Here is a 139246-nt window from a genome sequence, read left to right on the forward strand (position 1 = left end):
GTGACTCTCTGCTCACCTCCCTCACTCTGGCCTTTTAGGGGGTCCCTAGGTTTCTCTCTCCCCCTTCGTACTCCAGCTTCCTCCCAGGTAGGGAGGAACCACACCCATCCAACCTTCTCTCTCTCCAAGTCACCCCTCTTCTCTTCTTTTGGTTCACACCTCTCTGAACCACACCTGTGGCTGCCCTGCCCTTTGTCTCTTTTGTGGAGTTGCTGGAGTCAGAGCTACGTGGATCTAAGTCCCAGTTCCCTGCTGACTGGCTGTGTGACCTTGGGCAAGTCCCTAGACTTCTCTATGTGGGCTTCCCCAATGGTTAATGGGAATAATGGGACATCCCAGACTCTTTAAGTAAAATGACACTTGTAAAAATGCTCGGCATCCAGGGCCTTGACAAATGCTGTTGGAATCTGGAATTTAATTTTCTCTATCTTCTCATTCCTTTTCTCCCCATCAGGCCACCTTTCTCCTCCATTACTCTTCCTTTTCATGTGATTTCTCTTCTTCCTCTCCACGTTCCCCTTCAGTCTTTCCCTGTCTCTTCCTAAACTATGGTCCTTCTCTGCTCCTCTCTCAGGCTTCTCCCTCAGGCTTCTCCCCACCTCTTTCCCTTCCTCCCTCCCCAAAATAAAATCAATGCAATATTCAGGAGGGTTGTTGGATATAAATAATTACGACTCAGAGTTTAACGAGATGCAAATTCCCCTCCCTGGCGTGGGGTATAAATTGCTCTCTGACAGCCCGTTACAAGGGTAATCATTTCAGAAAGGCAATTTTATGCAAATGAGGCTGCCTGCCTCCTGGTGGCTCCCCCAGCCCTGGATGAGGAGGAGGGTGGAACTGAGGGGTGAAGAGAACCCAGGTATCGGGCGCAGGTCTCAGGCTGAAGACTGGGAGCTGGAGGTTGAGGGTGACAGACATTTAGGTTCAGGAACGACCTGGGCTGGTGAGCAGGGGGTTGGGGCCCAGGAAGGGGTGAGTGTGGTTTTGGGGCAAGTGGAGACACGGAATCAGATGCCTGTCTCTTTGCATGGATGGAGAGGGCTTGGGGTCTGGATGCCTGGGTCCTGGCTGGTTTCTCTCCCTTGCCCCCTTCCAGACAGGTTACCCAGTGATACCATTGACAAATTGGCATTTAATTAATCCTAATGAATTATTTAGCAACTTCATTATCCAGCATCAGGAACTGATGAGAGAGCCGTGGCTGGTGGTGGGAGCCACGCACAGGGGTTGGGTGTCTCAAAGAGGAAGGGGCTGTGGTCACCAGCTGAAGGAGTCTTTAGGCCTCATCCACAGGAGCTGGCCCTGGTCCTGATGGGAGGCGGGGGTGAGGGCATCTGGGTTGGGCTCCTACTGGACTCCAAGGTGTTACCTCCCTACCTGTCTACATCTTAAACCAATAATGCCCCAGGCGAGTGTCATCTCCCACCCCTAGGGTTGAGCCCCCAGTACTCCCATCATGGTGGTGTCTCTTGTTTTGAGACCCTCTCCAGGTCAGGTGGCTCCTCCAGTCCTAAAGGGAAACAGTTGAGCTCTTGCTGGTGTGAGGGGGGAGCCAGACACCAACACCTCCCCTCCTCCGAGCCCCTCATTAACCCTTTCCTCTCCATTTCCCCGCAGGCATCCCTCCCCCATCTTCCGTCGGAGCCCGCAGCGGGGGAGGGGCGCCTCCGCCTCAGTCCGTGGAAGCCGGCACCTGGGCCTCTGCTCGCCTCGCCCTGCGGCCGGGCCCATGGCACTGTGAGCCGGCGAGGGAGCCCCGCTCGGCGCGGGGGGCGCCCGGCCCCCTCCCTGCCCCATGCACCCGCGGCTCTGAAGCCTGAGCGGGGCCGGGGGCCGGGCGGGGCCGGGGCCGCCGGAGGCATGGCGCCCGGGAACCCGTGGCGGCCGCCGTCGCTGCCGCTGCTGCTGCTGCTGACGCTGGCGGCGGGTGCGGGCGGCCTGGAGTTCGGCGGCGGCCCGGGGCAGTGGGCGCGCTACGCGCGCTGGGCCGGAGCGGCGAGCAGCGGCGAGCTCAGCTTCAGCCTGCGCACCAACGCTACTCGCGCGCTGCTGCTCTACCTGGACGACGGCGGCGACTGCGACTTCCTGGAGCTGCTGCTGGTGGAAGGGCGCCTGCGGCTGCGCTTCACGCTCTCGTGCGCCGAGCCCGCCACGCTGCAGCTGGACACGCTGGTGGCCGACGACCGCTGGCACATGGTGCTGCTGACCCGCGACGCGCGCCGCACGGCCCTGGCGGTGGACGGCGAGGCCCGCGCCGCCGAGGTGCGCTCGAAGCGGCGCGAGATGCAGGTGGCCAGCGACCTGTTCGTGGGAGGCATCCCACCCGACGTGCGACTCTCGGCGCTCACGCTCAGCACCGTCAAGTACGAGCCGCCCTTCAGCGGCCTCCTGGCCAACCTGAAGCTGGGCGAGCGGCCCCCCGCGCTGCTGGGCAGCCAGGGCCTGCGCGGCGCCGCAGCCGACCCGCTGTGCGCGCCAGCGCGCAACCCCTGTGCCAACGGCGGCCTCTGCACCGTGCTGGCTCCCGGCGAGGTGGGCTGCGACTGCAGCCACACGGGCTTCGGCGGCAAGTTCTGCAGCGAAGGTGAGCCTGGGGGGAGCCGCCGCTGGGTGCCTGGGCGCGGAGTGAGGGGCGGGAGAGTTGTCTGGGCCTGTAGGGGCGCCTGCGGCCCGCGGGCTCAGGCAAGGGGGCGAGTGAGTGTGTACCAGCACGCGAGTTGGGAGGGGCGTGTGAGGACGCCTGTCCCGAAGAGAGGGCGCGCGCGGTCAGCCAGTGAGCTGCAGGAGCTGAGGGGTGCTGAGGTTTGGCGTGGGCGTGGCCGGCCTGCGGGTCCCTTGTGGGCGCGGCCAGTGTGGGCGCGGCCTCGTGAGCCCATCCAGTGCCCCTCTCCCTGTCCCCTAGTGAAGGTCCTGTGGCGACCTGTGGGTACGGCTGTGTAGTCAGGTCCAACTAGCGAGAGGGTGAGGGCCGGCCCTTGAGGGCGTGTGGATCGGGTGGGTGACTGACTGTGAGGCGCCCGTGAGGGCTGGTGGATGTGATCTGTGTGGGCGGGGCCTATGTGATGCAGTGGGTGGGGCCTTGTGGGCGGGGACGGTGGGAGTCCTGTGAAGGAGTCCTGAAGACGGTGTGTGGGGCTTGTACCGCTGGGAGCTGTGTAGGGCTGTGAAGGAGAGGGGCAGCACGGGGTGGGCGGGGCCTGCGTGGGCCGTGGGTGGGGTCGGTGTGGGTGGGGTCGGTGTGGGCGGGGCCTAGGAAGCGGGCGCGTGGTCGGCCCAGGAGGGCGGGGCCGCGGTCTGAGGGTCAGCGCGTGGGTGGGAAGTACTGTCTGAGAGGCCGGCACTGGACCAGAGGATGAGGGCCCCGGACGGAGGGCGGTGGGCGCGGCGAGAAGGGCAGGGCGGCGCGTGCGAGGGCGGATGAGGGCGAGTGGGGTTCGCCAGGGTGACCGCACGCGCCAGGAGGGCGGGAACCGAGTGTTTTGAGAGTGAAGGAAGCCCGAGGGACAGGGTGGCTGAGGCCTCTCAGGCTCGTGACTAGAGTTGCTGGTTTTGTTGACGGGCAAAAAAAAATGGCTGGTCGTCTCTCCCGGGTGAGAAACTGGAAGTGGAGGCCTCTGTTTAAAACACTGGAGCCCTTGCGAACGTGGGGTGTGGAAGGGTGACTGGAGGGCTGGAGAGGGGTGGTGAGGACTCTGGAATATGGAATTGGATGTGGAATTGGGACTTGAAAAGGAGGTTAAGGGAGGGAGAGGTTCCGCAGGCTCCCGGGCTGCAAGAGGCTGCAGTGGGCGAAGTGAGGGGACAAGGTCGAGGGTGGCGCCAGGCCTGGGGTGGGCTGTGATTTTAGAGGGGGTGTGGGAAGGAGGGGTTTCGAGGCCCCTGTTGTACTTTGGTCTGGCTGGGGAGTCTGGGAGAGGTTCCCCATCAGTTTGGGGACGGGGCACGTGCATCTCCTGGTCTGTGGCAGCCGTTTTCTAGCAGATGTGTGCAGACAGATGAGCGTTCCGCTCCCCCGGCACCTCTAGAAGCTGGAGTACTTAGCAGTTGCGTGTGTGTCTGCCCTCAAGAGGTAGGGTCTTTGAGGAGTGTGTGTGCCCACAGACCAGCACGGCCCTTGGACTGCTTTGGGGATGGTGTCCTACTGGCTGGGACCTGCCTACAGCCATGGGAGGGGCCACATCTGCAGGTGTGGCTCTGGGCTTGGGAAGTCTGTGTTTTGATTATGTATCTGCAGTTGTGGTAGAGAAATATATAATGAAGGTTTTGGATGGCTCTTGGGAGTTGTTTGTACAGGGTTCGGTGATGTATCTTCAGGAACTATGTGTATTAAGTTAATCTGACACCTTCTCACCTTTTCTCCAAGGAGTGCAGGTGCTCCCTAAACTGTGAAATTGTGTGTCTGTGCGTGTTTGCTTGCACACAGTGGTGCGTGAGTCTGGCAGTGTGTATGTTACGTGTGAATGGTCTGTTTGAAAAGTAGTGTTTGCAAATAGAAGTCCTGTGCCTAGTAGAGTGAGTAGTACACAAGTGTAAGGGTGCGGGTGCTTGTGTAGGTATCCACGTGCGTGCGTTTTCATGTGAGACCTCAGTAAGACACCTGGACTTTATGAGGAATCTTTCATGACCTTTAACTTGATTCTCTGGTCCCTATGACCCCTCCCCTCCAAGCCTTCCTAAGAAAACAGGATGAACCACCCTTCTAACTTGATGGAAGGGAAATTTGAGCTACAGAGAGGCTACCGGTCCATGGTCTCACTGTGGCAGAATTGGCCTGGGTGTATGAAAAATGCAGCCAGAGGCCCCCGGGTCAACCAGAGCCCCCCTGGTCTACCAGAGCCTTTGTATTAATTCCCTGAAAGGATTCATTGGCCAGAGGCTCCCAGTAAGCCATACAAGATGTGTGCTTCTGGAAGCACATTGTGTGGTTTTGTGTCTGAGATGTGTTTGGGTCCCTGTGCGTGACAGGGATGGTTGTATCATGTGTATATGTGCTTGATGTGTATCAGTTGAATGTTTGTGGCAGCTGTGTTGGAGCTGTGAGAGGCAGTTGCGTATCTGACCCACTGTGTGTGTGTGTGTGTGTGTGTGTGTGTGTGTGTGTGTGACATCTGTGGAAGGAGTTGTGCTTTGTCTATGATAAAAAGGGAGGGATATTCATCTCTGAGTTCCCTGCACCTAATGTAGTACCTGGCACTTTGTGGGTGTTTGATAAAGATCTGTGGAATGACTGAAGAGATATTAACAAGTATTTGATAGAATAAAGGCTTGGGGTAAGGCTGTATGTGTATAGGAAACGATGTACGTGTGTATTTTCAGATATATGTTGTAGGTGGCCATGGTGGTTATAAACACTGATAAACACTGATTACATCTGGCGATGACAGGCACAGTGTGACAACTCTACTGATTCTCCTCCCCACCCATGACCTCATTCCCTCCCCTTATATTTGCTCCTTATTTCCTGGGCAGCTTTTGTAATATCCTGTGCTCATTACACTTCGTCTAGTACATTCCCATCCAGCCAGGGAGGACAGGAATGAGCTTCCACCCTTGGGTGTTGGGGTTAGGGTTGGAAGAATTTTTTTTTTTTGCGGTACGTGGGCCTCTCACTGTTGTGGCCTCTCCCGTTGCGGAGCACAGGCTCTGGACGCGCAGGCTCAGCGGCCATGGCTCACGGGCCCAGCCGCTCCGCGGCATGTGGGATCTTCCCGGACCAGGGCACGAACCCGTGTCCCCTGCATCGGCAGGCGGACTCTCAACCACTGCGCCACCAGGGAAGCCCTGAGATTGGGGACATTTTTGAAAGTCAGTAATTCACAGTACCCCTTCCAAATAGTAGTTATTTTTATATCTGTTTATTGTGAAAACATGACTCAAGGCTACTATGAATTCAGGAAAGCTTTTAGATGGCTTTGATGTTATATTTGCCATTGTGGTTAATCAAATATACATTAGGAAAAATAGTTTTAGCTTTATATGCAAGACATGCCAATCTGCCTTCAGATATTTGGTGTGCATATGGATTTGTGGATCCTTTGGACCACGCCCCCCGACCCCCGACCCTGCCCTGCCAATGCCTTCCTGGGTCTGGGCCTACCCGCTGACTGAGAACCTCCATGCTAGGAAATCTGTTTCTTTTCTCTGGGGCTCTGGCCACAGGTGATTGAAGACAGAGCTAAGTATGAGTCACTGAGTGTGTGTACTGCTGCTGATTGTCTGCCAAAGTGGGGATCAAATAGACTGGGATTTTGCATTGGTTTACATGTGAACTCCGCCTCGTGTCACTCATGTGTGGGGAGAAAGGGCTGAAAAGTGATCAAGGAAGAAGAGTGTACAGGTGTGTGTGGAATACCTCGAGTGGAGTGGGGATGTAGATGTATACGATGGAATGTCAGGTGCGTACCTCGCTTGGGGGAGAAATGAAATCAGTGGTAATGCGTGTGTTGGCAGGGAGATAGACGCATGGGTCTCGTATTTTGTAGGTTTGTTGGCAATTTAATTCAACAGATTGTTGTCAAGTCTTCCTTGGTGATAAGCCTCGTGTTGGGGGCTGAAGGTGAGTCAGACATGAAGAAGACACTGCTCAGGGAGTTGCCTGATTAATTGGGGAAGCAGATAAAAAAGCAGTCCAGGGTGTGGTTAAGAGCACAGATGCTGTAGTCTGGCTGTCTGGGCAGCGACCTTGGACTTAAGCCCTCTCTGCCCTGGTTTCCTTATCTGTAAAATGGGGACAGTAATAGTACCTACGTTACAGAGTTGTTTTGGAAATTAAATTGGCTAATTCATATAAAGTGCTTAGAATAGTTCCCAGCACATAGAAAGTGCTCAATAAATAATAACAAAAGAACAGCATGGCATATGCAGTGAGATGCAAAGAGATGCAGTGAGGCAGTGTAGCTTAGTGATTAAAGCATAGTCTTCTGAGGCTCAGATCTGAGTTTAAATCTGATTTCTCTACTCACTCAGCCTGTGAGTCAGATGAGTACTAACCTTCAGACTAATTTTTCCTGACCTGTAAAATGGGGATAAGCATGCTTATCTCACAGGTTTGTTTTGGGAACGAAATGAGTGTCTGGTACATAATTAGTGGTGTAAATGGTAGTTGTCATTATAAGCAGAGCGCTCTTGGGGTTTTGAAGACGGGGTGAATTTACAAGTCGGGGGTTAATAACAAAAGGCATACTATTTAAGACTGGCCTTGAATGTTGATCAGTAAACTTGGTGTGGGGAGGTTACACTACGCAATGGAACTAGTGAGGACAAAGGCGTGGAAGGGGGAAATGTACATCATGTCCTTAGAGGGGCACCAAGGAGTACAGGGAAAACAGTGGAATCTATAGCAGGAGAAGCAGGATGAGGCCAGGTCTTGGAGTTTTTCTTTTTTGGGGGCGTGCCGTGAGGCTTGTGGGATCTTAGTTCCTCAACTGGGGATCGAACCTGGGCCCCTGGCAGTGAAAGCACTGAGTTATAACCAGTGGACCACCAGAGAATTCCTCAGGTCTTGGAATTTTGACTTAAATCATTCACCTAACATTTATTGGATGCTGTGTATAGAGTATTGGTAAATGGAGCCGCAAAAGAATTTTGAGCAGGCACGTGAGTAAGAAGAACTGTGTTTTGGAAGCTGGGAGTGAAGGGTAGAATGGAATATGGAGGGCAGAGTCATGCGGTGGAGGATCAGTGGGAGATGGTTCAGGAAAGGGATATTGGGGCCCTGACTCTCGGCTGTCTTGGGGACTGGCAAGGAATGGTGGTGGCAGCAGTGGTGGCAGTAGCAGCAACAGTGGCTGAGAGCTGTTGCTGAGACTGAAGCTGTAGGACTCTGCCTTTCGCACGTGGAGGGGCAGAGGTGATGAGGTTTCAGGTTTGCTTGCTCGGAAGGATGGCGGTGGGAGTTGCGGGGAGGGAGAAGTTGGGGGCGGGAGGTTTGAGCCACAGATCATGCACCTGTCTTGGTGTTCCTGGACAGAGGCATCCAGACAGTTGGAAGTGTGAGACCAGAGCTTTGAGTTGAAGATGGGGCTGCAGGTAGAGACCTGGGAGCCACGTGTGTGGAGAGAGAGTATTTGAAGCTTTGGGGTCAGATGAAGTGGCCAAGGAGAAGGTGAAGAGACTTCAGGGGGGCTCATTTGGGAGGAGGAGGGAGAGGAGTGGCTGCAGACTCAGGGAAGGAGCAGTTAGAACAAAAAGTAAATCGGATACACAGTCAAGGGAGGAGAGAGCGGGGCCTCACAGCTAGTGGGCATTTGCTGGGTGCCTTGAAGGCATGACCACCCCGTGAGATGTAAGAGCTGGGATCTGAACCGAGCTGACTCCGGGGCCCCCCACCTTCTCCATGCTGCCTCCGAAAAGGAGAGTCAGTCAGTCAGCTGTGTCCGTGGATGACCTGCATTTGGCTTACTGGAGGTGCCTAGGGACAGCGTTTCATTAGAAACCAGCAACCACCCCAGATTCCTTGGGCCACAGCTTCTCCTTTCAGCCACTGTGTGATGAGGGTGTTCCTGTATTTGTCGTCCCAGCAGTGAGAGAGGGCGGTGGAAATCGATCAGGAAACTCACAGGCTTCCGGAGCCCGCGGGGAGGAACTCACCCTGGAAAGTGGGGCATTATCCCATTAAAATACACAGCTCACTAGCATTTACAACATTTCAGATGGAAATCTTTTAAAACTATGTTGCACACCTCTCTGCCTCCCTAAGCATATTTGGAATGTGATTTAACCTTTTCTGGGTGACTCAGGATGTCGCTATTCCCCTCAGGTATTGCACCGGACTGTCACACAGTGGTTCCTTTGTTGAGGTTTGTCCCTGGCTGAAATGATGCCTGACTTTTGAGTTCTTATGTTAGCTTTTTCTAGTTTTTCCACCTCTGCCCTGAGGAGGAGTTGTCAGGTAACAATCCATATCCCTCTCTCTCTCTCCCTATTTGTGAACTTGGAAATCAGCATTCCCAGCATGTTAGAATTGTATGTTGCTAAGAGGGAGTGGATTCTGGATTGGGTCTGAGAGGCTCTCCTATGAGAAAATAACAGTTTCTTTTTGTTTGTTTGTTTGTTTTTGCAGTACGCGGGCCTCTCACTGTTGTGGCCTCTCCCGTTGCGGAGCACAGGCTCCGGACGCGCAGGCCCAGCAGCCATGGCTCACGGGCCCAGCCGCTCCGCGGCATGTGGGGTCTTCCCGGACCGGGCCACGAACCCGTGTCCCCTGCATCGGCAGGCGGACTCCCAACCACTGCGCCACCAGGGAAGCCCCCAAAATAACAGTTTTTTAATGCATAACTGTTATCATGTCAGTTTTGGCTGCTCAGAACTGTTTCTTTTCTTTGGTTCTGGTCTTCATCCCTGTCCTTGATAATGAATCTGCTGGAATCCCCAGTTCATGTTGGCCAAGACAATGCCATTTATGCCCTCGGGGGAGGCACTCAAGACCTGTGTGTATGAAAGTTGAGTAAATGAAGTCACATATGTGGACTCACTCTGTCAGCTCTAACATCTCATACCTGTGGTCCTGACAGTTTCTGCTGTTGGAAACGGCTCTAGGCAGAATGGGATGGACAGCTCGAGAGCTGTGCAGAGAGCGACTGCTGTAAGATCCCAGAGATGAGATAGATGCTCCCAAGGAAAGCCTCCTGTGGCAGAAGGGTTAAGAGCATGGGCTGACGGGTTTAATCCCGGCTTTGCTACTTGCTAGCTGTGTGAACTTGGACAGTTTGCTGAATTGCATTGTTCTTCAATGTCCTACTCTGTAAAATGGAGGTCATGTGTTGTTGTAGGACTAAATCAGTTAATACATGGAAATCCTTTACAATGTGCCAGGCACTATTCTAAGTGATCAATAAATGCTACTATTATTATTAACCCTCGTGGTCAGAGAAGGCTTCAAGGAGGAGGTGGGACTTGGCTATAGATCTTGAAGGATGACTGAGTGAGATTTGTGGAGGTAAAGGAAAGACCAGGGTTTCCCCGCCAGGAAAATGGTCTAAATGAGGAGTCCAGAGGGTGTGAGTCGAGTGTATCAGACCAAGGTGGTTGTGCTTTATGGGAAATAAAATCAGAACTGTAGATTAAAGCCAGCTTCTAGAAGTCCTGAACTTCAGGCCAAGAATGCAGCCCATCGAGGGCTTCCCTGGTGACGCAGTGGTTGAGAGTCCGCCTGCCGATGCAGGGGACATGGGTTCGTGCCCCGGTCCGGGAAGATCCCACATGCCGCGGAGCGGCTGGGCCCGTGAGCCTGCGTGTCCGGAGCCTGTGCTCTGCAATGGGAGAGGCCACAACAGTGAGAGGCCTGCGTACCGCAAAAAAAAAAAAAAAAAAAAAGAATGCAGCCCATCGAAACTTTTAAAGCCAGACAGATTTGGTTCAGATTTTGACTCTGTCCGTCACCACCAGTGTGACCTTGGGTAAGTTTCTTCCACTTTCTGAGCCTTGATTTCCCCGTCTTTACAAGGGAGTAATAGTAGTATCTGTTGATGGGGTAGCACGGAAACGAGGCACAGAAAGAGCCAGGCACATTTGAAGTGCTGGGTAAGTGAGAAGTGTTCACTTCTTATTTTTTATTCATTCAACAAACACAGGCATGCCTTTTTCTGAGCCAGGAACTGTGTAAGCAGCTGGATATAGAGAGATGAATGAGACGTTGTCCTTCCTCTTGGAGATCTCACAGTCCAGCCAGGAAGCAGACGTGGAAACACAATCGCAATAGAGATGCGATAAGTGAAATAACAACCCGAGCTACATATCGAGAACTGGCACAAAAGAAGGATGGCTAGGAGGTCAGTTCAGAACACAGACCAGTGTATACTGACTTGGTCTGAAAGCGGGAGTCGACTTTCTCAGGCAGCTGAGGGTGAGAGGAATGAGGATGGAGAAGGGTGTTTCAAGCCGAGGGAATAGTATGTGCAGAGACGCGGCGTATTAGGGAAAGGGGGAGAAACTGGGTGTGGCTGAAGCCCGGACTGTCGCAGGAAAGGAGGTTGGAGGGAGGCATGGTCAAACCCAGAGGGACTTTCCTGAGAAGATTGGACTTGATCCTGTAGGCCCTGGGAAGCCTTGAAGAGTTCTAAGCAGGGTTGTGACTCAGTTGGACCACTTTGGTGGTGCTTGGACTGTGACTTGCAGGATAAGAAGACTGGCTGTAGGGGGAGATCCTTTAAGAGGCTTATTAATGTTCCGAGGAGAGGACCTGATGAGGGTCTGGCCTGGGGGCTTTGCTGATGGTGATGGAGGGATGAAAAGTGTTTCTAGGAGTCGAGTCGAGCTTTTAGAGTTTTACAAGGTGGAACTGATAGGACCTGGTGATTGGTGTGAAAAAAAAAGAGCAAGGCTGATTTCTGGGTGTCTGACCTGATCCGGGAGTGCAGGCAGGAGGAACGGGCTTACGGGGGCGAGGGTTTTGAGGTCCATCTTGGACATGAGGACATTCAGCCCGTGAGACACTCAGGTCAAGCTTCTCTGAAGGCAGATCAGGAGCACAGAAGAGAGGTTTGTACCCAAGCTACTGAAAAGTTCTGACCGTGTGTGTGTGCATGTGCATGTGTGTTGATCATGGCAGTACTTGTCAGGTGTATCTGGTACATGTGCCCAAGTGCGAGGCTGGGCATGGGCCGGGGGACCAAACAGCAGGAGGCTAATGAAGGAAACCGGGGGTCAGGGGTGAGCATGGGGGCTCTGATGACCTAGGAGCACAGTGGACAAAGGCAGAGGTGATTTTGCGCTCCTGGGCAAGTGTCCTTTTCTTTGCAAAGGAGGTAGGTAACACACCAAGCTTGTGAGGGCTGCTGGGGAGCTGATGCGGACAACACACATCGAGGGTCTGTACGGTGTCTGGCAAGTGGCTAACTCTTGGCCTCTCTGGAGCCTGACAGAGTGTGGGGCACATGCTGGGTGTTCAAGAAGCGCTGGTTGAAAGCAGTGCCTTTGCTGAAGGCAGGGAAACGGGAGTTTCCTTGCAGCGGGTGGAGATGTCAAATGCGGCTTTAGTGGTGGGTTGGGTGTCAGGAGCTGAGTGATTGCAGAGCGCACGGCTGGGGGTGCAGGACTGGCCCCCAGGGAAGAGGCCAGGGATGAAAATACAGGTTTGGGGGTCCCTTAGCCACGAAAGTGCACTCTCATGGAGGAGTGCGGGAGAAGAGAGAGGAGTGTGGAGGGCCCGGGGCTGAGCCTGGAAGGGCCCGTGATGGCAGGTGAGGGGCACAGATGAATCAGCAGAAAGCGAAAGGCAGCCGAAAAAGAGAGGCCAGTGAGTCCCCAGGGCCCCCTCTGCGAAGCCAGGAGAGGGGAGACTCATGCAGGCAGCAGGCTGTACTTGGTCGTCTGACCTTCCTGAGCATAGCACGACCCACATTTGTGGCAGGTGGGAATAGGGTTTGAAATCCGCGCCATGTCGGGTGATGTGCCTCCTTGTCTGTGCAGGAGCTGGAGAGATGAGTGTGCTGACCGACCAGGGCCCCAGCACACTGCGACAAGGAGATCCGGACATAGGGCTGCTCTCGGGAGCCCAAGGGTTTTCCCGAGGGTCCCTTCCTAGCCAGCTCCCCTCCCCACCATAAATGTCACGTGATTCAGTTTATTTAAGGAAATCATTGTATACATGGCTTTTGGGGGATGCAGCTGTCAGGTAAAAGAAGCTCTGTGTTGTATAGAAGTGTGTTTGTAACACACGTGGATATGTAAAGGCTTGTGTGTGTAGGTTTAGAAAACAGGAGACCGATAGATGGATAGATAGCAAAAGGGGGCTGTGTTCCTCCTGGGGGCTGTGTCTCTAGCCCCTGGAGGGAGTGTGGGGTGGTGTGGTGTGTGCATCTCATATTATGTATTAGGTCACAGCGTGCGTATGGATTCTGCATTCAGCCTGTGTGTGTGTATTGTGGGCGTGCTATAAGGTGTGACAAATGACAGTGTGTGTTTCTGGAGTTTAGCTAACCCCCTAAGAGCGGATGAGAAGAGAACACAAAGTGAGGCTGGAGGTAGGAGATGGTGTGTGCACACGGGCATGAGTGTGTCCTGAGGAGCTGTTTGTGTGTACACGTGTGTATCCCGGGTCCACATACGTGTGCTTGCGTGCGTGTGTGTTTGCCCAATGGGTCTGTTTGTTTGTAGGTTGTGCTGTTCCTTTTCCCCCTGTTGCCTCCTCTAAAGGCTCCCCGTAGGTGGGCAGGTCAGAAATGTTTGCAGAGGGGCCTTCTTGGCCCTCTTATAGAGCAGGCCGGAGCCCAGCCTGCTTGAGCTTAGTTGAAGGAACCCTCTCTCCTACCTTCCTTCCTTCTTTCTTGATCTCTTTGGTGAGCCCCAGGGACAGGCCCAGGCAGGCCCCTGAGAGGTGAGGGCTGACTGCCCAAAGGCTGTGGCATGACAGAGGGATGGGCCCAGTCTGGCCGCCTGAAGTGGCCCATCTGGCCTGGGGACCCTTTGCCACACCCAGCTGTTGAGAAGGCATTTATCCCAGAATCACAGAACCGGAGCCAGAAGGGTCCTCAGAGGGGCTCTAGTCCACCCGTCTCATTTTTGCAGAGGAAGTAATAGGGGCTCAGAGAGACTGGGCGACTGGGATGGGAGTCACACGGCACTCTGAGGCAGAAGCTGTGTTTTCTGAGTACGCTGACTTTTCTCCCCCGACAGCGTGGCGGTGGGGAGTGCTTGGGCCCGAGTGTGCAAGGCTTCAGGTTTGAGTCGTGTGAGAGATTATGCATGTCTCTGCATCATTAAGTGCCTATGTGTGTCAGTGTGTCACTGAGGGTGAGCCCGGCGTGAGCGTGTCCCCATCTGTCTCTGAGACGCGATGGAGTGCGGGGGTGGGGGGAGCGTGCTGGGGGAGTCTGGGCGCCTGACTGCTGCTCCTGGCTCTGCCTCTGATTTCCCATGTGACCTTGAGCGGTTACCTCCCTGTCCTGGGCCTCAGTTTCCTGAAGTGTAACTCGAGGCTCATGTCCCCTTGGACTGTGTGACCCTGTGTGTGAGGCTCTGACTCAGGGAACAGCTTGGTCTCTGTCTCATCCCCGCAGGGCCTTCCTGTGGGTGACTTGGGTCCGGGCCTGGGGGTGCTAGGGGACCTTGGACCCACCTTCCATCACTCCCCCCGGAGCCCTGTCCTTGGTACCCTCGCTAACTGTCCTCCTTTGTTTCTCTCCTTCTGCATCCCTCTTCCTGAACCTCGCCGGCCTGTAGAGGAGCATCCCATGGAAGGTGAGTGGTACCTCTCGGTCGCTGGGGTGGCAGATCAATCGCCAGGGGGGCCTGGTGGTTCCCTCCCCCGCCCATGTGTGGGGCCCCCGGGGAAGGATGTCTGGATGTCCTCTTGGCTGCCTCGGCCCACCTCTCACCTGGTCCCTCTTTCTGGTTTGCTGGGGAGAACTGCCTGGTAGAGGCCATCCCTGCATTTGCCTGTCTTCAGCACATCTGCCCACCGGCCTTTCTTCTTTCCTGGGAGGAGACCAGACTGGGGGTGGAGCTGGAGGGATGGGGCTGGAGCCTTCAGAAGTGTCCAGAAATGATTGAGGAGATGTGTTTTTGCCCAGCCCAGCTGAGGAAGCTTAGAAAGGCCACGCTGCCAAGGGATGGGGTGTGGTCGGGGTTGGTGCTTGGGTGGAATCCGCTCCGAGGTCTGAAGAGTGCAGGCAGAGGCAGGGGGGTCGGGTCCCTGGGTCAGAGGATGTGGGCTGGGGGGCAGCTTCTCCTCTTTGACACACTTGTAGTCCCCTGTCCCCTGTCCCACGGGCTGGCCTAGGTAGGTAGGGGTGGTCTGCTTCTTCCTTCAGCCCAGGCCCGGGGAAGGGCGGGGAACGTGCCTCGCTTCGGGGTCTCTCTGTCCATTCTTTCCCTGTCTTGTGCTTCATTTGCCTTCTCTCTCTTTCTGGTTTTTGTCTTTGCCTCTCCTTTTCTCCAGGGTTCTGTCCCTGGACCTCTCTCTTTGTTTCCGTCCTTCCCCAGGCTCTCTCTGTGTTCCTGTCTGAACCTTCTCTCACCGTGCTTTTCCCTGTTTCTTTTCCTTCTTCGAGGTGGACCACGTCAGGGAGGGAAGACGGGGCTGAATGGTCCAGGCTTGACAGCTGGGCTGCAGGGGAGCTCATGTGGCCCGCACAGGGCGGGCACGCAGCGGGCTGGGAGGGAGATAGGACCCCAGTCACCAAACCTGCCCCACACTTTCTTCTTGGAGTAGCGGGTGTGGGAAGCATGTGCTCAGCCTCAGGCTGGGAGCTCCCCGGGCCTGGCCCTGCCCTGGATGCAGGAGTCCGGAGAAGGAAAGAAGGGGCTGGAATCCACTTTCCCTGGTGGTGTCCATGGTTTGGCTTGTCTCTCTCTCTAATGTCCCTTCTCCTTGGGTGCCCTCAGGTCTCCCGATCCCTCTGGGCAGGCACCCGTGTGTGTGCGTGTGTGTGTGAATCTGCATGCACACTGTTCACGCAGCTCTGCTGCTCTGTTGTGTCTGGGTGTCTTTGTGCACGTCTGTACACGTATGCCTGTGTACATGTGTCTGAGTGTGTGTGGAGGTGTGTGCCCCTCCAGCATCGTGTCTTCTGTGGCATGGCCCACATCTCCGTGTGCCTCTGTAGGAGCGTCTGCATCTGTGTCTGCATCTGTCCTGTCTGTGTCTGCCTCTCCGTGCGTCAGTGTTTACCTCTGTGCGTGTGTGAGAGAGAGTCTGCGTGTCTGTGTGGATGCAGCCTTCCGAGGGCTGGAGATAAGATTTAGTGCTGATGTGACTTTTACTTGCTCTTGATGTCATGTCTCCTCCGGAACAAAGGGAGAGATGGAGGAGAAAGAGAGGGGAAAAGGGTGGAGGAAAGGGGCTCGGGGGGAGGGAACAGGGGGCAGACAGACAAGAGGAAGGAGAGGGGGTAAGTAGAGGCTGGAAGAGGAAGGACACAGTGGAGGGCGGGGCAGAAAGGGGAGAAATGGGGAGGGGGAGAAGGCCAGCCCAGGAGAAGAAACCGGAGGGCTGCTGTGGGGAGGAACAGTGGCCTGGAGCTGAAGGGGAGGAAAAAGGAAACAGTTCTTCTCCAAACAAGTAGAATCGTAGAATAGAGGGACAAGACGGGAAGCTGGGCTTTGGGGACAAGTGGGGAATGAGACCACTTAGCCATCTCTTGGGGGCGCCATGGTGGCCTGCTGGTCTGGATGTGGCCCTTCATGTGCTTGCAGGTCAGTGGCTGTGCAGGGGTGTGTGTCTGAGGCTGTGTGTGTGTGTGTGTGTGTGTGTGTGTGTGTGTGTGTATACACCCAGGGATGTGATGCATCTGTGTGTCTCTGTGTCATGGCTGCTTGTGTGTCTCACAGTCTTGTCCCCTATAACCCTCTTCCTTCTTTCGACGTTGGTCCTCCCTGGGGTTTTGTCAGGAGGGTAAGCGGGCTGGCCTTTTCCCCTTCCCCATTTCTCCCCATTTCTCCTCTTTCTGCCCCTCCCTCCACTGTGTGAGACTGAGAGTGGGGAGGTGGGTCTGGTAGGTGGTGGCTTCACGGGGGGTGGGCTGGGGGACTCCTTGGTGGCATTACGCTCTGGACTCTGCAGGTCCCTCTTCAGGTCTCTGAGTCCTCCGTGCCTTCACCCTCTTGTCTGGTCCTTCGACGCTGTGCCTCAGGCCTAGCTTTCTCCCAGGGACCCAGCCATCCTGCTCCACAGGCCCCTGCCGAGCATCTCCTTTTGGGGATCCTGGTCGCCCCACCCCCTTCCCCCTAGCCTTTTGTAGCGGGGAGAGAAGACCCAGAAGCAGCCAGATAAAGTGCCCTAGGAGAGGACCCTTGGTAATGCCATCCATCACTACTAGCCTCTTCTCCAGTGGCTGGAGGAGGGACTGATGCCACAGGTAGAGGTGGGGAGGGGTGTAAGGAGGGGGGCCGGGGCATGGGGAGAGCAGAGATTTCAGGCCAGGGGCTGAGGCAGGCTTTAGGGAGAGCACCCCCGGGCCAGGCTGGGCTGAGCCTCAGGTAGACGGGGCAGGGAACCGGCCTCCCCTTCCCCAAGATGGCTGGTGCTGTCGCTCCTGAGGGAGCTGAGCAGCTGGTTGCCGTGGCGACAGAGGGAGAGTGCCGTATGCTAATGAGGCTGGCTGGGAGCTGGGCAGTGGAAGGGTCTGCGAGGCAGAGATGCCACTCCTCCACAACAGTGGTACAGGCGGAAGCCGGGACAGGAGGCAGGTTCACAGGTCCCTCGGCTCCTGGGCCTGGAAGAGTTGGATGAGGGGTTAGCGCTCTGAGTCTGGGTCCTGGATTTAGGGGGTTTGGTAGATGCTGGTAGTTTTGGGGGAGAGAGTTGGTGGGGGGCGTTCGGAGCAAGGAATAAGACTTGGTCCAAATGCTTGGGTCCCCTCGGGTTTTGTGGATAAAACCTGTGCCTTCCCAAGAGCTGTTTTGTCCTGAGGCAGCCCTTAGCTGTGGCCCCCTCCCCCGACTGGCCTCAGACCCAGCACTGGGGAGAAACCAGTGTTGCCCGAGACAAGAAGGGGGCAACATGAACCATCTACCCAAATCTTCCACAGGATCCAGGCCCCTGGCCCCTGGCCATGCCCTTCTGGCCTTTTTGCTGCTTTTCTTTCGGGAACCCAGGCATCCTGGCCCTCAGCCTTGCCCCAGAGACACCTGGAGCGCTTTTCCCTATCTTGCATCCTGGTCCCGGCTTTCTACCCCCAGGGCCCACCTCTCACGGCCTCAGCAGCGGGGATGGTTTCCAAGGGTGAGGTGGTGCTGCAGGGCTGTTCCTTCCCCATCCTCTTGGCCAGACACCACGGGTGCAGGGATGGGGGAGGGAGGGCTGAGGTTCGGTGGGGCTGGTCATCTCAGGGAGCCCTGGGGTCTCAGCTCAGCTGTGGGGCATGGTGCTGCCAGCCTCTCTGGGGGAGAGTGTTCCTTGGCTGATGCCTTCTGGGGACTGAGGTACTGGTCCAGTGGGCCAAAGTCTCTCCCCCTAAGGCTGAGGGGGGCCCCAAATCAGGGCTGACCAGGCTCTCTCAAGGGACCAAGGCACCCCTGAAAAAAAATCCCAGACAATCTTGCTCTCAGTCTTGGCTGTCGGGCTTCTGTTTTCCCTTTTCAAAATTCAGCTTTTGGGTCACCTCAGAGAGGGCCTGTCCAGAGAAAGGGGGTCCGTAGAATAGTTTCGAATGAGGTGTGTCGACCTCTCAGAGAGTTGGGGCTCCCGCCCATGGGTCTTGGCTGCCCTCTTTGGTCTTTGCTGTCCAAGAGTGCTGGCCTGGACTCCCAGTCCTCCCTATGGAAGGATCCAGGCCCCCATCCTTGCTCCAGTGTTTCCCTAGATTCTGTTTTCTCCAACCTGCTGTCTCTCTAACTTTGTCCTCCTGAATCCCAGTTTCCTCGTAGAATCCGGGTGGGCAGGGTGCCTGTTACCCATTCGGAGGCTGTTGGGAGGGGTGGACCTGGACAGATGCCTTTCCACAGCCCCCTTTGGTGGGAGATTCCCTCTAGGCCCAGGCTCTTCGTACCCCCGTCTCCCCGGTCTCTGCCAGGCTCGTGGGGTAACGGGATGGGGTGTGGGGGGGTTGGAAATCCCTCTTGTCTGCTCAATCCCGCGCTAACAGGACACTCTCTCTCTCTCCAGGTGGCTTTGATTTTTGTGTCGTGTTTTATTTTCTCCTCCATCTGAATCGTTTTTCTCGTTGACCGTTTTTTTTTCTCTCCGCCTCCCGGAAGAAAAAAAAAAAGAAAAAAAGAAAAAGGAAAAAGCAGCCCTCCCAGCCTCATGCTTCTCCTCCTTTTCCTTTTTTTTTTTCCGGCAAGAAGAAAAAAAAAGAAACCAAAATCTCCTCTCCCCCTGCAGTGCCTCCCTGCCCCAGTCCTTCCTCTGGCTCTGCCTGTACCCCCCTCACCGTCTCCGGCACCCCCCTTCTCTCTCTCTCTCTCTCTCTAGCCCTGCTTCTCGTGCCCTCCACCCTCTGTTTCGGCATCGGGCCCCTTTCCTCAGCTCTGGGCTGGGGGCTTTCCCCCGATGTCTGTCACAAGTTAAAAAGGGTTTTTAAATTGTGGCAGCAAAAGCTTTTTTCTCCCCTCTCTCTGGCTGATTTTGATGACTCGTGTTTTCTTTGTTTCTTTCCCCTTTTCTTTCTTTTTTCTTCTTTTATTGTCTCCTTTCTTTCTTTCTCTCCTTCCCTTTCCAAGGTCCGGCTCACCTGACGTTAAACAGCGAAGGTATGGTTTGAAGTTCTGGCTTGGTTTGGATTGGATTGGATGGCCCCCAACCTGCACCTGGATTTTCTGTCCACCCCCGCCTTGTCCCCCTTCCCCCTCCTCCACTTGTCCCGCCTCCTTCCTGCCTTCCTACCCCCTTCCTCTGCCTTGTCTTTATTTTATTTGGGCGCCGGGGTGGGTGGGGGCTGGTCCCCGTGTGTGCTCTCCCCCTCCCACCTCCCCCGACACACGCCATCCACCCTCATCCCACCTTGGTTTCTGACATCAAGAGATGTTTGAACTCCTGCCGTTGTCTCCAGTCACCTCTTTGCGTTTTCCTGATAGTGTATCTTGCTTTTTTTTTTCCTTTCTTTCTCATGGTGGTGTTTTATTTCCTTCTGCTCATTCTGCTCATTCTTTCTTTTCTGTGAACCCAAATAAAAAGAGAAAAGCATGGGCTGGAGGAAGTGGATTTTAGGGGCAGCCTCATTCCCCTCACCCTGCCGCTGTGGGATTCCCCCTTTCCACAGCTGTGCCCCCCACCCCCGTACACCCTCACCCTTGTGTCTTTTGGATGTCTCCTGACCCTATTTGACAGATGAGGACATTTAGGTCCAGAGAGATGAAGTGACTTGCTAGTGATTATGCAGCGTTTAATTGGTGGTTCCGTTGGGACTGCTCATCTATTTTTAGCCTCCCTTCCACCGAGTCTTTACCATCCTTAAAAGCCCTGGTGTTCGGCAAACCTGGAGACAGACCCCAGGAGTCCTGACTTGATCCCCCAGCTCTGACCTCCCTGTTGCTGACTCCCTCCCAGATCCTCAGGCACTGCTTCCCTGCCCCGGTGGTCCTCTGTTGGGGCTCATCTTCCATAGGGACAGGGTGGTGTCCTTAGCCTATAGGCAGGAGAAGCCTACAGGATGAAGGCTGGGCTGTGGGGAGAGACTCAGATCGGGAATTTGGGATGGATTTAGGTCTGGGGAGGTAGAGGCCTGGGATTCTTGCAGGGATGTGAAATTATGGTAAGAAATGTGGGGAAAGAGGAAGTCCCGAGTGGGGAGTCAGGGCCTGGTGGGTTTACTCACATCCTTCTTGCACCTCAGTGCCTGGTTCTGGGTTTCCTGACTGTGGCTCACCTTTGTCCTCGATGAAGCCCTGAAGGATCCCTAAAGCCACCCCTCCACCTCCCGAAAGGCCACAGCCCAGGTGTTATTCTAGCTTCAGTTCTGGGGATTGGGGTTGGAATAAGGGCCCAAACACGGACTTTTTTTTTTTTTTTTTTTTTTTTGCGGTACGCGGGCCTCTCACTGTTGTGGCCTCTCCCGTTGCGGAGCACAGGCTCCAGACGCGCAGGCCCAGCGGCCATGGCTCACGGGCCCAGCCGCTCCGCGGCATGTGGGATCCTCCCGGACCGGGGCATGAACCCGTGTCCCCTGCATCGGCAGGTGGACTCTAAACCACTGCACCACCAGGGAAGCCCCCAGGACTTTTTTTTTTTTTTTTTTTTTTTTTTTTTTTTTTTTGCGGTAGGCGGGCCTCTCACTGTTGTGGCCTCTCCCCTTGCGGAGCACAGGCTCCGGAGCACAGGCTCAGTGGCCATGGCTCACGGGCCTAGCCGCTCTGCGGCATGTGGGATCTTCCCAGACCGGGGCACGAACCCGTGTCCCCTGCATCGGCAGGCGGACTCTCAACCACTGCGCCACCAGGGAAGCCCGCCCCCAGGACTTTTAAACTCCATTCTTGGGTTCCCCTTAAGAACCAGCTCGTGGGATCTGGCAGTAGGTGTGGTGCCTGGGAGCCGCTGGTCAGGGCTGGGTGGAGAACTTAAGGCAGCCTGGAGGCCAGACGTGGTGACGCGTGCCTGCGGGACTCTGCAGGCCTGGGCTGGGGCCGCTGGGCGGTGGCGAGCGGGAAGTCCTCCCCGAGAAAGGCCTTCCCACATCCACTGTGAGCTCAGCCAGGCAGGACCTCCTGGTGTGCGCAGCCCTGCTGAGGGCACAGTGGAGGGACAAGGAGCAAACAGAGCGCGTGGCCCTGCCCCTGGGAAGCCCCGCGGCCTAACTGGCCAAGAAGTGGATGAAGGCAACGTTGAGAGCACTCACTGCAGTAAAGGAACAGGTGTAGAGGGAGAACCAGCTTGCCTCGAGGATGGGCAAACAGAAGAGGGCTTTGGTGCGGGAACGGGGCAGTTTTGGAAGAGGGGTGCTCTGTCAGGCTGTTGGACTAGTCGAAGAAGAGGAACCTGGCCCAGCAGAGCGCGGCCGAGAGTGGGGGAGAATCTGGCCTGGAGGTCAGGGCCCCCAGGGCCAGAGGTCTGGCCTGTTTGCACATTGTTGGGCAGAAGGGGCTCCTGCACCAGCAGCGAGGCCTCTGCTCCTCCGCTCACCCCCCGCCCCTGGGCAAGGAGGGGGAGGTCAGTGGTCGTGAGTCTGACGGGGTTTGTGGGGCTGATGGTTCCCGGTTTGTCAACTGGCTCCTACCCCAGAGGCCCTGAAGCGAGCGAGTTCCCAGAGCAGCACCCCACCCCGACCCTGTACCTCCAAGCCGGCCCTCTGCCCTGGACAGGGCCCTCCATCGCCTCAAGGCTGGGGTGGGACTGCCTGGGTAGCCCCCCTGTGCCTGACTCCCCAATTCTGCTTCTCCAGTAGGGTCCTTACTGTTCTCCGAGGGGGGGGCCGGGAGAGGAGGAGCCAGCGATGTGCACCAGCCGACAAAAGGTCAGTGGCCCCACGGTCCCCAGAGAGCACAGCCCTCACCCTCTGTAGGCCAACTTCACTTTCTGGAGGGCAGCTGAGTCAACAGAGGCATGTCCCCTTCAACCCCCTCTGAGGTCCACCCGCAGTACCTGCCTCGGTGTAAAGGGCCACAAACCCCCATTTCTTTCCCAAAGCCCAGTTGTCCTGATGACCTCTGTCTAGAACGTGGATGTCTTTTTTTTCTTGGCCGCGCTTATCTTAGTTCCCCGACCAGGGCTTGAACCCATGCCCCCTGTGGTGGAAGCGCTGAGTCTTAACCACTGGACCGCCAGCGAAGTCCCCACAGATGTCTTTTTGTGGCAGTTGTTCAGGCCAAAGAACAGGGATGACTAGAAAGTATCTGTTTCTCTGGGAGAGTGGCTAGGCAGCAGGGTCAGCCCCCCATGTAACCATCAAATTCTGCAAGCACGATAGGTGTCAGCCCAGGGAGATTCTGGTTGGGAGATGTGGCACTTATAATAAGTTACATATCACTTGCGTCACCTAAATGACCCTTCACAGCCCCCTGTGGAAGGGCTCATTGCCCTTGGTTTACAGATGAGGAAACTGACGCTTGCCAATGCCCCTGAGGCCAGCCCAGAGCCCTTTATCCTGTCTCAGGGCTGTAGGTTTCAAGCTCCTTTTTTTTTTTTTTCTACACTGAGGCTGCCTCTCTCTCTCTCTCTTTTTTTTTAAAATAAATTTATTTATTTTTGGCTGTGTTGGGTCTTCGTTGCTGTGCGTGGGCTTTCTCTAGTTGCGGCGAGAGGGGGCTATTCTTCGTTGTGGTGCGCGGGCTTTTCACTGCGGTGGCTTCTCTTGTTGCAGAGCACGGGCTCTAGGTGTGTGGGCTTCAATAGTTGTGGCACGCGGGCTCAGTAGTTGTGACTCGTGGGCTTAGTTGCTCCGCGGCATGCGGGATCTTCCCGGACCAGGGCTCGAACCTGTGTGAGGCTGCCTCTCTTAAGAGACTCTCTTCCCTAAGAAGTTTACACGGCAGTGTAGCAACCCCTCAAGGAGTTCCAGTGGGTGCCAAGCCCTGGGGCTATCAAGTCCCATCCTTTAGTACTCGCTGTTCTGTTGGCCTGTATTTCTTCCATCCCTGCCCTCTTCCCCAACCATTTGGTATCTCTTTCAGCTGACTCTCGAAAAAGCAGCCAGGCCACCACACTGGAAGTCTCCCCCAAACTCCCCAGGCAAACCCAGAAGCTGCTCGGCGTTCCCTTTGTCTACACATCCATTACATCACTCGCCACACGGCGAGTAACTGTCACTTTACCTGTTTGCCTCCCCAACTCGACCGAGCTCCCTGAGGACAGTGATTGGGTATTTTCGTTCGTATACCCCTGGTGCTTTCCACAGCTCCTGGCACATATGTAGGTGTGCGCTCAGCAGATTTATTTTAAATGGGTGAATGGGCTCTGTTCTCAAGGGGCTCACTGATGTTCTAACAAAGAACTACAATAAAGTGTGGTATGTGCAAAGTATAGGGACAGTGCAGACTTTGTGCAGAGGAGTTAATTTATTCATTGATCTAGAGAGAGAGGCAGCACATACACACAGAGAAAGTTACATCCCAGCGTGAGAGTCGTTTATTTGTGGAATGGTTTACAGTTTATGAAGCCTCACCTGGTCTGGTCTCTTTCTAGATGCCCACGGCGACCTGTGAGGTAGGCCGATGATGAGTTCCTTTGTCCTGAGGAGGAAGCTGGGGCTTAGAGATGTTGCCTGTTGGCCAAGGTCACAAAGCTGGTGCAAGAGCCAGCGTTAGTGCCCAGTTCTTCTTTCTCACATCACACTTCCTCTCAAGGGAGCAGTACAAGATGTTACTAGGCAGTAAATGCCGAACGAGCTGAACAGACAGCGCAGGGAGGGGCTACGGGGGCTGGAGACCTTCCCAGAGGAGGGCTTTGCGCTGGGCCTGGAAAGGAGGCAGCTGCTCTGCCCCCCCCCCCCATGGCCATTAGAGATCCAGGACCGCGGCAACTGGTCTCTAGCCACATTCAGCTTGACTGCGGACACTTGTGGGGCTCCACGTTCCCCGACCCTGGGAGATAAACAGGTATCAGCAATGACCCTCTTCCAGTGCCAGGGGCTATTGGGAGCGGGTAACTGTTCAAGTGCTGCTGGGAGTTGTAGTTCCGGGGTCGTCCGTGCGGTGAGGTGGGGGAGAGCGCCCCCTGCTGTTTTAGGTCTCGCTCCTCTAGATCTGGTTGGTGCTCTTCTGAGCGCGGTTGGCAGGGCAGCCCCCACGTGCTTACCTGACACACTAATCCCTAGAGGTCCTACCGCCTCCTCCCCACTCAGGGACTATCTCTGTCCTTCCCACCACCTTGGGTTTTCTTGTTCGCATTTGCTCATCTATTTTCTGTCGCTCTCCCCCAATTCTTTCAGGTTCCCTCTGGCTGCTCCAAGCCTCTTTCCATCCCTGGGCCTACCTGGGTCCGTGGCGGCGACGGGCGTTGGAGAACATGTAGACTCTGGCTCCAGAGTGGCTGGCTCTGCCTTCTCTCCTAGGAGACCAGAGCCAGAGCCCAGAGGAGTCGAGGAATGGCCTCATTTCTCCACTTTGCCTTGGCAGCCGTGGTCCAGCCTTAGACCCGCCTCTCTCCTTTTTACTGGCCTCTTTTGTTCTGTTCCAATCACTTTTTCACGTGGTTGCCTTATTCTTTCCTTTCTTTCTGTCTGACTCTCCCTTTAATATTTTCTTTGACTGCAGTGAAGGTGAGGGAGTGGGAGGGGAGGCCCGGCTTCAGGGAGGGAGTAGGATGCAGAGCAAACTCAAGGTCAAACACATTCCCTTTTCTGGTCCTTGAGCCCCCCCTGCTCTGCCAGTGCCTGGGCAGCAGGCCTGGTTGCTATGGAAACAGCAAGGCCCCGAGAAACCCTTGGCTTCCTTTCCTGGGAGGTCTCTGTCCCCTTTTCCTTGGGGGCCCTCTTCCCATCACCCTTCCCATCACCTGTCCCCTCCCAGCTTGCCCTCGTCTTTATCCAGATTGCTTCCCCGCATCACCTCTTGCTCCGTCACAGCTCTGCGCTGTCTCCATTTCCCTTCTGTCCCTCATGGTCCATCTTTCTCCTTCTCTACATGGCCTCCCTCCACATCGCCAGTCTTTCCCTTCTTGTTTCTCCTTGACTCCTCCTCTTTGTTTTCTGGCCCTTCCCGCTGGAGCCCCAAGGTAGGCAGAGTGGGGCTTGTGGCTGTCCCCATGTGGCCCATGCCCCACCAGCCTCGCTGCCCTGTGACCTCAGGAAACCGGGCCTGGCCAGCTGCAGCGAGTGCGGTGCCAGGCTCTGGGGCAGCAGCTGGTGCCTTGGCATCCGGAAGCAGTGAGGACTGAGTCTGTGGGCAGACTGCCCGGAGGGAGAGAGCGGGGCCGTTGTGCAGGGGAGAGGCATCTGCAGGAGATGCACCCGGAGAGCCACGGCTTCCACACGCAGCGCCTGCTGCTGGGGCCCGGCCCACAGGGGGGCAGGGGCCTCTGAAGGCCGCGTGTGCCCCCTGCACCGGCATCGTGCCCTGCTTCTTCCTGGGCCTGGGGGCCTGTGCTGAGAATCTCTGCACTCCATGAAGGCCCTTGGCCAGCGTCTTGTTCGCCCCCCATCCACCCTGCAAGGTGGGTGGGCCCAGCCGTTGTGCCACCGCCTGCTGGGAGGAGAAATGAGTCACTGTCAGAGTCCAGGTCCTCTGTGCTCCCTTGGCTCTACGGCCTGTTTTCTTCCCTCTGTGTGGGCTCCGGCCTGTGAAGGTGTGGGGCTGGGACCCACCTTCCTTCTGCGGAGCCATTGTCACCCACTTACAGAACACTAGAAGTCCCTAAGGCCCTCCCAGTTGTTTTCACTCCTGTTTAAAGCGTGCCAGTGGAAGGAGCCCCATGCAGGGCGCTTACTCGTGCACGCACACTCACGCACACACGCACGAGAGCCGGACCTGCCCGTGCACTTTTGCCCCCAGCCATCTCCTGGCACACAGGGTCCCACACCTGCCCTCTGGGGACCCTTGGAGGCTCTCTGCCTAGGACCTGTCTGTGCTGTCCTCTCAGGTTGGACTAGGAAGCTGGGGGGGCGGTGACAGCTGGCATGGTGGCCACCTGTGTCAGCCCTGCCCAGTGGCCCACTGCTCCCTGACGCACATCCCTGCCACCTGCATCGCCCCCCCATGTGTCTTCCCCCTGCCTCCTCCACCCCATTCTCCTCATCTGCTCACTGCTACGAAGTAGGCCTACTAGTCCCATCCCATGTGGTGAGGCCTCAGACTGTCCCCAGGCACGGAGAATGGCCATCACTGAAGAAGAGGCGGGAGGGGGAGGTGGGCTACACTCAGGAGACCCTTGGTGCCCCGCCATAGGGGGCACTCCGGGAAGATGTCCGGTGCAGTTTCCTGTTGCTCTACCACATCCTTTTGTTAAGGGGGTGGCCGATGGAGGGCCAGTGGGGGAGGAGACAGTGAGAACGTCTGCTTCGCTTGGCCGTGTGGCAGCTTAGTTGTCAGCTGTCAGTGTGAGAGCCACTTAGCAGCCTCCTGCTTTGGAGACAGACGTGGGGGAAGCTGACTTCTGACAGCAAAGACGGCAGGGTCCAGAGAGGAGGGTGGACAGCACGGGGAGGGGAGAGAGCCTAAAGCTTGCAGTTGGGATTGAGGGGCTCCCGGTGTCCAGGACCTGCGCCTGTGTGGCTGGAGGGGAAGAGGGAGGGTCTGGAGTGCCCTGCCCCACTCAGCCCTCTCCCGTTTCCCCACCGCGGCGTCCAGGCAAGGAGGAGTTTGTGGCGACCTTCAAAGGCAATGAGTTCTTCTGCTATGACCTGTCACACAACCCGATCCAGAGCAGCACGGACGAGATCACGCTGGCCTTCCGCACCCTGCAGCGCAACGGGCTGATGCTGCACACGGGCAAGTCGGCCGACTATGTCAACCTGTCCCTCAAATCTGGGGCCGTCTGGCTCGTCATCAACCTGGGCTCGGGAGCCTTTGAGGCCCTTGTGGAACCCGTCAACGGCAAGTTCAACGACAACGCCTGGCATGACGTCCGGGTCACTCGAAACCTGCGCCAGGTAGGGGGAGCAAGAAGAAGGCTAGGGGCCAGCTGTATCTGGGACAGAACGGGAGTGGGGAGAGCGGGCTGCCTGGGGTGCGGGGGCGAGGTGTCAGGGCCAGCAGCAAGGCGTGGTTCTGAAGAAGGTTTAGGCCGTGGGTGGGCTGGGAGGGTCCAGGAGCGCAGCTGCAGTGCGGCAGGCTTCAAGGACCAGGATGCTGCGCTAGGGAGGAGGCTGCCCCGGGGCTGGAGCCCGAGGGTAGAGGAAGGGCCAGGCTCCGATTGGTGCCAGGGGCTGGGTTCAAGGGTTGGGGCTGAGGAATCAGGTAATCTGGCAGGAGGGCGATTGGGGGGCTGGGAGGAATAAGATAGAACCTGAACTGGCGGGGCCCTGGGGGGCTAAGGGATGGGGAGACTCTGGCCAGACTCTGGTTGAGTCGGTGTCCCATTAGGGCAGGAAGACTGGGCCATGTGGGGTGGGGTGTGGCCTGCCCTTAGACGGGGCCTTTCTAGGGCAGAGGCAGGCCTGGGCTCAGAGCAAGGTCGGGGCAGCAGGCCTGAGAGGGGAACGGACTGGCGAGGTGCTTGGTCCTGCCTCTCGTCTGGGCAGTACCCTCTCTCTCCTGTCCCTTCCTGTCCCTCCGAAGGGGCGCAGGTTCTCCCACGGGTCGGTGGCTGTCTTTCCGTGGCTTCCAGGCCAGCCCATGCGGGAGCTCAGGAGACTCTTGGGGCAGCCCCTGCAGGCAGGACAGTGTCCTCAGCGTCCCCTCAGCTCCATCTCCCAGACTGTCCCCCACCCCGGGAGCTGATACTTGTGGGCATCGGCGCTGTTCTCTCAGTGCAGTGGCCTCTTTGCCTCTCACAAGGCACAGGGTGGCTATGGCAGGCGAAGCATTCCCTCTGGCCGGGCTTCTGCTTGACAGCAGCCTCCACAGCTTGTTTCCAGCCCTGAGAAGTTCCCGCCTCAAGCAGAGTCCAAGCCAGACCCTTCTTCCAAAGCAGGAGAAGCCGCTGTGCATCCTCAGTGGCTCCTGGCTCCACCTTCTGACTCCGTGCCCTGATCGCTTGGCACCTGAGGCCCAGGTGCCCAGACTCTTGCTGGTCCTTCTCTCTGGGTCCACCAGTTTCTGTAGCTGGTGGCAGGGACCCTTTTCCAGCTCCACCCCCAGCAAGCTCAGTGCAACCAGGAACACAGGGCCTCTATGCCCTGGGAGGTGCTGTCTTGGCTGGTTTGCAGCCCTTCTCTTACTAGGTATCTGCTCTGTATTTCCTGGTTCTAGCTGAGCTTCCTGGTGGCTGAACTTCCGATGTCTCTCCTCTTTGTCACCTGCCCTCTCCTCCTCCCCTTCGTCCCCCGAAAGGCTCGTGGTGGGCGGGGGCGGGATTCCGGCTGACCTCACACTGTTCTTACCTGCTCTTCTTCAACCCACTGAATGAGGATCTAACGGGGAGTCCCCCTCCTCTGGCGCCTTCTCCTTGCTGTAGGGACACTGTGACTAATCCGCCTGCTCTTCCGAGCCGCTGCTCCCTGCTGCAGTCGGGCTCCCACCCAGGCACCTGCTTTCAGTGCGCCCCGAGCTCTGAAGAGCGGCACTCCTCCGCAGGGTGGTGCCCCCTTCATGTCGCATCATCCCCTGACCCTGCAGGAAGGCTGTCTTGTGTTGTCACCACCGTCTGAGCAAACCTGAGTGTTTGCGCTGTTTGTCATACTTTTAGGTGCCACCCACATTTACTGCAGGGGTGGGCGGAGTTGGCTTCTTGCTGATGTTCCCTCCCCAGGACCAGCGCTGTCACCTGGTACCACCTTTGGCAACACACTGCAAGCCCAGAGTCCCTATCCACGTGTCCTTTGGCCAATATATTGTCCATCTATACTGGGTACTGAGGGAAAAAAAACATGGGCCCCGCCCTCCCAGCCCTTCGGCTCTTGAGGACACAGGATGAGTCTGTTAAAAGTGAACAGGGCAAAGCCACACAAGGGCCAACTGAGCGGCAGGAATCTCAAACGTTCTAGAAACTCGAGAGACCTAGAGAGGAGGGAGAGGTCTGTGACCAGGGAAGGCGGGAACGCCATACGGAGCGGGGGAGGCCTGCCCTCATCAGTACTGAGTGTGGACAGGGACCCATAGTAGCCTCTTCCCGGGGCTCACAGAGTCCTGGGTCTGAGCTGGTAACTGGTGACCACGTCCCCCTGGCCTGCTGTACCGGATGGGTCAGAGCAGAGTCAGGTCATGTTGACCTGAACATAAGCCTTCGGGGCCAAAGAGGGTGTCTGCTTTAAGACTTCGATTGAGAGGTCTCCTTAGAAAGGGTTTCTGGAGAGATTTATTTGACTCCAGTCCACATCTGTAAATATGAGCTGCAGCCCTTTTTTGGTCATTGTGACCATCAGGGGGATGGAAGGGCAGCCCTGAGGCTGTGCTCTGGCTTCATTGCCCTTGCTCAGGGCCTAGCCTGTGACCAAGTCCATCCTCACCAGGCCCTTTGAGTGCCTGCCTTTCAGGGCTTCTAATAATTTATCAGGTCCTGTTGTCCCTAGAGCAGTGGTTCTCAACCGAGGGTGGAGCGCCCCCCAGGAGACACTTGGCAATGTCTGGAAGCATTTTGGGTGCCACAACTCGGGGAGGGTGCTACTGGCATGTAGTGGGTAGAGGCCACGATGCTGCGAAACATCCCACAATGCACCGGGCAGCCCCACAGCAAAGAATTATCTGGCTCCAAATGTCAGTAGTGCGACGAAGGGGAGAAACCCTGTGCAGACACATTTATACAGGGGCCACGTGGTGTCCTGGGACTGGAAAGATCCTTTTATGATCTTAGGAGTGACGTTGGGTTGGGAGTGGCCAGGAGCAAAGATGGGGGTGGGGGGGTGAGGTAAGAAATGACATCTGCTTCTGCCTTTAGGGTAGATGGCTGGGATCTGAGGACACTGGGATCCACGTTGTTTTCCCCAAGTGATTAGAACAGCCGGGGAGACTGCCTCCTGGGGAGAGCCTGCCCCAGGACAAGCACTGAGGGGTCTCCCTTCCTCTTGGTCCTGCAGCTTTGGGAGACTGGAAGGAGGCAGAATTTCACCCCCTCCCCTGAACCAGATAGTGATCCCCGGAATCATCCAGAGACTCCTAGAACATTGCAGTCAGGACCAGAGGACACCTGACTGAGACCACGTCCCGCTCTCACCCTCCTCTCCCTCCGAGCCCAGCCTTGAGGACCCTGTGCCTGGTGGTGTCTGTTGGGGGATCTTTGCAGGAATAATTCCCTCTGAGGATTCCGTGAGGCCTTTTTTTTTTTTTTTTTTTTTTTTTTTTTTTTTTGCGGTACGCGGGCCTCTCCCGGTCGTGGCCTCTCCCGCTAAGGAGCACAGGCTCCGGACACGCAGGCTCAGTGGCCATGGCTCACGGGCCCAGCCGCTCTGTGGCATGTAGGATCTTCCCGGACCAGGGCACAAACCCGTGTCCCCTGCATTGGCAGGCGGACTCCCAACCACTGCGCCACCAGGGAAGCCCCCTGAGGCCTATTTTTGATCTTGGGCCCACCCTCCTCCCACACCCAGTATGCCTCCCCCCACCATGCAAGCCGAGTGCCAACCCATTTCACCACTAGCCAGCACGAACTCTGGAAGACAAGCTGGCTCCCAAAATATCATGTGGAGCTTCCACCCGCCCAGCTCCCATGAGGCCGTTCCTCAATGGGGAGATTTTCAGGAGCCCCCTGGGCCCCAAGGAGGGACATCCCCCAAGGCTGGGGCCTGGCAGGCACTTGGGACTCCCTCCCCTTCCGGCCCGGGCTGCCCTGTCTCTCCGGCCTGTCACATGCCCCATCTTAGGGCCTAACTGTGGTGCTGTACACAGCCTGTCTATACTGGCTTCCCGAGCTGCCCACCTCATTCCCACAGAGCCCCCGCCAACACCACCGTTCACCCTCCTTTCCACCGGGTGAAACCCTAGAGCTGGGGTTTGAGTCGGACAGACTGGGTTCAAATCCCAGCTCTGCCGCTAGTTGGAGTGACTTGAGGCAAGTCACGTAACCTCTCTGTGCAAAGTGAGAGGGGCCTTTGAGGACTAACTGAGGTGGTGGCCTGTGCCTGGCGCCGCGTGAGCAGCGGAGGCCTTGCTGCCATCCTTATTGTTAGTTGTGGGTTTTTTTTTTTCCAATCCTTCAGGCCCAGCTGAACTGCCACCTTTTCTGTAAGGCCTTCCTTGATCCTCCGGGTCCCCTGGTCAGTCTCCCTCTTTGCTGTGTTCTGGCCCTATCATCACACTCCATCTGCATGGTCAGTAATTTGTGTTCACCTCTTTTCTCTATTTCTACATGGTAAGCTCCTTGAGAGCTTAATACCAGCAGCTACGGAGTGTTTTTATTTGTTTTTCTAGTGGTTTTGCTGGTTCCTTTGGGCTCTTTCTTGAAGCCAGTTGGTGAGGTTTTGGACATGAGGATCCAGCAGATCTACTTCATACGAGCCCAGAAATATCTCTTGTCCTCTGGGAAAAGCTCCACCTCACTTTACTCTCCCACCCCCCCAGAGTCTCCTCAGGACCTGTCCCTTTCTTACAGCATTGTTCAGATTGCACCCTCACATCTCTCCTCCTCCGGAACCCCCAAGTTCAAGGGTCTCTTTTCTCTTTTGTATCTCACCTAACTTTTTGAACAATCCTGTGAAGTGGGAGATACTCCTATTTCACCAGCGAGGTTGAAGAGCTGGTCCAAGGCTGTCCCGCAGGAAGTGGGAGGACGGGAGTCTGACTCCATTTTTCTGCCTCCCTGGAGGGCCTGGCTGTCGGCCTGGGTGCGCACCGCTAAGGTGCCTGTCGTTCGTCTCGTGGTACCGCATTCTTGGGTGTTCCGAAATCTCGAAACATCTAAATGTTCTGCTTGTCTCTTGGAAAAATGGGCCCCTCTTATCTCTGAATCCTCTTTTCTTTGTCCTGAGCGTCTCTTGCTCAAGCTCCACAGAGATGCCTTCAATCAGACTTTTGTGATTTGTGCGTATGATCCCCTTCTTGGCTTTCTTGAAGGGCTGGAGCTATGCCGATAGATCAAGGTGAAGATGGGGTAAAGTTCTGTCAAAGGCCCTTGGCCATGGTAAGTTATACTTGCTACAATGACTGACTTCTTCCCTCTGTGACTTGATGCCCTCCTCCCTCATCATGGACTGTCTTCCTTGTGCTCCTGGGCTCCAGGAGCCCTCTAGCTGTTTCTGTGGGTGGGGCAAAGCTTTCCTTGCTCATTTGTTAGTCTGAAGCCTCGGCCCTCCCGATCCCGGCATTGGCATTCGGGAAGGCGTGGGCTGCTGCGTCACAGTGCCAGGATGGGTTCCAGTGGAGGCTCCACTCTAGTATTTGGCCACAATTGCCCCCTCGGGCATGATCACCATGGACCGGGTTCTGGATCTGCAACCTAGGTCTAGAGGGGCCCCGTCTCGCCCACCACAACCTCGCTGTTTATCAGAGGAAGCCCAGATCTCTTGACACATCAGTGGAAGGCCCTCTCAATCTTGTTTCTTTCTTTCTTATTTTTTAATTTGGCTGTGCTGCACGGCTTGCGGGATCTTAGTTCCCTGACCAGGGATTGAACCCGTGCCTTTGGCAGTGAAAGCGTGGAGTCCTAACCGCTGGACCACCAGGGAATTCCCTCAATCTTGTTTCTTAATTCACTCTTGTACTTGTTAAAAATTGAAGTTGTTGGGCTTCCCTGGTGGCGCAGTGGTTGAGAGTCCGCCTGCTGATGCAAGGGATGCGGGTTCGTGCCCCGGTCCGGGAAGATGCCACATGCCGCGGAGCAGCTGGGCCCGTGAGCCATGGCCGCTGAGCCTGCGCGTCCGGAGCCTGTGCTCCGCAACGGGAGAGGCCACAACAGTGAGAGGCCCACGTACCGCAAAAAAAAAATTGAAGTTGTCCATGAAAGTCGAAAACTACTTTTTCCTTGTTTTAGTCTCCACAACCAGTTCTAATTAAAAAAGAGTAGTAGCTGGATTTTTACCTCCCATGCCTTTTCCCCCCTATCTTGTTTGACTAGTGCAGTGATACCAGAGCACTTGTACCTTTTTTGGTGCCATGGGTTTAGCTGCCGTGAAGCTAATGGTTCCTTGTCCTGACTAGTTGGCCTCTTCATTTCCCAACGGTCCTACTGGCTGATAGGACCAATCCTGTACCACGTGTTATCCCCTGTTCCAGTCTCTGCATCTGCAGTTAGACTCTTGTCTTCCTGCTATGTAAACTGTTTCTGCATCACTAATAATTAATATTGGTTATTTAGCACTTCTTCTAGCTGCTTAATATTGAATTCTGTTATTTTTAATGATACAAGGCCCTTATTAATTGTCTTACTGAATTAGTCCTGTGCCCACTGGTTATAATAACTCTCTAACTAATGGCTCTGTCTCTAGAAGACCTCTCCTTCTCACAGTCACACTCTCGGGCGCACAGTTTAGTATTTGATGGACATCAAGCAGTAGTGTCCCGATATCTCTGATACACTAAGTGAAGCTGCCTCAGCCCCTTTGCCATCTCCTCCTCAAAGGGTAATTCTGAAGGTGGTTCTTTGACCATGAGGAGAGGAAATGAACATAAAGCCACATGGAGGCGGGGCCTCTAGAGTCTGGGGTAGAAGAAGCTGGCTTATAGTTTACAGAGGAGTAAGGGATTTTAGAGGGAGGTGGGCCTCTCTGTTCCTTTTTATGGTGTGGTATGTGGGGGGAGTGAATTTTTGCTGCTGGCTGTGGGGAGCGGAGGCGCGGGGGTCTGTGGGTGTGTGTGGAAGGAGGCTGGGCTGCTGGGAAAGCCTGACCAGTTCCAGGGACTTATAGGAGTGGTGGTGGTGAGGGGGTACTTCATTCTGGGGGGAACAGCTGCCCAGAGGAGCATAAGAGAATAGGGGGTGATTGAAGAACTGGGGGAAATTTGGGGGAAATATGGGCTCTGAAAGGTCAGTTTAGGCAGGAAGGAGGAGTCAGTTCTTGGTGGGAGGGGGGAGGGGAGGGAGGAGGTTTTGGGATGATTAGCTCTGATGTGAGAGTGAGCTTTCTGCCAGCCCATGGAGGGCAAGTTTCCTTTTCCCTGTTCTGGTGGTGACTTGCTCTCTCTTCCTTTCTCAAGGAACAGAAATGGGAAGAAAAAAACCCAACCCTTCCCCCCCACCCCCCACCCCCGCGAAAAACAGAGCTGCCCCTCCCCCCACCATGACTCCCTGGATCTATTTGCTATCCTCCATCCCCAGGAAAAGCAGACACCCATATCCCCTCCTATGCTCCCTGGGAACACCTTCTCCTTGCCTCCAAATGAAATTGCCTCTCGTTTGAGCCAGTCCTGGGATTCTCTGGGGGCCTTGGCCACTCTTCTCCCAGTCTGACAGCCAGCTGGCCCATCACCAACCAGTTAACCCATTAACTCGACATGGTCACTGGTCAGCCAGTTGGCCAGTATCAACTTGCTCTTTAGCCAGTTCTCTGGAAAGCCATCTGGTTGACCAGTTAGCCAACAAACCCATCCGTCCATTCCCTGAGTCAATAGCCCATCCCTTTCTCACACCCTTTTTCCCCTCCCTCCCTTCCCCTCAACTCCCTAACATTTCAGCCCATAGGACTTACTAATACTGCATAATTGGGTCTGCTTCTTAACCGCCTGCCTTCCCTCTCTCACCTTCTGTTGGAAAACCCCGTTGCCAACTCTGTGTGTGTGACTAACACGCTTATAACCTGGGGGACCAAGGGATGGGCAGGGACAGGTGGGGCAAGGTATGAGTGAAAAAACGAACTAACCTTTCTGTCTCATCTGCGGAATGTCGCCATCTTTAAGTCTTTGCTTTCCTGGTCCAGTTCTTTTGTTGTTTTCTTCTCTACTAACCAAGGTCTTTAACTGTTCCCCTTCTCTGCAGCCGGCTCTTCCCGGAGGGGATGGTGGCGGGGAGAGGAATCCAGAGGAGGGTTGCGGGGGGGGGGGGGGGGGGGCGGGGATTGGGAGAAGGGATTTAATTTTTGTGTGTGTTTTATTTCTCCCTCCCATTACAATTTAATTTTCTTTAAACAAAATACTTCAGCTGAGCTTAAGGTGGGAGGGTCTGAACAGACAACCAAACATATATGGATATATATTTTTCCTCCTTCCTTGAGTTTCACAGTTGGTCATTTTCTTTTTCTTTTCTTTTCGTTCTGTTCTTTTGTTGTTGTCTTTGTTGTTTTCTTTGACCCCACCCACCCCCTCCCCCATATCTCCGGTGAAGCACGCAGGCATTGGACACGCTATGGTAAACAAACTGCATTATCTGGTAGATATCACTCTAATTGTCTTACCGTTTGGTTTGCCGTGGGTTTTTTTAACTGTTCGATTCTGCCTCTTTCGTTTCCTTTCCCCGTTTGGTTTTGGTTGTTTTGCTCTTCCAATTGTTTTCTGCGTCCTGGACAATCTTTAGATTTTGCTGCTCTCTTTTAGTTTTCCTCTTTCCCTTTTCTTTCTTTCTTTTTTTTTTGGTTCAAACTCAAATCCAAAAGGCAAACGGAAATCGAGGAATTTGGTCTGTCCCCGCCTTAACCCCCCACTTCTGAATTCAGATTCCTGGCCAGAGAGACCTGGGGCAGGCCCCATGTTCATCGGCTCTGGTTAGACCAGCCCCGATGCCAGGCTGCTTATTTTATTGCTTTATTTTGTTCCTTTCCTCCCCTGCCCCGCCCCTTGTTTCTTTTCTTTGATTTAGTTTCTTTCTTGGTCTCCTGAAAATCCATGGAAAACACCATCCCATGACATGCTACGCTCTGCTGACTGTCAGCTCCCGGACAGGCCCCTTGAGTTGGGGGAGGGGGCTGGGGGTGAGGCCTCCAGTGGCAGCCAGCTCCACAGGCTGCAGCGAGGGAGGTGGCCTTGGGGGATGCAGAGCCGTCTGGGGCCGGTCCAGAGCTCCTTCAAATCACCATTCATACCAGTTTAGGAGCTGCCCCATGCTGGCTGCCAGGGAAGAAGCGGCATCCCCTCCCTCACTTCTCAGTCTTGAGGGGTCCTGGTTCCGTCTCCCCCGACATCTTGCATGGCATGAATGGTCTTTTCCCCCCACCAGGGACAGCGTCCAGTTCCCCCACCACTCTGCTGCTGTGACTAACACTGTGTCTCACACTGTCTTCCTTCCTTCCCTTCCATCTCCTGTCCCCTGTCTGCCCCCTGCCTGTCCCGCATGGCCTCTGACCGGGGTTGGTTCCCTTCCCTGTTGAGGGGGTGAGAGGAGGAGGCCCAGCTGGGGTGAAGTCGGGGGGGTACTTGTCGCCAAGCTCCTCTGTTTGGGTTGGGCTCTGTCCCGGTGAGTGTTGGTGTGGGTGTCTGTGTAGACGCAGCTGGTGTGTGTTGGTGTGTGGGTGCGACTGTGTGTAAATGTTGGTGTGACATTTAGGGGGTGTTAGTGGGAGACTGTACTGTGTATTTGTGATTCTCTGCTGGTGATTCTACAAGTGTAAACGCCGGTGTGAGCTGGGGGCTGCGTGACTGTGTGCTTCTGAGCTGGTGAGGCCTCTTAGGGGGTGGGCTGTGGGGACAGGGAGGGCAGGAGCAGGGGAGGAGCTGAGGCTGGCCCTTGGCTCCTCGACTCACCTTGGAGTGTACGCCTGCAGGCCCTGCTGTGCGCCATCCCCCGGGATTCCCTCCTGCCTGCCCTGTCCTGGCTCTGCAGCAGCAGGCGGTTAGTCATTGCCTATTAATAATGCAGAGTGACTGAGCACCAGGCTGGGGACCCTGCAGTTGGACGTGTCTGCTCCCACGGGGCCCACGCTGCTTGGGGCAGCTGCCTGGCCTTCCCAGCCTCCCAGGTCTGCGTAGCTGCCTGTCTGCAGAGGAGGGAAGCATGAGAGCTGAGGCTCCCTGTCTGAGTGGCTCCCCCACCTCCCCAGGAGGATGTACCTCTGAGGCCACATCTGGCCTGTCCTGATACTCTTGCAGGTCTGTGTTTCCCTGCACCCACAGACCTGTGGTGGTCCCGTCCTTTGCCCTGTCCTGAGCTAGTGCCCGTGGCCACGGCCAGCCTAGCCCTCCCCAGTCCAAGACCTCATTGGGCCACTCTGTCATCCCAGTGTTTAGGTGGAGCCATGTGGTGGTCCCAGCACGGCCCCTCCACGGGCCTTGTTCTCCAGCTGCTGCTGCTAGGAGTTCGCTGCTGCCCACACCTCAGGCCAGGCCACTGAGTACCTGTTAGGAGCTGGGCATTTAGAGCTCTTTCTTTACAGAGCTTCACTAGACAGCTGAACTGTGACTTTGGGGACAGAAGGGAGGCAAGGTAAAACCAGCCCCTGGGGATACCATCTGAGAATCAGGGCCCTACAGACCTCCCCTTCCTTCTAGTCTCAATTCAGTTAAAAACTGTGTGAACTGGGGCTAAAGCTGTTTCCTTAGCTACCAAACGAGCTGCTGATACACCTGCATTGCCTATGTCATGGGATCAGTGTGAAGATCAAGAAGGGGAATGGAAGTGAAAGCGTCTGTACTCTGTAAAGGGAATTATAATTTTATTAATAAGCTTTATGAGATGTTAACTGATTATCTCCGTGTTTCCAGGGCGGGGATATTTTGTAAAGAAGCGATTCCCTTCTCATAGCAAACCCTGGAGAATACAGCATATCTGGCCCCATTGGAGATCCTATTACCGTCCTTTCTTGGGAATCAGTCCCAAAATAACTACATGAAACCCCAGAATGCCCCAGGAATCGGGCCTGGGGAGGATGGGATGACTTGGTTAAGTTGGTCAAGAAGGAAACAAGCCTGTCTGGTTTCAGCCCTTGCCAGGAAAGTCCCTGTGAATTTCTGAGCCTCCAAAGTCCACGCTTTCTAGCGTGAGCACCACTGCTTGACAACCAGAGCTGGTGCCCGTGGGGGGCCTGAGTCGCCTCATAAACCCTCAGATACCTGTCCCAGGGATCGGCTCTTTCAGCCAAGAATGGAGTCAGACAACCGGGCACCCAAAGAGACAGGGCTCAACCTGCTCTGATTCCCGAGCATTCCTCAGCCGGGCTCTGGTTGGTTTTGTATTTATTTTTCCTAACTTCTTTATATGGACCTTTTTGTTATTTGAGTATTCCTCCTTGGGAGAGAAGGTGGATCCGGATCAAAAAGGCCAACCAGTGGAGATGTTTGGGTCAGGTGTGGTCAGGCTGAAAGAAGTGTTCTCTGCTCGTGACACTGGAGGCTTTGCTTCTTCTAAATAGCTCTCACCTTTTGAATATCATTTAAACTCGACGCATGCCTAGATGGCAGGCAGCAGGCAGAGATTATTCCCGGTTAACAGATGGGGAAACTGAGGCCCAAGAAGGCCTGGGGTCACGTAGCAAGTAGTGGAAGAGTTCAGTGCTTTCACTTTATGGATCCCATTTGATCCTCATAGTAAGCCTGGGAGAAGCAGGAGTGATGGAAGTTGTTAAACCCCTTTTACAGACGAGAGTCAGAGAGATTGTTCTGGAAGGTGGTGAAGGCCACAGGAGAACTCAGGATTTGTGCCCTGAAGTTTCTGTTCCCAAACTTTATTAAATCCAGTCGTCAGGATTCACCGTGGGGCTATCACTGCTGGTTAGGTCATCTTCCTGGTGTGTCTTTCCAACCTGTTTCTCTCTGCAGCTTCTCCCCACCCCAAGCAGATGGCTAAACTCAAATATGTAACAGGGCTGCACACGCTCCCTCGGCTGTCCTCCGTCCTCATGCCCTCATGCCCTCATGCTTCCACGTCCACAGTCCCAAGGGCAGGCCAGGACCTTCTTCCTAAACTGGTTGTCCTTACCCGTCTTTGGCTCAGGAGCATTTTGAGAATTTGGTGGCCGCAGTGGACTCTCACAGGAAAAAGAAGCCCATTGAAGCAGTTTGCATACAATGCCAAGGGGTGTCATGACTCCCCAAAGCCCATCTAGCCTACCTACAGGTTAAAAACAGTCTTATCCTCCCCCAAATAATGCCCCTCCCAGGAAGGCCAGCGACCCTGTGATCATAGCAGGGAGCTGGGAAAGGCTCTGGATGATGTCACAGGGGTATTTTCCTCTTCCCCAGCCTTTCCTCCGGGGGTGCGGTGGGCGTGGAATGCCCGAGTGGAGATACATGTGGCCAAGGCCTGGTTTCACATCCTAGCAGCCTGCCTAAGAGGGAGAGGAGCGGAGCAGAGCAGAGGAGAGGTGGGGCCAGTAGGGAGGGTTGAGAGCCCACCCAGGTCATAGGCTGCCCCCTGCAGCCACCTCCAGCCACCCCCCCCATCCCTGGGCAACAGCGGAGGTCGGGCCTTGGGCTCCTGAGTCTTCTGTGCTCCTTCCCCTCATCCCTGGCTGTGCGTGGCTCTTCCAGGGCAGAGCTATGGCTCATTCCTCTAGTCCTACTCGGCCCCACTCAGGGCCCAGTCTGTCTGTGTTGCGTGGATTGGTGTGGGTTGGGTGCAGAGTACCTGCTGTGTCTTGGGGTGCTAGCCGTGGTCCTGATGACAAAAAGGATTCTGCTTGGAAATGAGCCTCTCAAGACTCCCTCCCACTGCCTCCAGTAAGACGTGGTGTGTGAGCAGGCGTGTCTGGGGTCAGTGATCAGTGGTGAATGGGTGGTGGGAATGAGTGTCTGGGTCACCCTCTGGGGGGGAAGGTCTGAGTCTAATGTCCCATCCCTTTCTTTCTCAACCTGTACGTGTCTCTGTTCTAGTGGTGGCTCCTCTCCCTTCCTCCGTTGAAAGGAAGCTTCTCCTTCCTGCACCCCTACAGCTCTTTCGCCTCCATCTCGGCTCTTCCCAATGCCCCCCGGTCCCGCACGCCTTCCCACCTGTGGCTGCCTTTCTCTCGCCTGTCCTGCTGGGCCAGGCCCCCCACCCTGGCCCTCTAACCTGCACGCGTCCTAGCTGTGGTGGCTGTTCTGTGTCGCATGCCCCCGCTCTGCCCTCTTCCCCTGCCGGCCCCACCCCTTCCAGAAGCTGCGCGGGGGGGGATTGGGGGGCAGGGGCATCATGAACCCCTGGGGTGGAGGGGGACCGGGGGAATTATTCCCCTGTTTCCTGCTTTTACTAACGAACCTGCCATTTTTGTGTCTGGACTTTGATTTGTCTGAGGGAACAGTCGGGTTTTACTAATCTCAGTCATCTCCCTCCTTGCCTTCCCCAGAGACCTTCCTCCATTCCCCCGACCCTTGGCTTCCTTTCTACCCAGTGCCCGTCTCCCCCTTTCTCTCTCTTCTTACCCCACCCCCAGGCTGACCACCCCCCCTTCCTCTGTGCACCCTGTGTTACCCTGCCTCCTGCTACCCTCTCCCCACCCCCTGGGCCAGGGTGGCTCTAAAATAGGGACAGATACAAAAGGGATTAAGTCAGCCCTTTCCCAATAGGGGGCACCACGTGGTGGTGATTTGCGTAAAGCCATGGCGGGCAAGGTCAGATTTGTGCCCAGTCTGGAGGGGAGTTGAGGAGGGGCCCCCCCAAGTCAGGTCCTTCTAACTCTGAGGGCGAAGGCAGGTGAGCTGGCTGAACGGTCTGGCAGAAGAGGGCCCAGAGAGTGAGGAAGATGCCAGTAGCTGGTGCCCTGGCCTCTGGGGCTGGGGAGGGAAGACAGCTGAGTGGCTCAGGCTGCTGGTAGGCTGACGTATATATAGAGCGAGGGAGAGCCTCTTCCGGGGGAGCTTGGGGGCCGGGAGGGCCCTCCCCATGCACAGGAGCAGGGTCATCCCATCAGAGCTGTCTCGGAGGACTGAGATTCTGTCCACCAAAGGCCCCCGAGGCGCTGGGTTCACAGATGAGACACAGGCAAGTGAGAGCCAAGTGTGGCCCTGGGTCGCAAGGTGACTTGACATTCATTTTAACGATGGAGACGTGTCCCCTGGACTGTACTGGGATTAATAGGGTTACAGGGACACATCAGGCCAGGGGCCCGGCCTTCAGGAGCTGACTATCTAGTTGGGGTGACCAGACACAGGCTCAGGAACTAATAGTGGCCCAATTCCTGGTCTCTCAGAGCAGCCCCGGGAGTGGAGGTGGAGGGCAGGATGGAGGCCCCTTCCCCCTGCCTCCCTGTCTTACCCCCATCTCTGTGTCCCAGCCCCCTTCTGCCTGTTCTAATCTTGTCTGCATGTTTTTGTGACTAATACTTTGACCCTTCCCTTTTCCACCCAGATCTCCACTTCCTAGCCTCGGGTGGGGTGGAGGGAAGAAGAAATAAACAAGAATGACCAACCCTCCCCTCGAAACAAGACTCAAAAGCTTCAGAGTGCCCGCTTCCACAAAGACACCCCCTTACCTCTGTCCTTGACCCTAGTCCCCCCAGCACAAGATTTGATGGTTCCCAGGAGGGGGCCCCTTCGGCCCCTCCCCTCTCACTGGGAGGCTCCAGCCCAGCACGAGGGGGACTCGAGGGGCCTGTGAGGGACGTTCCCCTTGGCCCCGTTCGGCCCACGTCCCTTAGGTGTTCCTAGCACCCACTCTGCGGCCCTGCGACAGTGGAACCCTGGCGACCAGTCACTGGAAGATGGCTGGTGGCATGTGGGTATGGACTGATGTGGGGAGGACATCACGGGCTGTGATTGGATGGCCCCAATCTCCAGACTTCGCCCAAAAAGGGGGTGCTGAGGCATGTTTGGAGTGTGGGAATGGGGTTGAGCTGTGGCCTGCAGAAGCACAGCGTTAGGTTCGCCGCGAGCCAGCTTCCTGATCACCCCTGCAGGAGCCTGACCGTCCTAATCCACAGCCTTCAGAGAGTGGGGGCTTATGGTCCCCCGGCCTCGGCTCTTCCCCACAACCTGGCTGGGTGTGGGATGCTCCTACGGCTAGGCTTTTCAGGGGTTAGGTAGACATTTGCCTGGGGAGCAGGGAATCATGGAGTTCCCTGTACTTGTCACTGCCCCCCAAGGTCACTTCAGCCTTCTCCAGGCCACTACTGAGCCCCTTTCACCTCCTCAGAGCACCAGGCATGCCCCCATCCCCACCCATCTTGCTTTCTTACCTGACTTTTCAGCCCAGGGTCAAGGTAACATGAGGTTAGCCTGTCCCCCTCTGTTCCTTACTCTGGCCCCGATCATGGTGGTGGTGAATGAATCAGGCAGACTGATGAATAGGCCAATGGCTGCCCTCTCCTTGGGGGACAAGGGAGTGACTCGGAGAGTCACTGAGGAAGGGAGAGGAGTCTGAGACAGACTCAGCAAGGGGGCTAGGACCAGTTAGGGGGTGCTGGTGGGAATCAGCCCTCAAGGGTCCCCCAGGAAGTTCCAAGTCTCCCCAGGAGTATCTGGGTTCCTGTTCCTCAGGCCTTTGCTGTTGTCCACCTCCCTCCTGGCTAAGATTGAAAGGACTCCTCCACGCCCTGCAGGGAGAGCTGCAGGGGAGTCCAAGCCTCCAGAACCCCAGGAGAATGGGTGTTCTCTGCCTTGTTTATGAAAGATGCTCTGAAATCACATGGGGGTCCGGAGACCCCTTCAAGAGGAGAGAATCGAGGGCGCCATTTGCATCCTGCCCTGATGGGGCCCTTCCTGAAGCTCCCACCCCCATCCGGAGCCACTTCTTGGTGCTATTCACAGTGAGCCCTTCGAGTGCCCTTCAGGCCTCTGCCTGCCGAGCTGGGCCTTAGCCCACCCTGAAACCATCAAATCTTGTGCTGCCTCCTTCCCCCACTTCCCTCCCCCCGCCCCCACTGTTCCTCCTCTGAGACAAGCAGACATAAAAATGGGGGGGGTCCCCCTCCGCTGCTGCCCCCCGGCCCCTCCCTCGCCCAGCCCGAGGCTCTTCCCAGGGAGTTGATGCCGGTTGTCTCCTTGTCTCTCCCCCTCCCTCCCTGGGCTGGGCAGGTGACCATCTCGGTGGACGGGATCCTGACCACCACAGGCTACACGCAGGAGGATTACACCATGCTGGGCTCTGACGACTTCTTCTACATTGGCGGCAGCCCCAACACGGCGGACCTGCCGGGCTCGCCTGTCAGCAACAACTTCATGGGCTGCCTCAAGGATGTGAGTAGGGCCAGGAGGGGGCCGGGGGCATCCCGGGAACCCTGTCTGCCGTGTGATTCGGTCTGACCCGCCAGCTGCCTGGGGCCTCTGTTTCTTCAAGTCAGTGGTGGGAGATCTCCTCTCTTCAAAACCTAAGGCCCATTGACTCCGGCTTCTCCTCTCCTGGCTCCTTGAGCCCCAAAGGCCCCCATCCTCTCAGAGGACCCTCGAGGCAGCTGCGTACAGAGGCGAATGGTGGACGTGAACACTAAAGACCTGAGTTTAAGGCCCACTCACTAGCTCCATGACCTTGGCCTGGTCCCTTGACCTGTCTGACTCTTAGTTTCCTCGTCTGTAAAACGAGTGGTCAGTACCTACTTCTCAAGGCGGCTGTGAGGAGCAGATGAGAGCGTAAATGTCAACCAAACGTCAGTGGCGATTGTCCTGCGGTTATGATGAACTGCAATTCAGCAGCCCCGAGGGCCGCCGTGCTTGTGCTGGGCAGGGAGACAGGACAGAGAAATAAGTGGGGCAAGGGAGGTGCCGTTCACAGCCTCTGCTCGTGCAGTTCTAGACCAACGGTCTGGGGTGTGGAGTGGGGCCCCGGGGCTGGGTGGCAGGGGCCCATGCCGCCGGGCAGCAGTGGCCAGGCCCTAAACTGCTTCCTCTTCTTCATCCTGGACCGCCCACCCCCGCCCCTCCCTGCAGGTGGTCTATAAGAATAATGACTTCAAGCTGGAGCTCTCCCGCCTGGCAAAGGAAGGAGACCCCAAGATGAAGCTGCAGGGGGACCTGTCGTTCCGCTGTGAGGATGTGGCTGCCCTGGACCCCGTGACCTTCGAGAGCCCTGAGGCCTTTGTGGCGCTGCCCCGCTGGAGCGCCAAGCGCACCGGCTCCATCTCGCTAGACTTCCGCACCACCGAGCCCAACGGGCTGCTGCTCTTCAGCCAGGGCCGGCGGGCCGGGGCTGGGGCCGGCGGCCACAGCGCTGCCCAGCGGGCTGACTACTTTGCCATGGAGCTGTTGGACGGCTACCTCTACCTTCTGCTGGACATGGGGTCTGGGGGCATCAAGCTGCGGGCGTCCAGCCGCAAGGTCAACGACGGCGAGTGGTGCCATGTGGACTTCCAGAGGGACGGGCGCAAAGGTCAGAGGCCTCTGGACCTTCCCCTTTCCCCTGACCGCCCCCCTCCACCCACCCTGACGGCCTCTCTGGCTGTTCTCCTCCCGCCCTCCCCTGGCCCTCCCAGCCCCTCTGTTGTCCCTGTTGCGTGGTGCCTTGGTGGAAAGAATGGAGTCAGTCGGACGCGGGCACACACCTCACGCTCCCACTTCCTGCATGTGTGACTCTGGGCCGTCACTCAACCCCCTGCAGCCTCGGTTTCCTTCTTTATGAAAGGGTCATTAAACTGGGGTCCTCAGGAGGGAAAATCACGAGAACACCCGTAAAGCATTAGTGCAGTGCCTGACACAGTGCTTATCCCGTTCTCTCTCTCTTTTTAAAACATTTATTTATTTATTTATTTTTATTTATTTTTGGCCGCGTCGGGTCTTATTTGCTGTGTGCATGCTTCTCTCTAGTCGTGGCGTGTGGGCTCCAGGGTGCATGGGCTCTGTAGTTGTGGTGCACGGGCTTAGTTGCCCTGCGGCGTGTGGGATCTTAGTTCTCTGAGCGTGGATCGAACTCGCGTCCCCGGCCCTGGAAGGCAGATTCTTAACCACTGGACCACCAGGGAAGTCCCTATCTTGTTCTTTGAAAAAAACTTCCCAACTTTGCCTCCCTTCTATCTAGATTCATTCAACCTTCTTTATTAACTCACTCAAATATTTAGCAAGCGCCTACTGTGCGCCAGGCGCCGTCCAGGGTGCTGGATGGGGCAGTGGTGAGCTGGAGTCTCGGCTGTCCCGGAGCTCATGTTCCAGTGGGGAGACACAGACAGTAAACACCGCGCTCCGCGTGGTGAGGTTCTTGCACAATAAAGCAGCGGGGCGGAGGGCACTGGGGCTGGGCAGGTGCTGTTCTTGAATCTTCTGCTGCTTCTTGCCACCCCTCCCCCACTCCTCTTTTTCAGTCTTCCTTTCCCATCCTCTTCCTGTTTTCTGCCTGTTTCTCTTTACTCTTCTCCATCTTGTTGGACATAAGAGAAAGAATTGATATAAATGAGAACTGACACATTATCCAATTTAAGCTCTTATCAACGTCAGCTAAATTTTCATGCTCCCCCAGCTGCCGCCGCACGGGGCTTTCATGTCTGGGTGGAGTGAGCGTCCCCGCACACACAGGGAGGAAGGGGCTGCCATGGCTCCTGGAGGTGTTGGCCTCTCGTGGGCTTGCTTGTTTCTTCCTCTCCCTTCCTCAGGGAAATGTTGCCTTCCCCAGGCTTTGCGGTAAATGGCTTCGTCCCCTGGTTTTGTGTCATGATGGTACCAGGGAGTCTTCACAGAGCACTCGTTGCCTCCCAGGGTTTCCACACAGGGGATCTGTAACTCTCTAGGTTGGAAATCTGCTCAGGCCTTGCATAGAACCCCAGGGCCTTCCGCTCTTCTCTGTCTTCAGGAAGTGGTCTCCTTAGCCTCGCTCCATCTCCAGAGCCCACACACCAGCCCTGGCTAGTCCTTGGGTCACTTCGACCATTTCTGATGGCCCACATTTGTTCGTGTACACCAGCACGGACTTGGGACAGTCACTCCAACAAAGCTCTCTTTGACCTTCCCCATGTTTCTAAATTTGATTGTGGTAATTTATACATAACATAAAATTTACCATTTGAATCATGTTTAAGTGCACAGTTCAGTGGCATTAAGGGCATTCACCTTGTGTAACTATCCCCACCCTCCATCTCCAGAATGTTTTCATCTTCCCAGACTGAAATCCTGTCCACATAAATACTAACTCCCCGTCCCCCAGCCCGTTTACTACCATCCCACTTTCTGTCTATGAATTGCCTACTCTAGGGACCTCCTATACGTGGAATCACACAATATTTGTCCTTTTGTGTGTGGCTTATGTCACTTAGCATAACGTCCCCAGGGTTCATCCACGTTGTAGCATGTGATGGCATTTCCTTCCTTTTTCACAGCTGAATAACGTTCCATTGTATGGATAGACCACCTTTTGTTTATCCACCCATCTGTCGTGGGACACTTGGTTTGTTCCCTTTCCATGTTTTAGAGTGACCTTGAAACAAGACCTGTATTCACTTTAATTTCCTTTTGCTGAGTCTCCATTATACACCCTTTCCCCACCATAGCCTTCCTCCCCCTTCCTTCTTTCATATTCTGTTCGTCTGTGGAGAGTCCAGTTGGGTGGTGTCCGTGTCCAGGAGGCCCCACAGCGGGTGGGTGGAAGCACCTGGGGAACCTGCTACAAGTAGAAGTGTGGGTGATTGGGGGCCACATTTGGGGGGCCGGGAGGGGCAGTGGGGATCTGACACCTTGTCGGGGAGGACAAGCCAGGGACCATGGTGTTAAAATGGGGCACAGGGGAAGGGCCTCTCTGGCACAGGGAAGCGTTTGCACAGAGGAGCACGTGCTCCAGATGCGGAGCCAAGTGTGCAGAGGAGGCCCTGGTCCTGCTCCTGCAGTTCCACGCTTGGTGCCTGCACTCTGTCTCTTACCACTCCCCACCCCCGATCTCTGCCCGATCAGGCCTAGCGTGGATCAAACCATCCTTACCTCTCTTTATTAGCCCCTCTGAGATAGGCGGACTTTTTATTTTTATCTTTTAAAGAATTCTTCCAAACTTGAGAAAGGAGAGCGGAAGGAGAATGTATGGAATAAAAATTACAAACGGAATAAAGCTTCTAATGTATAGGTCTTGGTTTCTTGAGATCTCAGGAAAGGGTTTGAAGCTCGCACCTGATCCCAAATCTTTTTTCTGAGATAATCAGCCTCTCCATCCAAAGAACTCTTACAACTCAGAAGAGCCATGCTTGGTTTCCCTTTCCTGGCTGCCATCCTGTCTCACAGGCTCCAGGAGCTGATCGGCTTGACTATCTCTCCAGGTCCGGGGGTGGGAGATGTAGGTTCTGGGGTCCTGCCACCTGGGTGGTACTTTGGCTCTGGTCCTTACTCGCTGCGGCACTTTGGGCAGCTTCCCCAGTCTCTCTAAGCCTCATCTGCCATTTCAAAGTGGGATCGTAAAGGACCAATTTCATAGGGTTACCATGAGACTTAAGAGATATGATATACGTGAAGTGCTAAGTGCCTGGCATATAGTCATTAAAGCTCAATAAATGTTAGTGGGGGCAGCCCTTTGGATTCAAGCCTTTCAGCTTCCTTGGGGGTCTCTGCCTCTGACTCCTGGTCTAAGGGGCTGGCTGGGGGAAGGACATGTGAAGGATCCAGCCCTTTGGGGGTGTGTCCACCTCCTGTACATCCTCTGAGGACTTGCTCAGGTGGGAAGGAGGAGTCCGGACAGAGGCCCACTGCACACTGCAGCTGGGCTGGGGCGGGCTCACACTGGTTCCTGAACTTGGCACCTTTGTCAAGCAGTGTCTGCAGCCCAGGGCTGCCTGCGGTGTGAGGGCAGGACATCCTTTTCTGGCCTGTGGGGTCTCTCGGTCCTGCCTTCCTCACTGAAGCCCACTCTCTCTCCATCTTCAGGCTCCATCTCGGTGAATAGCCGCAGCACGCCATTCTTGGCCACCGGGGAGAGCGAGATTCTGGACCTGGAGAGCGAGCTGTACCTGGGCGGCCTACCTGAAGGCGGGCGGGTGGACCTGCCCCTGCCCCCGGAGGTGTGGACGGCGGCGCTCCGGGCTGGCTACGTGGGCTGCGTGCGGGACCTCTTCATAGATGGGCGTAGCCGAGACCTCCGGGGCCTGGCTGAGGCGCAGGCGGCTGTGGGCGTCGCCCCCTTCTGCTCCCGGGAGACGCTGAAGCAGTGTACCTCCGCTCCCTGCCGCAATGGTGGCGTCTGTCGAGAGGGCTGGAACCGCTTCGTCTGTGACTGCGTCGGGACCGGCTTTCTGGGGCGGGTCTGTGAGAGAGGTGAGGCTGGTTGTCATCCCGGGGCCCCCTGCCCATCCCTGTGTCCCTCGCAGACCAGCCCTGGGCCTGCCATCCCTGCACTGATTCTCTTGGTCTTCTCTCTCCCTCCACTGGCCTCTGCCTGTCCTCCCCCCACTTCTCCCTCCCCCCACTCCTGGGGCAGAGGCCACGGTCCTGAGCTACGATGGCTCCATGTACATGAAGATCATGCTGCCCAACGCCATGCACACGGAAGCGGAGGACGTGTCTTTGCGCTTCATGTCCCAGCGGGCCTACGGGCTCATGATGGCCACCACCTCCAGGGAGTCAGCTGACACCCTGCGCCTGGAGCTGGACGGGGGCCAGATGAAGCTCACCGTCAACCTCGGTAACCGCCCTGCCCGTGCCCCTGGCCCCTTCCCCGACCCTGCCTCTTAGCCACACCCCCTCTGTCTGGAGAAGTTGGTGGTGGTGCCAGTGAGAGATTGGTGGTGGGGAGGTGCCAGCCCTGGTCAGAGCCCCTGAGAACTTCGTCCCAGCGAGGAAGCACAGTGTAGGGCGATGCCTCGCGCTCGGCGGCACTGTGGGGAGGGGGACCCAGAATGTGTCTGGGGTGTGACAGCCACCCTCCCGGGGCGCTCCTGGGTCTCGGAGGCATCTGTTCCACGCACGCACATGTAAGGACATAGCTCATTCCTGGTTGTCGACTCATCCGCTTGCTCATACGTTGGTTCATTCATTCGTGAAGCACTTGCAGACGCCTACTGGTGCTCAGCCCAAGCTCAGTGCAGTGGCAGATCCGGAGACAGGAGGACCCAGCCCTCACACAGCCGCCCTCGTCTGCTCTGCGTTTAGAGAGCCGTGTGTGTGTGTGTGTGTGTGTGTGTGTGTGTGTGTGTGTGTGTGGTGCACAAGGGGACATGTCATCTTCCCCTTATCTGCTTTCACATGTGAGTCCCCATAGCTACCCCTGTTTTATAGGTTGTGAGATCCATCTACTGACCTGTCCAACATCAGAAAGCTATAGTGATGGTCGGGGAAGACCCCGGACTCAAACGCAGGCCATTTGCCCCGAGGTTCGGTGCTTTCCTCATTGCCTCTAACAGAGCTGGGGGGTGGAGGGGCATCAGGGGCCCTTGCCACCTGAAGGCTCGATGCCTCTGCCCCTGCCCAGAGGAGGCACGGCTCCACTTCACCTGGCAGTCCCTGGGGCATCCCTGTGGTGGGACCGTGAGACCTGTTGGACTCTCCGTGGGCTTCAGCTCTTGTGGGCAGGGTCAGAAGGAAAACTGCAGGGCTACTCACTCAGCAGATATTTATGGGACACCTTCTTAGTGCCCTTAGTATGTTCTGAACCTGGGGCTACAGTAGTGACGAAGGCGAGGTCCCACCATCATGGAGCTTTCAGTCAGGGGAACCCTGGAAGCTAGAGGGCCTAAGCTGCCCAGGCTGGGGTCACATCTGTCCCTTTCAGGCTAGCCTTTGAGCGTATAGAGGTGTAGCACCCAAGGGCCTGTCATGTGGGAAGTTCAGGCCCCTGGGGTTGCTTCTTGTGTCCTGGGCCTGGAGGAGAATTTGGGTTCTTCTGAGCAGGTTAGAATGCTCAACTGGAGAGAACACGGAGCTTTGAGCTTTAAATATTTATCTGGAGTCTATCTTAACATTGGTCTCCAGGGCATTTGGGGGACAGACTTTTGGGGACCCATTACCTCGCTAATAAATTTATACTGTGTCCTTTCCCCTTTTGGCCACCTGGCCTTTGTACTCCTAGGACAAAGATTTGCTGAGTGAGGCGGGGGTTGGAGGTGGGGAGGTGTGCAGGCGGCCAGGGCCCCGGAGGTGGGGAACTTTAGGGTTCCCTGAAGCTCAGCTTCTAACCGCAATCACAGCCTACAGAGTGGGTGGGGGGTGGGTGGTAGTGGGAAGCGGAATGGGAGACACCCTTTGGCTAGCACTCCACGGGTCTGTACAGTGGCCCCTGGCACCCCTGAAACGGTCACAGGAGGAAGGCTCCAGCCCAGGACCCCATGCATGGCCCTGCGGTTCTCAGACTGCCCAGGTTTGTGTACCCAGGGTGAGGTACCCCTTCACCCTGGCACGTGTGTGTTCTCGGTGTGGTAAGCACGTGGCTCTGTACTTGGTGGGGACACTGCAGGGGAAATCTGGGGCCTTCTATTTGCAGGGAAAGCAGATGCTTCTTCCTCATTTGGACTGTCTTAGTTTCCCTGTGAAGAAGCGTGGGTTCCTTCAGGTTCGACAGGAGGCAGCAGCCTTGGCCAGGACAGTGCCCTCTGGGGGGCCCTCGGGACCTTTCACCCTCAGGATCTACCCTCTCCTTCCCATGGATATGCTTTTCTGTCTGTGTCACATAAGTATTTAGAAGTTAAGGAACAAGGTGGCCAGCAGGACAGTCCTCCCACATCTCTCGCTGCCTGCTGTGCCCGCCTCCATCCACAGAGATGCCATCTCTAACAGCTCATGACAAGCCGTGACCAAATGCTTGTTGCAGACACATCTGTCCACAGACACCAAGTGATGTGTGTACAGGGAGGTGTGTGACCTCTCTGTGAACCACACAAACACACACACCCAGCCACCAGCCTCAGGCTATGATGGGAAGAGCACTGGGCCTGGGGCCAGAAGATCTGGGTTCTAGCCCTGGTCTCCTAGACTGCTGGGTAAGTCATTTCCCCTCTCTGAGCCTCTGTTTTTTTGTCTGTAAAGTGGGGACAAGGATCCTCACTCTGCTTCCTTTCTGTGGTGGTTTTGAGGCTCAAATGGAATAGTGGGAGTGAGGACGTCATATAGATGCAAGACACACACATAAAGACAGACCCAGCCGACTGCAAGGGAAATCGTACTGGGACAGGGACCTAAGCTTAGAGCCAGGCCTGGGATTTGCTTCCACATTGCATGACCCAAGCTGGCCCCACCTCAGGAGCCCCATTCTGATCCCCATCCTGCTTGCTACCCAGGGCCTGCTCCACTGAGGCCCTGGTCCTGGTCCGGACTTGCTGCTGGAGGATGGAGAGGAGCCCAGCGGGCTTGGTCTTTGGCCTCGTGGTCCCATCCTGTAGTGAGGGAAGCCAGGCTCCCACAGGCAGCTGCACAGCATGTCAGGGGCTCACTGGAATGACGCAGACTTGGTCCTGAAGAGAGTGGAGCTGCCCCTGGCCATGTGGCGGGAGGAGGCGCTCAGTGCCAGCCTCAGGCGCCTGGGTGTTTGCTGGGCTGGAGAGGGCCGAGAAGGCCTGAGGCTGCTGCCTCCATCCAGGCAGAGGTGCCAGAGAAGCCGGTTGTGCCTCCTGCCCCGGCCTCCACCACATCTGCCGACACTGAGCCAGTTCCAGGAGCTCTGTTATCTACAGGCCCTGAGCAGGGTGGTTGGTCTCTGTCCCTAGAGGACTGTAGGATCCCTGGGTTCTTCACCCTGTTCCAGTGTGACCTGGCTTCCTGGGTTCCTTCTACCTTGGGCGTGGCCTCTGGGGCCAGTGCCCAGCCTGGCCTGCCCCTCATCACCCCCCTGGAGTTGCCTTTCTCCAGGTGTGCCCGTCGGCAATCCCAGTTCCTAGTGAGGATGACATGAATGGCGCATTGTAACTGAAGAATCTCCAAGCTGGAGGGGCCCTCAGAAGGCACCTCCTTCAGCCCCGCCCCCGTGGGTGCATCCTCTGTGCCTGCCCCCACCAACGGGAGGCTCTCCACCTCTGTTCAGAGGCCTTCCGTGTCAGGAGCGTCCCATCTCTGAGATGGCCACCTCAGTGCTTCTCATCACTGGGTTCTTCCCTGGTGGCAGCTCCCCTTTCTGAAACTCCTACTTGTGGACCTAGTTCTGCCCTCTCAAGCTGTACGGAGCAAGCCTGACTCTCATTTGTGTTGTAAGCCAGGCTAAATGCACATTACATTCCAAAGCCCTTTAATCTCTGGGACCATGGGACGGTACCTTGTTCCCATGGGGGGCTGTTCAGTAGGTCTTGAGCTCCTTCTGAGGCTGGGCTGCTGGGGAGATGGCTGTGAAGGAGGGCTGCGCCGGAGTGCATGCTGCCACTGCGGTGTCACCTCCAAGACTCCAGCCAGCGGGCTCCTGAGGCTTCTTGCATTGGAGCCTTTGTTCTCTCTCCCCCACCTCCAGTCCTCGGGGCCTGGGTGGGGGCAGGTGGGTTGCAGAAAGAGAAGCCTGGCTTCTTTTCCTGAGCTCCTTTCCATGCAGATGACTTTTTCCCACCAGTCATATCACACATTCATACCATCACCCTGGTCTCCATGTCCTGCCAGGACCTTGGTGGGTCTCTGCAGACCAATCGCTTCTGTCCATTTGCTGAACTTGAGGCGTAGGTTACTAGTCAACAGGTTAGCAGTTAAAGCTCCCTGAGCTGCACTCTGGGTGGGTGTGGGCACCAGAGGGCAGTTTCTCCCACTTACTCGCAATTCCTGGCTTTCCCCTGGGATGGTGCTGGCTGCTTCCTGGGGGCCCATCTTCAAGGGGAGTTGGCTCCCCTCAAGCCCCACTGGAGTAGGGGCTCCTGTGGGTGGGGTCACTGCAAGGGGGTGGGCCTGGAGCTGACACCTCTTCTCTGGACAGATGGACCCCCCCCCTTCCTGGTGCTCCCCTGCTGGGGAGGGGAAGAACTGTGCTCATCTCTAGGTCTCTTCTCCAACAGGGGATCGGCCTGCCTTTCCAGCCCCCTTTTTTCTTTTTTGGACCCTTCATTGGTGAAGACTCTGCTGGCCCTGAGAGAGCCCCCGTGACCTGACTCCAGGCCTGGCACCCCTGCCCTCACCTCGACATCCTCCCCTTCCCCCTCTGTCCAGCTCCTCCCTCCCTCTGCTCGCCCTTTCTTCCTCTTTTCTCTCTGCATCCTCTCCACCTCCTTCCTCTCCCTATGACTTCTGACTTGCCCCTGTATCTGCCCCTTGACCTCCCTCTGCCTCTCCCTCGGTGCCAGGCTGTGGCTCAAGGTCCCGGCTGCTCCCCCCACTCTTCTGCTGCGGTTGACAACGCGTGTGGGGCTCAGCTGTACTGCCCGAGGGGCCCATGCCCCCAGAGCCACAGGGGAATCTTTCACCTCCGCTGCAGGAACCTTCAGGGCCCAGGGGATGCCAGGTGCCCCCACCCCTCTTTGTCTCCTGGGCCTTGTGGGCAGGGCCTGTTCCGGGAGGAGCCACAGGATGGCAGGATATTGCTGTTAAGAGAGGCCTGGAACTTGCCCCTGTCTGAGAGGCAAGGGCCAGCCCAGTGGACACCTTTTCTTTCTCCCAGCTTAGGATCCTCTTGTTCAAGCCCCTCAGCTCACAGGGAGGGGAGCTGAGGCTCGGAGAGAAGAGGTTTGCCCGCAGTCACATGATGAGATTAGGACCCAGCGTTTCTGCCTCTTCCTGCAGGACCTTCTGCAGCCCCAAGCTGTCTGGGTCTGATGGAACAGGACAGGCGTCCAAAGAGCCCTAAGCCCCAATTGCACAGGACTCTAGTGCTCTATTTCCTCGGCAAGGCTGGCTGACTCACATGGGGTGGGTAATGTATCCCACCAGGGGTGTGGCCAGAGGCGCCGGGGCTCTGTGTAGACAGTGTGCTTTCTGAGCACACGGGGCCCTCCCAGCCTGGAGTTGCAGGATAGAAATGCTGGGGCTGGGGAGGGGGCAGGAGACTTTGCTTATGGTAACTTCTTGTCCCTGACGTCCTCAGGAGTCATACAATGGGGGCCTCGGTGTCTTCACCTGTGAGCCCCTGGCCCTTCCCTAGGAAAATGGATTAATACTAGTTCCTGTTCAGGGTGAAGGACCATCCTGGTCCCCAAGGACAGCCTGGCATCCTCCACGTTAGGAAGGGTAGCAAGAAGGTTCCTGTAGGGGTGGTGCTAGCCCCCTGGGACTTTGGGAGGTGTGTGGCCACGGGAAGGGGGCCCTGGGGCAGACTCCTCCATTTAGCTCAGAGCCCAGAGGACACGGGGTGATGTGTCACAGCCTGGGCTCTGAGCAGGGAGTTGTCCCAGAGCAGGGGGTGCAGGGGCTCTGGCCCTCCCCACCCGTCTCCCTCTCAGAGATGGGGAGATGTCGGGTTGGTCAAGCCCTCAGCCCCCCTCACTGATCCCCTGTACGACTGGGATTCCCAAGGTGCCCATCTCCCTCAGACATGAGAGGCCTGGGCCCCTCTAAGAAGGGAGATGTAAACCTTCTTCCCGTCACCTGGCTGCCCCGCCTCCCAGCTCTGGAGAGGGTTGGAGCCCTCTTGGGGGAAGGAGGGAGAGGGGTCCAACTGAGGAGGGGGAGAAGGCACCTCAGCACGCGTGGTCCCCAGAAAGTGGCCCTGGGGGGAACCCCCGCCCGCAGACACCCCTCCCTGTGAAGGATGTAAAAAAAAAAAAAAAACAAACAAAAAAACTTGTTCTGCCTTTTTGTCTCCCCTCCCCCTCTGCCCGCCCCATGGCCCCCCCAGACTGCCTGCGCGTCGGCTGCGCACCCAGTAAGTGGCTTCCCTCTTCTTCTGCAGAGCCCCAAGGGGCCTGGGATTCTGGACTCTGGGATTTGGGGAGGGATGGTGGGGGGAGGAGAAGGCTTCATGGCTAGATTGTGTGGGGCTTGGGCAGTGGGTGTGGAGAGGGGAGCTGGAGTGGTGGGGGTGAGGGTGGTACGGCCGTGGAGGGCAGGATGAGCCCGAGGAAGCTGACCTAGGGGCAGCTGGTGGAGGGTCTGAGAAGATAGGCCCAGAAACCTCAAGTCACCTCACATCCTCTGGAGGGTGGGGCAAAGGCTCGGTGGCGCGCCTACCGCGGGATGGCCGGAGGGAGCCAGAGAGGGGCTGGGACATCCTGCTGCATCTCCAGAGGTGGCCACAAGGGGGAGGGCGGGGCACACAGGAAAGAAGATGAGGGCGGGAGGTGAGCAGGAGGTGAGCTTGGCCAGGGCTTCAAAGCTCAGCCTCCCACAGCCCCTGTTTGGGGTGGGGGGTGACATTCTGCCAAATGGGGGCTCTTTCAGAGGTGACAGCGAGGCTCGCAGCAGGGGTGAGATGGGGAGCGGGTGTGGACAATTCTGAGCATCCCAGTGTGCCTGGATTCCATGCTCTGTCTCTGAGAGTGTTTCTGCATGGTGTGCCCTGAGGTCACGTAAGAGAGCACAGGGACATGGCAGCCACAGGCAGAGTGGGTGTGTATGTACCGTGGCTCTGGTGTGTGTTTGGCACGTGTGTGCGCATGCGTGGTGAACCCTGTCCCTTCTGGCAGTAGCACTGGGAGGCCCAGGTGTAACCTGGGGGTGCTGCAAATGGACTGCATCACCATTCTAAAGCTGCATGTTTTTAGTCTTGGGAGTGGTTAATCCAGGTCCTGAATAGATGGCCCTAATTCCTAAGAAACATTCTGCTCTCCGGCCAGGCTGGATGTGCTGTGTATATGATTGCGTGTCTGGGTGTGTGGAATTAACCAGACATGTGCAGAAAGGTCACGTTGGAATCCTCTGGATGGGGGAGCTGTGTGTCTGTGTGTTTCCACTGCCAGCAGTGAGTCTGTGGGTGCACATTCACATTTGGGTGCGTGGTAAGGCTCAGTATTTTTGAAAGTTTTAGGCCTATGTATATATGCTGGGACTAGCTGCTGGCTACACACACTGACGACTGAAGGTCCTTAGGAGATGTGGGGAGGAGTATGTTGGTGCAGGTGTGAGTCTCTGCGTGCAGAGTCTTAGGGCATAGCTCCAGAGGCACCGCGCCATTCACACCGTATTCTTTTTGAACAGCACCCTTGGGAGTTGCGCGAAGTGTGGCAATACTGAGCATGTCTGTGTTTATGACTGGGTGTGTAAAAACTCTGTGTGTGTGGGTGTGTGTACCTGTGTGCATGAGTGTGTGCAGTGGTGAGGCTCTGTGTGCCCAGGGTGGTACATGAAGCCATATGCGAGCGGGTGGAGGTGCCATGCTCACTCCCCCCTTGGTGCCGCAGGTAAAGGCCCCGAGACGCTCTTTGCGGGGCACAAGCTCAATGACAATGAGTGGCACACGGTGCGGGTGGTGCGGCGTGGCAAGAGCCTGCAGCTGTCAGTGGACAACGTGACCGTGGAGGGTAGGTGGTCTGCGGCCCCATTCTTGGTGACCACTACCTGGGGCAGCATTCTGGCAAGCTGCCAGTGCCATTGATAGATCATGGGCTCCTGGACCCCAGGGACCATTTCAACTCCCCGCAGGCAGCTTTGCCCCCACAAGCCTGTCAGCCCTGGCCTAAAGAGTCCCACAACTCCCCCAGACCCAGGAGCTGTGCTTGCTGCCAGCACCTACCTGCGAGTGTTTGCCAATGTCTCTCCCATGTGGCCCTTGAGTGGAGGGGAGGCTCCTGGGGACCCAATGATCCTACGATCTGGGCTCCAAAGCCACGTCCCCATCTCTGTCTCCTGTCCCGAGCAGGACAGATGGCAGGAGCTCACACGCGGCTGGAGTTCCACAACATTGAGACGGGCATCATGACGGAGCGGCGTTTCATCTCTGTGGTGCCCTCCAACTTCATCGGGCACCTGAGCGGGCTGGTGTTCAATGGCCAGCCCTACATGGACCAGTGCAAGGACGGCGACATCACCTACTGCGAGCTCAATGCTCGCTTTGGCCTGCGTGCCATCGTGGCTGACCCTGTCACCTTCAAGAGTCGCAGCAGTTACCTGGCACTCGCCACGCTCCAAGCCTATGCCTCCATGCACCTCTTCTTCCAGTTCAAGACTACAGCCCCCGACGGGCTCCTCCTGTTCAACTCGGGCAACGGCAACGACTTCATTGTCATCGAGCTGGTCAAGGGGTGAGGTGCTGGGCACTACACCGCTGTCAAGGATGTGGTTCCCCCCTCCCCCGCCGCCGTGACCAAGATGCAGCTCCCCCAGCCACTGGCTGAGATGTCCAATCCCCCCAGAGCACAGGTCAAGGTTCAGGTCCGCCCTCCACCAGCCAAGATGGAGAAGCAGCACCCTGTCTTCCACCCTGGTGACCCCTCCCCATTACTTCCTTGCCAGGGATTTCCCAGTCACATCTGTCCTCCATTCGCTGTCCTGGCTCAGGCAGAAGACAGGGCTGTGTCCCTCTGGCCTCTCTTGCCTGAGAGGTCCCCGCCCTAGAGCAGCTCCGTCCCTGCCCCCAGAGGACCCTGCTGCCCTCACAGATCTCTCCCCCCACCAGCTTCTCTTCTGAGCCTGCCCCCGGAGCCAGGTCCTCTGTGGCCTTCCCTGCCCGCATCCGCCCATGATGGGACCTCACACCAGAGTCCTCGTGTCGTTGGCTTGGGTCCCTCCACTATGAGGTCTTCCTCTCCACCGCCTCTGCTTACAGCTCCCAGCCCCACCGCAGCCGTAGCTCCTCCTTTCCCCGCCTTCCCAGCGTCGGCCCCACCTTGACCCAGTGTCTCCTCCCTACTGTGGGGCAGGTACATCCACTACGTGTTTGACCTGGGGAATGGCCCGTCCTTGATGAAGGGGAACTCAGACAAACCAGTCAATGACAACCAGTGGCACGACGTGGTGGTGTCCAGGGACCCCGGCAATGTGCACACGCTCCAGGTTGACTCCCGCACCGTCACTCAGCACTCCAACGGTGCCCGAAACCTCGATCTCAAAGGTGGGGCCTGGGGCCTCTGCAGCCGGCCTGGCCCTACCCCAGATGCCCCCTCGGCCCCAGCAAGGTCACCCCTGACCTGGGATGCTCTTTCACGCGCGTGATTCTCCCCCGCCCCCACCCCCATGGTTTCCCTCGCTCTTTCCTGTTCTCCACTGTGTCCGGCCTGACACCTTCCCGTCAAAGTTCTGCTCGGCCCCCCTGCGAGGCTGCCCTCTCAACACTGAAAGCCTGGTTGCAGGTTGTGTCTGTCTCATGGGGAGCTTGGTGGCCTCATTCTGGAGCTAGGAGTAGGCAGCTGGGCCTTCTGAAGACCTCTTGGCCCTCCAGGGTTGAGAAGTCTGCCTTGGTTGGGGGCTGGAGAGAGAATAGTGTCCTGGCAGATGCCTCCCTGCTGGGGTAGGAGGGGGCAGTGGTGTGGGGAGGAAGGAGGGACAATCTCCGGGTCCCCACAGGCTGCCCTGGTCATAGCCCTTGGGCACTGGCTGGACTAGGTCTGGGAACTTGTTTGGACTCAGGGCCTCCCTGGTGGGCTCAGCGTCATACCAGGGACCTACATTCCCCAGGGTCTCTTCAGTAGCTAATGAAACAGTCATTGCCTGCCCCCAGAATGGGTGGGTGAGAGAGGAGGGAAGAGGAGGATGAGCTTAGAGACCGGGGTTTTGGAACAGGAGTGAGGACAAGGCCTGCGGCTTCTCCAGAGCCCACTGGGGTAATGTGAGCGACCCTCACACGCCCAAAGCAGCCCTCAGTCCCTTAGGGACCCCTGGTGTCAGTGAGACTCGGACTGTCCGAGCTGGGGGAGGGTCCTTAGAGACTATTCATCCCCCTCTTGGAGAGACAGAAATGGAAGCTTCAAGAAGCTACACGGTTTGCCCAAGGTCACAAAGTGAGCAGGCCGCAGAGTTGGAACCAGAAGCTTTGGTCAGATCCAGGGCCCGACGAATGGCACAGTGCTGTCAATTCTCCCTGATGCCAGAAGGGGGCGATGTGTCTTGGATAATCCTCAGTGGCAGCAAACCCAGGGTGGTCTGGGCTGGTCTTGCATTGCACTGAGTTCAGGGCAAGGGCAGCAGGGTTGACCCATGTCTTGTTGGAGCTCTGCTGTGGGCCAGCCATGATTTCCAGGGAGTTAGGGTCTTTGTGGCCAGGCAGTGATGTGTCCCCGAGGAGAACTTCCTGGTGTCACCCAGAGTCCCCAGGCCAAGCCCTAGTTGTTGTTGGAAGGTGCTGGGCTTAGAACCCCCAGGAGACAACTCAGAGTCGGGAGAGGCTGGCAGAGGCCTGAAGGAGTTCTGGGGATGGGAGACTTCGGAAGGGAAGGAGCGGGGGTGGAGGGGATCGGGCTGCACATCTATGAAAGGCCCTGATTACAGGCCGGAACTGGAATCAGATGTGTGGGGGAGAGCACGGAGCAGGTTCCTCCAGCTGCTCCCCCCTTCCCGGGCATCTGGGCTTCTCTGGGAGGGGAGCAGACAGATGGCAAAGTGGAGAAGGAAGAAAGAAGAGTGGGGGGGGGGCATCTGCGGGCTGCTGCATCTCTGAGAGGAAACTGGGAGTCCAGGATGGGACACTGTGGGGCTGCAGGACCTGACAGCTGGATGCCGATGTCCTGGGAGGGCAATGGGGACCTGGGGAGCGGGGTGCCGAGGTTTTGATCCCACTCCCTTTGCAGGGGAGTTGTACATTGGCGGTCTGAGCAAGAATATGTTCAACAACCTCCCCAAACTGGTGGCCTCCCGGGATGGCTTTCAGGGCTGCCTGGCCTCGGTGGACCTCAACGGGCGCCTCCCCGACCTCATCGCTGATGCCCTGCACCGCATCGGGCAGGTGGAGAGGGGCTGTGACGGTGAGTGTGGGGCACAGAAGTCAGGTGTGACTCTGCACGCTGCAGGGGGGCCAGCGGTAGAGGCAGACCAGGGCCGCTGAGTGGCCTTCCTCTCAGGCCTCGCAGGAGCTGCCACTCTGGGGCAGTGTATGGGGGAGTCAGGGGGGTCACCTGCCCTCCCTGTTGCCTCCCACCCTGGCTACTTATCACAGTTCCAGGCCAAGACTAGCAGTCCTTGAGCTCCTCTCCATCCCCCTCCCACCCCCATCAGTTCTTGGCCCTTTCTGCCCAGCAGAACGGAGAGCAAGACCTCTTGGCCTGGCCCCGAAGCTTCCATACCTCCTGAGGCTGGAGGGGGCTTGGCTGAGCAGGGGGTGTTCCTTCCTCCTGCCTCTTCCAGGCCCCAGCACCACCTGCACCGAAGAGTCTTGTGCCAACCAGGGCGTCTGCCTACAGCAGTGGGATGGCTTCACCTGCGACTGCACCATGACCTCCTACAGAGGCCCCGTCTGCAACGACCGTGAGTGCAGGACTGGGAGAGTTCGGGGTGCTGGGGGGAGATCCTGGCCCGTTCCCGGCCCCAGGGATGCTCCGGAGGAGGGAGGGTCTCTGAGAGCCGTGCTGCTTGCTTCCTTCTCATCCCTTCTCGTCACGAGAGACCCAGGGAGCTGCTGGCTGCTGTCCTCTCCCGGAGTCCCCTCTCGGGCCTGTGTAGGATGGCTGCTGCCTGCATGTCTGGGGCAAATCGTTGATAGACGGCCTCTCCTCTTCCTTCTGAGCTGGTGGGACACCGCTCCCTTCACCCCTCACCAAGGGCGTCAGCCTCTGTCGCTCTCCCCATGCGATTCTGGCGATGGTCTCACAGATCGTAGCTCACACATACACACTGTTGCACGGGGTGGGGGGGCGGGAATTGTCGACCTGCACCCCCTTTCCTCTGGTGCCCTCAGAAACGTGCAGTGGAAGCCTGGGATTTCCTGCCCAGAGTAGGCCCACGCCCCAGAGGACGGGCTCAGGAGGGCAGGCCTCTGGAGCTGGCTTCCCAGGAAGCCAGCTGTGGTACAGTTCCCTGGTTTTCCACCCAGCTGCAGGGTGTCCCTTGGAGCCACAAGAACACTCCCTAGTGTCCTCACCTGGTTCTTCTCCCTCCCTGGCTGGGTATCTGCTGCCAGCTCGCATATTGTTTGAGGCCCCTTCCCAGAGAGGGCAGCTTCAGCAGCAGTTTCCAGTCCCTAGTGGTTGGTGGCCAGCAGCTGGTTGAGCTTGGCAGACGGAGGGCAGTGGGGCAAGAGTGGGGGAGAGCCAACCTCGTGCTTGCGGGGGGCGGGCTGGGGAGCACCCAGCCTCTTCAGGTGTCATTTGAGTGGTCTTCCTTGGGGTAGCCCTGCTGAGACCAGGGACATGAAGAGTCAGCTGCCTGGGAAAAACACCCAGACACACACAGACATACAGACACACACACAAAGGAGGATAGGGCTTCTCCATTTTACAAACATGGACGCTGAGGCCTGGAGGGGTGGGTGGATTTCTGGAGGAGTGAACGGTAGATCTGGGCTGAGAATGGGGGTCAGGGCCTTTGCCTCTGTGCTACACTGCAGAGCCTTGGTCATCCGGGCAGAGTCCTGAGTTTCTCATGGGATAGATAACCTACTGGTTTCAGGGATTGGGCTCTTGCGTGGGTCTTGATTTTTTCTTCTACTTTGTAAGAATGCCCACCAATCTCCCTCAGCGCTTTCCTGGTGCTCTCAGGCAGGCCTGTCCTTCGGTACCTCCACATCCCCTCCTGTCCCCCAGGATTTTTCTTGTCCGACCTGCCACTCTCTGTACCTTCCAGCCCCCAGACAATGGCCAGCTCAGGGGCGCTCCAGTCCTGGCTGCCGGGGAATAAAGACGGGGCTGGGCCTCGTCCTCTCCAGCTCACTCAGCTTTGCACGGGTGATCTGGGGATGGTGGTAACTTTGCTGTTTAACAGTAACATTCCCCACTGATTGTTTCGTGTTTTGCAGCTTGCAAAGCCCTTTTAATTTGTCCTCAGAGAAGGCAGTAGGATGGAGACCAACCATCCGATTTAGGTGCTGAGGACGTTGAAGCCTCAGTAAGAGGCAGCTCCCTGCCCTAAATCACAGGGTGCTAGAACCTAGGCGTCCCTAAAGCTTGCTGCCCCTGCTGCTCATTTAGTCCCTGGGTGGGGGGGGGGGGGTGGCGGAGGTGGAGACGGTGCCGACGGTGGGCATGGCTGGCCCGGGCTGCAGGGCATCAGGACCGAGAAGAGCTGCTGCCCGTCATCACTATTACACTCCCACACGATGGAGCTTTCTGGAAGGGAGTGTAGAGAGGGATGGTGGTTTAGGGAGTCAATCCATCTTTCAGCAGGGGTGGGAAGGGAGCTTGGAGCAACTTCTCTGGGGGCAGGTGGGAGGCAGGGAGAGTTGGGGCTGGGCACGTCTTGGGAAGTGTCACTGTCCCCGATCACTGGTCTGTGTGTCTGGTGGCAGAGCCTGAGCAAAGCCATGGAGGTAAGGACAAGGTGGTTGCAATCTGGGAGCCTCCAAATCCTGGGCCTGGGTTACCTCTGAGATCTCTGGCCCCAAAGGTTGAGGCAGGAATCTTGGGTCAAGCCACAACCCCCTTTTCTCTTGAAGCTGTGCCTCCTCCCGCTTCTCCAGGCTTGGCTGTTTCATGTTCGTGCTGTCTCTCTGTGGCGGGTCTTGAGGATCCACTGATGCACAACTGTCAAGCAGGAACTTGGCCCAGAGGCCTGTTTGCTTCACCCCCAAGTGTGAAGGCCCTGGAGGCACCACTGGGCACTAAGGGCCCTTGTGCCTGAAGAGAGGGAGGCAGGTGGGAATGGCCCAGGTGTCCTTAGAAGGTTGGGCCTGGGGTATGGGGCTGTCTGGTGGTAAAGAGACTGGAATGAGGAGGAGTCCGACCTTCAGGACACCCTTTCCCCTTGTGTGGCCTCAGTTTCTCCATCTGGGATATGGGCATTACACCTGGGGCTGAAGGTACCTCTGTGAGGCTCAGGAGTCTGCCCTGGGAAGGCAGGAGAGAGATCAGAGGGAGAGAAGTCATCTCCAGGATGGGAGAGAGGAAAGCGGAGAGAGAATGAAAAAGAGAATATGAAATGAGAGAGGAAGGAAGCTGGAAGGAGGCATGCTTCCTGGCAGGGCCTGAGGTCAGGACAGCTCCCCTTGGCAGCTCAGTCTCCCAGAGCCTGTCTCTGGCTCGCCAGCGCAGTCACTTCTTCCCCATCTCTGCCCCTCTGTGTGCTTCTCATCTCTCCACTTGCTCCGTGGCCTCTATTGATCTCTTGCACATCTCTGTCTCTCCCTTCTTTTTTACCCTCTGTGTCTCCCCCTCGATCCCCAGCGTCACCCCCTCCAGCTCTCCACTTCCCACTCACTGGTATTGATTGGCCTCTAGGCGGTTTCCCTTCCTCTCCTCTTGCCACCGGCTCCTCCCTCCCTCCCTCCCTCCCTCCCTCCGGGACCATACATTTTCTGCCTGCTCAGAGCTATGTCAGTCTCTACCTCAGCGCCAGGGCCAAGAGCGTGCACGGGATGAGAAGGCAGGAGGACAAGGTTTTGGGGGCCCCAGCCCTGCTCCCCAGCCTGCAATCTCTCCTCCCTCATGGGGCCACGCACCACCTGGAAACTTCCTCCCGGGTGCCTCTGAGGACCCCTTTCTTCCCTTCTGAAGGGCTGGGGGCCAAATGGGGCCCTGGCATCTAGCAGGGCTGGGGAGGTGGCAGCTGCGGCAGAGGAGCTGTCCCAGGTTCTGACTGCACCCAGGACCTGGGTGCAGAACTTGTGGGGCTCCTGGTAGCAGTTTTTGCTCCAAAACGGAATTCAGAATCAATAAGCAGGAGCCAGCCCCTCCCTCCCCTTTCGCACCCCCTTCCTTTTGCCCTTTCTTCACCACCTCTCCTTCTCACTCTATGACACTCCTTCTTTGCCTCCCTCCAGGTCCCATCTCTACCTCCCTCCCTCTCTACCTTCAGCATCTCCCCCGCCCCGTCCCCCCGCCTCCCGGCCCCATGCAGAGGTGGCATCCAGATGAAGGGAAGAAAGCCTCCCTGCACTTACCTCTTGGCCTGTGACACGTGCTTCCCAGAGGTGTCCCAAAGTCTGGGAGGGGGCAGATCTCAGTGGAGGGGCCCCTAGAAGGAGGAGTGACTTCCTCAGCTGGACATAAGTGGCCCAGGAAGGGTTTTTGTCACAAGTGGGCCACTCAGTGGATAAGTATCCTGGAAACCCCCCTCCCCACAGGGAGAGGTTGAGGCAGCGGGAGGGGCAGGGGAAGTGCAGAGGAAGGATTGGAGGAGTCCAGGAGGGTGTGTGGGGGGGGAGGGGAGCACCCTTTTGGAGAGGTGGCGAGGGACTGTGTGTGTGTGTGACATGTCTTACTCTGGAGTACCTTTGAGCCTCTGGGTGCGTTGTCTGTATGCGTATGGGTGACCCTGTTTTTGGAGGGTGAGCTGGAGGGAGCTGTCTGTGTGTACGTTGGCTGTTAATTCATTACCTGTGACCAAACATGTATGTGTGTGTGCATGTATTGCCTCCGTGAGCATGTGTAGACGCTCGGCTGAGTGTGAGTTCGTGTGCCAGTGTCTATGAGCACATGTCTGCATGTATGTATCTGAGCCTATGTGTGCGTGCGCGCACACTGATGCCTGTATGGGCACGTGGGTGTCTCCATACCCGAGCCCATCCACATCCTAGCGCGCACGTGTGTTCCGAGGCGTGCGTGCAGAGGTGGCGGTGTCCACATCTCTGCGCATTGGACCAGCGAGCACTCCTGGGGTTCGTCCAGGTGTGGGGGGAGGGAGAGAGCGGCTTCTTCTGCTAGCCTCAGTCCTGTTCAATTATTCAGCAGGGCCCCTTCTCCGGAGGGGGCGGGAGGGGAGCGCGCGCCAGGGCGCGGGGGAGGGGCGGGGCTCGCGCAGAGGAGAGGCGAGCGCCGAGCGGGCTAGCCAGGAGCCGCGCGGCGGAGCTGCCCAGCGCCGCCCGCAGATCGGGAGCCGCCCGGGTCCCTCCGCCCTGCCCCCTTCTTCTCCCGCGCTCCCCCTCCCCTCGCCTCCCCTCTCCACTCCGCTCCTTTCCTCCCTCCTCTCTCCCTCCCTCTCCCTTCCAGCCCTCTCAGCCTCTGCAGCAACACTCCGCTGCCTCGATCTCTCCGCCGGAACCTAGCAGGCTCGCGCCTTTCCTCTGCTCAGCCCCGCTCCCCTCCTCTCCTCTCCCCCTCCTCTCCTCTCCCCCTCCCCTCCTCTCCTCTCCCCTCCTCTCCTCTCCCTTCATTCCCCCCTCACCCGGATTTGCTTCCCTTCCCTCTTCTCCCGCCCCCCCTCCCCCGGCCCCTCCCTCCCCTCCCCTGTCTCCGTCGGGCGGCAGCGGCAGCGGCCGTAGCCTCCGTCGGTCTCCCGCTTCTCTCCTCCAGTCCCCCTCCTCTCCGGCTCGGTTTTTCTGCAGGATTTCCCCCGCTCTCCCCTCCCTGCTTGGCCCCCGCGCCTCCCCTACCTCTCTACCCGGCACCATGCCCCCTCCCCCGGGCGCTCCCCCGGGTTTCTGACGGCCCTCTGCGCCTCTCCGACCCCGCCGGGATGCGGGGAGACCCTTAGCTCCTCGCGATGGACCCAGGCGTCCTGGACCTTGGCGTTGCCACTCCGCGGACCCCGGATTTCCCGGCGGGATCCAGTTGATTTCGTTGGCTCTGGGCCGAGGCTTGGGTTCTGGTTTTCCTTCTCTTCACCCCTACCCCCCTCCCGGGGCTCGGAGCCGGAGGGGGGCTTCGCGGGGCTACGCAACCCCGCGTCCCTGCCCCCGGCCATGGGACTGTGAGGCGGCCGCCCCCGGGCCGAAATGCCCCCCGGGGGGAGCGGGCCGGGGGGGTGCCCGCGCCGCCCCCCCGCCCTGGCCGGGCCCCTGCCGCCGCCGCCGTCACCTCTGCTGCCGCTACTGCTACTGCTGCTGCTGCTGCTGGGGGCGGCCGAGGGGGCCCGGGTCTCCTCCAGCCTCAGCACCACCCACCACGTCCACCACTTCCACAGCAAGCACGGCACCGTGCCCATCGCCATCAACCGCATGCCCTTCCTCACCCGCGGCGGGCACGGTAAGTGGCGCTGCTGATACCGGCCGGCCGGCCGGCTGGCCCCCGGGGCCTCCCGTGTGCGCGGCCCTGGCCCCCGCGGGCCGCACCCCAGCCCGTGAGCGCCGAGGCCCGGCCCTTCGGCTCTGCGGGCCCGCGCCCCCTCACCTACCATCTTCGGCTCCCAGCATCTCAGCCCCACCCTCGCCTCTCCATCACAGTCCCCCCACCCCGTCCCTTTATCACCTTCATCTCTGTCTTCATCACTTTCATTCCTCGCCTCACCTTTACCTCCGAATCCCTGTCTCTGGTTTGTTATCACCCTCCTGTTTAGGTCCCCTCACCACCTCCCCATCTGTCCTTTCATCCTCTCTGCCCAGCTCTCCCTTCCGTTTCTCTTGCTCTTCACCCCCTCCATCCCTGCCCCTTATCATTTCTCCATCTGGCTTACCTCCACCTCTGCCTCACCATCGCCTTCCCACTGCTGGTCCATCATCTCTGTACCCATTATTTCCTTATCTTTGTCCCCCACCAACCTCTCACCTCTGTCCCATCTATCACCTCTGGCTCAGACGTGTTCCGTCTCTGCCTCTTTCCCCTCTTCATATCTGTCTCTATTTTACTTCTGTTCCTCTAGCAACTGTCCTGTCTTTGTCCTGTCTTTCCCCTATTCCTGTCCTTCCACCACCTCCCAAGCAATCAACTCGCTCCACTGTCCCATTATTCTCCCAGCCTCATTCCCTGAACCTCTGGTTTCTCCTCTCCACACCTCTTCATTTCTGCCCTACCTCCACCTCTGATCCTCAGCATCTCCCACCTCCCACTGTTTGAATTTCTGTTCCCCTATCCCAGTCTCCCCATCACCTCCGGAGTCAGTCCTCTATCACTTTACACTGACTATCACCTCTTATCTCAGCGCCCCCTCCCATAACCTTCCATCTCAAAACCTACTTCCTCTTCCCTCTCAGACTCCATCACCTTCCATTTCTGACCTCTATCACTTCTGGTTTCTGCCCTTTGTGGGTTTGCTGGCCCTCCCAGCCCAGTCCCTTCATCACCTCATACCTTAGACCTCTAAGATTCTCTGGATGCCATCTCTTCCCATCTCTGTACCTGCCACCTTCCATCTCTGTCTTCCATATTGTGTGTACCTCCATCACTTCCCATTATTGCATCTCCATAACTTCCGATCTCTGCCCTCCCCACTACCTCCCGTGTCTGTCCCTCTTCACATTTTATTCCATGTCAGACTCCATCATTTCCCATCTCAGTCTCTCCTTCACATTTCATCTCAAAGCTCCTGTTACCTACCATCCCAGAGACCCCCATCACCTCCCATTTTAGTCCACTTCCCTTCTCTGTACTCCACATCACCTCCCATCTCTGTACCTTGCTGTCACTTTCCATAGGGCACCACCGTTTCTGTACCTCTCTCACCTCCCATATGGTGCAACTCATCACCTCCCATCTCTGTACCTCCATCACTTCCCATCCATGTACTTCATCACCTTTCATCTTCGGTCCCCATCTCATCCCTCCAACGCTCACCGTTTCTGTACGTCCATTACTTCCCATCCCTATATTCTCATCACCTCCTATACCTGTCCTCCCATCACTTCCCATCTCTGAACCCCTATCACCTCCCATCTTGGTACTCTGACATCTCCATGCTTCCATCACCTTTTATCTTGACTCCCATCACTGTGCCTTCACCAGTTCTCACTCTGTACCTTGTTGCCTCTAATTTCTGTATTCCCATCACTTCCATTTCTGTTCATCCATCCCCTCTCATTTTTTTTAACTCCATTTTTGTTCTGCCCTAATCTTTCATGCCTTTCATGATACATCTTTCATGTATCTTCACTTCCCATCTATGCCCTCATGGCCTCCTATTTCTGCACTCATCTCTGCCTCCCCATCATTGTTCTACATCTGTCCATCCTTGCTTCCCAATCTTTGTTCCCCTTTATCACTTTCAGTCCTTCCACACCTTTTCTACTCTCCTTCCCCCTTTTTTCCTAGTTCACCTTTCATGTCTCTACTTTCTCTTCATCCAGTTCCCAGGAGCGGCCTCTTCCAACACTCTTCTTCATTCCTTTCCTCTCCCTTGCCCAGCAGAGTGTCCCTGGCTAACCTCTGTCCCAGCTGGGGTCCTCTCTGTGCAATGCCCTCTAGGCTCTTCTCCTTGCTCCACTTCCCCCCACACACCTTGCACCTGATTTTAACTCCCCTTTTCTCCCCGAGAGCAATCTGGCCCTCTTTGCCTTTCACCGTCCTCTTCATCGTCCCTTCTGACTCCCTTGAGGCTCAGTCCCCGGAGACACCCAGATAGGACATGGTCTTTCTGGGCAATGAGGAGAGGTATGAAGGGACAAGAGAAGAAAGGCTATTGGGGGAAATCATGGTGGGGGGAAGAGGAGAGGAGGTGAAAGGGGAAAGGAAAGGAGAGAGGGGCTGGCCCAGGGGAGCTGAGCAGATTGGAAGGAGGGGCCTGGGAGCCAAAGTGCCAGAAGAAGGCTCAGTGAAGGAGTTGGACTCGGGATGCAAAGAGCTGGGGGAGAGGGAGAGAAAATGGAGGAAAGAGCTTGGGGGGGGGGTGTTGGGGGACGGAAACCTATGGAATGTTGGTGTTGGGATGGCCTCAGAGACTCCCTTGCTGTGCAGAGGAGAAAAACAGCCCCAAGAGGGCCAATGGCTGCCGAGGACCACATGGAAGTAGAGGAGGTGGAGGGCGCTGCAGGGCAGTGATGGAAGGTGGTGGGGAGATCGAGTGGAGGAGCCCAAGAACGGTCAGGCAGTTAAGAGGAAGGAAGAGGGTCAAAGGACAGATACAAGAGGAGGGAGGAGGCCAGCTGTCATGGCTGAACCCCACCTGGGCGCACCTCAGATGTGGGGGGAGGCGACAGGATGGGCTTCTGCTGGGACCCCATGCTTGGCTAGAGGAAGAGGCCAGCCTGGGAGACCTTTGTAGGCCAGGGGAGACCCTTCCCTTCTTTGCCAACATCTCCCTGGCTTCCCGCAGTGTGAGAAGCCTCTCTTTCTTGCACCTGCGTCTCCACTTCCCTCCTCTTCAGGTTCTTCCTGCCTTCCTTCCCTCCTCTCTTCGCTCTTTACTGCCTTTCCCTTTCCACCCTCAACCCCACCCGTTACATAATATCCCTACTGACCTGCCAGACACTCAGTGACACTCCTGCACCTGATGTCAGTCTGAGCTTGGGAGGACCAGTACACCTGGGTCCTAAAAATGGCCTGAGGGGGTGACACTGTCCTGATCCTTGACCCTGATTCTAGTTTCAGAGCCCTTTACGAGCCTTACAACCCCTGACCTTCATTTCTTGTACCCTCTGAGGCCAGGAATAGAGGGGTCAATCCCAGTTCGGTTCTGAGTCAGGAGCTTCCAGGGGTTCTGGATTCATCACTCCAGCTTGTAAAGGGGGCTGGCATTTAATTTGATTTTCTGGATATGGGTGTGTTCACTTGGATTTCTGACTGGATGTCTTATGGCCAAGAATAGGCTTAAGAATTGAGGGGATATTGTTCTGGGATCAAGAGAGACCTAAGCCCATGGCTCTGGATCTGGAGAGATAACCCCCTGGATTGTGCGGGTCTGTATACAAAGAGCTGGTATGGGCTGTGGGCACCCAGGACTGCGGCTTTTCTGGATTGTGCAGGACGTTTTATCCTCTCATGATTCTAGATCTACCAGAAGGTTTTTGTCATGGCTTCTGATGCGGCAGGGACAGGCAGACAGAGGGTCTGCACGTGTAGTTTTAACCACAGGGCAGCACTGCATGGGTGGTTTTTCACATGGGGTGATTATGCTGTTTGGGTCTGGGTAAGTTAACCATTATTAATGGTTGGTTGGGGTTTTTCTTTGTTTTCTAGAATGCAGGTGTGTGGGAATTGTACAGAAGATTCTTGATCATTTAGTGTTCTACTGGATCAGTGAATTTCTGGGTCCAGGAGGCATTGAGGGGACTATGTTGGGTGTGGGCAGAAGGTTCCAGGCCTGGGCCTTTGGGTGGTGGCCACTTGGGCCTGTGGCATTTTGTGTCTGCCCAGAGGCTGTCTTGCCTTGGGCTTCAGGGCTGCTCCCCACCCTTCCACCCTGCAATGTTGTATACTATGTAGCTCACTAGCGTTTTCCTGGGGAGGTCAAAAACAATGAGTCTGGACCACCCTAGGGCAACATAATGGGCCTTGGCTTTGGCCCCGTTCTTCTCTGGAGCCCTGTCCGGAACCTTTCAGAGGCTCTAGCTGTGGTTCGGTGTCCTGGGCTCCATGTGCCTTCGCCCCCCGACCCAGGGCTTCCGGTGGCCAGGACAGAGGACGGCTTGCGGAGTGAGAGGCGGGAGGCGCCTACGCAGCGCGGCGGGGAGGGACGGGGAGGGACCAGGCGGAATCCCGCCCCTCCGCCCGCGTTCTCCCCAGCCCGAGCCGTCTGCGCCCGAGGGCTGGAGCGGGGTGCTGGGGAGAGAAATATCTCCCCAGGGTAATTACTGCCGCCCCAGTCCGATAAACCATTCATCCTTCACCTCTTAGGCCCAACAAGTGTCTCTCCACCCGATCTCCCCACCGTGTAATAAACGCCCTTAGGCTTTAACAGGCCAGCCCCGCGTAAAAAGCTGGCGGCAGTGGGAGAGCAGCTGTGTAATAAATCCCGGGGGAGGCCCGGCCGAGCAGGGCCCTGGCTGGGGACTGGGGGATGCTGAGGTGGGGGTGTGCGGCCCGTGCGCCATGGGCCTCGGGGGCGGGGACCCGTGCGCCTGTCCCGTCCTGTGCGGTGCCAGCCGCTGCCCTCGCCGCCTGCCAGGGCCCGTCTTTGTGCGCTTACCGCCATGTTTCCCGGCTGTCTCCTGTCTGGGGTCTGCCTCTCCACACTGGTTCTTTGTGCGCAGCGGGCTGCGTCGTGGCCTGTGTGTGGGTGTGGGGTCTGCGGGCTTTGGAGCACCCGCCCCGCCTCTGATCCCTCCGGCCTCACTGCCCTATGGGGCATTGGGCGTGCTCGCTCCTCGCGCCCTCTCCGGGCTCAGCCTGATGTGCTGTCTGGGTTCCTGGGGTGGGAAAGTGAGGAGAAGGGGCCTCCTTTCCCCCTAGACCTGGGAGATTTGGGAGGCTCCAGGTAGATGGAGTTTCCTTTGCTGGTCTGAGGGATCAAGAAGCCCAGTAAGCCCCTCCTGCGCTGACTGGGAGGCCCTGGAGCCCAGGGGGTGAGAGGCAGCAGCCTCTGGTCTGGGAAGCAGGGAGGGGTGTATGTGGAGGAGGGTCAGCATCTTAGCTCCCCTGGCCCTCCTCACCCCCCAAATTCTGTACATGGAGCTTGTGAGTGAGTGGAGGGGGAAGGGAGGACCCTGGCTATTACGGTTACCATGGAAACAGCCGATTTTCCAGAGTGCTGCAGTGTTGGGAGTGGAGAGACCGTGGCTGACTGAGGCCTACCCTGCTCCTAGCCTTCGGGCCCAGCCCTGTCCAGGCAGTGACCTGCCGGAGGGGGGGGGGGTGTGACTCACTGCCCCAGTCCAGCTCTCCACCCTGATCCTGGGACCCCATCCTGAGAGTTCAGCTCTCACCACTGAGCCTCCGGGGCCCTCAGGTAGGAAGCATACCTCAGTTTGGAGGGGCAGAGCTGAGCTCCCTCTAGCTTCTGCGGGGGGTGGGGGGGGCTTTCCCTGCAATGTGCTGTGGCACGATGTCAGTTAATTGACATCAAGGTGGTTCTTTCCCACCTGCCTTGCCTCCCGGGAGTCATCTCTCCCCTCTGGCCTTGCCTGGGGAGACGGAGGGCACTGATGACAAGTGCTCTGGGTGACAGCTCCTGCCCCCCCCAGCCCCAACCCCCTGCTGGCCTCACTGCCTCTCTGGGACCCTGGCAACAGCCTTCCCTTCTCAGCTTCTCCTGGGCTGGCAGATGGTGCCTCCCTCCAAGGCACTCAGGAGTCCCCTGTCCTTTGGGGGCCTAGGAGCTTCCTGGGATAGAGACCCCTGATCCCCGATTGCCCAAACTACAGTGGGGTTCCCAGTCCCTGAGGTGAGAGACCCCAAGGTGCTTGAGAGGCCTGGCCTTAGTGTTACCAGCTTGGCTGCCATCTTGGCAGAGCAGTTTTGCTCCGGGGAAATACCCCAGGCCTTCCCTGACCAGGACTTCCCATCCCACCCAGAGCTCTCCCACCCCCAAGGCCATGCTTTTCTCCCAGCCTACTCCAGGCTTTTGCCCTCAGGCCCCATCTGCCTCTCTCTTTCTCTCTGGATAAGTCCTCCCCTGAACCCCTCTCCCTGCAAGAAGTGCTTTGAGAGGAGTTGTTAGTGGCTAATTATTTAATTAAGCATTTTATGAATCTCGTCTGCTCCATTTATGTTCTAAAGAATGCAAGATTGTTATCTTCCCTTCTCTGAAGGCCCCAGAGTACTAGTCCTCTAGGCCTCCCAGACAAAGCTCCCTTCCCGGAAACTGGGTGACCGGCCCTGGCCCCTGCCTCCACCCTGGCCATCGGTCTGCCCCCACCCCCAGGGAGCCCAGGCAGCCGCAGGAGGGAACAAGGCGACTAATAGGGTTTATTTTGGGGCTGAGATCGTTAGGGACCTCACACCCGCCCCGGCAGCAGCCGGATGGCAAAGAGGAGACAGAGGGGGAGAGAGGGTGGGATGGGAGAGGGAGGGATCCCTTCATCATCTCTGGCTCCCACTCTCCCGCCTTCTCTCACCTACACCCTTCTCTGTCCCTCTCTGTCCATCTGTCTCTCTGCCTCCTTCCTTCTCTGGCTGTCAATCTCTACCCCCCCCACCCCCTTGTCTGTCTCTTCTTTTCTGGGCAGGGCTCCAGGACCCCCCTCCCCCCCACCCCGTTTTGGCACCCAGGCAGGCCCCTAGCTGGGAGTAGAAGCAGGGAGTCTGGGCAAAGTGGGACCAGGATTTGCAGGGGCTTGGGAGGGGGTGGGGAGCAGGTGCTGGAGCGGGCCAGCCTGCAGGCTGTGAGTCACAGCAAACAGCCCCTGCTCTTCCGCCCGCCATCGCCTGGGGCTCCTTTTGCCTTGGTGCCTGCTCAGCTCAGGCCCCACAGAAGCACATACCTCGAACCTGTCACCTCTGCCAGCCCTGGGAGCAGCCGAGTGGGTCAGGCCTAGGCCCCTTGGGTCCTGCCTGTCCCTGGCGATCTTCTCTGTCCCCTTGCAGCCAGCCTCTCTCCGGGCTCTCTCTCTCTCTCTCTCTGTGTCACTCTCTCTATTACCTCTCTGTTTTGCTGTAATTAAAACTAGAATTCTTGATGAGGCAGCTACATCTGTCTGTGCGATTGCACGGGCTCCCACCCAGGCACCCGCCTGTCAACTGTTCCCTAGGAGGGCAGGGCCTGGTGGCCGCTGTGGGTATCACAGTTGAAGCCCCGTACCCTAAACCTGGTGTCCCAGTGCTCTGGTCACAGCCCCAAGGACCCGCTAATCTCGCCCTCCTGACCTCTTATCTCTCTCTCCCTTTCCTTCTCTCTGCAGCCGGGACCACATACATCTTTGGGAAGGGGGGAGCGCTCATCACCTACACATGGCCCCCCAATGACCGGCCGAGCACGAGGATGGACCGCCTGGCCGTGGGCTTCAGCACGCACCAGCGGAGCGCCGTGCTGGTGCGGGTGGACAGTGCCTCCGGCCTCGGGGACTACCTGCAGCTGCACATCGTAAGGACGCGGGGCCGGCGCCCCCGACCCCCCAGCTTTCTACCCCGAATCCACTCAGTCCTCTCTTGCCACGGGACCAGCACCTTGCATCTTTCCCTCCCGTGGAGCCCTCAGAACCTCTGTTCCCTGAGTGCTGGGGTTTCCTCTCTGTGGTTCCGCTCCTGAGACCCATTCTCCTCCCGGTTGTTCACTGAGGCCCCCAGAGCCACCTCCGCTGTCCTGAAGCTTTCCAGCTCCCCACCCTGAGACCATCGGTGTCTCCGACCTTCCAGAATGTCCTTCCCGGCCATTCTCCTGCAGCCTGTGGGAACATCCCCACCTTGTGACTGCCCTGGGCTGCTGCCTGCTCACTCCTACACCACCTATGCCTCCCACTGTGTCCTGCACCTTCTCCTGTCCCCTCCTTCGGGCCTCCCTGCCCTTGATTACTGTTGCCATGACCTTTGCCCTCCCAGCCGCCCCCTTCCCCGGCCTCCCTTACAGCCTTTCTGGCCATAGCCCTGCTCATTCCTCCCTGACCTCGGCCCTACCCCACATCTCTGCTCTGACCTCCGGTCCCGCTCAGCTCTGCTTTTCTCAGCCCAGCTCCCCTCCTCGCCCTCTGCTGCTTCCCACTGCCTCCTCGAGGCCTCCCGACATGCCTGTGGCTCCTCTTCTCACAGTTTCCATCCTAACTCTCGTCTTCGGGCGGCCCCTTTTCTTCCCCCTCTCTGCTCTGGCCCCACACACATCCCTGTGGCCTCAAGCCTTGCTCCATTTCATTTCTGCTCTTAGCCTCTCCCCTGCCCCCTGCCCACTGTCTTAACCCTTGGGCCTCTGACCTCAGTCTCCATTTTCCACCTGTGCAGCCCCTTACGGCCCCCTCCCTTCCCTGCCCGCATCCCACATGGTGACCCTGGCCAGGACCCCGAGCTGGGAGGGTCGAACAGGCTGGCCAGGCTCTGTGTGCTGGAAGGGTCTGAGTGGGGGGCCCTGAGCTTTCAGGGGAGCGAGGGAGCCAGGGGAGAAGGCTCGTTTGGGCTCTGGCCCTCCTTACACGACAGCTTTTCAGGGTCCCCAGCCTGCACACCCCTTCCCCGACATGAGGGAGGGGAGGAAGGAGGTCTGAGGAGAGATGGACCATGGGCAGAGCGGAGCTGGAGTAGAAGTGGCAGCTGAGGGACACCGGGCCTGGGAGGCCGGGCAGGGAAACGAGGGGGAAAGGAAAGCAGAGTAAGGAGTAGCCTGGGGAGAAGGCCTGGAAGTTCCGTGCGTATGAGCGTCTCCACCTGCGTGAGAGGCGGTGCGGATGGTGACTGTACGTGACAGTGTGGGCCCCGTGCATGTTGATCGTGTCAGGAGTGCTGGAGGGGGGGGCGCCGTGGGGGACAGTCTCGTGGCCTCTGATCGGGTGTGTCACTCTATATTTGTATTTCTTGGCAGCGTGGTGGTGGCTGCTGTTTCAGTCTCCTGACTCTGCGTGGCCGGTGTGAGTGTGTTTCCGGGTCCCTCTCCGTGAGTGAGGGCTGCTGCTTTCTCATCCCCTAGTCCTGAGAGGTGGTGTGTGGCTTTGGAGCAGATGCCTGGGTTTGAGTCCCAGCTCTGCCCCGTCCTTGCTCTGTCCTAGTGCAGTCACCTTGTCTCTCCGAGCCTCAGTGTCCTCATCTGTGTAATGGCATGATAAGAGGACAGAGATGCTCGCAGGTTTAATAAACGAGATCCTGTATATAAAGCACTGAGGACATTGCCCAGCCCGTAGGAAGCACTGTGTCCACTCATATCCTGAGCATCTGTGAGCATCCACCTGGGTGAGTTGATCTGTGGGTGTACGGTGTCTGCCTCATTGACATCTTCTGTTTCTGTGCCTGTAGGTTTAGGGGACAGGGTTCCCCCAGTGCTGAGGAGAAGGGGCAGGGGGGCCAGGGGGCAGGGAGAAGGAGTCCCCTTTCCCCTCCCAGCAGTTGCCCACAGCCCTCTCCTGGTGCCCGGTTATGGAGAACAAGGGTTTTGGAGGAACGAGGCCTGGTGCCTGGTGCTGTAGACGGCGGGGCGGGGCGGGGCCGCCCCTGGGATGAGGAGCCTGGCGAGGGCCGGGGGCCCTGGAGGAAGCGTGGGAGCCATGAGAGAGGTCAGCTCTGAGGGGAGAGCTGGGCACCCGACGGGCTGAAGCCCCCTGGGGCAGCCCCCAAGCCCCCTCCTCCCCTGGTGATATATCCGCTCCCACGACAGCGTCATTAGCAGCTCTCAGAGAGTGGGGAGGCGGCAGCAAAATAAGAGAAAAGCAATTTGACGTTTCTAATAAAGCGTCGCTCCACTTTGCCAAATTAATTTTGACTCCCATAATTATCTGCTGTAGGAGCGGCCTCGTGCTCCCACCGCCGCCTAATGAGGTAATTGGGGAATTAGGAATTAATGACTTTAACAGAAGTGACAACTGACTTCACATCAGGAGCAGCTCTGGGAGCTGCCTCTCCCCCGGAGTGCACGGCTCTGGGCTCTGGGCTCGGTTGCCTCCTAGGAAACGCAGGGGTCCTGCCTTCCAGCTGCCCTGGACAGCCCTCTGCCATCCCGGCTCCCAGACCACTTCTGCTCCTTGACCGTTGTCACCACCCAGCTGAGCCTCGTGGGGAGAAACCCTCAGAGGCACCCAAGGGGCTGATGCTGTTCTATTACTAACAACAGTACTGAGGTCTGTTCCTCTCACGTGGGGAGCAGAGACCACCCCTTCTCCCTGGATGTCGTCAGCCTGTGGGTGGTGGATGAGTGCGGCTTGCTAGTACCCTTTGTTAGGCAAGCTCAGCCTCAGTTTCCCTGCTTTGCTGCATCTGAGGGAGGCTGCATGTGTATGACTCTGTGTGTGTGTGTGTGTGTGTGAGTGTGTATGACTCTGTGTGTGTGTGTGTGTGTGCGTGTCTTTCCCAGGTTCTGGGGGGGGAGAACTGGACCCACAGTGGGGAAGGGATAGGGCGTGGATCTTCAAGTGGGCCACAGCTGCACATCCTGCCCCCCAGCTCTCTCTGCAAAACCCCAGTCCCTACCCCGTCTGTGAGTCACCCCATCCCCACTCCCACTGCCACCAAGCCTCTCGGCCCTGTTGGGTGCTGGAGGTGGCAACTAAATGGTTCCTCATGCCCAGGCCAGACTGCGACAGTCTTTCAGGAAGACTCCAGGAGTGTAGTGTCCCCGTGACTGTGTGAGCCTGTGCGAGTGTCTGTCCTGTGTGGGAGGAGGGGTGCAGGAACTCAGGAGGCCGAGTTCGGGGGTGCTGCTGGGTAGTTCAGGGGAATGGAATAGGGGCTCAGGTTTAGGGCCGAGTGGGCCTTCCACTGGCTTCTTTAGACGTCTTTGGTCTTGAAGGAAGGCTGGCCTCAGTAGCCTCTCAGATCACCCCCACCTCCAGCACTCTGAGTCAGTGTCTCCCGAGACTGGCGGGCAAAGCGGGAGAGAGCACTTGGCTTTGGAGTCAGGCCAACTGGGGTTCAAATCTGGGGTTCCTTTCTTATGAGTTGTGAGATTGGGGGAGGTTGCTTAGCCTCCCTGAGCCTGAGTTTCCCCCTCAGTAGAATGGGATGCTGTCTATTCCTCAGAGGGTTGCTGTGGGGATGAAGACAGCATGTGTGTACAGTACCCACAGAGGACCTGGCACCATTTAGGGGTTCAGTGAGGCTCTCCCTCTCACTCTGGCACCATGGACAGAACTCTTCCTGGGCTGGATCCTGGGTGGCCTCTGCAGGGTTCCCCATGCAGGGCCTCTCTGGAGCCTGGGCCTGGGAGAGGTTGCTCAGACTGACTCTTTGCTCCCCTTCTCCAGGCCTCAGTCCCTGTCTTTCCTCTTCCTGTTCCTTCCAGCTGCCGGCCCTATCCTCTGCCATTACACCCCCAAGCTCACCTTCCCTTAATAAGCCCAACATGGTTTGTCTTCTTGATCTCTTTCTATACCTGACTCCCTCCAAAACACAGTCCAGACCCCGCACCTGTGCCCCCTTGACTGCAGAGGGGCTGCCCCCGCACTCAGGCCTGACCTCCGTGGGCTGACAGCTGCCAATGCCCTGGTGCCAAAGCCCCCAGGGACTTGCCCAGTGCTGAACGTGCAGGGGAGGCGAGGCTTGAGCTTGGAGGTGTGAGGAGTGGGGAGGCCAGACCTTCCTCAGGCACAGGGCTGGCTTCTGTGGATTCCTCTGTTGGCTGTGCCTTGGTGAAGCCTCCACCTTCTGTGGTCCCACTGGTCCTGGGTTCCTCTTGGTTGTCCCTGTCTGGGGCCTGGAGGCTCAGTGGCCCTTGCATGGAGGAGGTGCCCTGTGAACATTTTGATTGAACCAAAAAGTAACAGGCAGGTGTGGTCAGTGGAAGTTCTCCAGGTCCATGCTGTTCACCCCACGGTGGCTTCCCCAACCTCTCTGAACCTCAGTTACTCCCTTGCTTGCATATGAGGCGGAGAGGGGGCAAGCCTGCCCACCTCCTTGGGCAGGTGAAAAGGTCCAGTAAAGACGTGGCTGGGAGAGGTGTGTTGTAAAGCTGTTAAATGCTGCAGAGCTGGACCGGTGGTGCTCACAGGTGGAGTTCTAGAAGGAGTGAACGGTCTCTCCCTCCGGATCTCTGACCTCTACCTCCCTGTCCCCAGGACCAGGGCACCGTGGGGGTGATCTTTAACGTGGGCACGGACGACATTACCATCGACGAGCCCAACGCCATCGTGAGCGACGGCAAATACCACGTGGTGCGCTTCACTCGAAGCGGCGGCAATGCCACCTTGCAGGTGGACAGCTGGCCGGTCAACGAGCGGTACCCGGCAGGTAGGCGGCGCGGGGCGCAGAGGAGGTGCGGCGGGAGGTGCGGGGCAGGGCGGGCGGGGCGGCGTCTGATAGGAGAGCTGCCTGCACCGGGGGCGGGGTTCAGTGGCAAGGCTTTCGGCTGCGGGAAAGGCGTGGCTTGTAGGGGCGGGATGATGGCGGGGCAGGGCTAAAGGGAACAGTTGGGATTTGTAGGGTGGGGGCGAGACTGTGGGAGTGGGTCAGCTAGGAGGGAGGCGGCCCAGCTGAACAGGGAAGGATGCAAGGCCAGGGTCCAGTTTGTGGATGGGGGAGGAGAGGAGGGAAGGAAGGCAGAGGTAGGGAGAGTCTGTCGTAATTGAGGGAAGGTTGAGTTGAGAAAAGAGGGACAGGCGGAAATGGGGAGGCAGATGCAGAAACCAAAGAGAGAAGATCCAGAAGTAACCCAAAACGGATCTTGGCAAGGAGGCAGGGCTGCTCCCAAGGATAGAACCAAGGCAAGAACCCAGGTCTTTACAAAGAGCAAGTCAAAGGTTCATATTAGGTGATCTCGATAAAGGAAGAGAAGTAACCATGGAGACCCAGAGAAAAGGAACCCCAGGGTCTCAAGAAGTAAGGGACATGGTGAAAAGGAGAGAGCGACAAGTGACAACAAGAGCGAAAAATAGGTCAAGTGCCTTCAACAAACCTTCACTGACGACCTACTAGTATCAGGTCCTGTGCTGGGCCCTGAGGACACAGCATACAGCCCCTGCTTGCAGGGAGCTCACAGTCTTGGGGGTGGGGGAGCACAGGGATGCAAAGAGACCCAGTTCAACAGTGTGACAGCTGTGGTGGCCGAAGACAAACCAAGGTCTGAGGAGCACAGGGGAGGGACAGAAATGAGGACCTGAAAGAAATGAGGAGGCAGAGACTCTGCAAGAATCTGAGGGAGGCAGAGAAAGAGCCTCAGAGTGAGAGGAAACCAGAGGAGGAGCAAGGGAGAGATATGGAAATAGTCACCCAGACAGAAGTGGAGACGGAGGCAGCTCCCAGAGGGATGCAGGGAGATATATGGAGCCGCTGTCGTGCAGACCCAGCCGGCGAGAGAGGAGGTGGCCAGAGCCTTGGGAGGGAGAGGAAGAGAGCCCCAGTGCGGGAGATGAAGAGGGAGGGGAAGTGGAGGTACCGCAGAAACACAGAGATGTGGAGATACAGGCTGAGCAACACTGCAGAGTCACACGTGCGGGTGCTGACTGAGAAGCAGCCCCTGAGAAGCAGAGAGAGCGTCTTCGGGCTCAGCCCCTCTCCTGGCAGAAGTGATGCCCAGAGAGGCTGCCCCATGCTGGCTGAGAGGGCCGTGGGCAGAAGGACAGTGAGAGGTTCAAGTGTGCAAACCCTCATGGACCAGCTTATGCTGGGATGAAAATGCCAGTGTGGGCTCACGACTCACAGTCATGTAGGCTTGTACCCAGACACTCTCAGGCCGCCCCTGGAAATAAAGAGAACCACACGGCTGCCTAAGAAACTCAGAGGCTGACGAACACACAGGCCAGCCCCAGACACACAGACAACTGCAAATATTCATATGGTCAGACAGACACAAGGAAAAAAAAGGCCTACAGAGGGATGCCAGCTTACACCAGGGCCTGGGCATGTGTAGGGCAACTCTGGCACATAAACGCTCCCATGCTGAGTCCCACAGATGTGCAGACACTGACAGGCCAGGCTCTGTGGGCATCAGACTTCGCTCTGTCTTAGACACACACACCAGGGCAACCTTTGTAGCAGTGAAGACACCAGCCTACACTGGACAAGGCTGGACTTGGGGAGCATGAAGGCTTTACTATGTCAAGCCAGAGCTCCTCCCCTTGGAGCCCAGTAGGCTGGATGCGAGGTTAGAGGAGTCACGCCTTCTCCCCTCTGCTCAGGGACCCCTGGCTGGGGTGCGGAAGGCCACTGGGTGCCCCCTTACCTGCCAAGCAGAGCAACCTGAGGGCCTGGTGGCTGCCTGTGTGCCCTGTGACAGCAGATCCCTTACGAAAGCTGAGAGTCACCCTGAGCAACACCAGCAGGCCAGGTTAGCAGTGTGCGTGGCCCAGACTCTTAGGAAGCACAGAGACACAGCCCAGGGACTCTGAGTCAGCAGGACCTGGCTTTAAATCCTGGATCTCTGACTGACAAGCTGTGTGACCTTGGACAAGTCATTTAGCTCCTCTGGATCTCAGTTTCTACCTGTGAAAGTTGGGGATAATATCTACCTCATAGCCGTACTGTGAGAGTTCCATGAGATAACCTAAGGAGAGTGCTAGAATGGCGGGGCGTAGCAGAGGTGCTCAGAGGTGCTGTGTAAACGGAGCTTTTGTTAGAATTGTTATGTGTGCCGGTGAGACACACATACATTCTTCCCTCCTTCTCAGGACCCACACACAGACACATGCCACACACAGACACACAGACGTACCCACAACTATCCCAGTGCAGGTAGGTCCCTGAATGCCTCCTGCCCTCCTGCCTCTCTGCCTCTGTCTGTGTGTGCCCTCTCCCTCCCTTCCGCCATCTGACACTCTTCTGGCTGCTATACTTCTCCCCCAGTGTCTTCTAGGGCCCCTCTCAGCCCCGTCCCCAGAGCTGTGCTATCTCTAACAGAACACAGGACACTGCTGGTCACTTGCCAGTCTCTCCTGCTTGGCTGGGGCTCCCCATGGTCAAGGACCAGACGTTCATCTTTGCATCTCCAGTACCCAGCACTAGGAACAGAACAGGCACTCAAGAAATGTTTGTTGAGTGACTAAACAAATGGATGATCCATTTTTGTCTGAAACACAAGTGAGCTGAATCTGTGGCTTCAGAACCTGTGGAATCTGTGGGAAGGCAGGGCCTCATTGCCTCGTAAGCACCTAGGGAGGCCCCATCCGTGCTCGCGTGAACACACCGTGGGCTCATTCGCGGGATGTGTATGCAGGCAGGCCCAGGCCCCGGTCTCATTGGGCAGGTAGTGCAGCTGTGCAGTGGGAGATGAGAGGGAGAATGCCCCTGGCATGCATGTTACTGAAGATCGTGTAAGTGGTTTCAGTGGGTAGAGTGGCCAGATTCCCAAAGGAAATCATTTCCATTTCCACGGCTGCAGTTTGGGATCACCCACAGCCTTGGGGAAGAGCTCACAGGACACACAGACACGGACAGACAGACACACACGTACACACACACACACATCCTCCTTCCTCCCTGTGAGTGGAGAGAAGAACAGGTGTGTATCCAGATGGGCAGCCAGGATTGAGAGGAGGGGCGGAGGTTAGGAATTGCAGGGGGAGGAGCCTGAAGGATGGAGGCTCAAGTGGGAGCTGGACTGGGTTCCCCAGGGCCGGAAGGAGAGGGGACCTGAGCCGAGGGGAGTCTGAGGGTCTTGGAATGAAGCTGAGAGGGGGGGGAAGAGAGCAAGGTGCCGCCAGGCAGAGGAGGGCTGGGGTGCCTGTGGGGTGGGCCATGGGTGGAAGAGGTGAGATGCAAGGGGTGGGCGAGGCAGCTGAGTGACATCCAGCTGCCACAAGCAGGCACCTGTGACCAGGGTGAGAAGGCCGGAAGTGCCTGTAGTGAGAGCAGCGGGGGGGCTTGGGGGGATTCAGGTGGAAGCTGGGGGTGGGGTGGGGTGGGAGGTGAGGGGAAGCTGGGGGTTGAGCACGGAAGGTAAAGGGAGCCGAGGGGGCTTGGAGAAGTGGTTTAAATCTCACTGTTAAATGCGTGTGCTGGGCCACCCCTTAAATGCCGCATAAACCCCCCCCCGCTTAACCCGTCCCTCCCACTTCTAAACAGCCCTCTAAACGCAGTAACCGGCCGGCCCACTGAGGCCTCCCACCCCCTAACTTAAACCTGCTAAACGCCCCTCCCCGCCCCTCTGCCCCCCTCTGGGATGGGGAAGGAAGTGGGCAGACAGGGAGAGCACAGACAAACCTGTTGTTTAACCTCTGACCTTCGACCTTCCAGCTGCCTTTCCTTCCATTCCCCTTTCCTTTTCTTCTTTGTCCCTCTCTTTTTCTTTGGGTCGCTCCTGCCCCCAGGGTGGGGCTGGCTCTGCATGGGAGCCTAGGGAGGGGGACCGGAGGGAGGACGAGGGACCGGCGTTTCTTCTCCTGCCTTGGGTGGACCTGGCCCCCTCTCCGTTGAATGTCGCTGCTTACTCTGAGTCTCCTGAGAAATGCATAATTACTTTTCTAATTCCTTTGGACTTCGCCGCCTGAGAAACCTACTGTCTTTTTAAACTTTTCCAAGGAAACTTTGATAACGAGCGCCTGGCGATTGCTAGACAGAGAATCCCCTACCGGCTTGGTCGAGTAGTAGATGAATGGCTGCTCGACAAAGGTAATTAACCAGAATTAATTAATTAATTAATTAATTAACTTTAAAAACACTATCTTAAAGGTGCAGAGCTCTCTCTTTCCCCATCCGTGCCTTCCCCATCGCCCACCCCCTAGTGAAAGGACAATTGTCCGGCCAGGTTGTTCCCTTCCTCTCTGTTGTCAAGGGTCCCTGTCTTTTAGAGTGGTGGTTTGGGCAGGGGTGGGGCTTTTCCTAGAAGAGGGAGAGTCCTCAGTCTCTTTCTAAACCTGGGAAGGTACTAGGATCATAGGGGAGATTCTGGAACCCCTCCAGGAAAGCAGGCTGGAGTGCAGGTTGGGAGGGAGCTGCTCTGTTGGCTCAGAGGTTTTGTCAAGGGCCAGCTGAGGGCCACAGCACACTGAGAAGCAGGAAGGCTTTGGGAAGCAGCAAGTGCTGGTCCTAGGATCCAAAGCGGGGTAGGAAGGGTCCACCAGGGTCATCTGAGGAGCAAAGGGAAGAGTCGGGGGCTCAGATCCTACTGGAAAGACGGCCACCCTGAGAGAGTGTCTGTGGGGCTGCTATCTCTGGAACGGGCCCACCTTGGTCCAGAAGGTCTCCTAGAAGCAGTGGAGGTTGCAGGGAGACTAGGAGATGGAGAAGAGGTGGCCATCCCATGGGGATTCTTGTGCCTGCTGAGCTGATGAGGAAGACAGAACAGGCTGGCTAAGTGGCTGTATGTGTGAGGCGCTTCTGGGTGTGAGGGAGAAGGCCACTTGTCACCAAGGGAAGTTGGGGCCAAGGGCAAAGCCATCCCATTCCCTTTGGAGAGGGGGCGAGCTCTGTACCTCTAAGGCTAAACTCTAGGGGGGAAGTAGAACTGTTAAACCTCCACCTAACCAGCTGATAACTGTGCTTTTAAATGTCCACTGGGGCCTGCCCCAACTAAAACCCCCAATGTCACTTCCAGCCCCCAACACGGCCAGCGGGAACTAAACATGCTGATAACCAGATGTGATAAATCCATAACAGGACAAAAAGTTAAAGGGACTAACAGACATCGCTAAAACCTACAGCCCCCAGCCACACTGGGCTGCTCTCTCCAGCGGGGTGAACTTTAACCCTTTGAGGAGTTCATGGTGGGTGGGGCCCCAGGGGCCTAGTTGGCTCACCTATGTAGCTTCCTCTCCATTACCCACCTCCTTCTCCCGGAATCAGAGAGGCCAAGGGAGCAGCTTGGGCTGAGGCTGGGACAACTTGTGACCCCAAGGGTAGGGAGAGCCGGACAGGCCCGGTAGGGGGGTGGGGGTGGCGGGACTTGTGGTCCAGATGAGGGAAGAGCTCCTGCTGGTGGTTTGGAACCCCAGGCATCCTTTATTAGCTGCAGGGTCACATCTTCTCTTTAGGCCTCTATTTCCTCTTCTAGAAAGTGAAGGGTTGGGCCACATACTCTAGTATTTCCCAGAGTGTGGCTGGAGGAGCTCACTTGTTGCATGGCCTTGCTCAAGGCTTCCCCTTCCCGAGTCTCAGTTCCCTCCTTGGGGAGACAGGGATGGTGATCCCGGCTCAGCCTGCCTCACACGGGGTGCTGTGAGGATGAGCTGAAATGAGGAGCAGGAAAGTATTTGAGAACAAAAGCTGGGCATTCTTGGAGGGATTACTTTACTGTCAGCACCTGGCGTGTGGTAGGTTCTCAATAAATATTTATTGAGTGAATCCATTTTCCAGTTCCAAAACATGTCCTGTGAAGCATAAGTCCCATGAGATGCTTCACAATAAAGAGATTTGTGGTTAAAAAAAAAAAAGAGAGAGAGATTTGTGGTGAAATGAGCTTGAGAAATCTGAATCCTGTTTCTTCCTCTTGGAGATGCATATGGGCATGGATTTTAATAAAGGCTCTGAGAGGTCCTGTGAGAGAGAAACCTCGTGTAATTGTGAAATGTTTGTTTTCCAAACTCATTTGACCACTGCGAGCCTCCTCCCCTTCGTTTTTCTCATAATTCTCACGTGCGGGAATAAACTCTGGACACAGTGCTCCTCAAGGGCCTCTCTGGGTCTGGCGTCCAGCTGCCACCCACTAGTTCTCCGCTTCTGTGGGCTCCGGCTCCCCCATCTGTATGATGGTGACCCTGCTCCAGGCCTGAGGGAGGTGCTGGGCGGAGGGAGAGCTGGAGGAGGTACAGAGGTTGAGCAGAGGGGCCGAGCAGACACACCCCTGGCTGATCATTGGCCTGAGGCCAGACAGATGGCTGGCTGCCCCAGAGGCCTGGGTGTCCCAGGGAACCCGTGTTGCCAACGAGGGTGTGGGTTTCACAAGTTGGACTGTCCTCAGCCCAGGTTTCGGGGGCAGGGCTTACAGGCACGTAACTCTAAACCAGATCTTTAACGAAGCGCTAACCAGAGGCTAACAAGGGCTAAGCCAGGTCTTAAACCCCCCCAGCACCAGCAGCTGAAGGTCCAGGGGAGCAGAGGGCAACTTAGTAGTTCCTCTGACCCTCTCCCCCCAAAATAAGCAACATCAAAACCAAAGTTAAATCTAAACTTAAACACAATAAATATCTTTTCTAAAAACCAAACCAAAGCAACAAACTCAGAGGGTTAAACTGACCCCCAGATCCATTAAAACCAAGCAGAACAGCCAAACCCCACCCAGGTGGGAATTCTGAGGTGTAACTGCTAAGTAAAGAGCGAGGTTGGAGCTGGAGTGGGTTTTTTTCTGGCTGTCAGCGAGCGAAGCAAGGTCCCTTTAACATTTTCCATCTCTGTGCTTGCACATCCTGGCGGGGAAGGAAGGTCTCTGCGCTCCAGGGCCTGATCCCCAGGCAGTGGCTGGGCCTTGGAGGGGCGGAGCAGAGAGGGGGGCCTGGCCAGAGGTCAGAGGGCCTGGTGGTGGCTGGGAGGGTGGAGTGAGGTCCTCGCGGCTGCTCCCAGCCCCACTCATGCTGGCGCTCCTCCCACGCGCTGTCCACCCCTCGGTCTCATCTCCATCCCCGCCCTGACATGCACTGACCACGCGGCCTGGCAGTCGCTGCTCGGTCTCTGCCTTTTTGTCTCCTCTACCTGCTGCTTCCGAGGGTTCTGTGGCTTGGGGCTGGACACTGGGTGTGGGAAGTTTGGGGAAGCAGAGGGGGAAGATGGGGGGTCAAACTGAGGGAAGGGGAGCGATGCCCCTGGAGCAGGAGAGATGGGGGGACGGGAAGGCCAGAGGCATGAGCATGGCGGGGAGAGTGGGGAGCTGGGCCCCCTTTCCCAGCCCAAGTGTGCCCTGGGGACCCTTCCTGTCCAGGGTCCCTACCCGGCTGGGCTGGGCTAGCGGCTGACAAGGACTTTCCCTGTGGTGTCTGCCCCTTGCTCCTTTCTCCCTCCCCACCCCACCCCCGCTTGCTGGCTTCCACCTCCACCCCTCCTTCCCTCCCTTGGATCTCCCTCCATTCTCCCTATCCCTTTCCGGTCTCCCCCCACCCACTGCCTGTCCCCCCTCTGTCTGTCACTCCTGCCCCTTCCCCTCCCCCCCAGGCCGCCAGCTGACCATCTTCAACAGCCAGGCTGCCATCAAGATTGGGGGCCGGGATCAGGGCCGCCCTTTCCAGGGCCAGGTGTCCGGCCTCTACTACAATGGGCTCAAGGTGCTGGCGCTGGCCGCCGAGAGCGACCCCAACGTGCGGACCGAGGGCCACCTGCGCCTGGTGGGGGAGGGGCCGTCCGTGCTGCTCAGTGCGGAGACCACGGCCACCACCCTGCTGGCCGACATGGCTACCACCATCATGGAGACCACCACCACCATGGCCACCACCACCACACGCCGGGGCCGCTCCCCCACGCTGAGGGACAGCACCACCCAGGTGAGGGCCCCTCCGCTGGTGCACGAGGGACGGGGCTCCAGGTGGGGAATAGGGCCGATGTCTGCCTAGCGACTGTGGCGCTCGGGAAGGGTCTGAGGGGACTATGGTTTAGATGGGGCTGGCAAGGTCTCCTTTCTTTCTTTTTAAAAAAAAAAAAATATATATATATTTATTTATTTGTTTGTTTGGTTGGTTGTGCCAGGTCTTAGTTGTGGCAGGCGGGCTCCTTAGTTGTGGCTCACCAGCTCCTTAGTTGTGGCATGCAAACTCTTAGTTGCGGCATGCATGTGGGATCTAGTTTCCTGACCAGGGATCAAACCTGGGCCCCCTGCATTGGGAGTACGGAGTCTTAACCACTGCACCACTAGGGAAGTCCCCAAGGTCTCCTTTCTCGAAGCGGTTGTCACCCTGATGACCAGGGATGTTGTAGGTGTGGAGGTGACTACTATTTCTAGGAGGACCATTCCCAGAGTTGAGGGGGAGTTTGGTACCCTAGCTAGACCAGGGAAGACCACCCCACTTATAAGAGAGGAAGTCCGGGCTGGGGGTGAGGGGTGGAATGACCCCCCTCTGCCTGCCCCATAATGAAGGCCACGCCCAGTGTTGTGTGGGCATCGAGGGAGAGACGGAGGGAGCCAGGATGGCATTGCTCTGCGCAGGGCACAGAGACGACAGCACTGGAGGGGCTAGTGGCTCACCCGATGGTGGCAGCCCCTCTCCGGAGGCTGATGGAAGCAGGAGCAGCCTCTCCCTGATGGCTGGTGTCCTTGCAGTGAGACTGCCAGCCCGCTGCCGTCACACGTCCTCTCTGTGTGACCTTGAGTAGACGCCACCGTGTAGCAGGCCTCAGTGTCCTCCATGCCTGTGGCTCAGAGCCGGGGCTGGTACAGACAGTCCCCTGGTGCTTTACCCTCCCTCCCCACTGCCTGCCCCACCTGCTCAGGTGCTCTCCCTGTGTCAGGTTTGAATTTATCTTCTCTCGCACCCAGGGGAGCACCGGAGGGGGCTGTACCTGAGAATGAGGCTCCACTGGGGAAGGACAGGCCTGGCTTTTCTGGTGGCCAAAGCCGACTGAGTATATGTGACTTACCAAGGCAGCCCTGGAGTGCAGCTGAGTTTTCTAGTTGTTGCTGCCTGGCCAGTGGGGGGAGGGCTCACACCTGGCACATTGGACCTTGCTTAGTCACCCTGCTCCCTCTGCCCAAGCTACTTCTGGCCCCCATCACACATGGCTGTGGGCCTCTGGGCCTGGAGGGACCTCTGTCCTCCCAGGGTGAGGGAGGGGCTGGGTCAGCCATGGGGACGTGTCCTACCTCCACTGCCAGCCTGCCTTCAGCCTCTGTAAATGAGGGCTGGGCTCTCTGAGCTCCAGTCCCCTCATCCCTGCCAGTCAGTGCTGCAGGGGCCTGGGTCTGGCTGACAGCCTTGTCCAGGCAAGAGAGTCAAGCCTGAACCCCCTTCCGTTCTGCCTTCAATGCCAAGAAAATCGAGGGGACCTGAATGCCAGGCCTTGCCCTCGGGAGCGGGGAGCCCTGGGAGAAAGGCCTGGCTCTAGCCGAGGTTGGGCACCGGCCATGCCCAGTGCCCAATGGCAAGAAGGGCCGTCCAGTCTCAGTGTGAGGTGACGGGCAGACCATCCAGGTAGAAGAGAAGGGTGGGGTTCTAGGGGTCATAGCTGTGCTGGTGGAGCCTGCACAGGGGAGACTGGCGCAGAGGGGCGGAGATGCAGAAGGAAAATTAGTCTTCCAGGTCCCACCTTGCCCTTGGGTGAGGGCTGCAGTGTCCGAAGCTTAGGGGGTGGGGAAGAAGCAAGACGTGACCGTTTCACCCCCTACCCACCCCAGACTCCTCCCGTCCTTGGCCTTCAGCCTGGCCCTCTCCCTGCACCCGAAGTCTCTCAGAGTCCCTTCCTGCTTGGATTCTGGGTTCCCCTCCTTGAGTTTCTTCCCTAGCACCCCCTGAGAATTCCCCCCACCCCTTAACACTCACTCATCTTGGGGATTCTCTTTCTTTGCAAGCAGGAGGAGAGAAAATGCTGACAAAGTCGACTCCTGTTGTCATGGCAACCACAGCCCTAATTATTGTATGCAGCCGGGTTTCCAGGCTCCAGGAAGGGGGTTGGGAGAGAGATGAAGGTGGTGGGGTGGTGAGGCTGGAGCCAAGAAACTTCCCAGGTCCTGCTCCGTGTTTGCCCGTGCTGGCCTCCAGAGGCCCCTGTGCTTCACCTCCCTGCTGCCCCAGGCCCCCTCGCTCTGGCCCTGCAGTCCCAGTTCTGGGGTCCAGTCTCCCAGACTTCCCAGAAATAAAAGGCACAACGTGTGCTGTTTCATTGGTCCCCAGGAGCGAGGGAACCGCTGCAGGGCAGGCGCTGTTCAGTCTACCTTTGCACAAGGGAGGTGGAGGCCCATGGTCACCCAGCAAGCGATGAGAGAGCTGGGGTGTGGACCAGGGTGTGTGTCTCAGCCCAGGGCTCATCCCCGTGCCTCAAGAGGTGGCTGCGGGGCCTGCTGACCCAGCCTGGAACCCTCTTCTTTCCCCCCACCTTCCTCTCGCCCCCAAGAACACAGATGACCTCCTGGTGGCCTCAGCTGAGTGCCCTAGTGATGACGAGGACCTGGAGGAGTGTGAGCCCAGTACTGGTGAGTGCCTTTCCCCCCTCCCCTGCCCCGGGCCCGCTGCAGCACTGATGGGAGGGGGGCGACTGTCCCTGCCACCTGGCCCAAGCCCGAGGGGCCTGCTGCCAGGCCTTAACTTTCCCTGATAGCTTCCTTTCCCCTCCTGCCATCGCCCCAGGTCCTGCAAATGACCCCTGGCGAGGCAGTTTCTGGCGTTTTGGTGTCCCTCAGAGATAGTGAGGTCCTTAGCTTGGGGTCCTGGGGTTGAGGGCCAAGGGATGCCGGGAGGGAAAGAGGGAGACTTTTCCCTAGAAAGATGAGTAACTGCAGCTCCCATGAGTCCTTATGGTGTGTGTGTCAGGGGCGGGGTGGGTGGGGGATGGGGATGGGGAACACAGGCCTAGGAACTACAATTCCCATCGACTCCTGGGTCCAGAACTACAACTCCCATCAGTCCCCGAGGCCTGGTGTTCTTTGGTCGCTAGAAGAGGAGGTCTCTGCTGGCTCCTGAACCCTCCTCATTCCCAGAGTCAGGGAGGTGGCCAGACACTGCCGGGGCTGCCAGGCCAAGCTGGGGCAGTTACTACACAGTGTCGGGCAGCGTGCTGGGTAGGAGGTGCCCCAGCCAGACATGAGGTCCCCCGGGGAGATTGGGGTCTGGTCCAGATTTCTAGTTGGGGAGCTGCTATAAGAGGAGAGCAGAGCTGGGAGGAAGGCTTACTGGGGGAGGCATTCCAGGGGTCTGCTTGATGCTTCCAGCTGGAGAGAAGGGTGCAGCCCCAGAGAGAGAGAGACCAGATTGGCAAGACAGGGGTGGGCCTTGGGTGCTGACTCAGAAGTGTGGGGTGTGGAACGGCACAGGGGGTGCCTCTGATCAGGTGGGCGGTGGCTGGGAGGAGCTGAGGGGACGGAGGGCCCGAGGAGCTGAGGTCCTGATGCTTGAGGCTGGCAGCGGGAATGGAAGGAGACTGGATGTGGCCAGATTTCCCAGTGGGAGCGTGTGGGCTTGGTGGTGTCCTGGATGAGCCCCCTGGGAGCCTCATCCCTTGCTTGGGTTTCCAGAGACTTCTCTCTGTTACTTTGCAGTGTGTGGCACCTGGGCTGTTGGTACTGGAAGGCTGGAGGTTGGGGCAGGTGCCCACAGGGTTGGGGCGGGGGGTGATGGGGTCAGCTGAGGTGGGCAGTGTGACCTGGGCATATCCTGTGAATCTGGCCTGGGCTTGAGCCTAGGGGGTCTGCCAGCCCCAGAAGAGACACTCTGGGGCTGAGGGTGGGGGTGGGCTGCAGCCAAGGAAGGAGGGTGAGGAGCCTTGGAGCAGAGGCTCAGGTTCCAGAGACCAAGGGCAGAGAGGCTTCTGGGGCGCAGGCCGCCAGGCCCAGAGGCTGAAGCCTGACTGCTCCATGTCCCCCCAGTAGGTCAGAGCTGAGGGTGTTGTTCTGACAGTCCTGGGCCCTGAGGTCCTTGGGGGAGCCTCCGGCTGCTGGACTGGAAAGGCCTCCTCAGCCGCAGCCAAGGACCAGTGCTTTCTGGACAGACACCCTCCACTGTGGGGAGTCTCCTCTTCTGGGGGCTCTCCCCTCCATCTCACTGGGTGATCTCGGCTCAGGGATGCACCCTCACACCCCACCGTTGCTTTGGGAATCTGGCAGCTTCGACACAGCACTTTCCTTGCACCCTGCTTTTCCCCCTACCTAGTCACTGGTGGGGCTTTCCTATAGGTGGACGCAGTACCGCAAGCCCAGGCCTGTGGGGAGTGCCTGTGACAAATGGTCCCCTGAGAGCCCCGGGATGGGACTCTGGGGACAAAAGGCTGTACGGTCACGAGAAAAGGGCCCTGCCTGGCCCCACTGCACGTGTTTGCACACTCGGGGGTGGGCACCGCTAGGTGACAGGAGGAGCCTCTGTTCTCCCTGGACCCTGCAGAGGCCATGATGCAAGGACGGGAAGCGCACACTGGGCTACCCCAAGGCCACATCCTGTCCACCAAAATTCTGGCCTCCCAGCCCCAGCCCAGGGTCTTGTCAGGGTCCTGGGTGTGATGCTGAGCGCGTGCACAGGTGGGCCGAGCTCTTTTAGGCTGTGTTGGGACCACGGAGTGAGGAGGAGCTGAAGTGGGCGGGTCAGCTGCCCTCCCAGCATCAAAGGGCCAAGTATGTGAGGGGACAAGGAGGGTGGAAGAGGAATGGAAGCTGGGGGATGGGGAGAGGCTGGCGGGCCAGCCCAGCACCCAGCTTTAAAAATAAGAAGGAGGGAGGGCAGAGTGCATGCCTGAGCCCCCAGAGAAAACCAACGCAACCCACAGGCTCCACCGCAGGTGTGCATCACGTATGTTTGCACCTCCACTCTCATACTGGCCTGAAATGCTTAACTTGGATTTTTATCTTGATGGGAGGCCAGACGATGACCAAGATGACTCCAGGGTCCCTCAGGCTGATTTAGACTGTGATACACCCCACCTGGAGAGGGAGGGGACTCAAGCCAGAGCCCTCTTGTGCCCCCAGTGCAGGGAGGCTTTTTCCCTAGCAGACGAGCAGGACTCCTTGGGCTCCAAGGTCAGTGTCAGAGGTGGAGGCAGCCTGGCTGGAGACAGCAGCTACCCAGGGGCTGACCGCAGGCTCTTTGCACCCCTCTCATCTGCCAGATCTTCCTTCCTGGGTCCAAGTGTGAAGCCTCGGGTCATCCCTGAAACGTTTCACACCTTCCCTTGACTTGGACCCCTCCACAGACCCCAGGTCCCAGCCTCCCCAGCCTGGAGAGCCCATCATCTAACAGTTATTTTACCGGAGGTTGGCAGCCCAGCCAAAAGTATTGTGGTGATGGACACGGTGTTTAACTTGTTTTGAATGGGAGTGCCTTTATGGGGACCTGCCCTGTGTAGTAGGCAATGTGACCCAATGCCCCTCGCTGCCTTAGCCAGCCTGTCCCACACCTTGTGTTATGGGCCTGGCCCCTGTAGGAATTGCTCCCCTTGAGGCACATAGGAAGTGCACACGCAGACTCAGACCCACAGAGGCACCCAGCTACATGCACACTCGTGTCTGACCAGAGGCACACCCACATCCAGGCACAAACATTTATGGACCTACCAGCAAACTCACGCACATCCACTTCCGCAGGTACTCATATGTTCAGACCTAAAGGGCACACACCATTTGTGCCTAGAGCAAAAGAGGCACCAGGTGCTTAGATCTGAAGAGACACGCATGTATTCAGAGCCCCAGAAGTCCGATGAACACAGACAAACCCATACACATGTGCACATTTTCACAGAGGTACACACGTGTGCTCAGAGCTACGGTCCTGCATGTGTGGGCTTAGGGCTCCACACCTAGATGTGGACTCACAGGTGTCTGCCTGTTTAGACACTTACACACGAGCTCAGCTGCACAAGGGTGCATACACAGCATGTCTTCAACCCACCAAGGCAGTTGCATGCGCTCAGAGCTGCACATCCATGCACACACAGACCCACTGAAGCGCACGTGCGCACATCTATTGAGGGGTAGACCAGATGTTCAGAATCGCATGCACGTGCTCAGAAGCACTTGCATATTTCACACACTCCCGAGACACGTACACCTATGTGCTCAGACCCTCAAGGCCCAGGCATATACGAATCCTCAGACTCTCAGAATTCCACACTCAGCTCACAGAAGCAGACACACGCGTACAAATCCACTTGCATCACACACATGCTCACACATGTGCTCAGGCCACAGAATCCTCCACGTGAGCTCAGACTTACAGACGCTCACAGATGTTTCAGAATCACAGGTGCGTGTGTGCGTGTTCAGAGCAGGCACGTATACAACATGCACAGACCTTCTGAGATGCAGGCACACACATGCGCACGTGGGCGTGTGAATTCAGGGATGTACACGTCTGCGCCCAGGCTCACAGAGGTGCATGAGTGTCACAGCACCACCCCCGCATACACTTGGGCTCGGACCTACAGTCGCCTGCACATCTGTTCACGTACTCTAAGACACACACGTCCTCAAAGGCATATCCTCGTGTACCGACGTGTGTGCTCATGCTGAGGGCCATGAGGGCGCACGTGTGTGCATCCTCAGGCAGGCTGTGTGTGCCCAGACCCAGGGGTCCACGCACACGCACACATTTCTTCAGACTCACAGACCTGCCCCCCTGCCCCACCGCCCCAGGAAAGGAGACCTTCGGAGGCCCACCTCAGCTCAGACCTTCTGAGGCTCACTCTGATGTGCATGCCTTATGCTCAGACACACACACACGTGCTCAGACCCCTCAAGGCATGCATACTCGTATTCAGTCCCACGGTGGTGTACACACACGTGAACACACACACAGAGTCAGGCCAACACTGACACGGGAGCTCACAGCTGCTGGTGTACTTACTCATATGCTTAGAGGTACACATGCAGCTCCACATAGAAGGACACCCACATATCCGTGGACCCTCAGGCCAATCACACACGTTCAGACACAGTAAAATGCGTGCTTCCATGTTCACCAGGTGAGCACACAGACCCACAAGGACCCACACGCTCGGCTTCATATAAGCCCACGTGTGCTCAGACCCAGAGAAGCAGCCTCATGCACTCAGCCTACATGTGCGCATCCCTACCGAGGCGTTGCCCCCGTGCACACATACCCAGGACCCTCAGAGGCGTACACATGCTTAATTCCACAGGCACAGACACATTTGCTCAGACCCACACATCTAGCTCAGAATCACAGAGGCACAAACGTGTTCGGGTCCCAACGTGTCTTAAGGTAACACTAGTTGTAACAGAGAAACTCTCAACACCCATGGTTAAACACATAGACATTGACTTCTCCTTCACGTAAAGTTATAAACACTGTTCCTGATGGGTGAGCAGCTCTTTTTTTTTTTAAACATCTTTATTGGAGTATAATTGCTTTACAATGGTGTGTTAGTTGCTGCTGTATAACAAAGTGAATCAGCTATATGTATACATATATCCCCATATCTCCTCCCTCTTGCCTCTCCCTCCCACCCTCCCTATCCCACCCCTCTAGGTGGTCACGAAGCACCGAGCTGATCTCCCCGTGCGATACAGCTGCTTCCCACTAGTTAGCTATTTTACATTTGGTAGTGTATACATGTCCATGCTACTCTATCACTTCGTCCCAGCTTACCCTTCCCCCTCCCCATGTCCTCAAGTCCATTCTGTACGTCTGCGTCTTTATTCCTGTCCTGCCCCTATGTTCATCAGAACCTTTTTTTTTTTTTAGATTTCCATATATATGTGTTAGCACACAGTATTTGTTTTTCTCTTTCTGACTTACTTCACTCTGTATGACAGACTCTAGGTCCATCCACCTCACTACAAATAACTCAATTTCATTTCTTTTTATGGCTGAGTAATGTTCCATTGTATATATGTGCCACATCTTCTTTATCCATTCATCTGTCGATGGACACTTAGGTGAGCATCTCTTTTGAGAGCGCCGATTCAGGGCTGGTCTGTCTCCACCTTGAAGCTGCACCGTCTTCACCGTGACTTCCCGAGTTGTGGTGGAAGGGGATGAGCAGGGAGGGGCATGAAGGGGAGGGCTTATGGGCCAGGCCTGGGAGGAAGAGGTGTGCATGGGCCCTACTGATTCTCTTCTCCAGAGCTCGGTCATGTGGCACGACCTAGCTTCCAGGCAGTCCAGGAGGAAGCAAAAACAGATTTGGTGACCAGCTAGCCATTTATTTGCCACAGTCTGGGCTTTGGGTCACCAACGATCCAGTCCACTGTTCCCCCCACCGACAGAACACACCCACCCCTCCCCAGGGGAGACACCCGAAGTCCTGCCCGGTTAGGATAGTCATCTCAGAGGTGAGGATGTCTGGGAGATGGACCCACTCCATTGGGTCCGGACTTGGCTCCTGGGTACCCATATGAGGTCTGGATACCCATGAACTAAAAGGAGAATTGACCTCACTGCCCATACAGCCCAGCACACACCCAGAATACCATGATGGGCCAGAGAAAACCACCACCATAAAACCCTGCGTCCAGAGGGCAGGATGGAGGGTGCACAGCAGCTTGTAGTTCCTAGTGTTGGGAAGATGCAGGCAGCTTGAGGCTCTGCCCTCAGTAGTGGGGAAGTTTCTCCCTGAAACCCCACTTCTGCTGTCTGGGAGAAACTCCCCTCTGCTTTGTCTGGGGCCCTGGTGCTGCCCTCTGGCAGGTCCTTCCCAGTCCTTATCCTCCATGGCCATCTCTGGGTGGGTGTCGGGAAAATGACCTCCTTGGAGGTCTCACAGCCTTGACAGCCCTCTTCCTGCTCATGCATATTTGGGGGCCCAAAGGTTGTTTTAAGGCCCAAAGATGGTTTTGAGGCTCAAACGGTCAACGGAACGACACTCAGAGTTCTCTCCTAGACATAATTCTCAAGCCTGTTTATTTCCTTGTTTCTCTGCCCTATCTCTTAATTTAGTGGTGACTATCTTGAGGGCGTTTGAAACAATGGGTGGGGAGCCACACCCTTAGAGAGAGTGATCCTTTTCTTTTGCCGTATGCGGGCCTCTCACTGTTGTGGCCTCTCCCGTCACGGAGCACAGGCTCCAGACGCACAGGCTCCAGACGCGCAGGCTCAGCGGCCATGGCTCACAGGCCCAGCCGCTCCGGGGCATGTGGGATCCTCCCGGACCGGGGCACGAACCCGTGTCCCCTGCATCAGCAGGCGGACTCTCAACCACTATGCCACCAGGGAAGCCCTAGGGTGATCCTTGAGGCAAGGCTGAACCCCGTTTTTCAGGTGGAAGTGTCACTGGGCCACTATCCCTGAAAGCCGTTTCCAGTCTTCTTTCTTAAGATTTGGGGTTTGGGGGCAGTGCTTCTTCTGACACTTGCCGGCCCCGCATTTGTGGGCTCTCTCTGGTCCCTTCATCTCTGTTGCAAACGCACCAATTCTTGTCTAACGTTGTTTCTTTCTTGTAATACGTTACCAAACACAGAAAGTAAAAGGCGGCATTGTCGTCCTGACTTTCCTGGCACCTTCCCTTAGTGCCTCAGCCTCGGTAAGCACGTGGCCTGTCCCAAGCAACGGTTGGTACCAGGTGTCCTGCCGCTGCATTATGTGGCTCTGCATCTTTCCAGCCTCCAAATCCATTTCCTTGAATTGTTACCTGAGGGCCACAGGTTTTTGTTAATGTGACACCCACTTCTGGCTGTGTCTGTATTAGTTAAGGTAACATGTGTTTCTGTAACAGATAACCTCCCCCCGAATCTCAGTGGGTCCTTCAAGGGAAGTTTCTGACTCAGGTGAAGCCTCACCTGGGTGCTCCTGACCAGCAGGTGGCTCTGCCCCAAGGAGTGCTTGGGGGATCCAGAGTCCTCCCATCTGTGGCTCCTCCATTTCAACACGTGGTTTGCAAGGTCACTGGAAGGAGGAGAAGGAGTGCGGAGGATCTGGGCGGTACTGGCACTGCCCACTGCTCACTCCTGTGGCCACACCTAATTGCAACGGATGCTGGGAAATGTAGTCTCACTGCCCAAGGGAAAGAGGTGGTCACAGAGGCACAACCGCATGTGTTCAGACCCATGGTGGCACGCTCACATGTTCTCAGCGACACATTCATGCATTCACATGCACACACGAGCTCAGACCCAGGCTTAGAGGCAGGCGGACCACACACAAACCACGTACAGAGCACAGGCTCACTCACATGCACACACATCCCCTAAGACTCGCTGACACGCAGGCTCACATGCTTGGATCCATTGAGGTTCGTGTGCGTGCACACACGCACACACACACACACATGCTTAGAGACACATGCCTAGGTGCTCAGAAACAGACCCTCAAAGGGGTGGATGCATGTGCATGCACACAGTGGGCGCTTCACCGTCTCTGACCTTGACTCCACCTTGGCGTTTGCCCTTGCTGTGTGTGGGTTTCCGGGTGGGGAGGGGTGGTACCCTTCAGTCCACTGCACACAGTTGCACAGATTGTTCTCTGCTGGAACAGGTGAGTAAGGGCTGAAATCTAGCCAGTGCTTTGCTTGCCAAGCTGTGTGTCCTGCGCCCTGGAGCGGGGCTGTGCCCACCAGGAGAACAGAATGCCTTTTTCCAGTTTTGCTCAGAGATACTGTTTGCCAAATGGTGCACCTGCAGGGCTCTGGCCACACTGAGGGTCTGCCGTGTTTCTAATCCACACGAAGTGCCCTGTGGACTAGTGGCCTTCTTGCCGTCACAGCCTGGGCAGGGCACCCAGCACTGGCAGATGATTGCTTAGTCTCTGACGCTCAGCCTCAGTTCTAGATGCTTCTTTGGGGGTGGGCACATCTTGCTTGGGTGGGAATGGGGTTCTTGGGTAGATTTTCAGTCAAGGGCCTTCTTTGCCCTAAAGGCAGAAAGGGCTCCAGCTTGCTTGTCCAGCAGCCCCCAGAGACAGGGGAGCTGGGGGAGGAGGGTGCTCGGGAATGGCTTGTGGTCTCCTTGGCCAGAATGGAATTCCTTTCAGTAAGCGGAACTGACATGCACTGAAATTCAGTTTAGGAGCAGAGGGTGGGTGGCGTCTATGATAAGTGCTCTTGTGAATATTTCCCAAATGCTGCAGTTGCCTGAAGTGGGGGAGGGGAGGGAGGCTGCCTAGGGTCCTTATCAGACCCCCAGGGGCACCTCATCCCAATGTGCACCCTTGGCATAGAGCTGGACCCAGGGTCCCAGGCACCATGAGTCTTCATGAGTTTGCACCCCCAAAAGCCCAGTGGGAGGGGCGGCCTGGGGAGCCCCCAGTTGGACTTCTGCAGTGAGAAGTCTCTGAGTGTTCCTCCCCTCCTCCAGGCCCCACTAACTCCTCATTGGCACAAGCTTGCCTGACCCTTCCTGCATGACCCCAGGAAAATACGGTACCCTACTTTGTGTGTGACTTCACTGCCACAGAGCCCAGGCCGACTTGAGTGAGAGTTGGGGAAGGAAGGCAGCGTGGGGTCTCAGTAGTGTGTTATCTTGTGGTGAGGGGTGTAGGGCCCAGGGAGGAAGTGGCGTGGGAGGTGGAGGCTGATGTTCAGGGCCAGGAGAAGCGGACACCAAGGGGCAGTTGTGGCAGTGTGGGGGGATGTGAGTGAGGGCAGGGTACCCTCAGGAGGTGCTGTCAAAGCCTCGGGCCAGGGGAAGTCCCCAAAGGAGTTGGGGACGCAGGGACAGGACGGAGACCCAGAGATGGAGGCCAGGAATTGGCTGGGGTTGAAGGGCAGGGCCAAGAAGTCAATGTGACCAGGACTGGGAGGGCTCTGGAGGCAGGGTTGGGGGAAGCAGGAGGCTCCACAGGGGGACCCTGGGAGCCTGTGTGTCCCAAGGACCTAAGGAACCAGTGAGTTGGGGCAAATGGTTGTGGGTGGTGGGGGCGGGGGGCAGCTCAGGCTGAGCAGGATTTGTCTGTGGTCCAAGGCCTGAAGCCCCCATACACCCTCATCTACTGGGGAGGTGAGCAAAAGGATAGAAAGCCAAGGTCTGTGCCCTGATTGGCCTGATCAGCCCCTCTGGGCCATGATGTGTCCCCAGCAAGGGGCTTCCCTGGCAGTGAGTCCAAACCTGTGCCTCCAGGACAAAATAGGGACAAGGTGTCAGAGGCACCCAAGGCAGGGAGGAGCCTCTGGAGGTCTGCCTGAAAGAGGAGGTATTTGGTTGGATTCAAAGGATGAATGAGATATCAGCAGGGGAAAGGTGTTCTGAACAGAAGGCAAAGGTCAGGAAGGGGGCAGGTGGTGTGGGCCAGCAGTGAGGACCCCAGATGTGTTCAGGGTCCACACAGGGAAGGGAACCTTGTCATGGCTGGGCCCAGATCCTACCACTCGAAGGGCTACCAGCCTCCTCCTGAGACCTAACAGCTGAGTTTGCCACTTACCCAGGGGCCAGGTTGCTGGGCCATCCTTGGTGGGTCTAGGGCTCAGTAGGGATGGGAGGACAAAGTATGTTCATCCATAGGCTGGGATCCAGGCCTTGGCCTCACCTTGGGCCTGGAGCCCAATACCCTAATTTTATAGATGAGGAAATTGAGGCCCAGAAAATGAAAAGAAACTTGCCCACAGTCACACAGGAATTAGTGACAGAACAGGTCTTGGCCTCCCACATTAAAATCCAAGCCAAGAGTCAAGCAGCCTAGCAGATTCCTGCAGGCGTGGGGAGGATGAGTCAGGCCTTCCGGGGCTCCTTGTGAGACTTGGCCCTCGCCTGGCCTCTGAGAGCCACAGAAGGGACTGGATAGTCTATTCATTCATGTAGCCTCACAGTGACACCTGGAAGACCCTGGAAGTCCTGCCCACCCCAGGCCTCAGCAGCATCCTCCATAAAAAGCCAGGGTTGGACAGTCCCAGCCCCACAAAACATGCTTCTCTGCTCTTGGCTCAGTTTTCCAGTGTGGCTGAGCAGGTGGAAGCCCAGGTGCCCCGAGGCTTCTCAATCTGGGGGGCAGGTGAGCCCCTGTCCAGGGGGAGATTGGAGCCTGGTGGGGAGAGCAGCCTGAGGAGCTCAGCAAGGCTGTGAGTTCAATAGCAAGATCTTGGCTGAGCTGGCTAGTGTGGCCAAGGACAGCTCTGCCAAACTGCTGGAGCTGGCGATCTGAAGGATCAGCAGAGGTGTCTGAACAGCAGGGTGGAGACCAGAGCGCTTTGGGTGGGGGGAGGAGGAGAAGAGGTGCCTAGGTGTGGTGGTGGTGGCACATGGCTGGCCTGGATGCACTGGGGCAGAGGGGTCTGTCAGTGAAACCCTGAGAAGCCTCCCATGGAGCGGGTGGGAGGCTTGTGGTGTGATCTCTGAAGATCAAGCCCTGCAGAGAGACCAGGGAGCTGCACTCAGATGGGGGCGGGGCTTGAGCTGTGCTGGAGGGAGAGCTAGAGAGGAAACCTACTGCCCCTACCAGGACCAGAACTGCCCCTCCAAGAGGAGGGAGCCCTTCCACCAGCCACCTAGACCCAGGGCTGCAGCTCTCTTCTACCCCAGACCAGTGGGTAGCAGTGCTTTTTGTTTGAGAGGGGGCCCAGGGGGCTGATGGGAGTTGTAGTTGTTGACCCACGGGCTGATGAGGACTAATGGGAGTTGTAATTCTCACCCTCTGGGGCCGATGGGAATTGCAGTTTTGGCCCAGGGGACCCCAGTTATCCGACCTAGGGAGTGAGGAGACCTACACCCCCACCCCAAAGGCCCTACCCAGTAGTTCTCCTGGGCCCTATATTAGCAAGTGCATCCTTCCCAGATGGCTGTGTATGTATTTTCTTTTCTTTTTTTGCTTTCATCTTCTTTCCGTTGTTTTATTATTGTTTTAACAATAATAAGACGGCCAGAGGCCATCAAGCCCTGGCCAGGTCCTGGCGGCCCATGGGGGTTCTGGGGAGGGGGAGGGGGGGAAGTCAGTGGGGGTCAGAGGTGGAGGGTGAAGAAAGAGAAAGTTGGGGGTTTAGGGTTAGCGCAAGAATCATGTGTCGCTGCCTAGTTCCTTCCCTCACTCCCTGTCCTTCCTCACCTCTTACCTCAACATGGCTTCTCACCACCACTCCCAAAGTCCTATAGGACAGGACCCTCCTCCAATGTGCCTGTGTGTCCCTGCCAGCTCTTCCTCCCGGACCTCGTCACCTCCCACCTTCAGTTCTCCTCTCCCCATGACCAACCTGCACTTAGCCTTCAGAGCCCCTTCGCATGATCATCCCCTCCCAAGTCCTCTCACCCATGAGGCAGTTCCTACACAGCTGCCTGTCACGTGCCTCCTCCCCAAGCCTTCCTTCCCACTGCTCCCTCCCTACCCCCGCCACACGCTGACACCAAGTGGTGGTAACAGTTCCTCAACGCCAGCCTTCACTGTGCAGATTTCAGCTTTGTGTTTAATGAGGGGGAGAGGGCACAAGTGAGGGAGGAGAGTATTCTGGAGGAAGCAAGTTGTTCAGGGAGAGGAGAGTGAGGGAGGGAGATACCAAACAGATAGAAAGGAAACGTTGTACGGAAAAGTTGTTTTTTTCTTATTTTTTTCCGGGAGAACCCGCTTACACAGCTCTGTTTGTAATTTTTTTCTTCATGCTAAAATCACACGGCCTATTTGTTGATGTAAGTTGCCTGAATTCCGTGGTATGCTATCTTCTTTTTTAAAAACAAAAGAAAAAAAAAGAAAAACCCAGAAAAAACCCTAAAAGATATTGTTGTTAGGTTTGTTTAAATGCTGCTCTTGTATCTGTTTTTAAAGCCTTAAACCAGTAGAGTTCTTTTCTTTTTTTCCATTTCTTTTCTATTTCCTTTCCTTTCTTTTCCTTTTGGTTTCTTAAGACAAACAAAAGACCAAAACCCAGAGAGCCACAGAGCCCGTGCGTGGGGTGCCCAGGGCATCCGAGCCGCTGCCCGCTTAAAAAGCGCGGTGCTCCGGCCGGCTGGCGGGCGGGCCCAGCCCGCTCTAGTCTCCGCCAAAGCCAATTGGAACCGATTTGGGTGTGTGAGGCTGTTGTTTCTCTCTCTGTGCCGGCCGCCTGCACCCCGGCCCTCGCTGACGCCCTGTCTTTTCTCTTCTCTCTCTTGTTCTAGGAGGAGAGTTAATATTGCCCATTATCACGGAGGACTCCTTAGACCCCCCTCCCGTGGCCACCCGATCCCCCTTCGTGCCCCCACCCCCCACCTTCTACCCCTTCCTCACGGGCGTGGGTGCCACCCAAGACACCCTGCCCCCGCCCGCGGCCCGCCGCCCGCCCGCCGGGGGCCCATGCCAGGCCGAGCAGGACGACAGCGACTGCGAGGAGCCTATCGAGGCCTCGGGCTTTGCCTCCGGGGAGGTCTTTGACTCCAGCCTCCCCCCCACGGACGACGAGGACTTTTACACCACCTTTCCCCTGGTCACGGACCGCACCACCCTCCTCTCCCCCCGCAAACCCGCTCCCCGGCCCAACCTCAGGACAGATGGGGCCACGGGCGCCCCTGGGGTGCTGCTCGCCCCCTCCGCCCCGGCCCCCAACCTGCCAGCCGGCAAAATGAACCACCGAGACCCGCTGCAGCCCCTGCTGGAGAACCCACCCCTGGGGCCCGGGGCCCCCACGTCCTTCGAGCCGCGGAGGCCCCCTCCCCTGCGCCCCGGCGTGACCTCCGCCCCCGGCTTCCCCCATCTGCCCACAGCCAACCCCACGGGGCCTGGGGAGCGGGGCCCGCCGGGCGCAGTGGAGGTGATCCGGGAGTCCAGCAGCACCACGGGCATGGTGGTGGGCATCGTGGCGGCCGCGGCGCTCTGCATCCTCATCCTCCTCTATGCCATGTACAAGTACCGCAACCGCGACGAGGGCTCCTACCAGGTGGACCAGAGCCGGAACTACATCAGTAACTCGGCCCAGAGCAACGGGGCGGTAGTGAAGGAGAAGGCCCCGGCTGCCCCCAAGACGCCCAGCAAGGCCAAGAAGAACAAAGACAAGGAGTATTACGTCTGAGCCCCCTGCACCGCGCCCCACTGCCAGCTGCCCCTCCCGGGAGGGCCCGAGAGGAGGGTGCGGCCCTCTCCCTGCCGGGGCCCTGGGGACCCACTCCCTGGCTGCCTCAGACTTCTCTCGCGAAGAGGAAACGCAAAAAAATGAAAAAAAAAAAAAAAAAAAAAAGGAAAACCCCGTGCTCGTCCCCTTCCTCCTGCCGTCCGTCGGCGCGGAGTCATCGTGCGTCCTGGGGCTGTCTGTCCCTCTCAGCTCTGCGCCCATCGGGCAGGGCACGTGCTCACAGCCCTGGGTTGATTTATTTTTTTAAGGGGGGTAGTTTTATTTTGGTGGGGTTGGGAGGGAAGGAAGACTGGGGGTTTTGTACAGTGTCAACTACTCGTCCTGTTCATTTTCCTCCATTTTTCTTCCTCCTCCCTCTGTTCCCCCAGCCTTCCTTCTCCTCCCAAGCCCTCCAGTCCCCACCCCAGGCTTGCTGTGTCTCTCTGTCCCCACCCTCCTTCCCCACTGCTCCTTTTTGTGTGTGTCTGGTTTCCCCCTTCCTTTCCTCCCTTTGGGTTTCCAGAGTCGGTGGGAGAAGGGCGGGGGGGGTGGGCGGAGCGTCCCAGCGGGGGGCGGGGCCGGGATGGCCCCAAGAGCCATGGCTCCGCCCACCAGGAGGAGGCGCCTGCCTGGTTCCGCCCAGGGAAGGGGCTCGGGCCTGGGAAGACCTGTTCTGTTGTGTGCCGCCGGGCGACGTGCATTGATGGGGAAGCTGCTGGAGGAGCAGGGTGGGGGGCGGGTGGGAGGGGAAAGGCAAATGCAGATATATATTGAAGACAATTAATCTAGATATCGCGAGCAGCGGCCTGTGGCACCCATTGGGCGCGGGCAGCAGGGAAGAGAGGGAGCCAGGCATTACCCGCATACTGCTGGGGTCACTTCTCTGCCCACAGGCTCCCTGCTCCCCCAGTTTTTTTTTTTCTCTCTTTGTTAACAAATGTGTCTGAGTCTTGGAAAACACCCCAACCCCGGAAATGTGTGGGAAAAGAAAACAAAAACTTTCCAAATCCAACCGTCCTGTGCAGTTTGTTCGGGTTGGGTGCTGTTGGGACATCGGTCCGAGCTCTGGGCTGGGGTCTGGGTGCAGATTGGAGCCCACGAGAGCTGGTAAGTAGCCCCCAAAGTTTTGTGCTGAGCATGACTTTGGGCGCCTTGGGGCAGCTTGTCTTTGTCTCACCCCCATGTCCCAGCGGGCTGGGGAAGGAGACAGCAAACAGGCCCCAGGCTTGTGAGCGATGACTGGTCTCTGGACCCATTGGCCACGGACCTTAGCTTCTCTGGGGGCTGACAAATCCCGGGCCGGGAGCAGCGTTTTGCCCCCTAGTAGCTAAAGAGGGCCTGCCCCTCTGGTGGCTGTGTGTGCAGGGCACTGGCCTTGACATAGCCCTTGGGGGAGGTGATGTTATTCCTGGGTGGGAAGAGCTTCAGTGGCTGGTCCAAGGTCTCAAGGTAACTCAGTGTCTGAGTCCAGATTGGCCCCCAGTTCCGCCTAACTCCGGTCTCTGCCCCTTCTGCATCTCTAGGGTTCGGACCTTGCCCCCCACTGGCTGACCGTGGGCAGCCCCTGTGGCCGCAGGTGGAAGTAGAGCCAGCACACCTCAGACCAGGTGTTTGCTTCTTCATGGGGACACTAAACAGGCTCATGGTCCCAGACATGCTGAGATGGGTCTGGATTTGTTAAGCCTCTCCGTCGAAAGGAGCCGAGACTCTTGAGATGGGGGTTGTATACGAGGAGCCGCGCACCTGGGCGCCCTCGGGAGAGCAAGCAGAGTGTGGGTGGGTGTGCCTCTCCCAGGGGGCCACGGTGGACTGCCATGCCACTGGACACAGGACTCAGCCACGCTTCTGTCACTCAGGTCTCCTCTGCCTTCTGCTCGGTGGGTCTCGCCTCCCCCTCCTGGCTCTGCTTTCTCGTGCTCTAGGCTCACCGTCGCGCCCTTCACCGCCCTACTCTGCTTCCTGAGCTCCCACCTCGGGCGGCTCTGCTGCCGGCCAGCTCATTCTTGCAGCATCTTCCAGTTCACAAGCCTGGTCTGTGTTTAGGCCTGGACAGCACCGAGGGCCCTTGGGCTCAATTGCCCACAGGAGCCCCACCCAGGGCCGCCTCATCTCCCCCTCCTTCCCTCCATCCTGGGACGAAGCTTTTAACGTGGGACCACCCTTCCCACCGTGGGTTGTGCCCCAGTGGCCCTTGAGAGTCCTCCCCCCACCCCCAAGTCCTAACATGGGTAGGAGAGTGAGTCTTCCCCCAGCGGCCCCTGAGGGTGGATTTCCATGGACTTGGCCTCTCCTTTCCCTCCTGAACCAGCCACCAGGAGGGAGGGTTGGGCCCCGCTTGCCCCCTACTGCTGTTCAGTCTTGGAGATCAGCACCACCGAGGCCGGCTCTAACCCTCTGTGCGAGCCCGCCGGCGAGGCCTGGCGTGAAGCATCCTGTTCCTGTGCTGGTGATGGCCTTGCCCTGGCTCTTCTGCTGCCGCTCTCTCAGTCCAAGGAATGGAGACTTAGCTCAGGCTCTCCTGCCCCCATCACCACTGGCCAGAGAAAGCGAAGAGAGGCAGGCAGGATTTCCTCAGTATCAAGAAGGGAACATCCTTACTCCAGAAGTTCTAGAGTGGCCTTGATTAGTCTATCAGAGTAGGGGGCCAGAAAGAAGGAGCGTGCAGGAGCTGGAAGGATGGGCCCCAGTCTGGCTCCTCGCCGTGTGGCTGCGGGACTGGGTGTCTTCCTCTCTGCGTAAGGAAGCTAAGAGCCCTGCCACCCAAGGACTTGGTAGTAAGAGGAAAGATTCCTGGACTCTGCCGCTGACTCCGTGTACTTGTCTGTAAGAGATGGTCACCTTGCTCTTAGTTCCTTCGTCCTGTGCATCTGATATTGAACTTAACACCTGGGCCGGACCTGGGCTCCTTGGTGTCTGGCTGGGCTGGCAGTGACCCCCAGGAGAGTCCAAACAGCATACGGGGGGGTGGCCGAAATTCCAGGCACGCTGCTCCTTGACAGCTGGTACTGGCAGGGATGTGTCAGGAGATTCTACCGGGGGAGGGGGATGGGAAAGGAAGGATGGAGTGTGGGGAAGAAGCTTGCAGTGAAGTCTGGCTGATGCCTTTGACCTTGAAGACCTGCACTGGCCATGAAAGCCCCCAGGGGAGGGAACACAAGCTCAGCCAGTGCGGGGACTCTTCTGAATGTCCTCCTCCTGGGGGTGGACATGGAGACTGTGTTGCTGACACTGTCCTCCCTCACACGCCCTCCTGGGTGAGCTGCCGGCCTGGCTGGAGGCAGGAGAATGGCCAAAGTGGGTCCTGAGGCATTTTCCTGTGCCTGCTGCCTGAGGCATCTCCTGCCATGGGGGGGGCGGAGACTGTAGGAGTGGTGGTGGGTTCTTCCTTCCCAAACCCACTTCCCTTGGCTCTACCACTGTAGGGTGCCCAGCAGCTTCCGGGGCCAGGAGCAAACTGGGACGGGCGTCAAAAGAACAAGTGTGTCCCAAGTGAAGACCTGCCTTTCGGGTAGTAGCACCTAGCTGATTGCAGACCTGTGGCTGCTGCCGAGGGAGGCCCCTTCTCCCTTGGTAGGGCGCCCACTCCGCCACAGTGATGACACTCACTCCCTAGCTGCTCCAGAGGGGCAGGGCCCTGGACCTCCCAGCTTCTAGGTCCTGTTGAGTTAAGTGAGGAGTGACATGTTGGAATTAGGTAGGCCCTGGGTCCTGGAAGGCTGTGACCACCTGGAAGGACCAGGAACAAGGCCATTCTGAATTTGGGCAGAGGGACAGCTCTGACCACTTGGTGAGCTGGAGGACATCCCTGGGGAGAGGAGGGGCCATCTTCCACCAGCCCTGGGGTCTGCCTTCTGGAGGCTTCTGGATACCCTAAGGCCCCAAGAATGCTAAGCAACAGTAAGTAAGGCAGCTGGGGCTCAGCTGGGGAGCAGGCAGACAAGACAGAAGGTCCACGGCAGGCTGGCAAAATCTCTCCTTTGGGCATCTTTATAAACATGATCCCCACAGCCAGCCCCTTTGTCCTGGGGGTCTTCACTGAGGGGTGGCCACAGGCAGACAGCTAAAGGACACGACCCCCCAGAGGCCCAGGCAGATATGACCAAGCCAGGGAGTGATCCCGTCTCCTGGGGCCAGGGAGCTGCTTCCTGATTTCCCGTTGACCTTCTTACGTGTGTGCCCACGTGTGTACACCTCACTGATGTGTGTGTGTATGTCGGTGTAGAGGCGTGCAGCCTTCTGCTGAGGTGCCTGGAAGCAGAGGCACAGGCACAGGTGGACCAGAGACCACCTGAGCACAGGTCTGGGGTGACTCAGTAGATGGGGCAGGGGGCAGGGACCCCGCGGGGCAGGAAAGGCCTCCTGCTGCACCCATGAGTGTGTTAGCTGGGGTAGGGGAGCTCGGGGGCCCACCCCTTTCCATCTGAGCCCTTGCACTGGGTTTCCCCATAAGTGATGCCAGTGAGGGGGGTTTAGATGGTTTTCAGAGGGAGGCCCTGCCCTCGAGAAGCATCACTGGATGCCGAGACTTTGAGGCCTGAGGGCAGGCTGGGGGTGTTGGGGCCAGAGCTGACTCTGGGGGCCTTCGGACCTGGGTTTGACTCCTAATCTGCCCCTCCTAGCTGGGTGTCACAGGCACCCAGGCACAGTTTCTCTGAGCCTTAGATTTCCCGTATGTAAAATAGGGCAACGTCTACCTCAAAGGGTTCAGGAAAAGATGAAACGAGACGATGCCTTGAGGTTCCAGCACGGTGCCTGGCTCACAGCAGAGGCTGGAAAAGACAGCCACTCGGCTGGCACTCAGGACAGGAAAGCTGGCCTGGGAAAGGGCCGTCCCAGCAAAGAAATCCCCAACCCCTGTGCCGGCAGACCCTGGGGGCTCATCACTGGAGTTGGCACAGTCCTTTATTCCCTCTCTCATCTCCCTCGCACCAATGGCCCTCTGCTCTGTGTGGGAGCTGGGGACACGGGAAGGCAGACTACCCCAACCCTCTGGGGACTCACAGGCTGGAGGGGTGGGGGACAGGCGTGTAGCCGCAGCCATGGTAAGAATTTCACTGGAGACTTGGGTTGGGCGCTGGGTCTAAGAACAAGGTCATTGCCCTGGGTGTGGGAGGCTGAGGTGGGGGATTTGTCAGGTAGGGAAGGTGGCAGAAGCGTTCCAGGCAGAAGACCTGGCCGCGTGGCTGGAGTAGCGAGGGGGATGGGGAGGGCCGGAGCCGTCTCTCTGGTGAAGCTGAGGGGCTGAGGCGCTTGTGCGGAGCCCTCAGGGTGGGGTGAGAAGCTGGGGAGATTTTGAGCATGGCTGACGTCAGCCTCCGAGAGCTCAGGGCCGGTGAGCGGCCAGGAAGCACCGGGTCGGGTCCGGCCCCTGCTCTTCTCTGTCGGCAGCCTTGAGAGAGGGTCGGGTGACGGTGAACCGGGCAGCGGCCTGCCAAGCACACCTTCCTGTGCCCCTTCTGTGTTTAAGGCGGCTCCTTAGATAGTGAGAGGCTGGGCTCGGCTGGAGGGGCAGCCCCCCGGCCCTCCGGAAACCCAGGCCTTTGCTCTCCTTCCTCAGAGAAGAGCCTCCTCCTCCCATCCCATCGCAGGCTTCCCAGGAGGCCTAAAATCGTGTGGATTTCAGAACAGGACGCCCCTGGGTGCTGTGTGTTGCCTTCTTCACTGCCCTGTTCAGGAAAGGCACGGAGGGGTTAGTCTCGTGGGTGCAAGTCACTCCTGATCCCTGACATGTGTCCGTCCTGAAGACAGGAGATACTGCTGCCCTGCTCTCAGGGCCCAGGACTGAGCTCCCTGAGCTCATCGTGGGGGATGGGTGCGCAGTGACAGCCTTGATAGACGTCTAGGGGCTTTAGTAGTAGAGTCTGGGGCCTGGGAGGACCTGCAGCACAGCCGTCACACCCTCAGCTCTCCCCCTCACACAGTCCTACCCTCTCCCTTCCCCTTGATCTCTCTCGAGGTGGAGCTGGGGGTAGCTAGGGCATTTAGGTCTCAAATGGGGGAATGAAGGGTAGGGGACAAAGTCCATACTGTCAGCTGGGAGACCCAGCCCTTGGTCTCCACTCTCCCAAAGATGTGCTGTGTGACTCTGGGCCAGTCCTATCCCTCTCTGGGCCTCTGCTTCTCCCTCTGTCCAGCAGTAGGGGTGGGTGCCAGGCCTGCCCTCTTCTGGGGTTCTCTGGAGGGTGGAGGGGATGGCCCACTCACCAGCTCCAACAGCAGTGCAGCCAGGCCGCTCAGCACTGGCACCGCCCCGTACACCAGCAGGGGTAGGGAGGCACCGTGTACACCCAGCAGCCGGACCAGAGGCCCCAGGATGGCTCCCCCTCGGGCTGCCATCTGGCCCAGGCCCACTGCGGTCATCCTGCCCACACAGATGCACCTGTGAGGGGCCGTGCTGCCTGCCTGTGGCTTTGGCCTCTCACTCTGGCCCGGCCCTACTCAGCCCAGAGAGGCGCAGTGGGTCAGGCTGTGTTGGGATGCACCTGGGCAGCCCCGAGACCACATGAAAGAGAGATTCAAGGCACGAACATCCGGTCTGGGGGAGGCCACCCCCACGGCACCCTTCCAGCCCAGATGTCCCCCACCGTGGGCCTCACCTGAGCACAGTGGGGAAGATCTCGCCAATGGAGATGGTGATGCAGGTGACGGCGGCCCCGCCCCCGCCCCGAGCCCCAGTACGGCCAGGGCTGAACACAGGGCCCCCACCTCTGTGGATAGAGATGGGGTTAGCGGGGCTGCTGGAGGAGGCCCCGGGGTCTCTCCATGACCTTCCAAGTGTCTGCTGGTCACCTGCACCTGGGTGTCCCCAAAGTCCACACATGCACTGTGTCCTAAGTGATCTCATGGCCACATTCCCTGCCCCCCAAGTCCGCTTCCCACCCAGACACCCAGAGCCAGACCCTGGGAGTCCTCCTCGACCCCCTCCATTTCTCTGCCTTCCCACATCCCTGCAATCCATCACTGAGTTCTCATTCTGTCTCCACAGTTTTTCTCGATGCTGCCCCCTCCATCCAATCCTGCACCCGCTGCCCAGTGCGGGCCACCACCATCTCTCCCAGACGCCCTGGCAGCCTCCTTCCTAACTGGGCCCTGCTCTAGTCCAATGGCCTCTTGACGAGGGGGACAAGGGTTCCCACAAGGGTTTGTGGCTTAAGCCCTCCCCGGTAGGGAGCCTCTGGCCACAGCCATGTGCACCCAGCCTGCCTGCTCACCGTGGGGCACCAGCATGTCAGCCAGGATTCAGAACCCCACCAGCACCGGAGATGCCGCCTGTGTGGGCTGGTGACCCAGGCGGCTCAGCAACAGCAGGGTGCCAACAACCCTGATGAGGACGTGGAGCAGGAAGATGTTGCTGCCTAGGGCCTGCAGGTCCAGGGCCAGGTCGCAGGTGAAACCAAAGGCAAACCTGGGGGGTGGGGGCAGGCAGGTGAAGGCAGCCTGGGGATTGGGCTGCTGGTTTGTTCTCAGACCTGTTTCCACCCTCCTGCTGGCTCTGTACGGTGGGTGGGGGGGTGGGGGTGGGTCTCTGTAGACTACATTTCCCAGGTCCCTTTGCCAATGCCACGCCTCATGAGGTTTGGCCAATGGGAGGCACTGGTGAGAGGCTGGAGGCGGGACCAGGAGAGAAGCTGGGGTATTGCTCCTTCCCCAGCTCTGGGTGCCAGGTCGGGCAGTGGCTGTGTCCCCTCCATGGCTCCAGCTTCCACTGAGCAGCCCCTTTCTCTGTGGCTTCAGTGGTGTCAGTCTTTGCCAAGTGACCCTGGCTCCTGGGCTCTGATAGTACCTCTCCCTCCTCTCTTGTCCTTCCAAACTAGGGTGGAGGTGCCTTTCTGCCATTGAATTCTTTGATTGCCTCCTCTGCCTAGGGGCGCTACAGCTCTCCCAGCACCTTTGTTATGAATCTTCCTTATTAATCTCTTCTATTGACTCTCTCCCCGACCTGAGCCCACCTGAGCCGGGCTGTTTCGTGTCGGGAGCCTGACTGATAGAAGTGGGTACCAGTGCTGCAGGCCTGGTCCTGGAGGCCCTCTCAGGCCAGTGGGGCCAACAGAAGAGGCAGCAGAGGCTCCCTGGCTGGATGCCAGCCAGAGCCCTGATTCCAGGTTCCCTGGCTGCTGGCAGCCCGAGGGCTGGCCGGAGGCAGAGGCTGGGGCCGGGTCGGGTGCGGGGGCCCGAAGGGGCATCCACCAGCACAGGGTGGAGGCACAGGTCCGGAGGCCCAGTCCAGGCGTGCGGAGCAGGGTACCCAGGATGGCAGGAGCCTGGACCACACTCAGCTCCTGCTGCGTGGCTGAGAGCAAGACCTGGAGCTGGTGGGGGCGGGGCGCGGGCACCAGCCTGGCCCTCCTCCCTAAAACCCTCAGCCTGGGGGCCCAGGGCCCTCCTTCCGTCTCCCAGGGGCCCTGTGAAGGGACAGGGAGAGGGTCTGAGGGTCAAGTACTGGGGGAAGGCCCAGCCCCGCCTCACCTCGATGGTCAGTGCATCCCCCACTGCCCTCTCCCGTTGACGGCAGCCGCCCTCTGTAGCTCCCGCAGGCCCCTCTCCAGCGTGCCCGTAACGAGGAGCCATCATGCTGAGCCTGCCGGCCACCTGGGGCGGGGGAGAGGGAGGGAAGTGGGAGGCGGACACTGCCTGTGGTCCCCAGGGCCCGGCCTGCATGAGCCTCACTGCCCCTCTGTCCCCTTCTGCCCAGAGGAGTGGCCTCACTGGCAGCTGAGGCTCAGGGTGGCTGAGGTCGGGGGAAGGCAGCACAGGGCTCCGGGGCTGTGGAAGCCGGGCCCTCTGGCACCCTCCTTCCCCTGCAGGCCACCCTTTCTCCCTCCTCCCTCATCCCTCTCTTGGGCTGGGGTTGGGGGCCCCTGTTCCTTCCTGCCTCCTTCCCAACCCCCTGGCCCTTCCCCGGCCTCGCCCGGGAACCAGGGCTGGTGGGCCTGCGTGCAGTAAGGACGCCCCCATGGCTCGGGGACCGCAGTCCTGCAAGCCCACCAGTGTCCCCCACTGTCCAGCCCTCCCCGATGTCACACGGCCCTCCTGTTTATCCCCATGGCCACACCTTCCTGCCTGAGCTGGCCCCTCCCCAGGTGCCCCTCCCTGCAAACAGGTCCACACCCGCCAGGGGAGGGGCTCAAGCCTGCAGCAGGGTCTTTGGTCCTGACGTCACCAGCCCCGGCCACCTGCACCCACCTGTCACCAATGCCCCTCACCTCCAGCGCCCCTCGCAGGCGACCGGCCCACTGCCCTTGCCTCACTTTTGGCCCTTTCGCCCATGCCCGGTGACAGTCGCCACCTCCTGAGTGCCAGTCAGCCTCAGGCATCCCAGTGCCCCCTCCCCAAATGTCACTTTCTAAAATGTGCACCCACCTAGTTCTGCCTCTGGAACAAATCCACTTATGCTTTTTTTTTTTTTTTTTTTTTTTGCGGTACGCGGGCCTCTCACTGTTGTGGCCTCTCCCGTTGTGGAGCACAGGCTCCGGACACGCAGGCCCAGTAGCCATGGCTCACGGGCCCAGCCACTCCACGGGATGTGGGATCTTCCCGGACCAGGGCCCATGTTAGGGCCCAGCCCCTAACACTAACTTGTTTCCCACCCCCTCAACATCAAGCCCAGACCCCCTGCACCATCCAGGCCTCGGAGCCCCCTCCATGCCCACCACCGCGCACAGGCTCCTGCCTCCAGACTCAGGTCCCCCAGTCAGACACGTTGCTCCCCCCGCCCCACCCCCAGCAGCAGCCAGGGCGGGGCCGCCTGCTCCACAGCCACCGGGTCCCTGAGGTCCTTGGGGGTTTGCAGAGCAGGGGAGAGAGGGGGACTCCAGCGCACATTGACCCTGTGACCTGCTGGACTTGGGGCGCGGCAACCGTGAGGGAGAGGGAGATGTCAGGGCGACTCTGACTCCAGTACCTGTGGGTGGGGGCCTGCCATCAACGTCGGGGAGGCGCTGGGGAGGAGCAGGGGTAAGGAGCTGCTACGTTTGAGATGCCGAGACACTGGTAATGGGGACATCACGCAGGTGGCTGGAGGCCGGGGAGCGGCAGGACAGGGGAGGGGGTTGGGGGCCTGCAGTGTTTGGAGCAAGAGCAGTGGGCACAGGTGAGGTCCCCGGAGAGAGAGCATCGGTGCCCTTTTGTGCGGGGGCCGAGGGAGGGGAGGAGAGCGAGGGCGGCAGGGTCACTGGAGTGGGTTTGTGTGTGCAGACGCTTCTCACGAAGAGAAAGTGGGTTGGAAGAGAGGCAGAGGAGCTGGTGGGAGCTGAGGGGCCGGGGGGCCCATCCTCAGATGGGTCCACATCCCCCACTGGTGCATCAAACCCTAAGCGTGGTTTGTGACGCTGTGATGTAGGGGATTTCCTGCGAGCTCCACGGGGGCAGTGACCCTGTCCGTCCTGCTCATCGCTGTCACCCCGGCACCAGCCAGTCCCCCACCCATGGTGGTGCTCAGTGGCAATTTGTTGAAGTGGTGAAGTAGTGGAGTAATGAATACATGTGGGCACATAGCACCTGTGTGGGCCGGTCTGCCAAGGAAAGTGGGGCTCAGCCCTGCGAGTCAGCATTAGCATCAGAGAGCCAGGAGGGGTGCCCTGGAATCTGCATCGCTGACATTTGCCATTCACCCTCTTGTTATGGGGGTGAGTCTGCCATCCCAGAAGGCCACCTGTCAGGTACGAGTGCCCCCTCTCAGAGCCGCTTGAGATGTGATTGCCTCCTGCTCTGGAGAGTGACTGCAAATTAGTTGCTAAAGGTTCCATATTAAGAACTTTTCTGCTGCAAGCTGTTGGTCTGGGAGAGATTTGTGGAGCCAGCCTTCCTCGCAGTGTGGGTGCAGGTGCCCCGTCCTCCACTGGGCCTCTGCTGTGCTCCTTTCTGTGGTGGCTGCAATGGCCAAGCAACTGCCAGGTGCTGGGCCTATATATATGTGATGAGCGAGGCTCAGCCCTACCCTGGAGGGCCATCCATCCATCCATCCATCCATCCACCCATCCATTCACTCATCTATCTGTTTGCCTGTCTGTCTATCTATATATCTATCTCTCCATCCACCCAACAAATATTTACTGTGCACCTACTATGTGCCAGCAGCTTGGTAAGGGCCATGCCTGATTTATTTCAGGGCAGTGCAGACATTCCCTAACCTCCCATACGTGTCAGCCCTATTTGGAGGAACCAGGGACCCCTCTGACAATTGGGCTGTGGTCCTTGTCCTCTAGCAATAATGTCAGTATGTAAGATTGACTGTGGCTGTGTTTTGGGAGTGGTGCTTGTGTGTGTGTGTGTGTGTGTGTGTGTGTGTGTGTGTGTTTGTGTTGGATCTTTGCATTCCATCCCCCCATCTGTCCTAGTGCTGCCATGCCTGGCATGAAGGAGGGGCTCAGAAAACGTGCCTGGAGGCACACTTGCCAAGGCAGGCAATGACAGGAGAGGGGAAAAGGCCGAGAGGTGATGGGAAGGAAGGCGGAGGGAGTGGAGACACGTGGGAGGAGCAGGGGAAGAAGCCCTGGGTTGGGTGGGTGAGCTGTGGTTGTACCAGGCTCCCGTGGCTCCCCTCCGGCCTCCTGCACCCCAGCCCTCTGCGCCCCGGGTGGAGGGTGGGCAGTATCTCCTCCGAGGAGGGGGAGGGGCAGCACCCGCCAGGAGCACACGAAGCAGAGGAAGAAGGGGGCAGAGACCGCCAGCCGCAGCAGCGCCCAGTCACGCACGCCGTAGGCCACTGCGGCCATCAGGACCTGGCCGAAGCTGAAGCCCGGGGCTTTCAAAGTCATTGCCAAGGCACGGGCTTGCGCCGATGGCCACTCCGTCACTGCAAGGAGACCAAGTGGGCCAGCCTGGGAGCCTGCACGAGCCTCCCCTGCACGGCCCGGGTCGGGGGACCTACGGAGAGTGCCGGTGTTCATCATGACGCCCGCCACGGCGAAGGCCACCAGGAAGCGGAAGAGGCAGTACACGGGGAAGGTGGGAGGAAGGCGGCTGCCGTGCCCCCCATGGCCATCGGAAAGTAGCTCCAGGTCAGCACCAGCCTGAGTCCAAACCTGCGGCACATGCACAGGGAGGGCGGCCGGGCCTGTGGTACGTCCACCCTATGCTCGCCCACTGAGCATAGCGGTGTTAAAGTGCCTCTCAGGGCCAGACCCACATTCTGCGTCCGTGGAGGGAGGGCTCGTGGGCAGCGCCCCCGCGGCCCAGGCAGGAGTGGAGGCACTGGGCAGGGGGTGAGCTCCCTGTCAGCAGGGGCAGCCAAGCAGCAGCGGAAGGCAGGCACGTTGCTGAGCAGGTTTTAGCAGTGAACGTTTGATGAGGGCAATGACCCTTCACAGCCGCAGAGGAGGGTCAGTGAAACTGAGGCCCGGAGAGGGGCTGAGCCTTGCTCAGCGGCACAGCTGGAGGGTGTCAGAGCGAGACCCGGGAGCAGGTATTCCCACTGCAAGCGGAGTTTTCTCCCCAGACCGGCTGCAAGAGGCCAGTTCAGGGCCAGTCAGGGCCAGGAGTCTGGGAGCACAGGGCCAGCGAGGGGAAAGGGGACCTCACCTGTCAGAGGCTTGGCAGCACACAGCAGCTCCCACCAGGATCCCGGCCAGGTAGATGGACTGGGCCGTGGGCTTCCGGGCCTCGGAGTCACACATCAGGTCCCCCTGGTGGGAGAGGAGGGGGATCTGAGCTCCGGAGGCTGGATAGCCCAGGTGGGAGGGGCAGGAGGGGCGGAGGAGCCTGATGGGAAGGCCCAGGGAACTGGGGCCGGGTGGCCAGCCTGGTGACCTCTGGGGTTGTCACCCCTTGCCTAAGCCCCTCCATGGCTCCCTATTGCCCACAGGTCCAGGATCAAGCCCTCTCTGGCCTCATCTGCCTCCTTTGCTTTGGCCCCTCCGCAGCAGCCACCCCACGCTGGCACCTCCTCCCCGCTTTCCCGAGGCCACTTCCCTCCCGTTCCACAGAGAGGCCCTTCCCGCTTGCTGGGATGGGCCGTCTCTCCCGCTCTCCCACATTTGCTGGATGCTGCCTCTGGGAACCCAGTGAGTCTCCCCTGAGTCCCCTGAGACTCCTGGGTGGAGAGAGCTGCCCGAGTTGCAGCAGCAGGGCCGCCTGGGTATCAGACCTGCTCTAGTACTACCTGCTCTTCCACAGCCTGGGGACAGTGTCCGCCTGCAGGCTCATTCCTGCCACCAACCCCTGTAGGGCAATGTGGCCGAGGAGGAGCCAGAAACCACCTGTAAGTGTGGAGGCCAGGGGTGGCGGGTCCCTCCCAGGACTGGGCTATTTTTGAGTCCAACGAACTGTAATCTGTGACTTTGGCCTCTAAGGTGCTAGGACCTGGGGAGGGTCTTGGGGGAGGCCCTCACCTTGGCCACGATGGTGGAGGTGCTGCGGTCATAGACCCAGCCATCCACGCGTGGCTCCGTGGCAGCCTCACTCCAGTTGGTGGCCATGGCTTTGGGGTCCAGGAGCTGCCACTGTGGCTGGCGGAAGTGGAGACACCGGTGGGGCTCGTGGTTGGGGCCTGGTGGGATGGAGACGGCCAGGAGGGCCTCAGGGTCCAGGGCCCCGGGGACACTGGCCTGGGTAGTGCTGTTGTCCAGGAGGGACGCCCAGCCACGGTGACTGGGCATGGCGGCCGAGGAATTCTCCAGCATATTCTGAGTGGTGAGCCACATGATAGGGACCACAAGGGCCACCATCGGGAGAACCTGGAACCTGCCCAGGCTGCCCACTCAGTCTGGGAGTTCGGAAAAGGCCATGGAGCCTGCCCAGGGGGCCAGTGGAGGTGCCCACTTCACAGAGGCCAGCCCAGGGCAGAGGGGCTGACGTGAGGGGCCTGCCTCCCCCGTGGCCACTCCTGCTCCGCCAGCCAGGCCACCTGGGGCATGGCAGTGGCGCCTGCTTCGCAGACTTGGCCCGCAGGTATCCGAGCGCCTGCTCAGCCGCCGTCACTCAGGGTGGCTCCGACGGGGACCTGAGTCTGTGAGGAGTGACCCTGAAGCCACTGGCACCTCCCCAGAGACACAGCTGCCCCTGGATCTCTGGGAGAAGCTGAATTTGGGAAGTGGAGAAAGAGGAGGCTGAAGTCACCCAGGCTGGAGTTACTGTGTCCAGGTGACACTATGGGAGACGGGTTAGTAATCATTTCCTTGGTCAGTTTAACCCGGCTCTGAGGGAGGTGCAAATTCAAAGGCACGGCAGCTCCTGCCCCATGTGGGCTGGGAGGCCTTGGCTCTGCCCTGGTTGCCGTGAGGCTGCCGCCGCCCCCAGCATCCCTGCTGCCCCTTGGCCTGGCTCTGCCGGTGCTGAGGGCTGACCCAGGAGAAGCACTGCCTGGGGTCCTCTTAATCTGGGGGCTGGTATGACATCGTGCACCATGAGGACTTCTGTGTGTGTGTAGGCTGAGTCACCGGCAAGCATCCAAACCCCACGCATCCCAGCCAGTGTGGCCCAGCCCTCCACCCGCGTCCCCTCACTTGTACGTGTCCACTGTCATGGATGCTGCCCCCCCTTTGCGGTCACCCCCTCCTGAGCCCTTCATGGGACTTTTAGTGTCACCAGACACCCCGTGGGCTCCTCAAGTTCAGTGTTTCCCCAAGGTCTCTGCCCCCTCCCCAAATCCACTCCCAAATTCCGTGTCTTGTTTCATGCTTCCTGTTACTCACTTCCCAACCCCTCCAGTGGCCAAGCCCTACTAACTTCTCCTCCCCCACCTCTCTGTCTCCACAGCTGTCCCCTCCCTGGTCTCCCTGCCTCTGTTCTTGTCCCTGCAACCCATCTCCCACACTGCAAAACCCTCCTGTCAAATCCTGCTTAAAAGCCAGGGGGCACCCCCTCAGCAGCAGCTAGCCAATGTGTCCCATGGCCAGGGCGGGGGTGGGGAAGCAATGCATGCTGGAGGGGAGGTCAAGAAAGATTGGACCTGAGCCAAGAGACCCCCCCATGGTTGCAATAGTTAATTCTCCAGGCTAAAGGGCCAGAGGCCACAGAAGGGCAAAAAATGTGTGTGCATGTATACATGAGTGCATGGATGTGTGTGCCTATGTGTGTACATGAGTGCACAGATGTGTGTGCACAGGCATGTGCATGGATGTGTGTACACACGTGGTGAATGAATGTGTGTGCATGAGTGTATAGATGTATGTGCACATATATGTACACGAGTGTGTTCAAGTGTGTGTGTGTGATGTGTGGCAGGTAGAGAGTGGGCAATGGAGCAGTGATGGTGACCCAGCCATTTGTTGTCATGTGCTTTGGAGCATGAGGCCCGCCTATTTTAGGAATATCTCCCCTCCCACTGCTTCCTTTTGTCTTGCCCACTCTTCCCTCGGCCCATTCATGTAGCTCACAGGTACAACCTCCTCGCCTCCCTGGCCTCTGTACCCCAGCTCACCCACTGCTTCCCACATGCACCCTGTGCTGGCTCAGTGGGCTCCTGCCCTTTCTCAGACAGTGCCCTTAGCCTAGAATGCTATCTCCAGGCTCACCCTTGGGCCACATCCTCCATGTACTACAAGAGCCTCCTCCTCCAGGGAGCTCTCCTTGATTATTCCTGCCTCCCCGTGGAGCTCAGAGTGGGCAGTGGAGCCCCTCTCTTCACACTGTCCTGCACCCTTCTGTTATTGTCCAGCTGGCCTCAATTCCATCCAGTTCATGTTGGCAGGGACCCTTCTTAAGAGCATCTTTGGAACCCAGGTTTGGACAGCAAACAAAGTTTCCATGAAGATGTGCTTCAGCTGTTTTTAAAAACAACTTCTTTTTTTCCCCTGATAATAAAATTAATGTATGCACCTTCCAAAAAATTCAAAACATATTGAAAGGTAAAAAGAAAACAAAGATCTCTCCTGAACTCACCAACCAGTGATCACCACTGGTAACAATTTGGTGTGAATACTTCCAGACTCTATTTTAGTCATTGTATGTTCTGCTTCATAAGCCTGGAATGCAAACTAAGCTTAACATCTCCTTTTGTAAAGTCCAAATGAAAAGCCTCTGCCTTTTACCTAGTGATTCTAGCCTATTCACATTTATTGTGGTTATGGTCATGTTTGGCCTTTTGATGCTTTTTCTTCTTTACCATATTTTCCCTTTAAATCTTTTCCTTGTTCCTATTTTCTGTGGAATCCATTGCCTTTTCTTGTTCTGTTTTTCTTCTGTCGTGGTTTGGCAGTGACACATTTTATTTCTGTTAGCCTTATATTTGAACACACAAACTAGGAGCTCTTTTATACCGTCTCCTTTCTTCAAACCTCCCACCTCCTCTTCTGTTCTCTCAATAAATGTCTTTTCTTCTTATTTCACTAAGAAAATAGAAGCCATCAGAAACCAACAGTCTGAGTCTCTCACCGAAGCCAACAGGCCTCGGTGCCCCAACATTCTGCCTTCCATCCTGCCACCGTAAATGCCCTACACGTCCCCTCTCATTGTGGCCAGCTCCTCCCTGTGTGCCCTGCAGCCCACCTCTCCACCTTTTCAAGACTCCCCTTCCTCCTTGGCACCTGACTTTCCCTCCCTACTGGACAATTCCCATCAATGTACAAACATGCTGCTTTTTTCTCCAATCCTCAAAAAAGCTCCTCTCACTTTCAACCTTGCATCTCTCTTCAGCTGCCACCCTCTTTTTCTGCTTCTATTTACTGTACAGTTCCATAAAAGGCTTGTCGACACCCATCTCCAATCTCTCTTCCCATTCTTTTTTTTTTTTTTTTTTTGCGGTACGTGGGCCTCTCACTGTTGTGGCCTCTCCCATTGCGGAGCACAGGTTCCAGATGCTCAGGCTCAGTGGCCATGGCTCACGGGCCCAGCCGCTCTGCAGCATGTGGGATCTTCCTGGACTGGGGCACGAATCCATGTCCCCTGCATCGGCAGGCAGACTCTCAACCACTGCGCCACCAGGGAAGCCCCCCATTCTTTTTTGGATTCATCTTCATCAAGTTTTTGCCCTGTCACCCCATGGTCACCAGTGATGTCCCTGCAGCGAGTTCAGTGCTACTTTCCATTTTCATCTTACTTGAGCCATCACAGCCTCTGAGATTTCTCCTTTCATAAGACCCTTTTCCCCTGGGCCCCAGGGCTCGCCCGGCTCTCCTCTCCCTCCCCCGCTTCTCAATCTCTTTGACTGATTCCTCCTCTTCTCCCCACACTCTTACCCTTGGGGTCACAGGGCTCAGTCCTTGGTCCTCTTCTCAGTCTCTCTCCTCTATCTTTGGGACAATTCACCTCTTCAAGGACCTCCTCTTGGAATGCTAGACTTTAATCCAACCCCCTAAACGTAGGGGCCTGTTGAAATACACAAGGCCCCAGATGGAGCCGCTCCTGCTCCTGGCAACAAAGAAAAACTTTGATAACATTCATGTCCCTGTAAATGCTCCGCTTGACCAGAAATGCAGTGTATGCAGGCAGCCGGTCCCCAGACGACAAGCCAACCCTGGGCTTTATACTTATTGCCTTGTTGCTTCTCATTCCAAACAGGGTTCACTATGTGGTCCCAGCCAATCTGATATTTTCTAGTTTTCTCATCCTGTTCTTTATTCTTTATTTTATAAAGCTTCCTGCCTTCCCCCTCCCTCATTTTGCAGTTCTCTGAATGGAGATGGTCCACGTCATGAAGTGTTGTGGGGTTTTTTTTTTGAAATTTTTATCTAATTCACCATTTAAAAAAATTTTATTGTAGTATAGTTGATTTATAGTTAATTTTATAGTTTATTGTTGTGTTAGTTTCAGGTGTACAGCATAGTGATTCAGTTATACAGATACATATACTCATTCTTTTTCAGATTCCTTTTCCCATATAGGTTATTACAGAATATAGAGTAGAGTTTCCTGTGCTATACAATAGGTCCTTGCTGGTTATCTATTTTATATATAGTAGTGTGTGTATGTTAATCCCAAGCTCCTAATTTATCCCTACCCCCACCCACCACGTTTCCCCTTTGGTCACCACAAGTTTGTTTTCGAAATCTGTGAGTCTTTCCTGTTTTGTAAAAAAGTTCATTTGTATAATTAAAAAAAAATTAGATTCCACATATGAGTGATATCATATATTTTCTTTCTCTGTCTGACTTACTTCACTTAGTATGATAATCTCTAGGTCTATCCATGAAGTGTTAAACTTTGTATCACCTCAGTTATCTTCTTTAATCACTTTCTAATAGGCCTAACAGACGTCCCACACTTACCGAGGCCAAAGCTGAGCTCCCTTTAAACATGCTTCTCTGTGGCTTTCCTGTCTCAGCAGTCGGGGACTCCATCTTTCCAGCTGCTCAGGAAAAAACCCTGGAGCCATCCCTGTCATACTTCATATGCCATTTGCCAGGATGTCCTGTTGGCTTGACCTTAAAGCCATGCCTGGGCCATGCCCACTTCTCTCCTCCCCATCTGCTACCTCTGTGGCCCAAGCTGCTGCCGTGTTTCCCTGGATCATTGCAAGGGCCTCTTCATTGGCCTCCCTTCCTCCACCTTTGAGCCTCTGCCATCTACTCTCCACATGCACACAGATAGAGGGATTCTGTTTTACTTTGTTAACAGAAAAAATTAATCAATAGTCAACCTAAGAAAGAAATGGAAATTTTTATTTGAGCCAAACTGAGGATTATAACCTGGGAGACAGTCTCTCAGAGAGCTCTGAGGACTGTTCTGAAGAGGTTAAGGGGGAGGCCAGTATAGACGTGATTTTGGCAAAGTGGAAACCTGCAACCGAGCACACATCTCAGGAGAAGGTTGCCGCTAGTCACGAGGAACAGACATCTTAGTTAATGACCTTAGTGCTTTTCTAAATGTGAGAAGGTGCAAGAATCCGAGTTCATAAAAAATTTCTCCTGAAAATAGCTAATTATCCAAAGGCCCGTTCTGCAAGTTTTCCCAGAGCATAAAGTGCTTCATCTTGATCTTTGCCCTGAATCTTTTTTAGGATTACTGTAGGTCAGAGACTGCAGTGGCAAATGACTTGATTCTTGTAGAACTGGATGGTAGGCAACATTCTTTATTTCACAATCCCTTCCCTTTTGGACTTAATTTCGACCAAGGCTTAGGAGGCGTTTTATGACCAATTTGTCCCATGGCACTAGGAATGCTTATTCCCAGGTCAGGCGAGGATTTCATTGATAGGCCACTCAATGTGCTATTCCTGGACTAGGCCCTGTTAAAAGTAGCCAAAAGCCTCTGGGCTGCCTGTCTTATTAGTCTTTTATGGTCCAGGAAATTGTTCCCTCTTGTTACTTCTTCCCATATCTAGAGTTACACTGTTACAATCATTCATCTTATAGAACTGGATTTTTTTTTTTTTTTTTTTTTTTTTTTTTTTTTTTTTTTTTTTTTTGCGGTACGCGGACCTCTCACTGTTGTGGCCTCTCCTGTTGCGGAGCACAGGCTCCGGACGCGCAGGCTCAGCAGCCATGACTCACGGGCCCAGCCGCTCCACGGCACATGGGATCTTCCCGGATTGGGACACGAACCCGTGTCCCCTGCATCGGCAGGCGGACTCTCAACCACTGCGCCACCAGGGAAGCCCCAGAACTGGATATTTGATCTATTATTTCAAGTCACCTAATCATCACTAATTTTATCAGAGGCTCAGTCATACATTTGGTAATGCAAGAAACAGTAATCTTATAAATAGACAGAATACAAGTAATATAGCTAGTAACCTTAATATGGTTGTAAGTATTTAAGCTAAGAATTTCCATTAGGAGTGGCCCAGTATCTCCCCAGACCATCTGACCAGTCTGTTCTGGGCCATACAAGGTGAGTGGTGGGTCATCTTGACCCCTTACAGGATTGAGAAAGGAATGTTATCTTCTAAGGAGTTACAGGGCTGGCGCCAGAAGGAGAAAAATGGATCTTTATGGTTGAGCAGGTATCTCTGCCATTGGGGAGGTCTGGTTAACACATAACGTGGATGCACTATGCACACCATGGGGAGGGAGGAGGCCAAAGGGCAGAGAAAAAGTTTTATGTTAAAATTTTTCTTGTCTTGCCTTAAGATGTGAATTCTTATTTCGTCAACTTCCATCAGTCTGTGTCACTGCTGTGCAGGAAACCCAGCAGTGCCTCCTCATCTCACGCAGAGTGAAAGTCAAAGTCCCCTCACTTTCAGCCTCTGCTGTCTCTGTAGGCTCCTCTCCTGTTCTTCCTGCATCCACGCCAGCCCCACTGGCCTCCTCCTGTTGCTCCATGTCTCTGCCTCAGGGCCTTTGCACTTGCTGTTCCTTCTTCCAGGAACCCTTTTCTCCCAGAGAGCCACACAGCTCACTTCATCCAAGTCTTTGTGAAGAAGTCTCATTCTCAGCAAGGCCCTCCCTGACCCCCCATTTGTTTATTTAAAATTTTTATTGGAGTATAGTTGATTTACAATGTTGTGTTAGCTTCTACTGTATAGCAAAGTGAATCAGTTATACATATACATATATCTACTCTTTTTTAGATTCTTTTCTCATATAGGTCATTACAGAGTATTGAGTAGAATTCCCTGTGCTATACAGTAGGTCCTTATTATTTATCTATTTTAGATATAGTCGTGTGTGTATGTGAACCCCAATGTCCCACTTTATCCCTCACCCCCTTTCCCCCTTGGTAACCATAGGTTTGTTTTCTACATCTGTGACTCTATTTCTGTTTTGTAAATAAGTTCATTTCTGACCCCCTATTTAAATGTTAACTGCCCCCAACCTCGCACTCCCCAGCCTCCTTTCCTGCTTCTCTTCTCCCCATTGCCCTCCGCACCATCCAGCACATTTCATCTTTTACTCATGGATTCCCCTGTTGTCTGGCTTCCCACTGCTAGAATGTAAGCTCCTTGGAAGTGGGGGCCTGGTCAGTTTTGCTCACTGCTGTATCCCTTTCACCCAGAGCAAAGCCTGGCACTTAGGAGGCACTCAGTAAGTGTGGATTGAATGAATAAATGAATGAGCAAATACTTAAAGTGCACACTACAAACACAAACACATTCCAGAATTCATCAGAATCAACTCCTCCTGGTGGGAGGTATTCCACTCCAGCATCCAGCTCACTGAGTTGCTCTTTACTTGAACTCATTCTGCTCTTCAGTCCTTCAGTTGAGCCTCTGATTTTCAAACTGTGGGAATTTTAGTTTCAGAATTTATACTTTTCATTTCAAAATTACTATTTGGTCCTTCCTACAACTGCCTGTTCTTGTTTCCTAACTTCCACTTCTTGTTTCATGGGTGGCATCATTTCCTTGATCTCTTAGAGGATATCAAGTGTGCTTTTCTCTTACTGTTGTGGAGATTCATTCTTCACTGAGCAGATTTTACTGAGCATTCATTATGCACCAGCCACTGCTCTTGGCACTGGGGATGCAGCAGAGAACAAACAAGCTAAGTACCTGCCCTTGTGCTCCATGGAGGCCATGCCGCTGGGGGAGGGGAAGCAAACCAAAAAATAGATAAATATAATCCAATGATGAGTAGTGGTCATGCCATGGAGAGGAACAAAGTGGCATAAGGGGTAAGAGTGAGGGGTTTCCTTTAGACACGGCAGTCAGGGAAGACCTCTCTGTGGAGGTGATATTGGAAGCGACACAAATAGGTAAGGGGACAAGGCACACAGATGCCTGGGGATAGAACATCCCTGGCAGAGAGAAGAGCAAATACAAAGGCCCTGGGGTGGGTGTGTGCCTGGTGTGCTCAAGGCTTGGTAAGGAGGCCGGGGAGGGAATGGAGTAAGTGAGAGAGAGTAGGCTGAGGTGAGCAGTTATGGGGTCAGAACATACAGATCCTTATAGGGTTCTGAGGAGGGGAGCGATGTGGTCTGACATGTTTTAAAAAGATCCCTCTGGCTGCTGTGTGGAGAATGCACTGAAAAAGGAGCGGGATAGGAGGGGTTCCTCAGGGGTGGTGTCCCCGTGAGCAAAGACGAGGGTCAGCTCTAGGACGTTAGGGCAGGTGGGAGAAATGCTTAGACTCGGGGTATATTGTTTTATTTTGGGTTGGGTGTGGGTGCAGAGAGGGGAGGGAAGGTTGACCCTGTGGTCGGGCCGGTAAATGGGGGGCCATCTACTGAGATGGAGAACACTGGGGTGAAGTGAGTTTGAGGGGGCAGCAAATTGTCTGGCTTTGGATGCGATAAGACTGACCTGTCTAGGAATTGCCTGGTGGTCCAGAGGTTAGGACTTTGTGCTTCCACTGCAGGCGGCACGGGTTCGATCCCTAGTGGGGGAACTAAGATCCCGCAAACCACGTGGTGCAGCCAAAAAAAACCGAAAACCAAAAAGCAAAATAAACAAAACCTGACCTGTCTCTTGGAGGTCGCTATGCAGTGAGCGTTGGTAAGTGGGGATAACGAGGGCTGAAAGGCATTTCAAGTCCAGGACTGGCTGAGCTCACCTAGGGAGTGACCTTTCACAGCAGGAAGATGAGGTCTGAGGCTGAGCCCTTGGTCTCCAGTGTTTAGAGGCCTGGAAGACTAGGTTCCAGTGAAAGAGAGTCTGGATCACGACCGTGGGGGTTAGCGGCGGGTGGAGAGAAGGTCAAGGAGCAGAGAGGTCAGGCAGTTGGGGCGAAGGGACCAGGGGAGGTGCTGTTGCAGGAAGGGGTGGCGTCCCCGCTCCGGAGCCAGCCCTGGTCAATACTGGGGGTTGTGACCAGTAAGACTGCACACTTTCCAAAAATGGGCACAGGCAAGCTGTTCATCAACATGTTTTCTTTTGTCTTTTTTTGTGTGTTTTTTTGGACCTGGGGATATGCCATGGACCTTTCTGGCCAGATGGTCCAGCAGGTTTTCTGTGATTCCTCCCAGCCCCAATGTCCTGTGGTGACAGCAGCTGCCCTTGGTCCCAGGCCAGGCAGGAGAAAGGCCGGTAGGAGTGCTTACTGTCAGTGACTCAGCAGAGTCCCCGGTGGCCAGGAAGGCTGGTTGCATCCAGGCAGGCGTCTGGAGGAGGTGGCAGCCACAGCCAACTGAGTTTGCTTATGCATCCGGGGTCCCCAGCACTTGGGACAGAGTGTAATGTAGCACCTGAACTCCACTGTCCTCCCTTCTCTCAAGTGCTTTGAGACCAGATAGCAATTCTGAGAGGACAGTCTCAGGTGGTCCCTCTGACGGTGTCTGCAGGCTCCGGCTCGTCCCCCTTACTCAAAGCCTCCGATGACTCCCGAGTGCTTCAGAGACAAGGCCAAGCCAGCCAGAGCCCCCTCCCAACCCATCTTCAGAGCCTTCACTTTGGCGCCTCCTTCACATGGCCTGAAATGCCCTGCACCCGTCTTCCCTTGCGTGCCATTTCTTCTATCTGAGGGCCGTTGCCACCATCCCTCTACGCTTCGTCCTCCCTGTCCCAGCCCATCTCCACTGCAGCCCCCTGCCCACGGGAGGATCCTCCAGCTCTTCCCTCTGTTGGGTAAGGGGCTGCACGCCTCCCAAGGGCCCGGACTAAGCCATTGTGTCCCTCACGGTGCTCACAGCAGGACCCAGCACACGGACCAGGGCCCAGGCAGGACGCAGGGAGGCTGTGCGGTCTTCATGGTCTCGGTTTGAGTTTGGGCTCTCAGGACCTTTTTTTCCCTCATCTGTAAATAGAGCATCATAACCCCCACTTCGCAAGGTTGTTTTCAGGACAAGTCATGGTTCTTTGAGGGTCCTCACCTTCTCCCGCTGCCAGAGTGTCCAAGTAATTAGAGCCCCCGACACATGTGATGCCTGGAATTCCAAATCCTTCTCCAGAACCTCTGAAGATCTGGTCTCCTGGGTGTTACTTTTTCCAAACTGCTCTTCATGGCAGTTCTGAAAGTCTGGGCCACCACCTTCCTGGAAAAACGCACTGGGCCCATTACTCATTACTACCAAATGTGCCCCAAATGTGGCCACAGGCTCAACTCAGAATTCCCTGTAGAACAGCTGAGAGATGCCTCAAGGCTTAATGAAGATGATGCTGGTGATGCTGATGATGCTGGTGGTGGTATTGGTTGTGGTGAGGAAGATGACAATGATGATGATGATACCTAACGGTCTCATTAATGCTCCCCCCACCAAGCTTTATTGAAATGTAATTGACAAGTAACATTGTGTAAGTTTAAGGCGTACAATGAGTTGATCCGATACTTTTATAAATTGCAAAATGAGGACCACCATATATTAGCTGCCGCCTCCAACCCGTCACATAGTTACCATTCCTTTTTGTGGTGAGAGCGTGTAAGATCTACTCTCTTAGTAACATTCAAGCATATGATACGGTATTATTAGCTATAATCACCATGCTGTACGTTAGATCCCCAAACTTGTTAATCTTATAACTGGAAGTTTGTACCCTTTAACCAACATCTTCCATTTCCCCTATGCCCCCAGCCCCTGGTAACCGCCATTCTACTCTGTTTCTCTAAGTTTTCCTTTTTTAGATTCCACATATAAGTGATATATTGAGTCTTTATATGTGTTGGGCATAATTCTAAGTCCTCTTCCTGTAATAACTCATTTAATCCTTCTGACAACACTTTTAATTAGATATATGATTCTTATACCTTTTTTTTTTTTTTCGGTACGCAGGCCTCTCACTGTTGTGGCCTCTCCCGTTGCGGAGCACAGGCTCCGGATGTGCAGGCTCAGCGGCCATGGCTCACGGGCCCAGCCGCTCCGCAGCATGTGGGATCTTCCCAGACCAGGGCACGAACCCGTGTCCCCTGCATCAGCAGGTGGACTCTCAACCACTGCGCCACCAGGGAAGCCCCTTATACCCATTTTTACAGATGTGAAAACTGAGGCTCGCAGAGCTGAGTCTGGGTCATACAGCTACTCTGTGGCAGAATCAGGACTCCAGTCCAGGTCAGTCCAGCTCCAGTGTTTAACTCCTGAGATTGGCTGAAGGTTTTCGGGTAGCAAAGGAGGACACCAGGTAGCATCCTTGCCTGAGCATCCTTGCCCTCTCCCTGGGCTCCTGCTCTGTCAGATCAGCAGCTCCTTCCCTCACATCCTCTCTTCCTTGAGCCCAAGGGCCCCCTTCCCCTAGCTCAGAACCTCCTTAGAGGGAGCCCCAAATCAATCCCTCTCATAGCCCTTCAGGGGCCAGGGAAGAGATCCATTTACTTCCTGATGCTGCCAGCTTGACCTCTTCTGCTTCTGGACCAGACTCTAGCTTTACCGTTCTGTAGCCAAAAGGCCCAATGAAAGGTTTTACCAGACAGAAAAGTAGCCTTCCCTCCAAGCTAACTTCCAGAGTCACCCGTTCCCACCTCTGGGGCACCGTGTGTGGCACCTGCCTGGTATCCAGTGGGCACTCATCAAGAGAATCCCTGCTTCCTGCCCCAGGCATCTCTCCAGAGCAGTCACAGGCACTGGCTGCATTGAAATGCATTTTCCTCTGGCTTCCAGGCTGCTGACCCCTGGGAGCAGGCGAGACTGGGCCACCTGTGTGCACCCACCGCCCACGTGGAGGCCGCACAGTGGTGGAGAGGGTGCCGCAGGCCGCTGGCTCAGCAGCATCTCGGGCAGGTGGCCAAAGCTTGGGGGTGAGTATAGCATGGCTTTAATTGGCCACAGCCCTGGTCACAGCCCCCGTTTGTTTCGCCCTCCCAGGAGCCACCCCTCCCCCTCCCCCACCCGCCCCGTTCCCTTCCCCCCTCCCCCATCCCAGTGTTCCTCTGGCCCATGGAACAGATCAGCTCTAAGTAGGTCAAGGAGAGCTTTGGGCAGCCGTGGCTCCGGCTCCTTCCCTTTCATGTGCCTGGCGGCTCCTGCAAGCTTAGCCTGCCTTCACCAAAGGGACTTCGCTCTCCTTGCTGCGTCAAAAAGATATTTCATGTTGAAAAAAAAAAAAAAAAAAAAAAAAAAAGATATTTCATGTTAAAATGCAATGGGGAGATGTTAACCAGCCAGTCGGAATAAGCCTCGTCAGAATGTGAGCTGCTCAAACAGGATGAACTTTGCCCCACTCTGCGAAGGGTCTTGACCACAGCTGGCAGCGACCAGCTGGCACATTTTAACAAGGCTGGATGTAAACGGCTGGCTCCCCCAGCCCTTGCACGATTTCCCTGGAACCCATGCCACAGGACCCCTGTTCCAGGGGTCCGGACCACCCCTGCTGGCCCCCCTGGTTCTCGGCCTTTAGGATTTCAACATCTTTGCTGAGTAAGTCATATGCTGGTTTAGCTGCATTCTTAGGAACGCCTGGTCCTCTAGCAGAGCGCTGTCTCTTTGATTTTGTGAGTTGCAGCCTATTTTTTTTTTTTAAGTTTGGGGACCACTGTTTTATAAATTTATTTATTTTATTTTATTTATTTTTGTTGTGTTGGGTCTTCGTTGCTGTGCACGGACTTTCTCTAGTTGCGGCGAGTGGGGGTTACTCTTCCTTGTGGTGCGCAGGCTTCTCATTGCGGTGGCTTCTCTTGTTGCAGAGCACAGGCTCTAGGTGCGCGGGCTTCAGTAGTTGTGACGCGTGGGCCTCAGTAGTTGTGGTGCCCGGGCTTAGCTGCTCCGCGGCACGTGGGATCTTCTTGGATGAGGGCTCGAACCTGTGTCCCCCGCATTGGCAGGCGTATTCTTAACCACTGCGCCACCAGGGAAGCCCTGTAGCCTATTGTTAAGAAGAGTCATTTTAGGTGGATGCAAGGAAAAGCTGCGGGGAGTATAAGTGAAAGCGTGACATGGATTTTGGCAAAATCCCTCTCATTTCACTGTAAAACACAGTGCCAGGATTTGGCCGGCAATGTGCAAACACACCGTGCAGTCAGAAGCTTTATTTTCTGCTTCTGTGGATGAGACACGCACGGCCTGAGATCAGAGTAGCCAGTGCCGGCCGTGGTTTTAACAAACCCCTGAATTCTCCTGAAACGAGAGGCAGTGCGATTCGATGGTTACTCACACAGATTTGGGAGTAGGCTGTCTGGATTTGAATTCCTACTGTGCCCAATCTGTGTGGCCTTAGAAAAGGCATTAAGCCTCAGTTTTCTCCTCTGTAAAATGGGGATGAGAATAGTTCTGATCTCATAGAGCTCTGTGAGGACTAAATAAGTTTATGTAGATCACTTATAACAGTCCCTGATGAGCAGTGAATGCCTGTTATTAATGTCATCCTCCTCCTCCTCCTCATTTTTTTTGACCATGAGGACTGTGGGAGACACATAGGGAACCCCAGAGACCAACTTGAGAAGGGCTCATAGGGAGTGGGGTTCGGTCCAGGGTCAGGTCAGGCAGGGATAGATGTTGTTTGAAGGACAAGCACTAAACTGTACACCATGGAGTGAGGCTGGCGTAAATCTAAGTCAAAATGTGATTCATCTTTTCACATATAACTAATGTTGCTTGCCAGTTTTCACGAAGAACTCTTATTTTTCGAGGAAGAACATCTGCAATGCAGATGTCAGGGGGACTGGACCTTTGGGCTCTCTCCCCATCTGTGCTATTTGAACAAAATGAAGGAGGGTTTTGCGGGGAGGGTGAAGGTGGGACTTCCAGGCTCCTGGTTACTTCCTGTCCTGCTGTTGTCGCTGTCTACCACGGGCTTATGATTTCCTATGGTTCTATCCTGGATGGGTCTGTACCTTGGAAACTGAATGTCAGCCCCCAGCCTTTATTTACACAAACACACACACGTGCCCACACACATATGCACCATTTGCCTAAATCCTAGAGGCTTAAGGAGACAGAGGGCATGTTTTCCTGCAGCCATGAGAACATGCCCGGGTGGAACTGGACAGCCTTGCTTGCTGGATGCCCTTGCCTCTGGGTTCACTGGGCAGCCTCCGCCTTACCCTCTCTCAGCAGTTTTCTCTCGCCCCAGGATCATTCTGTCTTCTCTTTTGCTGCTGTTTCTCCTGCAAAAACTGGTGTCCTCAGGGTCTCACCTTGGCCCACGTGACCTAGCCAAGGGAGTTTCCCAAGCCAAGACAGCCATACCCCTGAGAAGTCAGTTCTCAGCTGTGAGGACTAAACATGCCACATGTGTAACTGGTGCTCCATTAGCACCTCCCCGGGGACCCAGCTGGGCACACAGCCTCAGCAGGGCCCCTGCCACCCACTGAGCCTGAAGGGACGCGCATGGCTCCTGTGGGTGCCTTGCCCCCACCCTCTGTGCCAGGCCCAGGACCCCAGCGCAGCATCGCCAGGCTTTGGGTTGGGACCAACACTGTCCCCAGCCCGCATGAGACCAGGGAAGAGTTGCACTGGGGGCCTGGGGGCTGCGCCCCTCCTCTGTCCCTTGTTTCCACTTCTCTCTTGCTGCAGATCTGTTTCCTCCACACGGGAAAGCGTGGCAGCCACCACCCCAGGATGTCAATTCTCGCTGCTCCACCCCCAAAGAGGGCTGATTTTCTTTCTCCATTTTCCTTAGAAATGTCCCAGGAGAGGGCTTTGGTGGACCCAGTGAGGGCCCAGAGAACACGATGATGCCATGGGAGGGAGGGGCGTGGGCGGGTAGCGAGTTCTGACGTCTGTGCCAGGAGGAGGGGGTGGGAAAGGGGGTGTTTGTGGATAGGTGGTGGGCCCACACCCTAACTTGGGGGGTGCTCGGGGCTGTCCCCATGGACCCCAGGAAGGGTCAGGCTTTCGGCAGGTGGAGGCAAACGGAATGGAAACCCCACTGAACAATGGGCCGCTCTCTTCGGCCTCCTCACTCTCTTCTCTCCCATTCATTCATTCATTCATTCATTCGTCATTCATTCACCCAACAATTATTGGGTACCTTGAGTTGGGCCCTGGAGCCAAGCTCTGGGCATGTGGTGAGAACGAGACAGAAGCATTCCAGCCTGCAGGGTGGAGGGAGGGGCCCACGTCTCTACTGGCTCCCCAACCACTAATTTCGTGAAGACAGATTCTAAGGGTGATGAAGGAAACCAAGAGGGCGCGGAGGCAACAGGGAGGGGTGGGCGGGGCCCCCAGCTGAGGGTCAGGATGACCTCACGGAGGAGGGAGGAGCCTCACGCCTGATGGGGATGGAGCTGAGCATCCAGGCTGGTGAGGCTGGAAGAGGAGAGTGGCTTGTCTCCTCCAGACACCTCTGGCCCAAATGCTGTGTTTTCAACAATTGAGCCAACGTCGAACATTTTGGAGATTTCACATAAAAATTGTGACCTCTGACTGATTGACACCCCTGGGCTCACAAGCTCCAGGGCGACAGTGGTTGGGTCTGGGTGGTCACGGCCCCCACCCCCCTTGGGTTCTCCACCTGCCTGGTCTCCCCAGATGTGTGAGTTCACAACCCTCACTCTCCCCTAGGGGAAAACACGTCACCCGTCTCAGTAAAACGCCCTGCCACCTGCGTGACCCCAGAGCCCACTCTGTCCCCCATACTCGTGCCCCTGGGCTACACCGGCCTCCTGCCAAGCACCTGTGGCCTCAGTTGAGCTGGGAGCTGTCCCCCTGCAGATTTGCTGCTGCCTGAGGTTTGCTTTCAAGCTTAATAAATGAATAAAGGGGGGAAAAGGAGAAAACCACAGCCACGATCAATCATCGACAAGGTTGTATCTCAAACACGTAACACTGTTGTTGAAAGAAGTGGTTGAAGACTACGGGATTCCATGCTGTTGTCACCAAACAGCATGCCGTTGAGGAATGTGTGAGTAGGTGGCACATTTATGAGGAAAACACGAGAATGTAGGCTAGGGGTTACCTTGGGTCACAGGTCGGGGGGCCACCCGGGGGCTGCTGAGTACTTGCAAGGCCGTATTTCTTAAATACATGAGTGTTTGTTTGATTATAGTTTTTAAACTTAATTACAGTTTTCTTGAGGATAATTGACTGTACTTATTTAAGTTTACAAAAAATGTGTGCAATTTAATGCTTTTTGACATATCCACGCACCTGTGAAACCATCTCCGTAATCAAGGTAATGAATGTATCCATCACCCCAAAGATTCCCTGTTGCACCTTGGAAATCCCTCCTTCCCTGCCGTCCCCCTGTCTTGGACAACTGCTAATCTGCTTTCTGTCCCTAAAGATTAGTTTGCGTTGTTTTCTAACATGTTATAAAAGTACATGTTTTATGTAGTTTGTATGTCATTGTATAGATATAGCAAAATTTGTTACCTGTTCATCTGTTGACTGACATTTGGGTTGTTTCCACATTTTGGCAGTTGCAAATAAAGCTGCTGTGGACACTCAAGCGCATGTCCTCGAGTGGGCAAATTCTCCCATTGCTGTTGGTAAATAAAAACAGTGGAGTGTCTGGGTCATACGGCTGGCATAGGTGTAAGTTTTTAAGAAACTGCCACGTGGTTCTCCATTCTCACCAGCTCTTGGTCTTTTAAATTTTTGCCCTTCTCGGGTGTGTGGTGGTTTTAATTTGCATCTCCCTAACGGTGTAGAGCATCTTTTCGTTCGCTTATTTGTCTTCCCTAGCTCCTCTTTGGTGAAGCATCTGTTCAAACCTTTTGCCCTGTTTTAAAATTGGATGAACTTTTTTTATTGTTGAGTTGTAAGTGGTCTCTATCTTTTCTAGATAGAAGTCCTTTGTCAAATATAGATTTTTCAAATGTCTTCTCCGAAGTTTGTGGCTTGCCATTTTATTTTTGCAACAGTCTCTTTACAGTCTCTTTGGAAAGCAGAAGTTTTGTTTTATGAAATCCAATATATCATTTTTTTCTTCTATAGCTCATTTTTGGTGTTCTATTGAAGATATCTTTGCGATATCTTTGCCCAGCCCAAGCTGGCTAAGATTTTCTCCAGTTTTCTAAACTTCTAAAAGTGTTATAATTTTAACTCTTATGTTTAGGTCTATGATACATTTAAAGTTAATTTTTGGGGACTTCCCTGGTGGCGCAGTGCTTAACAATCCGCCTGCCAATGCAGGGGACACGGGTTTGAGCCCTGGTCTGGGAAGATCCCACGTGCCGCGGGACAACTAAGCCCGTGCGCCACAACTACTGAGCCTGCGCTCTAGAGCCCGTGAGCCACGTCTACTGAAGCCCGCATGTCTAGAGCCCATGCTCCACAACAAGAGAAGCCACCGCAATGAGAAGCCCGTGCACCGCAACGAAGAGTAGCCCCTGCTCGCCGCGACTAGACAAAGCCCGCGCACAGCAACAAAGACCCAACACAGCCAATTAAAAAAAAAAAAAAAAAGTTAAAGTTCATTTTTGCATACGGTGTGAAGTAGGGTTGAGTTTCTTCTCCCCTCCTTTCTTTCTTCTTTTCCTTCCTCCCTCCCTCCCTCTCTTCCTTCCTTCCTTCTTTCCTCCCTTCCTCCCTCCTTCTTTCTTCCTTTCTCTCTCTCTTTCCTTCCTGCCCCTCCCTCTTTCTCTCTCCTTTTCTTTTCTTCTTTTCTTTTCTTTTCTTTTCTTTCTTTTTTTTTCTCTTCTTTTCTATGGCTATCCAACTGTTCCCCCATCATTTGCCATAAAAGATTATCCTTTCCCAATTTAATTCATTTGGCACCTTGGCTAAGAATCAGTTAATCATTTATGCATGGCTCTATCTGAATTCTTGATTCTATTATATCAAACACAAGTTGTCCAGCTCTGTTCCTCTTTTCTTTTTTAATTAATTAATTTTTAAATTTTTATTTTATTTTTGGCTGTGTTGGGTCTTTGTTGCTGCGTGCGGGCTTTCTCCAGTTGCGGCGAGCGGGGGCTACTCTTCGTTGCAGTGCACGGTCTTCTCATTGCGGTGGCTTCTCTTGTTGCGGAGCACGGGCTCTAGAGCACAGGCTCAGTAGTTGTGGCACATGGGCTTAGGTGCTCCACGGCATGTGGAATCTTCGTGGACCAGGGCTTGAACCCGTGTCCCCTGCATTGGCAGGCGGATTCTTAACCACTGCACCACCAGGAAAGTCCCAAGACTTTCTTGCTTTCTTTTTATTTAAAATCATTTTTTTGAATTTTATTTTATTTTTATACAGCAGGTTCTTATTAGTTATCTATTTTATACATATTAGTGTATATAAGTCAATCCCAATCTCCCAGTTCATCCCACCCCACACGCCCCCCACCCCGCCACTTTACCCCCTTGGTGTCCATACCTTTGTTCTCTACATCTGTGTCTCTATTTCTGCCTTGTAAACCGGTTCACCTGTATCACTTTTCTAGGTTCCACATATATGTGTTAATATACGATATTTGTTTTTCTCTTTCTGACTTACTTCACTCTGTATGACAGTCTCTAGATCCATCCACGTCTCTACAAATGACCCAATTTCGTTCCTTTTTATGGCTGAGTAATATTCCATTGTACATATATACCACATCTTCTTTATCCATTCGTCTGTCGATGGGCATTTAGGTTGCTTCCATGACCTGGCTATTGTAAATAGTGCTGCAATGAACATTGGGATGCATGTGTCTTTTTGAATTATGGTTTTCTCTGGGTATATGCCCAGTAGTGGGATTGCTGGATCATATGGTAATTCTATTTTTAGTTTTTTAAGGAACCTCCAGACTGTTCTCCATAGTGGCTGTATCAATTTCCATTCTCACCAACAGTGCAAGAGGGTTCCCTTTTCTCCGCACCCTCTCCAGCATTTGTTGTTTGTAGATTTTCTGATGATGCCCATTCTAACCGGTGTGAGGTGATACCTCACTGTAGTTTTGATTTGCATTTCTCTAATAATTAGTGATGTTGAGCAGCTTTTCATGTGCTTCTTGGCCATCTGTAAGTCTTCTTTGGAGAAATGTCTATTTAGGGCTTCTGCCCATTTTTGGATTGGTTTTTTTTTTTTTTAATATTGAGCTGCATAAGCTGTTTATATATTTTGGAGATTAATCCTTTGTCAGTTGATTCATTTGCAAATATTTTCTCCCATTCTGAGGGTTGTCTTTTCGTCTTGCTTGTAGTTTCCCTTGCTTTCAAAAGCTTTGAAGTTTCATTAGGTCCCACTTGTTTATTTTTGTTTTTATTTCCATTACACTAGGAGGGGGATCAAAAAAGATCATGCTGTGATTTATGTCTAAGAGTGTTCTTCCTATGTTTTCCTCTAAGAGTTTTATAGTGTCTGGTCTTACATTTAGGTCTCTAATCCATTTTTAGTTTATTTTTGTATATGGTGTTGGGGAGTGTTCTAATTTCATTCTTTTACATGTAGCTGTCCAGTTTTCCCGGCACCACTTATTGAAGAGGCTGTCTTTTCTCCATTGTATATCCTTGCCTCCTTTGTCATAGATTAGTTGACCATATGTGTGTGGGTTTATCTCTGGGCTTTCTCTCCTGTTGCATTGATCTATATTTCTGTTTTTGTGCCAGTACCATATTGTCTTGATTACTGTAGCTTTGCAGTATAGTCTGAAGTCAGGGAATCTGATTCCTCCAGCTCCGTTTTTTTCCCCTCAAGACTGCTTTGGCTATTTGGGGTCTTTTGTGTTTCCATACAAATTTAAAAATTTTTTGCTCTAGTTCTGTAAAAAATGCCACTGGTAATTTGATAGGGATTGCATTGAATCTGTAGATTGCTTTGGGTAGTATAGTCATTTTCACAATATTGATTCTTCCAATCCAAGAACATGGTATATCTCTCCATCTGTATCATCTTTGATTTCTTTCATCAGTGTCTTATAGTTTTCTGAGTATAGGTCTTTTACCTCCTTAGGTAGGTTTATTCCTAGGTATTTTATTCTTTTTTTTTTTTTTTTTTTTTTTTTTTTGCATTACACGGGCCTCTCACTGTTGTGGCCTCTCCTGTTGCGGAGCACAGGCTCCGGACGCGCAGGCTCAGCGGCCATGGCTCACGGGCCCAGCCGCTCCGCGGCATGTGGGATCCTCCCGGACTGGGGCACGAACCCGTGTCCCCTGCATCGGCAGGCGGACTCTCAACCACTGCGCCACCAGGGAAGCCCAGTATTTTATTCTTATTGTTGCAAAGGTGAATGGGATTATTTCCTTAATTTCTCTTTCTGATCTTTCATTGTTAGTATATAGGAATGCAAGAGATTTCTGTGCATTAATTTTATATCCTGCAACTTTACCAAATTCATTGATTAGTTCTAGTAGCTTTCTGGTGGCATCTTTAGGATTCTCTATGTATAGTATCATGTCATCTGCAAACAGTGAGAGTTTTACTTCTTCTTTTCCGATTTGTATTCTTTTTATTTCTTTTTCTTCTCTGATTGCTGTGGCTTGGATGACCAAAACTATGTTGAACAATAGTGGCTAGACTGGACATCCTTGTCTTGTTCCTGATCTTAGAGGAAATGCTTTCAGTTTTTCACCATTGAGAATGATGTTTGCTGTGGGTTTGTTGTATAGGGCCTCTATTATGTTGAGGTAGGTTCCCTCTATGGCCACTTTCTGGAGAGTTTTTATCATAAATTGGTGTTGAATTTTGTCAAAAGCTTTTTCTGCATCTATTGAGAAGATCATTTGGTTTTTATTCTTCAGTTTTTTAATATGGTGTATCACATTGATTGATTTGCATATATTGAAGAAGCCTTGCATCCCTGGGATAAATCCCACTTGATCATGGTGTCTGGCCCTTTTAATGTGTTGTTGGATTCTGTTTGATAGTATTTTGTTGAGGATTTTTGCATCTATGTTCATCAGTGATATTGGTCTGTAATTTTCTTTTTTTGTAGTATCTTTGTCTGGTTTTGGTATCAGGATGATGGTGGCCTCATAGAATGAGTTTGGGAGTGTTCCTTCCTCTGCAAAGTTTTGGAAGAGTTTGAGAAGGATGTGTGTTAGCTCTTCTCTAAATGTTTGATAGAATTCACCTGTGAAGCCATCTGGTCCTGAACTTTTATTTGTTGGAAGATTTTTAATCACAGTTTCAATTTCATTACTTGTGATTGGTCTGTTCATATTTTCTATTTCTTCCTGATTCAGCCTTGGAAGGTTATACCTTTCTAAGAATTTGCCCATTTCTTCCAGGTTGTCCATTTTATTGGCATAGAGTTGCTTGTAGGAGTTTCTTATGATACTTTGTATTTCTGTTGTAACTTCTCCTTTTTCATTTCTAATTTTATTGATTTGAGTCCTCTCCCTCTTTTTCTTGATGAGTCTGGCTAAAGGTTTATCAATTTTGTTTATCTTCTCAAAGAACCAGCTTTTAGTTTTATTGATCTTTGCTATTGTTTTCTTTGCTTCTATTTCATTTATTTCCACTCTGATCTTTATGATTTCTTTGCTTCTGCTAACTTTGGGTTTTGTTTGTTCTTCTTTCTGTAGTTCCTTTAGGTGTAAGGTTAGATTGCTTATTTGAGATTTTTCTTGTTTCTTGAGGTAGGCTTGTATTGTTATAAACTTCCCTCTTAGAACTGCTTTTGCTGCATCCTATAGGTTTTGGATCATCGTGTTTTCATTGTCATTTGTCTCTAGGTATTTTTTGATTTCTTCTTTGATTGCTTCAGTGATCTCTGGTTATTTAGTATTGTATTGTTTAACCTCCACGTGTTTGTGTTTTTTACGTTTTTTTCCCTGTAATTGATTTCTAATCTCATAGCATTGTGGCTGGAAAAGATGCTTGATGTGATTTCAATTTTCTTAAATTTACCAAGGCATGATTTGTGACGCAAGATGTGATCTATCCTGGAGAATGTTCCATGTGCACTTGAGAAGAAAGTGTAATCTGCTGTTTTGGGATGGAATGTCCTATAAATATCAATTAAATCTATCTGTTCTATTGTGTCATTTAAAGCTTGTATTTTCTTATTAATTTTCTGTCTGGATGATTTGTCCACAGGTGTAAGTGAGGTGTTAAAGTCCCCCACCATTATTGTGTTACTATCGATTTCCTCTTTTATAGCTGTTAGCAGTTGCCATATGTATTGAGGTGATCCTATGTTGGGTGCATAAATATTTACAATTGTTATATCTTCTTCTTGGATTGATCCCTTGATCATTATGTAGTGTCCTTCCTTGTCTCTTGTAACATTCTTTATTTTAAAGTCTATTTTATCTGGTATGAGTATTGCTACTCCAGCTTTCTTTTGATTTTCATTTGCAAGGAATATCTTTTTCCATCCCCTCACTTTCCGTCTGTATGTGTCCCTAGGTCTGAAGTAGGTCTCTTGTAGACAGCATATATTTGGGTCTTCTTTTTGTATCCATTCAGTGAGCCTGTGTCTTTTGGTTGGAGCCTTTAATCCATTCATGTTTAAGGTAATTATCCATATGTATGTTCCTATGACCATTTTCTTAATTGTTATGGGTTTGTTTTTGTAGGTCCTTTTCTGCTCTTGTGTTTCCCACTTAGAGAAGTTCCTTTAGCATTTCTTGTAGAGCTGGTTTGGTGGTGCTGAATTCTCTTAGCTTTTGCTTGTCTGTAAAGCTTTTGATTTCTCTGTCGAATCTGAATGAGATCCTTGCTGGGTAGAGTAATCTTGGTTGTAGCTTCTTCCCTTTCATCACTTTAAGTATATCATGCCACTCCCTTCTGGCTTGTAGAGTGTCTGCTGAGAAATCAGCTGTTAACCTTATGGGAGTTCCCTTGTATGTTATTTGGCGTTCTCCCCTTGTTGCTTTCAATAATTTTTCTTTGTCTTTAATTTTTGTCAGTTTGATTACTAGGTGTCTCAGCATTTTTCTCCTTGAGTTTATCCTGCCTGGGACTCTCTGCACTTCCTGGATTTGGGTGGCTATTTCCTTTCCCATGTTAGGGAATTTTTGACTATAATCTCTTCAAATGTTTTCTCAGGTCATTTCTCTCTCTCTTCTCCTTTTGGGACCCCTATAATGCAAATGTTGTTGTGTTTAATGTTGTCCCAGAGGTCTCTTAGGCTGTCTTCATTTCTCGTCATTCTTTTTTCTTTATTCTCTTCTGTGGCAGTGAATTCCACCATTCTGTCTTCCAGGTCACTTATCTGTTCTTCTGCCTTAGGTATTCTGCTATTGATTCCTTCTAATGTATTTTTTATTTCAGTTATTGTATGGTTTATCTCTGTTTGTTTGTTCTTTAATTCTTCTAGGTGTTTGTTCTTTAATGCTTCTAGGTCTGTGTTAAACATTTCTTGCATCTTCTCAATCTTTGCCTCCATTCTTTTTCCGAGGTCCTGGATCATCTTCATTATCATTATTCTGAATTCTTTTTCTGGAAGGTTGCCTATCTCTCCTTCATTTAGTTGTTTTTCTGGGGTTTTATCTTGTTCCTTCATGTGGTACAAAGTCCTCTGCCTTTTCATTTTGTCTTCTGTGAATGTGGTTTTCCTTCCACAGGCTGCAGAATTGTAGTTCTTCTTGCTTCTGCTGTCTGCCCTCTCACTTTCTTCCTTTTTAATGTGAGCCTTTAACTATATAAAATTTCCTCTAATCACTGCTTTATCTTCACACCATAAATTCTGACACATGATTTAAATTTTTTTCATCCAGCTCAAAATATTTTCTAATTTCCTTTGTGATTTCTTCTTTGACCCATGGTTATTTAGAAGTATGTTTTTCAGTTTGAACAGGTTTTCTAGATATGCCTCTGTTACCGATTTCTAATTTAATTCCATGACAATCCAAAGACATTGTGTGATTTAAATCCTTTTAAATTTATTACATGTGAAGTAAGGCTGGGGACCCATAGGGGCTCATTGGTGGGGGAAGTATGATCTTTATCATGAGCCACCAGAGGGTTTTAAGCAGACAGGAAATTTGATTTGAATTGGGTTTGATTG

The 139246-nt window shown here is 55.8% G+C and overlaps 2 protein-coding genes across 16 annotated transcripts; one reads left to right on the forward strand and one right to left on the reverse strand.

Moving 5' to 3' along the window:
- Positions 1-1860: 1860 nt before the first annotated feature.
- On the forward strand, positions 1861-101798 carry NRXN2 (neurexin 2; the record flags this gene model as incomplete). Of its 15 annotated transcripts, none has more annotated exons than XM_079708407.1 (22): positions 1861-2584; positions 14161-14178; positions 19102-19131; positions 21756-21827; positions 26596-26897; positions 35096-35140; positions 42628-42789; positions 43477-43915; positions 47374-47760; positions 47924-48127; positions 54173-54199; positions 55674-55793; positions 56132-56513; positions 57132-57322; positions 58995-59168; positions 59548-59667; positions 72716-72897; positions 77498-77669; positions 81894-81983; positions 85455-85780; positions 88341-88419; positions 100897-101798. In XM_079708407.1, 22 exons carry the CDS (start codon positions 1861-1863, stop codon positions 101781-101783), a joined length of 5133 nt encoding a protein of 1710 aa, XP_079564533.1. In that variant the 3' UTR covers positions 101784-101798. The 15 variants fall into 15 exon arrangements, with proteins under 15 accessions (XP_079564533.1, XP_079564542.1, XP_079564540.1 ...); XM_079708416.1 differs by having other exon boundaries at positions 101479-101798; XM_079708414.1 differs by having other exon boundaries at positions 35096-35119.
- A 5347-nt stretch (positions 101799-107145) lies between these two features.
- SLC22A12 (solute carrier family 22 member 12) lies at positions 107146-115546 on the reverse strand (the record flags this gene model as incomplete). The annotated part of the gene is given in 16 exon segments (XM_079707729.1): positions 107146-107211; positions 108027-108183; positions 108419-108486; positions 108489-108529; positions 109034-109061; positions 109065-109227; positions 110010-110125; positions 110289-110317; positions 110320-110389; positions 110393-110411; positions 113448-113616; positions 113692-113775; positions 113778-113845; positions 114342-114445; positions 115151-115519; positions 115523-115546. Coding segments are annotated over 16 exon segments (1575 nt in total).
- Between the last annotated feature and the right edge of the window lie 23700 nt (positions 115547-139246).

The sequence above is a fragment of the Hyperoodon ampullatus genome (assembly GCF_949752795.1).
Source record: "Hyperoodon ampullatus genome assembly, chromosome: 7".
NCBI lineage: Eukaryota > Metazoa > Chordata > Mammalia > Artiodactyla > Ziphiidae > Hyperoodon > Hyperoodon ampullatus.